The 144,179-nt window shown below is 36.1% G+C and overlaps 4 protein-coding genes across 13 annotated transcripts; 1 reads left to right on the top strand and 3 right to left on the bottom strand.

The window, feature by feature from the left end:
- Positions 1–3,771: 3,771 nt before the first annotated feature.
- Positions 3,772–5,363, bottom strand: LOC126708791 (putative UDP-rhamnose:rhamnosyltransferase 1). Its single transcript, XM_050408730.1, has one exon. It carries the CDS (start codon positions 5,298–5,300, stop codon positions 3,906–3,908), a length of 1,395 nt encoding a protein of 464 aa, XP_050264687.1. The 5' UTR covers positions 5,301–5,363; the 3' UTR covers positions 3,772–3,905.
- A 38,352-nt stretch (positions 5,364–43,715) lies between these two features.
- On the top strand, positions 43,716–62,114 carry LOC126708802 (probable inactive shikimate kinase like 2, chloroplastic). Of its 3 annotated transcripts, none has more exons than XM_050408753.1 (9): positions 43,716–44,003; positions 45,410–45,600; positions 45,689–45,883; positions 46,628–46,689; positions 47,561–47,627; positions 47,729–47,847; positions 50,634–50,810; positions 54,528–54,660; positions 59,756–62,114. In XM_050408753.1, exons 1-8 carry the CDS (start codon positions 43,794–43,796, stop codon positions 54,629–54,631), a joined length of 1,125 nt encoding a protein of 374 aa, XP_050264710.1. In that variant the 5' UTR covers positions 43,716–43,793; the 3' UTR covers positions 54,632–54,660; positions 59,756–62,114. The 3 variants fall into 3 exon arrangements, with proteins under 3 accessions (XP_050264710.1, XP_050264709.1, XP_050264708.1); XM_050408752.1 differs by lacking the exon at positions 59,756–62,114 and adding an exon at positions 58,647–58,859 and having other exon boundaries at positions 43,717–44,003; XM_050408751.1 differs by lacking the exon at positions 59,756–62,114 and having other exon boundaries at positions 43,717–44,003; positions 54,528–54,820.
- Positions 62,115–88,913: 26,799 nt separating this feature from the next.
- LOC126708801 (inactive poly [ADP-ribose] polymerase RCD1-like) lies at positions 88,914–101,240 on the bottom strand. 4 transcript variants are annotated; one of them, XM_050408750.1, is made up of 8 exons: positions 100,940–101,236; positions 98,651–98,784; positions 97,106–98,328; positions 95,441–95,682; positions 94,934–94,992; positions 93,314–93,496; positions 93,092–93,187; positions 88,914–89,352 (listed from the first exon to the last, which is right to left on the bottom strand). In XM_050408750.1, the coding sequence occupies exons 3-8, from the start codon at positions 98,200–98,202 to the stop codon at positions 89,272–89,274; spliced, it is 1,758 nt and encodes a 585-aa protein (XP_050264707.1). In that variant the 5' UTR covers positions 98,203–98,328; positions 98,651–98,784; positions 100,940–101,236; the 3' UTR covers positions 88,914–89,271. The 4 variants fall into 4 exon arrangements, 2 of the variants coding, with proteins under 2 accessions (XP_050264707.1, XP_050264706.1); XM_050408749.1 differs by having other exon boundaries at positions 94,934–95,031; positions 100,940–101,235; XR_007649269.1 differs by lacking the exons at positions 88,914–89,352; positions 93,092–93,187 and adding an exon at positions 93,988–94,181 and having other exon boundaries at positions 100,940–101,240.
- A 2,925-nt stretch (positions 101,241–104,165) lies between these two features.
- On the bottom strand, positions 104,166–132,444 carry LOC126708800 (inactive poly [ADP-ribose] polymerase RCD1-like). Of its 5 annotated transcripts, none has more exons than XR_007649266.1 (12): positions 132,203–132,444; positions 132,062–132,107; positions 131,529–131,644; positions 119,936–119,986; positions 118,726–119,858; positions 118,212–118,456; positions 117,791–117,891; positions 116,544–116,729; positions 116,345–116,440; positions 114,564–114,643; positions 108,086–108,200; positions 104,166–104,903 (listed from the first exon to the last, which is right to left on the bottom strand). XR_007649266.1 is itself a non-coding variant. In XM_050408748.1 (11 exons), the coding sequence occupies exons 3-10, from the start codon at positions 131,529–131,531 to the stop codon at positions 114,605–114,607; spliced, it is 1,854 nt and encodes a 617-aa protein (XP_050264705.1). In that variant the 5' UTR covers positions 131,532–131,644; positions 132,062–132,107; positions 132,203–132,444; the 3' UTR covers positions 104,166–104,903; positions 114,564–114,604. The 5 variants fall into 5 exon arrangements, 3 of the variants coding, with proteins under 3 accessions (XP_050264705.1, XP_050264704.1, XP_050264703.1); XR_007649267.1 differs by having other exon boundaries at positions 108,108–108,200; XM_050408748.1 differs by lacking the exon at positions 108,086–108,200.
- Positions 132,445–144,179: the final 11,735 nt, after the last annotated feature.

Raw genomic sequence — 144,179 nt, 5'->3', positions numbered from 1 at the left:
TCCTCATCTCCCTCGGCAAAACTCTCATCGCCGTCAGGAGATTGGGCTGACGACTCTCTCTCTGACGGGAGGGAGAAGTCTGACTCATTTCCAGAACCAAAGGTTTCGTCGTAGCCAGCTCCTTCGCGGACTGACGACTCGTCACAAGACGCGTCACTCGACATCTGACTACCTACAAGTGACGGGCTCAAACTAAGTACCTAGGCTGACTGCCTCACTAATAAGGCAAAAATAAAAAAGAAAAAGAAGGAAGGAGAGAGGAGATGAAAACTTACCGGTACGGAGGCCTTCTGGATGGCTCTAAAGGCAGCAACAGATAAGTCGACGGAAGTGAAGCTGACAAAAGGTAGGCGACGGACTTTCTCTCCAAGATCAGCAAGGTTGGAATAGTGAAAAATGACTGGAAAGTGCTGTTTATATATGGAAAAAACGGTGCGGAAAACGAAGCGACGTCTCGTCAGAAGCGAAGCCAATAGGAACGAGCCACCTGTCCAAGGTATTAAATGCACAGATCCACGCAAACAATATCCCTGCCTCTTTTAAAAACAAATTCCATAACCCGTCAGTACATAGTCTAACGGAGGTATGGAGTAGGGGGCAAATGGTGAGGATAAAATTAGGCAGACAAAGGCGACGGTACAGACTTGACAAAGGCGACGGTACAGAACTGACAAAGGCGACGGTACAAACTTGACAAGGGTGAGGAGATGTTTTTGCCGTCAGCATTACTTCAAGGCTGACGGGGACTTGAAGCAAGAGAATTCCACATAAAGCTAAACATCCTGAAGTTGACGGGATAAACATAGACTGACGGGATAACATAAACTAACGGCGTCAGTCTATGGAATGTTTGCTCTGCACGGTTACGTGTATAAGTATATAACTTGGTCCCCACGTTTCACGAAACCTAAGGACTCCTATATGGAAAGAATCCCGTAAAATACGCCCAAGAAGACTCCTATAAGGAAAAGACTTCTACGCCAAGGAAAAGAGGGGCAGCCCTCGCTACTATAAAAACCCAAGCACCCTCACAAACTGAGGTACGCATAATTTACCTTCTCTAGCACTCTAGAGCAGTGAGAATAATCCTAACTTGACCTTCGGAGGGTGTTTGGCCGGTACCACACCGGTACTCCCCGCTAGGTTATTCCTTTTCGTTGTGCAGGTGCCATTTGCGATCGTACGAGGAACGTGTGACTCACTGGTGGTAATATCTCCGGCATCATCACATAGCATTGGTTTCTTTATTAAAAAAAAAAAAAAAAAAATCTGCATAGGACAGTCGGACAATTAACTAGATATTGTTGTACGTAGCAAGGTAATTTTGTATTCGTCCAAATTGTTGCGTATAGCAAGACAATTGTTTTCGATAGTTAATGGGATAAGCTTTGTATAAGGGTGAGATTTCCTTTGTATTTGAGATTGAATAATAAAGGTTGAGGTTTTCCCTATAATATTGTGTGTACTGTTTGCTTGTGATTCCATTAAACTGTTCTAAGTATTTCTGCTATATACCAAACACCTCTAGAATAATGGTAGTAACATATAAAAAAACACAATTTTATAGTGGTAGAAGTATGCCCCATATGACCTACCACCAAACATCTATCAATTATAACTTGTTACATGACCAATTGTGATATAAAATTGTTCATTTTTATGTATCTACGGCACACATGTGGACCACCATCAGAGACAAAGCCAAGACTTGGAGTTGGCGGCAAAAGTATAAACAATTTTTTCTTTTTGAAACTCTAAGTAAGCATTCATTTAAAAATTTAAGTTTGTTTATTTGTTTGTTTCTTTTTTTACTTATTTTTTTTTGGGTGTCTTGCATGTTGTCAAATGTGTGTAGGTGTTCACTTAAACTAGTTAGAATTGACTTAGGTTTTTTTTTTTTTTTTTTTTTTTGTGTGTTTGTTTTGGGGGTGTTGTTTGGGCTTAAATTTGTTATTGGTAAATTTGTTGTTGAACTTGTTAAATTTATTTCAGATTTTAGATCAATAAAATATCTTATAACCTTTAAAAAGATCAATAATTTTGTAGAAGGTGCAAAGTACAAATTTATTGAAATAAATTGCTAAAACTAATACATATAATATATACTAAAAAAAATTGAAAAAATTTAGGGAGAACACTGCCCCCAAGTCCAAGCATAGGTCGGTCACTGACCACCATTGACTATTACATATGACAGTTATCAAAGGAACCCTAAGTACACGTGGTTGATTGGTTGTGGATGAAGTGATCTTTCTTAAGGGCCTCTTTCTTTTCTTTTCTTTTCTTCTTCTTCTTCTTCTTCTTTGTTTTTATTTTATTTTTATTTTTTTTAACTCTTATCTTTTTATTACCCCCCCCCCCCCAAAAAAAACAAAATACATTTCGTCTTTCCTTTTATGTTACAAAATTATTGCGAGTGTAGCTTACCAATTACTACTTTACTTAGCACTTATGTTTAATGTTCTCTTTGTCTATAGTAAATTACCTTTAAAAGCTCTATTATTCAAAATTAGGGTTATTCAACTTGAACTTGAACCGATTTAATTTAAGAAGTGTGTCAGTTGGCAACAAGTTTGTCTTCAACACCCAATATTGGCGGGTCAAGGGATGAGATTTATTATCTAACTCGAGTGGCTCATTCTCCTCATACTTCCTTTACTACGAAGTACGAACCACCTTTTTCAAGTTTTGTCGCCGTTGTTTGTAAAACAATAAGATCTCCACTAAATCTGATGGAGATCTTAACAGATTGGTCGAGATCTCCACCAAAATTGGTGAGATTTCAGTTTAGATCTCCTAATCCCACCATGTGACAACGATAACGACACATATCGTGAGAAAGAAAACTTTGATTGACCCAACTAGAGGAATTACAAGGCATGTGGCTTTTGATTTTGATTGAAACTATAGTTGTTGGTGAGTTGGAACTCTAACACTCGAAGTTGCCAAGTCAAGTAGCGAGTGCACCCCAAACCCAATCGTCATTTTCCATTTAGATCATCAAATTGTTGACATCACATCCTTTCCACTATTCTTTAAAATAATTTTTTTTAAAAAAAAAAATCTTTTTATTGTTCGCTATTAATTTAGTTTCATTTGCATAGCATTGGTTTCTTTATTAAAAAAAAATCTGCACAGGACAATTGGACAATTAACTAGATATTGTCATACGTAGCAAGGTAATTTTGTATACGTCCAAATTGTTGTGTATAGCAAGACAATCGTTTTGGATAGTTAATGGGATAAGCTTTGTAAGGGTGAGATTTCCTTTGTATTTGAGATTGAATAATAAAGGTTGAGGCTTTCCCTATAATACTGTGTGTACTGTTTACTTGTGATTCCATTAAACTGTTCTAAGTATTTCTGCTATGTGTGTGTTGTGTTGGCCAAGACTAAGTCAAGGACTTAGTGCCATCACATGCATCTCCACAGATTCCCTCATGAATTTCTTGGAGAACATAGATGGTTTTTGTTGGAGTGAGACATCGAAGGTATAGTAGAGTAAATCTTCGCTTGTATAGTACACCGTTTATTATGGCGAAGCACGCTGCCCATAATCTTATATTTCTTGGTTCTTAAGAATCACTTGGCAAATTTCCGTTTTTGAGATAACTGACAATTGGAATTGTCTAGTCATCAACGCACATTATCCATTTACCATTAGCTTTTTTAACTATCACTATATTTGCCAACTATTCTGGAAAATAAACTTTCCAAATGAAACCAACTGTTCGTAACTTATAAAATTTTTAGAAATAAATTAAATATAAGTATTTCAAATTTTCATGATTTTTATTAGATTCTTAATCAAACTAAACATAGAAATATTACATTCTCAAAAATATAGATACCCGGAGTAATATAGATTCCCCAAACCAAATTCTAACTGAAATCTAGATTCCCACTTAACCCATTTTATTTTCAAGAAACTCAACAAATTTATCAATACATCGGTTGTGGATGTCCCTATCTCCAAATATGGTGGTCATTTCCTTTGCTTTGTTCCGGTAAATCTTTCCCTTCTCATCTTGCATCACCAACTTCAATGTCTCAGTAATCGAGTCTCTAGTAAATGACCCATCTTGCTCATTCCTAGGTACCTCAATTCCAGCCTGCTTCTCTTCCAAAAATCTTGCAATTAATCCTTGGTCCCCCAAAAATGGTAACAAAATAAGTGCACGTCCAAATTGGAATGCCTCAGTGACTGAACTCCAACCACAATGAGTCAAGAAACCTCCAACAGATTCGTGACCTAATATTCTAAACTGAGGTGCCCAACCTGTCCAAACAACCCCACGATCTTTGGTTCGCTCCTCGAACCCCTCGGGTAACTGAACAGAGTCTACGCCTTTTCGCTTCCTTAGAGCCCAAAAGAAGGGCAACCCAGATTGCTCTAGCCCAAAAGCCAATTCATTGAAGTTGTTTTGACTTGGTTGAATTTCACTTCCAAGTGCTATATAAACCACTGATGCTTTCTCTTGCTTATTTAACCACTCAACAATTGTATCCCAATTGCTATCTTTGCTGCCTAAACTCTCTTGCTTAGAGGGTGGCAATAATCCCACTGGAATTACAGGTGTGTCATGAAGCTCTCCAAGGAGTTTCACCCATTCACCTTCAACTTCCACACATGTTTTAACAGCTATAGCATCAATGCCTGACGATACTTTCATGTAACGAAACCAATCTGAATTACCAGAATCATTTTCTTCAAAGAGGTCAAAGATTTGCTTTGCCTCAAAGTACCTAAACGCTACTTTGGTATGGAAGGGGACCCATTTGGGAGGAACAACGAAGTGATTAGGCTCTGAACGTGGTTCATGAGCTTCTATCACACTTGACTTTGTTGGTCCAAGGAAACATAAGGTTGATGCATTGAAAATACTAAAGAAGGCCCGGAAGATACCTAGTTTAGAAGCAATTGGTGGTAGCCAATGAGGGGCAAAGTCATGAATAATCCAATCTGGAGTTGAAGTTTCCAAAAAGTGAGATAAAGGTTGTTCAAGACCATCATGGGCTTTTTTAAGGTATGGAATTATGTGGTATGGTACATCCATGGTGGCCTCTGCGTTTTCTGGCAAGTTCTCGACATGGGGTAAGGGTAGCTTCACTAAAGTGATCAAAGGTGCTACTTGTGGTGGAATTTTTGGGAGGCGTTCAATGTTTCTAGGGGTGGAAATGAATGAAATATGATGTCCCTTTTGGGCTATGAGCTTGCTAAGCTCTAAAAATGGGATTATGTGACCAAAAGCTAGCCATGGGAACATGGCTATGTGAAGCTTTTTATTAGGCTCAGCCATGGAGTTCAGTGGTGGTGTTGGTGTATTGAGTTTTTCTTCTCTCCGGCTTATATAGGCGAAGCCCAAATTTGCCTAATAGCACAATTTTAAGATAAAGGTATTCTCACAAAATTATTTAGTAATTTAATATATTTTTAGAATTTGAGTTTCACAAGTTCGGATTCAAGTTTTAAGCACACAGTTTGAGTTAAAAGTCAAATTTGTCAAAATTGGATTCCAAGAATGTACTTTCATAACTAAATAAATTCATGCGAATGTTCAGTTTGGTGTATGCGACTTTTCCTTGTGGTCGATGTCATTTTTTATTTTATTCGGAGTCATCGCAGTCGGTAATTGTTTTTCAGTCAGTCATTGTTGGCTACGGAATAAAGAGCAACTTGTCACGAATGGCAGATGTGCATTTTTCAACACGTCACTTCTCTACCAATAAAAAAAAAAACAAGGCACGTCTCTATTTTTTTTTTTTAATATGATATCTCTATTCTTATTTCTTATTGGTAAAAGAGTAGCTTGTCACGAATGACGTATATGCATTTTTCTTTTGGTGGAAGATGATAACTTTAAAAAAAAACTAAACAATAAAGGAAGGATTAGGACATATCCTAAAGGAATACATCCCATTAAGATCTCCTTCAAATACGTCTAAAATATCTATAGGAGGACTATCATAAATAAATAAATAAATCAATAACCATTCTTAAGCTCTTCTTAGCTAAACCATCAACACAATAATTTGCTTGTCGGAAACAGTGCTCGATATGGACATGGTGGAATTTGGTTATCAAGAGTCTGCAGTCATCCAACAAAGCACATCTCTTCTTATCCAGTAAAAAAAATAAGGCACGTCACTATTTTTTTTATTTTTATTTTTTTGATGATGTCTCTAGCTATTCTTATTGGTACAATACTACAACGGTAAACTTTCAATTGACAAAAAAATCTATTTATTTCTAAATCAATAGAATTTTAACTCTATTTTTATTTTCGTTGTAAATAGAGTTAATTAAAAATATAAAATTATAAATTATAAACATATAAAAAATAAAAATAAAAATAAAAATAATTAGTCTATCAATATATAAGGGGATATATTACAAAAATATACGCATTACGAAATTATGTCACACAAGTCGACATGCACAACGTACTATTTAAAAATATATATAATGGTGCATTTATGAATATAATATAAGATAAATTATGAAGTTATTATGATTATTTTGGATCTAAAATATTAAATATAAAAAATTTTATTTATTAATAATAGATATCTATTATGATTTATGATTGTATTTTAATTTGGAACTATTAAATATATAATTCTGGTAATTATAATATGTATTTATTGTGATTGTATTTGAATACAAAACTATCTATTCTTATAATTTTTTTCTCAAAAAAATAAATTTATTCTTATCCTTTAAAGAAAATATGATGTAGCAAAATTGCTATTAAATTTATATATATATATATATATTAGCATTATGCCTGTGAGATGCACGGCTTAATCAAAATTCATATGTAAATAATTTTTTTATTAATTTACTTAAAATAAATGATAAAAATAAATGAATATTTTACTTTTAAGTTACATAATGAATGCATATTGTGTGAGAATGATTTTCAATAATACATTGAACTTTAAAGATCAATTAATCACATATCTTTAAATAGACAACCCTTGAATTTAATAGTTCAAAACTATCCAAAACAATGATTGAAATCAAGTTTAAGTAGAAAAATCTCAATTCAATAATTAAGAACAATCTAAATTACTAAACATTTAAAAATTTGAAGTAGAGAGAGACTCACATGAGTATTTAATTTTTGTCCTTGAAAGTATGGAAGAAGAAACTGAAACTTGAGTGAGTTTCACCCTACCAAGTTTAAGTTTAAACTTAAAATTTAAGTCCTGTGCGTTGCATGCTACATGTGTGTCTATGTGCATGAAAAATGATTTGAATTTAACATTGATTGCAGAGAAGAGATGGTGTAGTCTTACCCTTGTCTAGCTAATTCTTATCATAATCCCTTTGTTTTGTGGGGAGAGAGAGAAACGCTTCTTTTGAAAAAAAAAAACAAAAGTCAACGTATTATATATAATAGTTAAGATATTAATCTTTGGAAGTGGTATCTCATACAGATTAGTATTTCAATTGTGGGTTTTGGTAGTTAGAAGTTAGCACATAGTAGTTAATAATTAGAAAATTACTTTGAAATTAGTAGTCTTACCCTTGTTTTCTTTATCACTTTGAGAAATGAAAGTGTGAGTATGTAACTAAAACCTGAACTAATTACTGTAGAAAAGAATAAATGAATTGGGTTAAAACGTATGTGAGAAGTTTTTATTAATTTTTTTGAAGTTAAAGAAAAATAACATAAACAGAATAAAAAAATAATAATGAAGAAAGAATGCATACCTATTATGGGATTTAGGCATTTACATATTGGAATAAACTTCACTTCAAAAAAAAATATATATATATATATATTAATATATAGGTAGAGTTTCATTTGATATAGAATTTAAATTCTATTGGAATTAAGATTTCTAATCAATTTTTTTGTTGCTATCTCATAAATCCCATAAAAAGTGGAATAAAAAAAAAAACCTTTTTTTATTGAAAAAAGGAATTTTTTTTTTATAACCAAAAAAGAAAACAACAAGCGTTTATTATATATAGGTACTTTTTTTTTTTAGAAGAAAGAGAAGGTGTTTACTTTAAACTCAAATACTTATTATCTTATTTACAATTTTAAAAAAAAAATTGTCCAAAAACATTTTTGGTAAATCAATATGAACAAAAACTTCTATCTTTTGTTTTTCCAATAACGTTGCTATTTTTTTTTTTTTCTTATGACTGTAATATAATTTATTTAATAATAAAAAAATTAGATGAAGAATTTGGATTGTAATCAAATTGAGACTTATTAACTTAGAAATTATAGGAGAAAAAGATAAGAACAAAAAAAAATATCTATTTAAAAAAAAAAATCTAAGTCTTGTGTGTTGCACAATTTTAGGTATAAACTCATAAAAAATATAATTTTATTTTTAAAAAAATTTAATGAATTATTATTGTGGGGTCCAATAATTTATGGGTCCGGCCCACACGCTTATGGGAAGCCCACCGGTCTTAAACTGAAGGAGGCCAGGGCCCAAGCTCGAAACTAGGAAACATAAAAATAGCCCGAAGACATAGCCGAGGACGGTTTCGTCCTCGGCAGGCCCAAAACCTCAGGGATAGGAATGGAACACGAGTAAGCTAGAAAGATCAGAAAATATCCTGGGGAAGTTGTCTTTAATACCCTTCCCTGACATGACACTGCCCCTAACAGAGCCGGGATCTTAGGCTTTATGGATCATCTACAGTAATTTTGGGATTAGACTGATGGGACAGATATCTGCCCTGGAAAGATCGACCCTACACGTGGACGAAGGACAACGAACGTAGGCTAGTATAAAAGAGAATGTTATGTGACCAAAAGAGAGGGGGGGCTCTCTTCCCATCTAGCTTCTTGAGAAAGACATTGATGAAAGAAAATGCCAGGATAATGTACACCAGACACCACATAAAAACCCGCCGACGGGTAACCAGGGACAACACCACCGCTCCTTGAACATGATCCGAGGAGCCAAATCCTCCTAGATACAAGATTGAAGGGCCTGAGTATCCAGCCCAAAGCTCTTTCTCATATTGGCTCACCTACAGTCCGTCCCGAAACGTCGCCCTGTGATCCAACGCTGGCCTTTCAAGCCCACTCTCTACAAATACTATTGTGAGGGACTTTCCGCGTGCAAGCCCAACATCGTCGCTGGGCCGTTGAAGATTTTGTGTCCTTACAATTATTATATAATTGAAAGTAAAAATGATGCTACATGTGTCATGTGTGTGTATATATATGCATGAAAAAAAAATATATAAATTTAATATTTAGAAAGAATCCATAAAACGATTGAAACAAAGTTAAGCATAAACTCATAAAACGTATAATTTTATTAAAAATAATAATAGCTAAATGAATTATTATTATTATATGATTGAAAGCAAAAATCATGCTACATGTATGTATATATTATATTTTTTAGTCAAAACGCCCCAATAAGATTAAGGACATAAGTTGGTGTAACATCAACTCAATGAACTTATATTAGTCTAAAAATATAACTAATGTTGTTGAATGACTAAAGAACGATTAAATAATTATAATCTTATATAAATATAATCACTCCAAAAACATTGTTCATTAAAAGTGTTCAAATAATATTATATAAAAGCCAAAAATATATATTTATTTTATGGACTTACTTTCAAATCAGAACTATGTAGATTTGTCTTTGTAATTCTACCTACACCATTAAATTGTTTGTAACTCTAAGCAATGTCACTCCTAATAGAGAAATCATTGTTCATTCATAATCAATCTTCTTTTTAATCTGGCAAGTCTTGTTATTTTAACATTGTTCAACTATTTAACCCAAACAATATATGGCGCAAACAACTAAAGTAAATATTATTTGAAAGACGAATTAAGTGCATATAGACTGTAAAAATAAAAAAAATAAAAAAAATACTTGCTTGTAGGTCGGTGGTGGCAAAGTCACTGTACAGCAACCTATGATTTCGGAGAGACCTTGAATGAGTAGGAAAAAAAAAGTGTTTGTGTGTACTATGTATGATCTGAAACACTTAGACAGTTCTCCCAGTAGTTTTGAGGTATGATTTTTTTTTTTTTTTTTTTAGCCTCTCAAGTTTTGGTATAAGATGGATTGGATTTAGCTCTACATGTTAGCTTTTGCTTGAGCTTGACCTGTAATGCAATAACATTGCAATTACTCACATCACATGAATATCAATTATTACATGCTCTCTCTCTCTCTCTCTCTCTCTCTCTCTCTCTCTCTCTCTCTCTCTGTTTTTATTATTTTAAATAAAAAGATTAGACGAAGAATTAGGATTATAATCAAATAAAAAGTTTTATCAGTTTAGAAATTATAGGAGAAGAAGATAAGGACAAAAAAATATTTATTTTTTTACTCAATACAATATCTATCTTCTATCTCAAAAAAAGTAGTACGTATGGCAAATTGATAAGTACCCAATTTTTTTATCAACTTCTAAATTATAACAATTTGGATTACAATCAAATTAAGATTTTTATTAAATTAGAAATTATAGGAGAAGAAGATTAAAAAAAAATTATATCTATTTTTTTTTAAATCTAAAAAAATTTCTGCAATTTGGTGAAACCACTTATTGCAACCACGGCCTTTAAGCCCAACTTTTATTATATAGTATATGACATATACATATATATATATATATATATGAATTAAATTTTTTCCATAATTAAACTCTACATTAGAATCTTGGTAAATCATAATTTCTTTAAATAATATAATATATACTCATTCTATATACAAAAAAAAAATCATAATAAATGCTAATGCTATATATAATTTCATATTCTAACACAATCTCTTCTCAAAAAAAATTCTAACACATTCATAATAAATGTCTATTAATAACTATCATAATTATTAAGTTTTATATTTGGACAAAAAAAATGAGATTAGTTCTGTAAGGATGTGGTAAAACTCATGTTTTACCCCTTGTGGGGGCCGGTTAGTCACTAAAATTATTAAAGTAAAGTTAATTGGGCCTGTGGCCCATCCGAGGACGTAAAGCTGTCTGAGGAGGCCCATATCAGGTTGTAGGGGTACCAAACGAAAGGAAGAGTAGATATCACGTAAGGTGAGTTCAGTATTCATCTGAGGACAAAATCCTTCTCGGCAATATAAGTCCGAGGACGACTAGAACGCCACCTTGTTACAAACGTACTTCGGAGGTACGTCACCACTAAAAGTGGGATAAGGGACCAAGGGTAAGAAAGAAAAGGCAAACAAATATCTATAACAACAGCTGCCTCCGCATTAATTGTCTCTCAACCAACTCTCTGGCCGCATTAATGTGAAGGTGATGCCTGAACAGTGATGAAACAGTCTTACAGCTGCTAGTAGGAGGTTCTAGAAGATGTTAGATGGGACAGAAAGAGATCTCCTGAACCCAACTTACATGTGTGTGGTGAAGATGATAGGAAGAAGGCAGTATATAACATGAAAGGAAGCATTGAGAAAGGGAGATCGGAACATCAGAAAACCGAGAGTATTCGGAAGAAAGCCTTAAGAACAAAAAAGCTAAACTTGTTTCAAAAGAAGAAATTAATTTTATATTAGTGCTAATCCATCTATAAGCATGTGGTTTAATCGTTTTTCTTTTAGAGTTAACCTAGTTCTTGGACGCCCACGCTCTACAAATTTTATTGTTTGGATCTTAAACGTTCGAACTCAATAAACCAATTGGGGTCGTTACAAATTGAGTCCTTACACCCCTCTAATTTTAACATGCCACATCATCTTATCGCATGTTTAAAAATAGAGAAATGATATGTCCACAACATTTTTACAACAAATTTTAAGTAGCAAGTTGTTACTGATTGTTATTATTGGGGCAAAAAAGTAATTTTGGTGTTAGGTTCGAATTTGAACCAATAACAATTAATCATCTATGATTTGTTGTAAAAATGTTGTGGACGTAGCACCTCTCTTAAGAATAAGCACAACTACACTCAACCAATGCTAATTTTCATATTCTTCTATAAAAAAAATAAAAATAAAAATCTAATTTTCATATATAAATCCAACAAAATTGGGAATTTATTGAGATGTTATTAAGTGTAGTAAGATGTATTATTTAATAGTATTATCCTATTTCTAAAAATAAAAGTTATTAGTTTACTAATGTTCTTATTATACCCCTATTTTATTTTCAAAACTATTTGAAAAAAAAATTTAAAAATCAATATAATTTGGGCACTTTTTTAATTGTCTCATTAAGAATAACTTTTTTTTTTAAAAAAAAAACTGATAAATTTATTTAATGGTAGTTTTGTAAACTTATACATTTTTTATAAGATAAACAAGATAATAAATTATTTTCTTTTAAAAAACTGACTTTTCAAACAGGACAAACAAATTAAAACGAAGGGAGTATATTATTTAAAACTTTTTTTTGCATTACACAAGTTATAGGCTAGCTAAGCAAAAAGAGGGAAAAAGTAAAATGAAAAGAAAGAAAGATAGATAGAAAGATTTAAGATAAGGATTGATTATAAGAAAAAGTTAATTGTCATTATTAAACATTGGAAAAAGTTAATTGTCATTATTAAACATTGAGTTATGAAATGAAGACTTCTACCGGTCTATGCCCAATACATTTCTTTCATCATCTGCCTCTTAATTTCTTATTTTTATTCAAATATTTAAGTTCCAATATATATATATATATAGAGAGAGAGAGGTTCAAGTTACATCTAAACCATTAGATTTAAGTAGATCCAACGGTTAAAAAAAACTTATTAATACTAATATTCTGATTAGGATCTCATTAATTACCCTTTATTTATTGCATTCTATACCTAACTTTAAACCTAAAAAAACACAAAAAAAGTATACATCTCTCTCTAATTTTTTTTTCCACCGTTTCTCACAAAAAAAAATCCTCCACTACATGTCTCTCTATCTCTTTCTCCTCCACCGCTCTTCCACCTCCACGGCCAGGTTGCTGGCAAAAAAAAAAAAAAAAGCCACTGGTTTTACAACTAGTTAGTCTCCCACTTTTTGAAGTTGTCAAGTACAATTTCGTTACCCTTCTCCGTCACATCTCCATCACCACATTGCTTGTTTTCTTCATATGGTCCAACATTGCAGATCTTTTCAAATGGTACTTCATTTTTTCGCTAACTAGATAATGTATATGCTAACATTGCAGATCTTTACAACTACTGCATTTGTAAACGGATTTTGTATCCACATAGTAACACTAGTTCAATATCATCACCAGTACATGTGATGAATCTTGGTATGGAGAGAGAGAGATATATATATATATATATATATATTTGTATTAAAAACCTATAAAAATTTCACTAGGCATGCCACAAATGGAGTTCGAATTACGTTGATGATTAAACCAATACGCACAATTCACCCTAAAAAACAAAGATATAATTTGACATTCATAAGTATAGTTCAATATTGAGCTATGTCGTATATTTCAAAATCAAGAATTTTCCATTGTGTTTAACAAAAAAAAAAAAAAAAACTAATTACATAGGATGAACATTTTTTTTTCTTGAGAAAGTTTATTCTACGCATTTCCTTTATCTTAACTATTAAATTTTTCCTTGTTATAACCAGTTGTGCAACCAACGGCCTTTTTTTTTTTTTTTTCTTCTGCTGTTGGCAGCTTGACCGTGGAGATGGAAGAGCGGCGGAGGAGAAAGAGATAGAGAGACAGAGAGACATGCAATGGAGGAATTTGTTTTTCGATAAATGGTGGGAAAAAAAAAATAGAGAGAGATGTATACTTTTTGTGTTTTTTTAGGTTTAGAGATAGGTATGGAATGCAATAAATAAGGGATAATTAATGAGATCCTAATCTGAATATTAGCATTAATGAGTGTCTTTTTTTACCATTGGATTTACTTAAATCCAATTGTTTAAAAAATGTGTAACTCTTTACACCATGTGTAATTTGAACTCATCTCATATATATATATATATATATATATATAGATGTTCCAGTCAACTTAATTGACAAAATTTCTTGTTATCAGAGTTTGATCTCCGTCTACACTCAAAATTAATTGATGTCTTGATTCGATAATAGAAAAAGATATGGAATTCAATCAAAGTCATAAAGCAAACAAAAAGAAAAAAAAAGCTCCTAGACATATTGCTTTTTTTTTTTTTTTTTTTTTTTTTTTTGCTTTTCATCTTCTTTCTTATGTTCATATTTAAGATCCAAGACATTGTACCGGGTCATTTTGTTTCCTTCGATACATCTTTTTGTGTTTACTGGACTTTCCGCATTTCTTGACAAACTTTAGTTATTGTCATGATAACAATACAATATTGACAAAGGTGACACATTTTTCTCGCTTTTTAAGAGTTTTAAGTTATGTTATGGCTGAAATACATTATTATTTTATTAATCTTTATAGTATATAGTATATTGAGCAATTTTAGTCTTCAAGTGGACGCTACTAATTTCTAAAATTTTAAAAATGAATGCTATTAATTTTTAGTCTTCAAGTGATACATAGTTACAGTACACTTCTACTAGTAGAAGTGTATTGTAGCATGTATTAAAATAATTTGGCATATGAAATTTTTGATGGAATGCTAAAAATTTAGCATTTAGCACACCTAATTCTAGTGATTTTTAATACCATTATATTATAGATTGCCCTCGTTTAATTAATTCAATTACCGAGTTGATTAATTATCCAAATTACATGCAATATTGTGGAGGTACGAACAAATCACCAATCTAAACTAAACTATATTGGAAATTAAATTTGACACAGAGATTTGTTAATTAATGGAAAAAACCTTCATAAGGCAAAAACTCCACCGGTGAATTTAGGTCATCACTCCCAAAAATCTACTAATCAAGAACAAACAATTACAAGTATAAGGAATCTTACCACTACCTAGTCTATCCCAAAATACTAACTTATAGTTAAACTCTTACACTAATCTCTAATTAGACTTGATCTTGTAGAGACTTCTTCTCTGCACAAATCTCCAATTTGTGACAAATAGCCTAGTAACTTGATGATTATTGTTGGATGCAAAGTTCTTCAATCCACGCTTGTAGACTTGAAAGCAACTTGATTACAAAACCCTAAGACACACAAGAATATAGCAGCTTCACAAAAGGCGTGCATCTCAATAAGAGTTTCTATGTGAGTGTCTCTGTATTAGATGATGGCTATAAAATAATGCTTTTATATCCTTTGGAACCCTAGAGCATGAAACCATAGAAAAGCCTTGCCGTCATGGGCCAAAAACATATCTACATGTTCAGAATTTGTAAACCTCGATAGATCGAAGGTATTGTGATTCATCAAAGCTCGATAGATCAGAGGTGTCGAGCTAGATATCAAGACAACCTATTTTGACTTTTCTTGTACTATTTCTTGAGTAATCGTTATATCTTCAACAATACTATTTGTTATACTTTTTCAAAGTACTTTATGATGATATTGAATCCACTTAGATCTACCTAATTCCAAGTGTGTTTTTGTCATAAGATATGAAAATTACATAAAAATGTGACCCTAACAATTATGAAGTGTTTGGAATGATAACTAAATAATATCAGCCAAAGATTAAAAAAAAAAAAATTCAAACAATATTAAATGACATTTGTTCATAAGAAGCAAATTGGATATTTTTAAAAAATTTTGATAGTACCTGATATTAGCCCACTAAAGATAGAAAGAGACAAGGTAATTCAACATTGGATTATAAAAAAATGGGAGGGAGAAACCACATTAAATCAAAATATATTAAATTCACCATCAAATAATCAGGGATGAAGTTAGAACTTTGAGTTGGGGGGCAGTTTTATCTTTGAGATTTCAACATCTGATTTTGCTACTTAGATGTTGAGATTTTTTTTTTTTTTTTTGGTAGGTAAGAATAAAATTATTTTTGTGTAGATTTTTTTTTTTTTAAAGGGCAAGGTTATTTATTTTTGATAAAATTAGTTAATTGAGCTTAATTTTGTTTTTAGTTTTACTCGTAATTTTTGTTGTTGAGCTTTTTTTTGGGCTTGTATATTTTGTTCTAGATTTTAGATCTATAAATAAATTTTTTTATGGTCACTAAAATGAGGAAAATACTAGAGTTACAAGTTTTTTATAAATTATTTATGTAATAAATGGTTACTGATAAGTAAAAAAATGTTGTGAGTGGCGTGCCCATATGTGAATCAATAAGAATTTGCTATCAAAAAGATTTGTAAAAATATTATAAAAAAGTATGTGGGTATAACATTACTCTTAAAAGAATCAATGTTTATTTTGTAAGAGGAAAAGGGAGGCGGAGACCAACCTTGAGGAACCATGGGTTTGGTTGGCCTGGGATAATCATTTGCACCTTGAAACTCACGGATATAATTAGCACACCACTGCACTATAATCTCCCCAGATTTTACAGCACCCCATGCCTTTTTGCATTCCGATTAGACCTCATAGCTAGCCCAAGCAATGGTCACCACCAAAGATAACAGATCATCATCACTCTCCTTGGTAACCACCAAATACCAAAAAAGGTCCATAAACTCCAAAAAATACAACCTACTGCTATCCCCAAAAATCGAAGTGAGGCCCCAAATATTAGCAGCTAGCTTACAACTCCAGAACACGGGCCTAGTAGATTCGGCCCCACTGTTACATTCTTCACATAGATCAGAGTCCACAATCCCCTCTTCTTGAGATTAGATAGTGTTGGTAAAATATTTTTGCAGGCTCTCCATGCAAAGTTCTTCACTTTGTTAGAGCATCCACAGTAATGAAGCTAAAAATTTAGTTTTTTAACTCCACCAAAAGTTACTTTATTTATTTTACCTATACACATGCTGCAGTAGTGGATCTATTTTAACGTTCAACACAATAAAATAATATATCCTCTACAATAAAATAATATATTCCACTATCCAAAAAACATCCATAGCACCAACCACAACCACCTCTACCATCAATCACAGCCACAGCCACAACCACAACCACCACACTACTTTGGCAACCACAACACAACATAGAAAAAAAAAAAAAAACAAAACAAAAACAAAAAAACCACAACCACAATCACAACCCCATCACCACCAGACACCACAAACCACCAGCCATGACCACCACAACCACAACTCACTGCCACTGCCACAGCCATAAACCACAAAACTCATAACCAAAATCCACAAAACCCACTGCCAAAGCCAAAATCATCCACCACCACCACAACCAAAATCCACAACCCACTGTCAAAATCATCCACCACCACTACCATAGCCAAAATCAACCACCACCACCACAGCCACCAAACCCATATGAAAATACATAAAATAAAAAAATAAAATAAAAAAAAAACTCAATCACAGCAAAGAGAATAGAGAGATGGGCGGTAGAGACGGAGAAAGATTGAGAGACAGAGTAGAGGAAAAATGAGATAGCAGAGAGATAGGGGTGGAGAACAAAGAGATCAATCGGCATTGTTAGGGCTAGGCAGGGGCTTGGGTCGGCGTTGTCAGCACTGGGCAGAGGCTTGGGTCGGCGTTGGGCATGGGCTTAGGTCAGCGGCGAGTGGAGGAATTGAAGCTTGTAACGGGAAGAAATGAAGAGTGTTGAGGACCGACTGAGGGGAGAGAGGAGCAACGAGTAGAAATGGGGAAGGAGGAGAAAGAAAAAAATAAATAAAATATTCTAATCATAGTGTGAACACAAATTTTTTTTTTTTTTTTTTTTTTTTTTTTTTTTTTTACCTTTGAGCTATAGTGCACATCTATCTTTAGATGTGCACTGTAGCTGAGAAGCAAAAAATTTTGCTTATAGCTCCACTGCTGTACTCTTCTTTTGTGATCAGTAGTGCTAAAAAATAGCAATATAATTATTTAGCACCACTACTGTGAGTGCTCTTAGGAATTTGGAGGCTCCAAAGCTTCTTCCAAAATTTCTTGAGATCATCATTGTTAGAGCTACTACCAAGTACATCTCTTAAGTCCATGGCTAACTTGTGGGCACTTCTAAATGAACAAAAAAATGCCATTTGGGGTACATCTCTCAAGTCCGTGGCTAACTTGTAGGCACTTCTAAATGAAAAAATGTCATTTGCAGTGTAGTGCCATATCAAAGTATCATCAGGAAGGGAAAAACTTAAAGGTAATAACTCAAAATAGTATTGGCTTCATGGGGTAAAAAAAATTTCCGGACTAACTCAATTTTCCATGCACCCAAACTACTATCAATTAAATCACTAACCAAAGCATAATCGCCAAGAGTGTTCTGAGGCTTAATTATCTTGAAAGTAGATGGGGTTGGAAGCCACTTGTCTGCCCATATCTGAATATTTTTACCATTTCCAACTCTCCATCTCACACCATGTCTTACAATATGTTGAGCTGCCATGATACTACTCCATGTATAAGATGGCCTTTTCCCCAAAGTAGCATCCACAAAATCACAATTTGGAAAATATTTGGCTTCAAGAACATGATAGGCAAGGGAATTAGGATTAGATTGCATTTCCATCCTTGTTTTGCTAGTAAAGCCAAATTAAATTCCTTCAACATTTTAAGACCCATGCCCCCTTGAGATTTCAGAATACACAACTTTTCCCAACTAATCCAAGCTATCTTCCTCTCATCACCTCTCTGTCCCCACCAAAAGTTTCGAACCATACTCATTAACTCATCACATACAGTATGCGTTTGGGTACATATTTTTTTCTACACGTTTGCGTTTGGCATTTCCAAACGGTGGGACCCATGCTACCATAGCAACACATTTAGTGGAATGGCAACAACTTTTTCATTAACGCAGTAACTTTTTCACTGGAATGGCACTGTTTAGTGGGTCCCGTGCACTGTTCACGGGACCCACAATCTTTTTATTCAGCAACTTTTTCATTAAAAATGAGTCCCATGCCCCCTTGAGATATGTACCCATGCCCCCTTGAGATTTCAGAATACACAACTTTTCCCAACTAATCCAAGCTATCTTCCTCTCATCACCTCTCTGTCCCCACCAAAAGTTTCGAACCATACTCATTAACTCATCACATACAGTATGCGTTTGGGTACATATTTTTTTCTACACGTTTGCGTTTGGCGTTTCCAAACGGTGGGACCCATGCTACCATAGCAACACATTTAGTGGAATGGCAACAACTTTTTCATTAACGCAATAACTTTTTCACCGGAATGGCACTGTTTAGTGGGTCCCGTGCACTGTTCACGGGACCCACAATCTTTTTATTCAGCAACTTTTTCATTAAAAATGAGTCCCATGGTACTATTTACGCATTTAAAAATTATTTTGCTACAATATTTTTAGTTTTTAACAAAATAAGCGGAATCCAAACGGACCTATAAAATCTGAAATTTTGAAACAACCCATAGAATAAGTTTGGACCGCTTAAGCTACTGTCTTAATCAATATTTCCTTCCACGTTGTTGATAAGAGCTTCTCTTTTCACCCTAACAATTTATTTTCTAAGTTCACCCTTAAATCCAGAAAAGTATTATGCTTTGATAAATAGACCAACAAAAGATGAAAGACCGAGATACTTCTCATGTTACCTTATCACTTGAGCCTCAAATCGGGATTTAAATTCTACCTAGATATTAGAAGGAGTATTTTTGCTAAAGAACAAGGAAGTTTTCGCTTTATTAAGTTGTTGCCTTGATGCATTCTCATAAACTTTGAGTATTCTCTACAAAGAATCACACTCTTCCATATTTAAACTTAAATAATTAAAAATAATAATTATGTCTTATTTTCTCATAGCACTAAATCCCTAATGCCTTTATCCCTCCACTAATCATTTTTTTTTTTTCCCTTCAAATTACATGTTTCAAATTTTTTTTTTTACTTAGGTTAATCTCTTGAAATAATTGTTATTAGCTATAAATTGATTATTTGTGCTTTTTGTTATATAATTGTTTTTTTTTTATTAATGTTGACTAATTTATTTTGTATCAAATTTTCTTCTAATCTTTGAGTATTGGTGCATATTTGTTTCAGGTTGGGTTGGGCCGGAGATGGTTTATTTATTTATTTATTGTTTGTGAGAATACAAACTTTCTTGGAATAAACTACTTATTAGACAAAACTTCGCACCAAATTGATGGGCTCTGCCACTGCCTAAACTAATAGGACTTCAAAAGTACAAAATATTCAACTAAGAAAAATAAGGGAACAAGCAATATAATCACAATATATAGATATCTTAATTCAGAATTCAAGTTCATACAAATAAGAAAAATTCAAGTCACACAAACACCTAAGTTAAATTACAAAACTATACTTTGATAATTCATGTGAGGCAAGCGCACTTACAAACATGAAGTTATCCTTCCATTGACTGGGTATGTGAATCAAGTTTATCAGATTTTTTGTTGTCCTCTGTGATAATACTTTTAATCTTTATTTATAGTAGACAAAACAGTTACTGCACTTCTCCTTATTTTTTGGTAACTTCTATTGCTCTCAGACTTTGTGGATAACTGACTGATATTCTCTTGTTATAACAGGTCACGCAAGTTTTGCTTTTTGGGCCAGGCTTGCTGTTCAAAATTTGGGCCACTGACCCAGATTTGGGCCACATGAACAATATTTATTTTTTTTTATTTTTTTATTTTTTTAGCCTAACACATGCCCCCTGTGCGTGATGGGCCTAAATTTAGGCCAATTGCGCATAAGTCTTTTTTTTTTTTTTTTTTTTTTTTTTGTGGACATCAATTGCGCATAAGTTAAAATGAAAAGCTGAAAGGAAAATAAAGTGGGGGCTTTTAAGTCAAATCAGTTTGTAGATCTAGGTTATCCTTCCTAACCCCATTCATTCATCTTAGTGCGCCTCCACTCTTACACTCATCCGAACATCTCTTTTCCCTTTTTTTTTTCTTTTTTTTTTTTCTGCAAATTTCAATTTCTAGTTCTCCACTGAATCATCTTAGTGCGCCTCCAACACTTACACTCATCCGAACATCTCTTTTCCATTTTTTTTTTTTTTTTTGCAATTTTCAATTTCTAGTTCTCCACTCAATCTATTTTATCAAGATCGATTTGCAAACCCCTGATCTAAAAAGTCCTTCAAAACTTAGGTGGATGCCAGCGAAGGTTGTCCATGATTCTGGAATTATTCATCTCGATCGAAGCTTGAACAACGTCATGACTGTAATTCCGCATAATGTCAGAAGCTGGTGCGTACAAAATGAAGACATCTTCAAGTTCATCGTTGATGCTAAGAAGACCAATTGGCTGGTTGAGAAATGAAGCTAGGAAACTCCATCTTGAACAGGGAGCTTTGGGTTTCCTTCAAGTAGTTCGAGTAGCCACTGAAAAGGGTTCTTGTTCAGCTGGTAGTAACCCTTGAGAAGTAGCAGCTAAATCTTTCAAAACATGCACACCAAGATCACTGCCATGCTCCAGAGCATTTAGTTTCGGAACAACTTCGAGCCAGGTACACTTGCCCGAACACCAATGTACTAGACTAATTTCAATTCTGAAATCATATCTACACTTCCGTCACATGTAAACCTTCCTTATTTTGAATTTTCTTTTATATATATTTATTGCATTGTGATCTATTATTTTAATCACTAATGCCCACTTTAGCCATTCATTTGGCCCTTGGAAACGTGCATACATGCATATCTCAAAAAAATTTATGTGAGTAAGCCAATTCGTTCATACTTGGCTTATATAATTTTAGAAACTTGCCGTTAATGGATCTTGCATGTTCATTGCCACTAATATCCATCAACTTGTAAGCGTTTCCATCAAAGACCTCGCTGATTAAGAAAGGTCCATCCCAATTAGGAGACCATTTACCCAAATATGGATCTTTAACTCCTATAGGCAAAATAACTTTCCAAACTAAATCCCCAATGGCAAATGACTTTGCCTTAATTCTCTTGTTATATATCTCAGATATTTTTTGTTTTTGTACAACAATAGAATTTAAAGCTGCCATACAAGCCTCATCTATTTCATCAAGTTCTGCAAACATCGCATCTTGATAATCCAAATGAGTCAATTCATTTTGCCTTGTAATCCTCATTGATCTCACTGTAATCTCCATGGGTAAAACTGCATCATGGCCAAAAACTAAAGAATATGGGGTAGTATTTATGCTCATTCTTTTTGAAGTTCTATATGCCCACAATACTTCAGACAATAAATCGTCCCAACTTGTAGGATTTCTAGCCACTATTTTCCTCAAATTATTCTTGATAATCTTATTAGTGGCCTCTGCTTGACCATTTGCCTGTGCATAATATGGTGTGGAATTCAAAATTCGAATACCATATTCTTGTGTGAAGGCCTTTACCCTGGTTCCATTAAAGATGGTTCCATTGTCCACTGTTATAGATTGAGGAATTCCAAACCTGTGGACTATCATTTCTTTTATAAATTGAATAACATCAAACTCACTCACTTCCTTATAAGGTTTTGCTTCAGCCCACTTTGTAAAGTAGTCTGTTGCAACGATTATGAAGCAGTTTCTCTTTCTTGAGATTGGTCTAATTTTTCCAATTAAATCCATTGCCCATCCTCTAAAGGGCCATGGTTTTATTATCGCATGAAAATCTGAAGCAGGAATCCTAGGAATTGGACCATGTTTTTGGCATTCTACACAACCTTGTGCATATTTAATGCAATCTTTCAATACAGTTGGCCAATAGTAACCATATCTGTGTATCAACCATTTCATTTTTATGCCTGATTGGTGTGGACCACATATGCCTTCATGGACTTCTGCTAAGACTTGCTTTGATTCATCATCACTAATGCATTTCAATAGGATGCCATCAACACCTCTTTTGAATAAAATTTCATCTTGGTCTCCCATTAAAACAAATTTTCTAGCTTTAAGTTTTAAAGCATTATTTGTACAACCACTTGGGTTTTTTAAGTAATCAATGATTGGGTTTCTCCAATCATTAACTTGGGTATCAAGATGAAAAACCTGGGTCCCTAATTCCCTATCAATAACTGATGGGAGTATCCTTTTACTTAAACATGGGGGACTTTGTGCAACCTGGTTGGTCTCTTTATGTCCAGAAGCACTCTGTGCCATGCGATTGGCTTCCTCATTCTTACTTCTAGGGACATGGTTTAACTTAGCATTGCTAAACTGTTCTAGCAGCTGTCTTGCAGCCACAAAGTATGGTGCAATGGACGGGCTGCAACATTTATAATCACCAGTGAGTTGTCTAATTACTAACTGTGAATCCCCATAAACCTCTACACTTTTTATTCCCATTTCCAATAGTATCTCTAACCCAATGATCAAAGCCTCATACTCAATTTGATTGTTAGAATAATTTCCTTCTAACTTAAAGGCCATTTGGGTTTTAATCCCCATTGGAGATTCTAAAATCACACCAACACCTGCCCCATATGTGGTACGTGAACCATCAAAATTTAATTTCCAAGGGGCTAAAGCTACAAACATGGTTTCATTTATATCTGTAACTTCATCGCATGGATGATCTGCCAAAAAATCAGCTAAGGCTTGACCTTTTATTGCTTTTTGTGGTACATAAACTAAATGAAATTCCACTAAAGCTAAACTCCATTTACCCATTCTACCACGCAAAATAGGTCTAGATAGCATATATTTCACTACATCAGTTTGTGCGATAATATAAGTTACATGAGAAAGCATATAATGTCTTAGCTTAGTAGCAGTAAAATACAAAACCAAACATAGTTTTTCTATCATTGAATAATTTAATTCTGCTTTATTTAATAATCTACTTAAATAAAAAACAGCCTGTTCAAGGCCCTTATCATTGTCTTGAGCCAACAAACTTCCAATAGAATCTTGGGTTGCAGATATATATAACTTTAAAGGTTTCCCACTTCTTGGAGAAATCAACACTGGTGGTGTGGACAAATATCTCTTAATTGTATCAAAGGCCAATTGATGCTCTTCATTCCAAGTAAAATCTTCATGGTCTTTCAACCTTAATAAAGGGGAAAACACTTTGGTTTTACCTGCAACATTAGAAATAAACCTTCTTAAAAAATTAACTTGGCCCAAGAACCTTTGTAATTATTTTTTATTAGAAGGAGGTTTAGCCTGCATGATTGCCTTGGCCTTGTTTTGGTCTATCTCAATTCCTCTATTATGCACTAGAAAACCTAGAAAATTTCCTGCTTGCACCCCAAAGGCACATTTAAGAGGATTCATTTTTAATTGATGTTTCCTCATCCTCAAGAAGGCTTTCTCTAGGTTTTTTAGATGGGTATTAAAGTCTTGAGATTTAACCACCACATCATCTATATAAACTTCCATAAACTTTCCAATCATATCATGGAAAATTAAATTCATGGCTCGCTGATAAGTCGCACCAGCGTTTTTTAAGCCAAATGGCATTACTACCCATTCAAATGTTCCAATAGAACCTAGACATCTGAAGGCAGTTTTGTGGACATCCTCTTCTGCAATGAAGATTTGGTTGTAACCTGAATGCCCATCCATAAAAGACAACAGTTTGTGTCTTGCCACTCCATCTACCAATACATCTGCGATTGGCATAGGATACTCATCTTTGGGTGATGCTGTATTTAAGTTCCTAAAATCTATGCATAAACGTAATTTGCCATTTTTCTTAAGAACCGGAACTATATTTGAAAGCCATTCTACATACCTGGCTGGCCTTATGAATCCTGCTTGCAATAGTCTTTCGATTTCTTCTTTCACTTTCAAAACAACCTCATTCGCCATCCTGCAAGGTGGTTGTTGGTGTGAAATGTGCTCCTTCTTGATTGGAAGTCTATGCTCTACTAGTGTTCTGTCCAAACCTGGCAATTCAGTGTAATCCCATGCAAAACAATCCTTAAACCTCTTCAACACAGCCAGCACTTCATTGAATTGTTCCTGTGTAAGGTGACTACTAATATATGTCACTCTCCTTTCTTCTTCAGTTCCAAGATTCACTTCTATCAAAGGATCTTGAACTTCTGCTTTCAAGTCATCCATTTGGATAGGAGCTTTACTTAGAGAATTTAAACCAATTTTAACCTGGTTTCCAATGTCTCTTTTTTCTTCCAATACACGTTCTGCCAAGAACATACTTTGTTCTATTTTATTTTCAAGAATGTAACTTATTACTTTGTCTTCAGCCAGTTTAATGGCCCTTAATTTCCTTGGAGTAAGTGAACTACTCATCACTAACATGTTCCTCAATTATATTTGGCATTTGTGGCTCTATGATGTTGTCGTCAAACCATTCCTTGCCAATTTCTTGGTCAGTAACATCTTCTCCAGCAGAATATGGTTGTTCTCCAGCCATTTCTACCATTGTTGGCTTGCCATTGTAACCAAATCCTGTCAGTTTCAAAATTCCAACATTTTTGTTATATAATTGAGCATCAATTGTATTATTACATGCTTCAAATGGCCTATTATCAGCCTTCACCAATTCAACAGAATTATCATCATTCCAAAACATTAGAGATTGATGTAGGGAGGAAGGTATCACCCAATTTGAATGTATCCATTCCCTTCCTAGCAAAGCATTATAAGCTGCCTTAGTATGAACAACAAAAAAGGCAACATTTGTAATCTTATTCCCTACCTTTAATTCTACAGGTATAATACCTCTAGTTTTAGTAGATTCACCAGCAAAACCACTGACTAAAACATCTGACTGAATTAAATCTGCCTCTATTTTATTGATTTTTTTCAACATTCCCCAAGGCAAAATATTAACTGCAGCACCATTATCTACTAAAACTCTATTAATAGGTATTCCATCCATGTGAACTTTAATGAATAAAGGCTTTAAATGCTGTGACATTATTTTAGATGGTTTCTCAAAGATAATTTTACCTGGTGGAAATTCTAGCTCCGCCTCTGCTTTAGGTTCTAAATTCTCCATCTCTTCATCTGTTAAAAGGATATGACATGCCCCCTGAGCATTTGAGCCTTTAGAACTATGCTCTTCATCTTCAATAATGTTCTGATTTGCCATAAACTCTATTGGCAAAGTGATCACATTACATTCCATATTACTGGAATTTTCTTTTTTTAGTTCCATTTCGAGTTCCTCTCCAAACTCATTGAATGCTTCCAAATCATCCCAGCCTTCAATATCTTCAAGGCCTTCCATCATATCTGCATCTCCAAGTTCTTTCATAAACTCGTTTCCTTCAAACTCCTTAAATGGAATGATCGAATTGATTGTACCTTTGCTTTTTCCTTCAGTTTCTGATTCAGCCAATCTCTCCTCTTGCATCTCTTTTTCTTTCGATATTTCTTTTCCTTTTATTTCGTTTTTTGGCCTTCTTGCAATGTATACAGTGACTGTGTTATCATTCATTTGATTAGACCCCAAATCACTTGTATATCTCTCTAATTTTTTGTGATCTTGTCGCACTAGTTCTTGGTTCTCTTCTTTAGGTAAATCTTGAACCATTTCACTTTGTGCGAGTTGCTTTGATTCAAACATTCTTTGCTGCATATTATTGTCACTTTTGGCTTTTTGCATACTCGTTTCATTGCCTATCAACCGAATAGCACTTGGTGACGTCTTCACATATTTAGAAGTTAATGTGCCTCCTTTTTGCGGTATTTCAACTTCAATTGCTTTCGCCTTGTTAAGTGGTGCATCATTAGAATTTTTAGGAGTTTGTCTTGGCTCTTGAGACTTATACATTTGCTGTCTAAGCCAGCGTCTCCTTTGTGTTCTTGTCATTTGTGGGAAATATGGGTTATATCCATATTTAAAATGACGCTTTTGTGGTGGTTTAACACTGACAGATTCCATAGAGTACCATTTATTTGGCTCCCCTATTGGAGATTTGAAAGTGCGAAGTTGTTTTGGCTTTTCTACTCTTGAAAACACTGATTCAGCTTTTTTAGGTTCAACAATTGGCCCAAAACCAGTATCACTTTGAGGAGATTTTATCCCAACAGCCACTTTTCCAAAAACTCGCGCCATTATGCGACTACACCGCTCACATAAACAATCATCTTCATCAGAATCAAAAACCTGATCATCTGAAAAAGAATTATGCTTTTGTAATGCTTCTTTATAAGTTGTAGGCCTTGGTTGTTCTACCATTTTAGCCTTTCCCTTATTTGTTTGGGCATTCTTGCCCTGAAAAAAGTTTTCTTTACCATGCGAGCCATATTTATTTACTCGCATAGAAGATCCTTCATTGATTTTCAGTCTCTTCATCCCTTGGGTGAGGTGCAATGATTGTTTACCCTGCACATTAACACATTGATATACATTACATTTTGAGTTCTCATTATTTTTGAAGCTACTAATCAAAGATTCAAAATCAGCTGAAACCATATTTAAATCATGCAAAGGTGGAAAGGGATCAATATCTGTTTTCATCTGCTCTTTAGGCTTTTCAGGGAATTTTAAGATTCCTCTTTCAATTTTGTCTTGAATAACATTCCTAAAGGTTACACAATCTTTTGTTTGATGTGTAAATGCATTATGCCATTTACAATAATCCCTACCATGTGTTTCTGCCTTTGCTGGTATTTTATGTCTACCTACCAACTTTATCAACTTGGCTTCTAACAACCAATCAAAGATTTCACCAGATTTCTCTATGTCAAATGAGTAGTCTCTTATAGGTGCTGAAAGTTTATATGCTGATTTAGCTTTAATGTTTTTCTTATCTAGCACATCACATACTTGGGGATTATGACCTATAAATTCTGCAATGTCTACTTCATAGTTAGGGTCATGAAAATAAGTCCCATATGTAGAATTATTCCTGTTTCTTTCTTCTTTAATGAGACTCTCATACCTAGAAGCCCTATCAGACAATTCGTACAGATCAAAGAATGTCACCCCTTCGAATTTTTTTCTAAATTCGAAATCTAAACCATCTACAGCAAACTTGACATATTCTCTTTCTGGGAGAACAATTTGACAACGCATGCGAGCTCTTTTAAACCGCATAATGAACTGCTCTACAGTTTCATCTGGCCTTTGTCTTAGTCTTGCCAAATCAGCAATTGACACTCTCAAACATGTGCGAGAGAAATGTGTTTGGAATTTGTCCTCTAATTCAGCCCATGAATTTAGAGAATTAGGAGGTAGAGATGAATACCAAGCAAATGCTTGTCCAGTCAAAGAGCTTGGGAATAATTTCATCTTACAATTTTCATTGTTTGAGACCTCTCCACACTGTATTGTGAATCTGGACATATGTTCCAATACAGTCTTGTCATCTTCTCCAGAAAATGTAGAAAATTCTGGGATTCTAAATCATCTTGGATATGGTTCTCTATCAATCCACTCTGGATATGGCTTCCTATAAATTGGCCTATGTCTTCGAAATGTTGGACCATGTGTGTGTTCCAAGATTTCTAAGATTTGGTCCATTCTATTGTGGACTTCATCATTATGACCATTATAATTATGTGCCTCTACTTGATTTCGTTCTAAATTATTTTGTTCGATTTCAAATCGACCATTATGATGATTATTTCTTTCCAAGGCCATTCTATTGTTTTCAGCCCTCTGCCTTCGCTGTGCAAATCTAGGATTTGCTCTATTTCTATTAGCATTATCCCTTCTTGGATATTGCTGAAATTGAGCCATTTCATGCCCAAGTTCATTCTCTTGACCATTGTCAAACCCATTATCCATAAATAATTCTGGGTTTCCATCATTCCTAGGGAAATCAATGTCATCTAAAGGGATTTCTACTCCTGAGTTATTATTATTCCTTTGAGGAACTCCATTGTGATGATTGTTTCTCGTGCGATGGTTATTTCCTCGAAGAACATTTTATGTTCTTATTGGAACATTCATAGTCACATGATCATTATTCTCATTTCTGTGAGAATTTTCAATATGAGGAACATTTTCTGTTCTTGGTGGGTTAATCAAATGAAGGATGTTTTCCATTCTTGGGGAATTCTCAGTAAAAGGGACGTTTACTAATCCTAAAGGAACTTCCATATTTTGGAAATTCTCAAATAAAGGATTACTATTCACTCCTAAACCCACTCCACCAACAAAGTCATTATTTGCTCCTACGTTTGGCTGATTTAAGTGTCTATCTTTGCCATTTGCAGCAATGACTCGATGAACCAAATTTTGGTTTTCTTTAAGTTGTTTCATCTCATCACTCATGTAGTCAAAACGTGTAACTACATCATCTTTCATTTGATTAAATTGTTTCAGGATTACCTCTAAAAAATTTGGATTTAAACCTGAGTGTAATCCATTATGTCCAGATTCACCATGCTCTATAATAGGCCGTGAAACTGGATTTGGTTCTGCAGAATTAGAAGAACCAGAATTATTCTCATTGCTATTGCTATTATTCCTCATTTTTCTTGTAAGGACTGGCATGTACTCCCACTGTGGTCGCCAATTTGTTTGTGAGAATACAAACTTTCTTGGAATAAACTACTTATTAGACAAAACTTCGCACCAAATTGATGGGCTCTGCCACTGCCTAAACTAATAGGACTTCAAAAGTACAAAATATTCAACTAAGAAAAATAAGGGAACAAGCAATATAATCACAATATATAGATATCTTAATTCAGAATTCAAGTTCATATAAATAAGAAAAATTCAAGTCACACAAACACCTAAGTTAAATTACAAAACTATACTTTGATAATTCATGTGAGGCAAGCGCACTTACAAACATGAAGTTATCCTTCCATTGACTGGGTATGTGAATCAAGTTTATCAGATTTTTTGTTGTCCTCTGTGATAATACTTTTAATCTTTATTTATAGTAGATAAAACAGTTACTGCACTTCTCCTTATTTTTTGGTAACTTCTATTGCTCTCAGACTTTGTGGATAACTGACTGATATTCTCTTGTTATAACAGGTCACGCAAGTTTTGCTTTTTGGGCCAGGCTTGCTGTTCAAAATTTGGGCCACTGACCCAGATTTGGGCCACATGAACAATATTTATTTTTTTATTTTATTTTTTTATTTTTAGCCTAACATTTATTTATTTTTAAGATCCATTGATGGCCAGAATTTGTGACGGTGGCTGATTGGGGTTGATAAGTGATGATGGCTAACTTTAGGTTGTCACTTCGTGGCATTGGAGATGGGTTGGACGATGTGAGTCTCTTTGCTTGGTGGTTGCAGGTTTATGGATATAAAATTTTCTGAATTGCTACGATTTTTTGGGTTTATGGGAATAAAATTTCCTTGGTTGTCACTTTGTGGCAATGGGGATCGGTTCGACAATGATTTTGGGTAGGACCCACCGCAAGGACTAGGAAGAGCCGTACAAGTGTACAACATTGTTGAAGATGGTATATACTGTATGCTCGAATGCCTTGGCAAGCAATGCAAAGCATCCACTGCTGGGTTGATAGTTGACTATGTAGCCCATTGTTGTGGACTTTTTATTTTTTTATTTTTTTATGGGATTTGTTGTGGACTTTCTTGAGAGAGGGGTTCTAGAGATAGGAAGAGAGAGAATATAATAATTGAAATGTAGAAGAATAAATATTTTATTAAAATAAAATTTTTAAATAAATGATTTAATGTGTATATTTTTTTTTAGAAAAATATTAATAACATATTGGTTTAGAAACTATTTTAAAAATTAATTTTTCTAAAAAAATTTTATATTATATATGTGGGGCCAGAGAACTTATGACCCGGCCCACTTTCCATTAGGATCCAATGGCCCGTGCCGAGGAGAATAGTTGCCGAGGACAAGCGGTGAAAGACCAAATAGCGTAGAGATGCAACCAAGGATGACCCTGTCCTCGGCATCCCAAGACTTCAAAGGGAAGAGCGACATGTCGTCAAAGGCAACCTCCAAAGCGCCCCCAGAAGAAGAGGCAAGTAGAATGAGACTCACGTGGGGGTACGGAGTGGGGGTGGTTCAAGGTAAAGACGTCACCTCCGCATTAAATGCGCCCACAAACGTCATAGCCATATTAATGGGAAAAGACTCCTGAACAGTGTGGTTTCGGTTATTGCAACTAACAGAGAGTGGGGGGAGGCGGCTGATGGGACAGGTACTCGAGTAAGTACCTGCCTGATCAACAGATGGAAGGTCAGGATCAACCGAGAATGACTATATAATGTAAAGGCTTATGCGCCAAATAAGTAAGCCGAAAACCAGAGACCCAAAATAGGGAAAGGAAGAATATGAACATTAAGTTTTATGGGCAAGATCCACGGATAGCCTAGCTCACCTCTATGCGTCCACCATGAGTACCATGACTAACCATCGTCCGGTGACCAAGGCCTAACCTTTCAAGCCCACACTCTACAAATTATATTGTTTGGGCCCTTAACGTACGAACTCAATATCATTTTGGGGTTGTTACAAATTGAGTCCTTACAATATACTATATAATAAAAGTTGGGTTTAGAAACCGTAGTTGCACCAAGTAGCTACACCAAATTGCAGAAATTTTTTTAGATTTAAAATATATATATATATATAATTTTTTTCGTTCTTATCTTCTTCTCCTGTAATTTCTAAGTTGATAAAAATATTAATTTAATTATTATCCAAACTCTTTATTTAATCCTTTTTTTATTTAAATTATATTATCACGTTTAACAAAAAACAACATAGTACACATAAATATTTTTAAAAAAATCTGCAATAAATTTTATCTAATCCTTTATTTTTATTTGAATTATATTACTACGTAAAAAAAAAAAAAAAAAAAAAAAAAAAAAAAAAAAAAAACAAACATATTCAAACTATATGACATTTTTGCCTTTTTTTTTTAGATAATTACTTCTAATTTTTTTCATTCAATCTATATGACATTTTTTTTGTGTGGATAAACATACATCCTAAGTTAATTCTTCTTCTCCTATAATTCCTAGAATGATTAGAAATATAATTTCCTCACAATTCAAAACTCTCTCTCTCCACCAAATTGCAGAAATTTGTTAGATTTTTTAAAAAAATAGACATAATTTTTTTGTTATTATCTTCTTCTCCTATAATTTCTAAGTTGATAATTTAATTACAATCCAAATTCTTCATCTAATCATTTTCTTATTATAATTTATAAGTTGATAAATAATATCAATTTGATTACTATAGAGTCTCGATTTATGGCCCAAACCCAAAGTGTATGGAATCTCAGCCCAATGAGCCCAATACAATAAATTTGTAGAGAGTAGGTCAAAGAATTAAGCCCTAATGAGTTGAACAACGGTTAATATTGAATTAAATGACAATCAATCATGAATAAGAGGTATTGATATCAATGGACTTTCAATCCGAGGAGATCATAATTGTATATATCGATCACAGTTGGATACAGAGACAATTTAGATTGCTACAGTGTTCTCCCTTCCTTTTTTCGATCCCTTCTTTACGAAGAGTCCTTCATATTATATATCCTCCTCCGGACCATCCTCATCTTACACCTGTTGATCATCCAAGTCTTTATTTGAATACCTGTCCCATCAGACACCCTCTTTGATTATCTGTGAGTTGTGATAGCCAAAGTAGTACTGTTCAAAGGTCTTCTCCACATAAATGCGGCCAGGAAAGTAGCTGCAATACATTTAATGCAGTGGTAGCAACTCTAATTGCTGGATTATATACTTTGAACCATATTCATCAAGTCTGAGGAGGAGCCACTCCTCGAACGACCTTTCATTTGCTCCCTACTTATGGGACCTGAACTGGGAATATCTAATAATTATTTACTCCTCCTTGGACCTATCTATATCCTCAGATAGAGCCCAAGGCCCAATATACGATCTTGGGCCCTTACCCCTACAATTACAATCCAAAATCTTCAACTAATCCTTATTTTTTAAATTTAAATTATATTACTACACGTATAAAAAAATAATTAAAAAAAAGAGCTACGTTGTACACTTTAGAAAAACAGCAAGGTAGTACATTTAAAAAAAAACAACAACTACTCTTAGTATTTAAAATAAAACACTAAATTCTTTGAATTTCCTTTTGCCACTTTTTTTAAGATTTAGACTTCAGCTTTACACTTCCACCAATTAGACTAACATTAGACTTTTTGTTCATATCAACTTTTTTACTGTGGAGCGTATATATACTAAATAATTCATAATAAATATGTTCCATACGGTTCTTTTTCTTTATTCTTCTCTTCTTCTATCTACAACCTTTCAGGTATGTATTTGTTTACTCTAATTTTTTTTCATTAAATTGAATAGGTTTTGTGTATTTTTTTTTTTTTTTTTTTGTTTAACCTAATTCGCTTATGTTTTATACAATTTATATGATTATGGTTTGAGAATTAACAATTAAATATGCTTAGGCATGATTTTTTAAATTATTTTTTGTTTTATGACATGGGTTCTGATGGTGATATGTTGCTTTCATCCTCTCAATTTTGATTTAGAGAAAAATCTTTTTAGCTTACTATTAAGCATGTCTTGATATAAATTTGATTATAAATTGTTCGTAACAATTTGATTTTTTTTTTCCTGATTGAAATAGCTTTGACTAACTATTAGAGTGGCACACTTTGATCTATAAAAGAAGTCAATCTATCCATTTATTTTTTTATCAATCATTAAAAATGGTTTGACATGATTTTTTATCAATATTAAAATTTTATAATAAAGAACAAAGACAAACAAGAATAAGGATACACTAAAAATATAGTGTACAAAGAGGTATTCAACAATCTCCCAAAAATACAAAATTCCCATTAGAGCACAATTAGTAGGTTACAATATAATAATTTTTTATTAGGTGTTATCATTTTATATTTGATAATTATTATACCAAAACAATTTTTTCCTTTTGTTATTATAATAATTATTTGAGAGATTATTGTTTATCAAATAAAATTTATATTTTATAAGTTTATGATAAAACCGTGCAACGCCTTTAACTAGTTTTTTATAAAAGTGAAGTTAAAACTTTTCTAATATAGTTTATTAATGATTGTTCTAAGGATACTTGTGGGGGTAAAATCTGTCAGTCGATGTTGGGCCATAGTACATATACTAAGCCCAACCACGACAAGAAGAAAGGGCATGGCCATAGGATACCCCGGCCCAATCATGTTGGGCCGGGCCTGCTTAGGGGCGTCCAAGGAGGAGTACCTCCTCGGACTCGCCAAGTGTGTGTCCGATTCACACCCCATGCACGGCGAAAAGTCATCCAATATGAAGGAACAGTGCATGACGTTCTGGGAGGGGGGGCAACCACGATTGCCGCATTAAATGCCAAGGAGCTACTTTTCCAGCCGCATTAATGTGGAAAGGACAAGAGCACAGAATTATCTTGGCCAGTGCAACTCACAGAAATGAGGGAGGATGTCCTATGGGACAGGCACTCAAGTGGAGGCCCAGATGATTAACAAGTGTAGGGTCGTGATCTTAGGAAGGATGCTATATAAGAGAAGGAGATCCCCATGGCCAAGGGATCGCAAGCAGGAAGAAGAAAAAGAGAGAAAAAAGAGAAAGGAGTTAGTGACAAAAAGCAGAAGATACAGCCCCAGGAACTGTTATTCCAAAAGCTTGGAGGAATATCCCTACGTCCAATTGGTTGCATGGCTTGTTCATAACTACGTTTCCTCTGTCAAAGACCTAGTTCTGTAACCTACTCTCTACAAATTCATTGTTGAGGGACTTTTGGGCCAGAACCACCAGCCTGTTGGGCCTGAGCCCCAAAAACCGCCCCCTACAATTGGCGCCGTCTGTGGGGAGAACTTGTGTCTCGACAAGTGAAACAGTAAGGGATGGAAGGATCAGGTCCGCACCAAACCGGACGTGCAGAATCTCAACGACAGGACAACTTTGTAAACCTTGAACGAGCGAAGGACCAAGATAATCAACGAGAGGGCAGTGTGAACACCTCTCACACGAGTAGAAGTCACCCGAAAGGGAAAGATCAAGCGTCCCACCAGCACAACGAGCGGAAGGCTCTACAGCAAGAGATTGATGATTTGAAGAAGAAGCTGCGTCGAGCCCAGCAAAAACATCCTTCGCCCATTTCGGATACTAGCAGTGGTGAGGATGATGAATACAGACGAAGGACGAGAACCCCTCCGAGCGAGACGTTCTCCTATGAGGAAGAGCGGCCTCACAAACGCGGTCGCAAAAGCCCACCTTACCAAGGCTTGGTAAATGACGCCATGAGCAAGGCCTTGGATCGAATCTCCCAGTCGCCATTTACCCGTAGAATAGAGAGGGCGGTGCTTCCTCGGCGGTTTAATCAGCCAACGTTTACCCTATACAATGGTCGAACTGACCCAGTGGAGCACGTGAGCCAATTCAACCAAAGGATGGCCGTCCACTCCAGAGACGAGGCGTTAATGTGTAAGGTGTTTCCATCCAGCCTGGGACCCCCTGGCCATGAGATGGTTTGATGCCCTCCCACCAAATTCCATAGACTCCTTTAAACAGTTGACGCAAGCTTTCGGTTCCCGCTTCATCACCAGCACTAGAGTCCCTCGGCCCCTCGATTCCCTCTTATCCTTATCCATGCGGGAAGGAGAAACGTTGAAGGCCTACTCGGACAGGTATTGGGAGACGTACAACGAGGTAGAAGGAAACCACGATGACGTTGCCATCAGTACCTTCAAAAGGGGCCTGCCGACAGAGCATGGCTTGAGAAAGTCTCTCACTGGGAAACCAGTCACCAGCGTGCGGCAACTCATGGACATGATAGACAAGTATAAAAGGGTCGAAGAGGACCAGCAGACTGGGAAGGGAAAGGCGAAGTTTGTCCCTCAGGAGAGAAGGGACTTCAGGTCGGACCGCTTCAGTAGCAGTATTAAGCCGAGAAGAGATTATACGGAACAATCGGGATCTACAGGGGCTCAGGTAGTCCACGCTGTGTTCCGAGAGCCATTGCACGAGATCCTGGAGAAGATAAAGCACGAACCCTTTTTTCAATGGCCGAATAGGATGGCAGGCAACCCCTCAAAACGCAATCAGAATCTATATTGTGCGTATCACCAAGAGCCTGGTCACGTCACTGACGAATGTAGGAACCTGAAAAACTATTTGGATCGACTTGTCCGAGAAGGAAAGCTAAGGCATCTGTTGCACCGCCCTGAGCAGTCAAATGTCGATACCAGGCAAAGCGCCTTGAGGCCGCCCATAGGCACGATAAATGTCATTCTTGCCGCACCTGGGAGAACCGGTTCCAGCCCGTTCAGAGTAATGTCAGTGGGTAGGTTTCCGACAGAGCCAGGCGAAAGGGAATCCAAGAGAGCCAGAGGGAGGGCCGTGCCATTAATTGGGTTCACGGAGGAGGACAAGGAGGGAACTATTCAACCCCATGAGGATGCCCTAGTCATGACGCTTAGAATAGGAGGTTATGACGTGAAGAGGGTGTTAGTTGATCAGGGTAGCGCCATGGAGGTGATGTACCCAGACTTGTATAAGGGGCTGAATTTGAAGCAGGAAGACCTGTCGCCATACGATTCACCCCTGCTCAGCTTTGAGGGAAAAATCCTCATCCCGAAAGGCATGATTAGGTTGCCTGTGCAAACAGACACAGAAGTAGTGGAAGTGGACTTCATCGTGGTGGACGCATACTCACCCTACACAGCTATTGTGGCACGGCCATGGCTTCATGCACTAGGGGCTGTGTCGTCTACCCTGCACCAGAAAGTGAAATATCCGTCAGAGGGCCAAATCAAAGAGATAGTATGGGACCAAGGAATGGCCCGGCAATGCATGGTATCGGCAATTGCTCGACAATTAAGCAGCGAACCCTCCACTTCAGCCGGGAATAGCTTATAGCAATCAAGGACCCCGGTCCTAGCTACGGGTAATGAAGGACCGGCCATGGAGGTGAGCTGTGAAGAGCTGGAGAAAGTGCTCGTCGGATCAGACCCCGAGAGATTTTTCCAGATTGGCTCGGAATTACCAGCACAGGAGAAGTCGGCGCTAATTAATTTTCTACGACGAAATGAGGACGTATTCGCCTGGGATCCTTACGAAGCCCCTGGGGTTGACTCAGACCTAATACGCCATCACCTTAACGTTAATCCGGCTATTACCCCAAAGAAGCAGCCTCCCCGGCGCCCGTCAAAGGAGCATGCAGACGCTGTGAGAGAGGAAGTCGCAAAATTGAAGAGAGCTGGGGCTATCAAGGAAGTATTCTACCCCGAATGGTTGGCGAACACAGTCATGGTGAAGAAGAAGAGCGGGAAATGGCGGGTCTGCGTGGACTTCACGAACTTAAACAAGGCCTGCCCGAAGGATCCTTTCCCGATGCCGCGGATAGACCGACTGGTTGACGCAACTGTCGGGCATCCCCGAATGAGTTTTTTGGACGCTTTCCAGGGCTACCATCAGATATCCTTGGCCATCGAAGACCAGGAAAAAACTGCTTTTGTCACCCCAATTGGCAGCTATCATTACAAGGTGATGCCTTTTGGTCTGAAGAATGCCGGGTCGACCTATCAAAGGATGATGACTAGGATGTTTGAGCAACAGATGGGAAAAACTGTCGAGGTGTATATAGACGATATGGTAGTAAAGAGTAAATTGGTGACCAACCACATCAGGGACCTCGACGAAGTGTTTCAAATCCTGAGAAGGTACAAGCTGCGACTGAACGCATCCAAGTGCTCATTTGGAGTGGGATCGAGGAAATTCCTTGGCTACATGGTAACCCACCGGGGAATCGAGGTCAACCCTGACCAAATAAGGGTCATTCATAGTATGCAGCCTCCTCGGAATCCCAAAGATGTCCAAAAGCTTACCAGCATGATAGCAACTTTAAACAGAACCCAAGTCCTGCATGGCTCCTCGGACCACAGACTTGGGGGAAATTAACCACGCAACGGTTCTCAATAAGTGTTAAACAGAACCCAAGTCCTGCATGGCTCCTCGGACCACAGACTTGGGGGAAATTAATCACGCAACGAATCTCAACAAGTGTTAAACAGAACCCAAGTCCTGCATGGCTCCTCGGACCACAGACTTGGGGGAAATTAACCACGCAACGGTTCTCAATAAGTGTTAAACAGAACCCAAGTCCTGCATGGCTCCTCGGACCACAAACTTGGGGGAAATTAACCACGCAACGATTCTCAATAAGTGTTAAACAGAACCCAAGTCCTGCATGGCTCCTCGGACCACAGACTTGGGGGAAATTAACCACGCAACGATTCTCAATAAGTGTTAAACAGAACCCAAGTCCTGCATGGCTCCTCGGACCACAGACTTGGGGGAAATTAACCACACAACGAATCTCAATAAGTGTTAAACAGAACCCAAGTCCTGCATGGCTCCTCGGACCACAGACTTGGGGGAAATTAACCACGCAACGGTTCTCAATAAGTGTTAAACAGAACCCAAGTCCTGCATGGCTCCTCGGACCACAGACTTGGGGGAAATTAACCACGCAACGATTCTCAATAAGTGTTAAACAGAACCCAAGTCCTGCATGGCTCCTCGGACCACAGACTTGGGGGAAATTAACCATTGTGCGATTCTTAATAAGCGTTAAAGGGAGCCCAAGTCCTGCACGGATTCTTCGCCACGGACTTGGGAGAAGTCAGCATTGTAATCGTTTGTGCCCAATTATAAAGTATTGACCATTCTAACGTATTCATTCATTATTGCTTGACTTTCAGCAGTAAAATGGCAAAACCAATATCCATTCATGATGAAAACAAAATAGAATAAAGCAGCGATATATGAAAGGAAATAACTTTTGTCATATAATGTTCAAAGTAACTCAGTTCAGAAACATTAGCAAGGATCAAACAAAACGAGGTACAAAAAGCAAAACAGACGAATTCCTATACTACGTCCCTAAGGGCCCTGAGTCGGGGCAGGCTGATCATCCGCTGCTGGGTTCTCCGGGGCGATCTCCTGGGTCTGGGCAAGGATCTCGCTGATGCGAAGACTGTCCTCGGGTGACTGGCCCTGCGTAGCTTGCTCCATGCCCCCAGTCTCGGGAACGGAGGAATCTGCTGGAAGAGGCTCAGTGGAGGCAACCTCGCCAGGAATCTCACGTATTTCCGCAGGGAAAAAGATGTTCTCAGCTTTCCTGAGATCAGAATCTGCGGGGACGGCTGCCCGATCCATGGCCAATCCCCAGGTCGAGGTGACGTATTCCCTGCAGACGGTGGCGACTTCCTCGGCCAGTCTCTCTTCAGTATCGTGAACTCCACGTTCATACGAAGCCGCCACAGCCTTCTCGGCAACCTCCCTGGACAAGCGAGCTTCCTCCTTGGTCCTCGCAAGCTCAGCTTTAAGCTCCGAAACCGCCTGTTGCTCCGCTGCCAGTCTCTCCTCAGAGTGACGGAGCTGCTTGCGCAGCTCGTCAGCTTGCTTTTCAGTATTTTTCAGGCCAGCCTCTGCACTCGCATTGGCCTTTTTCACCTCCTTTAGCTCATTACCCTGACGATCAAAATCTCGTTTGAGATCGCCAGCGGCCCTCTCAGCTGTAGAACGGGACTGAGCCTCCTTATGCATATCCTCACGGGCCTTCTTGGCCCACTCCTCAGCAATATAAATTTGTTGAGTGACCTGCGCTCGGACGGAAATGAAGACGATATCAAAACAAGACGATAAAAGGGTACTCAGTACAAAGACAAGACAGAAGATTCCACTTACCACGGCCATATCCCTCTTCAGTGACATGAAAAGTTCTGGCTGACGAATCTTCCTGAGACCCTCCATGTCACGGGGCAGGAGAAGAGGCTGCTGCAGTGCCTCAGCCAAGAACGAAGCCTGCTCTCGTTGGGATTCCCATAGAGTCACATCCCAGAGGACTGGAGCGCCGTCTAGTTCGATCCGAGGAGACCACGTTCGTGGTACCCTCGGAATGGCCGCTTCGTCTCAGCTCTCAGTGGACCTGGTCCTTTTCTCTCGGGGCTTTTTCGTTTCCTTGCCCTTCTTTTTAGGTCCGGCCTTCTCACGGGCAACTTCTCCCTCCTCCGTCTCTTCTATTGGCCTTTTTCGCCTTAAGTTAGGCATAGGCTACAGCGCCGTATCCGATGAGGGAGGGGGAAGAGGAACAGGAGCTTTGGGGACGGTCTGTCCTTTCGAGACTTATTTGGAGGTTTGCCTCTTGGACCTGTTAGATAGAAGACCCCTAAGGCTAGTCCTCGGCTGGAGATCCATTCCTTCTTCTTCTTCTGTGTCTTCGCTGATATCAGGTTGTGCGATGACCAAACCAGTACCAGGAGCCGCTGAGGCGCGGTCTAAATCAGCGTCAGAGTCGGAGAGCTCTACTACCCTGACCGAAGCCTCCCCTTCCTCAGTAAATTGAAACTGGTCTATCTGATCCTCTAATGATGAATGTGAAGAGGCAGCCTCCTCCTCTGGGATAAATACTGGGGGAAAGGCACGTTGGGGAGGTAACTGAATAGGAGGCAAGTCTGTGGCAGCGAGAAACCCCGGTATGGAAACGTCAATGCGTGCCAACCTCGGACTGCCAGCCCTTATAGCTTGTCCGGCTTCCACCTAGGCTCGAGTGAGTGGAGTGAAGTCCAAAATCAAAGGAGCCGACCGTAGTTGTCCGTCCTCACTAACGAAGATCTTGGACCTCAGGAGGTAATTTAGGGCCGGGATATTGACCAAGCTCAGCCGAGGGGACGTTCGCTCATTGTCTGCGAAGGCCGTTAAAAGGTTTATGTTAGTCCGAGGAGACATGCAACCAAACCAACAAGTTTAAAATAAAAGAAAAAGGAGGGGGAGGAGCTTGAAACTAAAATCCTCCCCACGGAATCTAGTACTACGACACCCCACCTGGCATTCCCGCCCTAGTCGGACAGTGAGGACCGTCATACCATGGTCCGGAGACGATCAAATGATCGTCCTTCAAGCCTTTGCTGGACTTTGGAAGGCAGGATATCAACCTCACTTCATCAGTCCTGGACTTTAGATAGTACGAGTCGCCGAGCCTATGGCATTCATAAAGATGAACCACGTCATGCCATGAGAGGCCGAGGTTCATCTGATTGTTCAGGGTTTCGACACACCCCAGGATCCGGAATAGATTAGCGGTGCATTGATGGGGGGCCAATCTATGACCACGTAGGTAATCCCTAGTTATTCTCCCCATTGGAATAGTCATTGCTCCTTCCACGAAGGCTATCATTGGAATTGTGACTTCCCCTGTACTCCGCTTGAACAAAATGTCCTCCAGATGACAGTACTCTAAACCTACCTCCGGTGGGATACGATACTTCGCCCTGAAGCCCGCCATACCGGCCGGAGAATCTACCATTTTCTGAAGCCTACCCATCCCCTCTAATCCTAAAAACAACTTGAAGGTAGTATGATTAATGAAGAATAACGGAGAAAAAGCGCGCACTTACGGGTAAGAAGCTCGAAGGAGTCTTCAAGAGAATGGCAGCGGAAGTGAGAGCGGACTGAAGGCGAAAGCTCTGAGACGTTCTGAATATTGGAATGCTCGTTAAAAGTGAGGGACAACCGCCCTCAAAACCTATTATACTCGGAAGAAGTTGAACAGACGCACTTACGTCTAAGGTGAGTGAAACGCTGTCCACCGTAGATCCGGCCTTCAACCGTTGGATTGGACGAGTGTAAAACCTCGAAAGCTGCAGTTACTTTCCCCTGGGTCATTAAATGCCCTCAACATTAATGAGGCACGTGAAGGCATGCTCCCCCCCCCCCCCCTTACACGTGTGAAACAGTAATTCACCACGAACTGTCTAGTGAGTATCAAAATCCCGCATTTTCTCCTCGGACCCAGAAAAAAGACAGGAATTTTGAGGGGCTATTGTGGGGGTAAAATCCGTCAGTCGACGTTGGGCCATAGTACATATACTAAGCCCAACCACGACAAGAAGAAAGGGCATGGGCATAGGATACCCCGGCCCAATCATGTTGGGCCGGGCCTGCTTAGGGGCGTCCGAGGAGGAGTACCTCCTCGGACTCGCCAAGTGTGTGTCCGATTCACACCCCATGCACAGCGAAAAGTCATCCAATACGAAGGAATAGTGCATGACGTTCTGGGAGGGGGGCAACCACGATTGCCGCATTAAATGCCAAGGAGCTACTTTTCCAGCCGCATTAATGTGGAAAGGACAGGAGCACAGAATTATCTTGGCCAGTGCAACTCACAGAAATGAGGGAGGATGTCCTATGGGACAGGCACTCAAGTGGAGGCCCAGATGATTAACAAGTGTAAGGTCGTGATCTTAGGAAGGATGCTATATAAGAGAAGGAGATCCCCATGGCCAAGGGATCGCAAGCAGGAAGAAGAAAAAGAGAGAAAAAAGAGAAAGGAGTTAGAGACAAAAAGCAGAAGATACAGCCCCAGGGACTGTTATTCCAAAAGCTTGGAGGAATATCCCTACGTCCAATTGGTTGCATGGCTTGTTCATAACTACGTTTCCTCTGTCAATGACCTAGTTCTGTAACCTACTCTCTACAAATTCATTGTTGAGGGACTTTTGGGCCAGAACCACCCGCCTGTTGGGCCTGAGCCCCAAAAACCGCCCCCTACAATACTCATTAACATATTTTTTTTAGTGATAGTATAAAATAGAATGATAAGATTTTACGCTCTGTTTGTTTTGACGTAAAATATTTGCAGGAAAATATTTTCTCATTTTACAGTGTTTGTTTTGCAGTAAAATATTTAGTCAAAAGTAAAATATTTTCAGTCAACCAAATCAATCTAAGCAAATTTGTGTAAAATATTTTACACATAAAATATTGGTAAAATATTTTACAATTTCTCTCAACTCTCACCCGACAATTCTCAAGCTGTCTATTATTCCCTTTTTCACGTTATCTCTTTTCTCCCTCTCAACCCATACCTTCTCTCCCAAAACCTGATGGCGCCACCCACCAACCGGCACAACCCAATAACGGTGCCACCCATCGACCGGAACCACTCACTGACTGGTGCTACCCACTAACGGCGCCACCCACCTATGGCGCCACCACCGACCGACTCCACACTTCTCCCTCCTCTTGTTTCTCTCATGAAGTTCATCGAGATCTAACTGCTAAGCGGTGGCTTGGGTTTTTAATGGTTGCTCTGATCTTGCTGGTGGCTGTTCTGGTCTTGCTACCACTACATTTGCTGGGTTGTTGGATTTTTATGTTAGATTCTTTGTTCGTGGATTTTCTTTTCAAGTTTTTGATCTGGTTTTATGGGTGTTTTAGCTTTTTTGATATGGATTTTTGGGTTGTTGATGGTTGTTTTTTGGGTGGTTGGTGATGATTTGGTGGTTGGTGGTTGTTTTTTTGGTAGTTGGTGGCGGTTTTTTGAAGCTTTGGTGGTGGCTGATGATGGTTTTAATGGTTGTGTTTTGAATGGTTGGTGGTGATTTGGTGGTTGGTGGTGATTCTGATGGCTCTTAGGTGTTTGGATAGATGATGGTGGTTGTTGTTTTGGTAGTTGGTGGCAGTTTTTGAAGCTGTGGTGGTGGTTGGTGGTGGTTTTGATGGCTGTGTTTTAAATGGTTGGTGGTATATCTAATGGCTCTTAGGTGTTTGGGTAGATGATGGTGGCTGATGAAATGGGATTACAGTGGGTATATTTTTGCAATGATTGGGGGTGGTTGGTGGTGGCCGATTTATATTTGCAATATTTAGGTCAACACTTGCCAAATACCTACAAATATTTTTCAGTAAAATATTTTACAAGTAAAATATTTTACATCGAAACAAACGGAGTGTAAAATAAAAGGTCATGCTAATGAGTATACTTAAGACAATAGTTAATAATCTATTTTTAAAAAGTTTTAACACTTTTTTTTATGAGAAATGAAAAAAACACTCAAAACATTAATTTTTTTTATAAAATTTTTATTTAAATAGATGGTTAATAAATGATGCGAGTGCTATATCGTGACTGTTGTTGTGGATAAGGATTCAGGAAGTGAACCGAATCTTAAAAAATGTGTAGCATATAGCGAAGCAACTGCTCATCGAAGAAGTTTGGACAGTAGTCAGTTAAAATGTCTACCATTACTGCCTCTCTCTGTTTTCTTTCTGGAAACAAAAACCCAATCAAAACCCTAAACTTATCTCCTTCAAATTCAAAATCAAATTCAGTTCGGAGTTGGAGTAGTCCCGTCATCAAGACCTCTTACTCCAACTCCTATCGCCTCTCCTTCAACTGCAAAAGTGCCTCCACTATCCCCTTCGTCTCCTCCAAAAACTACGAGGTATCACTTTCTTTTTTAATAAAAGCTACAATTTCGATTCATTGTTAATTTTCTTTTCTTTTAGTACAAACATAAGAGGAGAGAAAATAGTCTGTATATTAACCTTGTACAGTAGAGAGCCTTATATAGGCTAAGTATGCGTGAAGTACAAGTAATATGAATACAGTGCAAGTATAGTTTACTGGGCTAAGGCCGATGGGCTAAGCTAGACTAAGCTATATACTAACAAATACAAAGATGGGTGATTATAAAACGCAAGTACTCTCAAGAAATCATAGGATAAGGGAAAGTTTGATAAGACTGTTTTAAGACAAGTTATGCATATTGAATGTCGGGTTATCAAGAAATAACATCTAGTGTAGCTAAAATGGTGAGAATATTGAGATGGATAAGTGAAGATACAATAGGATGTGAACTGAAGAAATCCTCCTCAAAATAGAGGGAAATGCTTGTGATAGTTTGGTCATTTGCAAAGAAAAATAATTAATGCATTGATGAGAAAGAGTGATTTTGTTCGAGTCAAGGACGTGTTAATTAAGGAAATTATATATTTTTTTTGATAGGTAAAGAGAAATTATATATATGTGCCCAATCCTGATTAATCTGTTGAGGTCCCCCATAGCTAAATCCCAAAGGTTTTGGACTAAGGCTTCTTTCTTTCTTCTAAAAATACTTATTTGCTTTTTGAGCATTTTCTCTTCTTCCTTGAATGAAGTCCTGCATGTTTGCTTTTGGGAATTAAATTCAAATTAGGGTTGGAAACTAGAAAGTTCTTTGTTAGGCATAAGGGATAGGTAGTATTTCAGTCTCATAGTTCATATTTTCGCCAGATGAATTTTTATTATCAAACAAACAAATGAATATTAATGTAATAACAACGAATGTTTTTCACACTGTGTAGCTACCCAATAAAGTGAAAAATCACCTAAAACTAGCAAAGTAGCAATGTCATAACAAAGAATGGAGCACACATGCAATTCTGAGGAAAATGGTATTCAATAGTGAGTTTATCATGCAGATCTGTTAGATTAACATCACTTCATTTTATTAGTACAAAAAGCTATATCAAGCTTTGGAATAATTAATCATTCAGTGCAATCCTCTGAAATGAGCATTTTTCAGTTGGGTGGTGATGTGGAACTGGTGGTCAGGACAGAAAGTTATTGGATGCGTATCCTTTGTGAAGACTTACTTTGAGTAAAGCAGGCCAATGTATTTTCTAAACCTCAAATAGGCTGATGCCCACAGAACTTCTAACATTCTAGCATGAAGCAACATATAGTCATAGATATTACCATTCATCATAGTAAAGAATTTTGAAACTTAATGAATAGTTTAACAATCTTTTGGTTCTTTTACCAGATGGGTTTGAATTCATCCAATTTAACTATGTGAAACATATGCAGTTTTCTGATGGTTCTTCTGAGGTGGAACTGAGATTACAACTCGGGGCCCAGGACATTCAAAGTTACAGAGATATATCTGTGGATGCAAATGACAACTCTTTGAAAATTGGAATACAGCGCTATGGGTCTCTCATCACACTTATAGAAACTGATCATCTATTTGAAAAAATAAAGCCCGCTGAAACAATATGGTTTGTGAGTGATTTTTTTTCTTTTTGAACTTCTAAAACCAGTATATAGGTCTTCATTGTTTAGACAGAGGCTTCATGCTTTGGACAGGTACATAGATGACGATCAACTGGTTGTGAACTTGAAGAAGCAAGATCCAGATTTGAAATGGCCTGACATTGTGGAGTCCTGGGACTCCCTGACAGTGGGATCTCTGCAACTTTTGCAAGGAACAGCAATCTTCATTGTTGGGGATTCAACTGAAATTAACGAGACAGTGGCTCGAGAAATTGCAGTTGGTATTGGGTACTGATTTTATTTTCCCTTTAGCTAACAATAATGGTCACTGGCTAGTTACAACTTTACACCGAATTTGACCAGCTGGTGTTAGTAATTATGCCAGTCTACTATCTTTTTTTTGTTTATTTTATTTTATAAATCATCTGTGTTTTTATCAACTTTTAGTTTATCACTCAGTTAATAAGTCTATTTGTTCCTATTTGTTAATGATAATCTACTAATTTCTAATGAAAAACATGTAATTATCAATTATGAGTACCTTCTATCCTGAATTGAATAAAATGGCATCACAATGTGCCTCAATAAGTCGGTTTTTATTAATTTTTGCCTATTGGACTAAATCTGGATTCAGCTTATTGTTCTTTTTTAAGCTTCCAACAGTTGTAGTGAGAAATAAGCTCTCATTGCTACTTTTAAACGGAAAGGTATCCTTTTTTCACTATTCCCATGCTGGTTTGTGTAGCCAGGAAAAGGCATACATGGCCGGCAAATATGCACTTTCCAGCCAAGGAGGAGGTTCTCTCCAACTATAGCAGACCTTCATTTCCTTCTTGTAGTTTAATATCATTACCTATCCAGGAACCCTTGACACAATTAGGATTAGTTAATAGCATAATGAAAAAATACCAGATCCATTGCTTGCTTACATCATGCAACGTTCTGCCAATATTATCCAATAAATGTATTTCTCTTTGTTTTTGAAGTATCTCTCCTCTCCTAATAGTTCCCTTGGGTTGATACGGTCTTCAGGTACACACCACTTACCACAAAAGAGTTGCTTGAAACATATGCGAAGCAAACTATTGATTCATGTAAGTGTATATTGTCAACGATGGTTATTGGTCATTAAGGTTAGATCTTTGCCTTCCCTGTCCAAGCTCATCACCCATACATTAAATATTAGGGGCTTAAATCCCCAGATGTGCGACAAAAGAATCTGTAGTATTTAGATTCATAGTTTCTTTTTGAAGGATACTGCTATATTATTTTGCATTATAAGACAGCTATTGACTGAAAATTTGATGATTTATGATGATGATGGTAGTAGTAGTGGTGGTCATGAAGCTGATGAAAGACAATGTACTTACATCCAAAGATGTGAACAAAATTATATAGCGAGTCTGAATTAGACCTGATAAAAAAAATAGATGTGGCTAATTCTTATGGTGCATACTGAACAGCTCTGTAGACATTTAATTATCTAGTATATGGTTGATTTCTTTTGTAGAGGGTTGGAACATTATTCACGCAAAACTATTAATAGTAAATGATGTTATGTTTCCTACAATTTTTATGAACTAAGCAGCAAAAAGTTCTTTTCAATTAGCCTGTTAAGAGGCATGTCTTCAATTGGATACATCAGATTTTGTATTTCTTCTTAAAGTTATCCATGCTGTCGTCAGTCTCTTTCTCTCCTTAAATGCCTTATTTTTGCATTCAAATGCAGAGTTACACCTTCAATTTGCTTGTTCTAAAATTTTTATCTTCTCCATGTTACATTCTATTTGTCTATGCTTTCATTAGCCCAATATTTTACTCCATAAAGAAAATAATCTAACTGCTATGGTTTACCTTATGCAATATGTATGATCTAATAAGTCTCAAAAAGGTGATCATAGTTATTGCTTGAAATGACTTGTATCTTCCACCTCGCAGTGCATTAACAAGTCTAATCAATTCCAGGGGTGCTTACTGAAGGCTCTGACTCTGTAGCAGAAGCAGAAGGTGCTATATTAGAAAGTTTAAGTAGGTACTGTCTATGGCTGGAATTGATCAATAGATTTTTTTTTCTTTTTCTTGTTTGGGTTAGAAACAGAGAGCATTCTTTTCTGGGCTTGGTTGGTTTTGCAGTCATGTACGGGCTGTTGTTGCAACGCTAGGAGGGCAGCAGGGAGCTGCTAGAAGGGCTGATAAATGGCAGCATCTCTACGCAGGATTTACTGTATGGCTGTCCCAAACTGAAGCTACAGGTAATTGTGTGTGATATTTTATTCTTTGCCTTTTATTGGATAAACAAGTCCAAGTAGTGTATCTTGTGAAATATACTTTCTTAGAAGCTGTATCACCATCTGTGGGACCCAAATTTACATATTACAAGTTTATGTGAGAAATTCTCCACTTTATTCAAAGTATTCCTGAACATAAGTAGATTTATTTTATCTTGAGGACATCTTCAGATGATGTACTTATCTATTTGCATCCAGACCATAGCCAATACTTGTAAATACCTGAATATATGCTTACTTAGATGTGACCCATCCAAACAGCCATCATCACTCCTGTGAACTTACTTCAAACTGGAAATCTTTGAAAAAGAGATCTCTTATTGATGTACTTATGCAAAAGAGAGAGAGAGAGAGAGAGAGAGAGAGATCATTGATCAGGTTATATGCTTTTTTTTTTTTCTTTTTGGAAAGCATTATGTCAAAATCAACTGTTTTTCCCCCTAAAGAGCAGATGTAATTTTCATGCTTATGTAACCTGCACAATTGGCTGGGGACCATGCTGCATGAAGTGGAGGTCGCTAATTCGAATCTCCCATTCCGTTCCCATTGGGATCAAAACGTTTTATAATAATAATGCTGATGCACTTGAAGTGAAGAACCTGACTCAAAACTTTAAAGTTTACCATTAAAAGCTATACATGTATGTGACAATCAAATTGGTTGTACAAATCATCAGTAAAGTAGAAGTTATAGTGGAGTGGAGAACTTCAGTTGGCTTATCTTACACGATCTCAACGGCAATTTGTATAGATTGGACCGCAAACTTTAAGGAACTATTGGCATTAGATGGACTGAGTTCTTTCAGCTTTTGAGAGAGTATATTTATGGTTGCCTAAAAATATGTAACATAAGTGTCTCACTTGGGCTTCAGATATGACTGCCTCAATAAACGATGATGATTTTTGTGTCTAAGAATATTTAGGTTATGCTAGTTGTGTCTGTTCACTTGATAATTGAAGTTGCTTATGTTAATGGTTAGGGTAGGTGTTTTACTAATGAGGAATTCAATTGACTTTCTTAGGATATTTGGGCCGTTCTCCTTGGGCTAATTTAATTACCTCCTAACTGTTTTGATTCCGCATAAACTTTTCTGATTTCTCTCTCCCGTAGCTCCTCCAACTCTTTTCTTGTTAGAATAATGGTCAAATGGTTAAACTCACCCTTTTCTAATAGCTAACAAGAATGATGGTTAAATGATTAAATTCATTATTTTCTAATAGCTTAAACTTTTGGGAAATGATGAATTTAACCATTTTGCCAAAATTCTAACATTTCTTTTATTCTTTTAATTATGACTAATGCATTTAATTCATGTTCTCATATACCATCTTGTGAACCTTAATGTCCATAAAGCTTAAAAGCATGTTTGGTACTTTAAATGAGGATCAGAGGATTATAACAAGAATGGTAATTTTTATTACTGAGAATAAAAAGTGTTGTAATAGAATAAATAAACATATTCATACGTTTGGTTGTAAGGTGTAAAATTAGAATAAAATTTAAGATTTATATTTAGGAAATATATTACTTATACAATTATATTTCCATTTTTTTATTTTAATTTAGGAGAGAGAAGTTATTGTTTATGATTTTTTATTCTTATAATTGTTATGTGCATATAAAAAGTTTGTATATTTGAAAATATATTAATTTTTTAGAAGTTATTACACCTACCAAGGAATAACTATTAGAACCATTTTAGAGAGGAATATTTATTCCTCATTTTAAAGAATAGTTATTCATAAGAAATGACTATTCCTTGTAATAAAAGCATAACCAAAGCACAGAATAGTTAAACTATACAAATAACTATTACATTACAGTGTCTATTACAGTCTACCAAACATACCCTTACATTTATTTTTTTGGCTAACAAGAGTGTCCTGAGCTCTTCAAGCACCTAACTATACGCGTGAGTGTGTATAACCACCCATTTTACACACACTAGGTAATTACAAGAAGGATTTCCTTCGAAGTGGCCCCAAAATGCTGGCTAGAGGCTTTGAACCCAGGATTTCATGGATCTCATGAAGCCTTACATAGAAACCGCTAGACCAATCCCTTGAGGTTACTTATTCATGGCATAAGTGCAATGCTGCACTAGTAATGATCTTCAAAGCTTGATTTCAATTTATTTCAGTTCAGTAAGATGGGTATATAAGTGTATTGCCAACTTCAATCACCAAAGATACTTAGTAAGTAATAAAAAGATTTAAGCACGCCTGGAATTACGTAGTTTTTAAAGAAACTTCCTATGCTTATTTTAGGATTTCCCTTTAATAGCACTCCTGTCCTGGGAAGTATGTTGATTGAAGTTTGCCTCGCAGTCCTCTTCCCTATGCATGTACCTCAAATCATGTGATGAATTGGTTGGTGATCATGGTAGTTACATACTAAATCCAACAATGAAAGGGCTCATTTAAGAGATCTTTAGGGTCAAAGGGCCTTATTGGATATATAAATATATCATCCTTGCAGTAAGGTCAGTTCAACAGTAGATGCAGTCTTTTAAAATATATTTATTTATCCAATTCTGCAGATTTTGCCTTTGAATCAATTGTAATTGGGCCATTTATTTTGATGGATTGTGGCCCACTGTGAATCTGCCTCCCGTCCAGCTGTAATTCTCAACCCAAATTTTACATTTGAATCCCAATTAATAATCCTCTGCCTTGTTAGTTTAGGTTTTCTTACATAATAATTTTCACCTAAATTTCAGTTAGGATGGTTGTTAATAGTATTCAATGCAGATGAAGATTCAGCAAAGGAGGAGGCAAGGAGGCATATTCAAGATGCTAGATTAGCTTACTCAAAAGCGGATGTGGTTGTCAAGCTTCAGGGTTGGGACTCTGATCAGACCAAAAGTGTGGCTCAGGCATCTTTGAGGGCCATTAAACAGTTAGTTCTGTCAGACAAAAACCTTCCAGGTACTCAATTATCATATTAGCATTCCATCTTTACTCCCTAGTTGATAGTTACTACAACAAAGACGGCCCCACTTTCATATAATCTGCATATTTTATATATATGGTAAGTAAAACCTGTGGAATGTAGTGATAGTTTTTGAACTGGAAGCAAAGCAATTGTGGCATGCATTCTAAACTTTTTTCTTTCCATTATGATAGAACAAAATACCATCAATTGTTGCAGTTGTCAGTTGATGGTATCTTGCTTCGGTGCTCGAGCGAGATACAGTACGATGTTTCTTGGCACTCAAGATATGGGGATTATGACCAAGACAAATACAATAGCCTCTGATAGAGTGATGATCATTGGGGCTCCCAACATAATCAACATCTGAATATGCTTCTAAATGCGTAGAACCAGTTTGGTAAAAATGACTATGATTAGGAGTTCTCTTCAAATAACGTAAGATTCATTTAACATCAATCCATGAGTCATAGGTTTGTGCTTGAACTAACACACTTGGTTTACCACAAAAGAGATATCTAGGTGTATCAAATAATGTAGCACCCCAACAACACTTAGATATTTAGTATGATCAAGAAGAGGATCACCATCATAAAGACTCAATTTCTATCTAGTGTGAGCAGGAGAAGAAATGGGCTTGACATCCTAAAATTTGGTGTGATATAACGAGTCCATTGTATATTTGGTTTGAATTAAGAACAAACCGTTAGAACCGTATACTACTCAAGACCAAGAAAAAAAATGCAGAGGTCCTAAATCTTTTGAAGAAAAACAATTTCCCCAGGTATAAGCTCAAAAATATGAGATGAATTATTTCCAATGATTAAAATATCATTAACATAAATAAGCAGAATAATCATCAAATCACCCTCTCCTTTTTTGTTGAGTAAATCATTTCATAACTGTAGAATACAATTTTTGGATTGAGATGCATACCTCTTCTCTAGTGAGGTCCATGTTGCATAAGGCAATGAAAAACGAGCCACTGTGGATAGCATTGGTGGAGAAAGAGAATGATTTACCATCTTTGTCACGCTTGAATTCTGAAGGACATTGATCTGTACCATCTAAAAATACCATGAAATTCTTGTTCTTCAAAATTGGAACAATTTGAGCAAGCCAAAGAGGATAATTGGTTATATCAAGTTTAATTGACATGAACCCTGAAAGGCTGGGTACCATGACACCAGTTGAAGAGTTGTTGGCTTCCATTGAAACCAGCTAAGCTGAAGAAAAGAAAAAAAAATGATTATACGGTCATTAGATGAATGCTCTGGTACCATAAAGGAATACAAAATAGGAAAATTATTTGTATTGTATGAGTAGTCTTTTCTCTGTTGAAGGTGTATCTTTCCCCATAGTCAAAGTGTTATTTGTCAATCTCTGTTTTCATTAGTGAAACTGGCAAAAGGGAGGAAGTCAAGGCTGAAACGTGACTTGATCAGTAAAAATAGAACAAGCGTATGGACAGGTCTTTGAGAGCATAGGCAAGAGCAAGCATATAGGCTTTGAACCAATAATAAAGGAGATCTGGTTGGGGGAGGGATAAGTGAGGAGACCTATGCTTATTGGAGACTAGAACTACTATGCGATACTAAGGTCAAGTGGCTTGCCAACAAGAAGTAGAACCACACAATCGTGAGGTGTGTTCTGTCTTGTATATATAGAAAAGATTACAAACACAATTCCCTAAACTGTAAGGATTTACAATTACAACCAATCAGTTGCAAAACTTTAGGGATTTACAATCATAGCAAATCAACTAAACTCAAGTAATATACAACTGTTACAAATTAAATCATTGATTTGTAACGGATGGTTGGGAAAGAATTAAGCGAGTGATATCTGGTGCCCTATCTTCAGCAGACTTTGAATTTGAATTGTACTCATTAGTCAGCTGATTATCAATTCAAGTATTGTTATTTTAGGATTTAGCCTACTATAAATATCCATCAATGAGTTCACTGTAATTTGTAATATAAAGCTTAATAATAGATATATAGCCATCAAGAGTTTTTTTGTTGTGGTTGTTAGCCTAAGGTTTTAAATTCCTGTGTTCTCTCTCTTTCTATTTCTTTCTCTGTTTCTCCTCTTTGTTTTCTTCTTCATATTTTCTCATGTACTCTATAATGTTTTCAAATCTATGTTAAGCTTTTTTTAACGTGGTATTGGAGTTTTTTTTTTTCCTAATAGAGGCTATTGCAAAAACAAGTTAAGTGGTTAAAATCATGCTTTCAAGTTCATGTCAATTTGTTAGTTATGTCTTTCTTTTCGATTGTCTTTGGAACCTTTAGATTGGACGTAATTAGTTCCCAAAAATGACTTGAATTTATACTTATGGTTATACTTTTGTTTGTAGTGTCTCCTGGTTAAATCTCACTTCTTTTTGTCAAAATTAATATTGGGCCGACTTATTGGCACTCCAAGTGCTACTTAAAAATGAGGGGTTACGAGTCATTATTGGGGATTGTGATAGTCTAGCATTACTTTTATATTAGTTGAGTTTCTACTTAACAAGCTGCAACCTACTATACTCTTTGGTTTGGAATTTTTTTTTTCATTTAACATTAAATTGCTAAAAATTTCGTTAGTTGTCCAGTTTCAAAACAAAGTGGAAAAGTAACATCTCGAGTTTTTAAAACTCAAGTTCCGGGTAGAAATCGAGTTTATAATACTCGAGATCCTAAGCTTCAAGCATCTGATATGGACTTTTTTCCACGTGGAGCCATGTTGAAATCGAGTTTCTAATACTCGATTTGTGATCATATTCACACTCAAGCGTCCAGACTCCAGAACACAAGAACTCTCCTTCACACCCAAACATACAAACTCCAAACCTAACAAGCGCATCTCATCGGCGGCAGAAAACCCATCGGCAAACCCTCACTCTACCGAAGACAAGTGCATCTCATCGGCGGACACTGAAGTGTTTTGGAATATGATCACCTCACTGAGCTCTCTCACTGCAGATCGGCCCACCCAAATCGTACCTCTTCAGATCGTGCCTCTTCAGATCTGTTCTTCCTCTATTCTGACCCAAATTGTGCCTCTTCAGATTGTGCATCTTTGAGCTCCAGATTGTGGTTTGGTGTTCTTCAAAATCGAGTCTTAGAGGCTCGGTTTTGCTTTTTAGAAATCGAGTCTATAAGACTCGAGATCTATGTGGCATCATACTGCCAACTCACCAAGTGGAAATCAAGTCTTCAACTCTCGAGTTTTAAATTGAAATCGAGTCTTTAATACTCCAGATGCTAGTTTACAAAAAAATTTCAAACATTTGTTAACTTATGATATTGTTTCCCTCACTATGCTAGGCTGCAAATATCCCCCTTTGGTTTGGGTCGGTATAATAGAATTCGAAAGATGGCAATGTTGACAGCAACTGATGCAGCACCCTTTTCTTGCTGCTACTCAAATTGATTGCGCCATAGATACCTTGTAATATATTTGACCTACAATTTGCTTACATAGAAAATAATACCCAAAAAAAATAAAAATTTATATTGCTTATAGAAGAACAAATAGACAAGTGAAACACTCAAGTTGAAATTTACTAATAATCAATGGTGAAATTTTGCAATTCTAGAAGGTGGACTGGTACAAGTCTAGTCAGTCCTCTCCTCAATTGACCGGTCTCTTTCTCATTTAGTTTTTTTTTTTTTTAATAATTTTTTGGGCAGTCTGACCAGTCTGTTTTGTGTTTTGAATTGAAGGTAAGAAAAGGCTTTATGTAAGGCTGGGATGTCGGGGTGATTGGCCAAACATCAAGCCTCCTGGTTGGGCCCCATCAGCTGGTGATGATGCAACGTTGACCTAGTGCAGTATGAGTTTAAAAACTCTGTGCAAGTATGTTCTCCAAAATTTTTTTTTTTTTTTTAAACGAAAAAGATAGAAATTCTTATGTTATTATGCCCTGATGTAGCTGTTAGAGCAGTAACAGGAATATTCTTTATAATATTCTCTCTTTTTTAATACATGATAATAAAGAAACATCCTTGAGCGGTAACTACAAGAGGGATTATAAGAATAAGGTTGCAATGTGTCATATTTGTACCTTTCTTTTGGTTGCAATGCTTGTGCTTTTAGCGTAGAAAAGACATAAAAGACATACTGGAAAGAATAAAGTTTTGCTACAAACTTTGTTATAGTCAATAGTTTTAATTCCAACTAAAACAAAATTAACATGACTACATATTTTGAAAATTTAACAATTTTTTATTTTCTTTTTATACATATCAAATTTGTGTTAATCGGAAATTGTTTAATATTCAATCCGTAAACTTATTTTTATACATAACTTTAAACTACAAAAATTTGAAATTTAAATATTTGATTGATGACATAGTTATGATCTTTGAATCTTTTAAAAATTTTGCAATCATGGAAGATATAAGAAGAAAATATAATTCAATAGTGGATTTATCAAAATTTACGTCTAATAAAAAGATATTAAACGAAATTGTAGTTATTGGCTATAAACTAGATTGTAACCAAACCTTAACTTCAAATAGTAGGGATTCTAATGGTTCAAAAATATATTTCTAATCAAGTTACGTTGTTCAATGTCTTCTGGTCTCTCTCGGGAATTTACACGTTTTAATAATAAGTGCAATGATTAAGCCAAAAAAGTAACAAATTAAAAAAATTAGAAAACAAAAAGAAAGAAAGAGAGCTATCACATTTGGTCCTACCTATATTTTAATAGTCAAATTTCTGTTTTTTTTTTTTTTTTTTTTTTTTTTTTTTTTTTTTTTTTTTTTTTTTTTCATTTGAGAGAATTTCAACTAATGATGTCAGCTCTTGATAGTAACTCTTTATTAATGGACTAAGACATCAATTAATTTTTGGTCTAGGCAGGGATTAAGTTCCAGATCTCTTATTCAACCATAAAAAATTTTACCAGTTGAGCTAACTGAAACCCATCAAATTTTTGTTATTAAAACACAAAAAATCATCTACTCTCATTAGCTACATATCTTTCTTTCTTCTTCTTTTTTAACTAAATTACACTTTTTGCATTTAGAGTTTTAGTTATTTTCATTTCGGTCTCTTAAGTTTATTATTTTTCATTTTATTCATTTGATTCTAGTTTCAAAATGGCTCAGCTGTCCATTTTCGTAATTGACTTGGCCATTAAATTCCAATAAAACTACATTTCTCTATCTATAAAGAGTGATTATCATGAAGACGAATTGAATAATCATTTTTAAAACAGATTTAAACTTGTTGAACCAAAATGAAAAATCTCATATTGGAAGGAAAAAAAAAAAAACTTTTAAGTGTTAAACATATAATTCAATGTTTTTTTGTTATAAAAAAAATGCTATAATGATTGTTTAATTTAGACAAGTCATTGTAAATTTTTTGTTCTCTTTTTTAAATATTTTGTATTCTTGTTGTAAACATTGAATTGAATGGAAGCAAAGTGAGAACAATATGATGAGAAGCAAAGGAGATCCAAGGTTGGGTGATTTAGGTAGTGGGCTGGTCGATCTATCATACTGTTTTGCACCTCATTATCGATGTCCAAGCATGGGTGGTTGATCTGGCCCTCATTAGTGGCTGATTTGCTCATCATTGATGGTTGTCCTGTCCTAGGTGTGAGTTGGTTGATCTAGCCATTATGTGATTAGAGCATTCACATATGAGGATGTAAAATAATACACATTTTACATCCTCAAACATTACTTTATCTATTTTACCAACTCATTTTACAATACACCCAACATTTCAATTCTTATTTTTATATACAACCTAATAAAATAATATAAACACTAATTTATCTCTACTCTTTCACCTCTCCTCTCTCTTCCTCTTTGTCTCTCCCTTTCTCATCCACTCTCATCACCTAAACCCAAACTCAGCTCCTCCACTGCCCACCAACCAAACCCAAATCAATCTAACCATTGAAACTACCAACAACCACCACACCACCATCGCGCCACAATTAACAAACAAAACCAAAACCACAAACCCAAAACAAAAAACCCATCCACCACCCACCACCCAATCGAAACAACTACATACCCATATCCAAATTGGAACGAATCAAAACAATCACTGAATCACATACCCATATACTCAAATTGGAAGAGCTACACCCATACGCAAAAATAAAAATAAAAATAAAAACAAATAAATAAATAAATTTGCCACCACCAACCATTGAACCAACCAACCAACCACCACCACTGAAAATTTGAACCACCGTCACCACCAAAACACCCATTGACCCAAACTTTTACCCAAACGCCGACCCAAATCCACCAGAAGCCAACCTAATTGCCATCTAAATGCTGGCCCAAACTCCGACCCAAACGACCAATCCAAACACCACCCAAACTCTCGACCCAAACGACAACCACAGCCACAAAGTGTAGAGAGAAGAGAGATTCAGAGAGTGAGAGGCACTAAAGGAGAAGAGAGAAGGGAGACGTGCAAAGAGAGAGAGAGAGAGAGAGAGAACAAAATATAGTATTTGAGTTTACAAATTCATGAACAATAAGTTGTAAATATAAGGGCTTACTGTTCATAGATACTAAAAAATTTTAGGTATACATACTTGATTAAAGCTCTTTTTTAGATGGTCAGTTGCTAAAATAGGAACTGGGGGGTTCTACACCCCCAATGCTAATACTCTTAGATGTGGGGGTGGGTGAGTTGGCGGCATCTAATGGTCAATTTGTCAATGGGGTGAGTTGGTGTTTTGACCTTTGAGTGGAGGAATTTTTTTTTTTTTTTTTTTTTTTTTTTAAATTTTTATAACGAATATTTTACTGGAATGGGTAAAAAAATGAACAGTGTGAAGTAAGGTATTTGAAAAGTTGGTTTTTCATAAATTAATAAGTGGATTTTTACTTCAAACTTTGACAAATTTTTTAAAGAGAATCCAAATGCTTCAACATTATACATAAAAAATAAAAAAATAAATGCATTTTATAGTTTTTGAATTATGAAAATACATTTTGAATATTTCTTTGACTAATTTATAACTCCGCTTTAGTAAATTATGAGAATACGTTCTTTGTATCCTCTAAAAATAATTTGCAACCCATTTGGTATGTTGAAATTGAAAGGATTTTTTAAGAATATTCGTTTCATTCTATCATTTGGAAGTATGAAGAAATGTAGAATAATCCATTTTTTGGAAGTTTAAGTTGCAGGAAACATTCATTCCTCTAATTGAAATTATATAAAATTTTGATCGAAATCTACATAATGCCCCTATATATTTTACAAATTTTCTACAATACCCATCGTCTTATTATTTGTCTCATTTTACTCATTTGACAGCTACTCTCTCTCATGTAGTATCTCTATTTCTGCTTGCAACTCTTTCATCTCTACAAAAAAATTTCAAACAATTCACATTTTCATTTTCCATTATCATTCTCATATTTCTTCTCCAATAAAGCTACGGATACAATATTTTCACAACAAAGTTTAGGTAGCAAGTTGTTAATAGTAGATAAAAATAAATTTAAAAAAAGAAAAAAAGAAAAAAAAAGTGATGTTAGTTGTGATCCCAAATAAGAACTTGTAAAAACTTGCTAATTAGGCTTTATTGTGAAATTTTTGTAAAAATACTAAGCCAATAGGACCATTCTTTTTCTCTCTTCTCATCTTTATTTTTTCAGTATATCCTCACTTCAAATCTCTCTAGCGTGGTATTTAGAGAATGGTATCCTTACTTACGTTGAATAACGATAAAATAAAAAGATGGGATTAGTTTGAGGTAACACTAGACCTCCAAGAGTTTAAGTGGTTAAGTGTTTTCTGAATGCTTTATTTAAATGCACCACTTGTCAATTTTTCTTTTTCTTTTTTGATAGGTACCACTCAATTTATATAGGAAATAACCAAAATACTAGGATGCACCTAGTGCCAGACAAGGAATGCTAAAAGCTTTGAGGGTTGCGAACGCTCTTTGCTGGAGATTAAATCCTTTTTCTTTCACACATTCTTTGAATGGAGTGTGGTTTTTTCTCATTTTTCTTGTTCTTCCTTTTCTATTTTTCTTGACCGTTGTTCTTTTGTTTCTTGATTTGTGCCCCCATAGTACATTCCCAATATACTCGGTTTCGGTTTGGCAATTTTTATTATTAATAATATTCTTACGTTATTTATCAACAAAAAAAAAAAGAAAAAAAAAAAAAAGAAATTGGCGCTGCATGTCCCGCAAATATTCCTAAGTCGATTCTAACGACGACAAACCTTGCAAATGAATATATACCTTTTTCCTTTTCCTTCATTTCCTCTGGTCGAGGACAGCCTCAAGGGCAGACTGTTATTCCATCTTCACAGGTCAGGATGACTGGTAAACAGAGGTTATACAGAAACCTTATCGCCGAGTTTCTTCTTTAGCAAGGAAACATGAAAACAAGGTGGATATGTGACTGACTCCGATGGCAATTCCAAATTAACCATACCAATGCGTTGCAAGATCTGAAACTGACCGTAGTACCATGGAACCAACTTACAATCTTTGATGCAATGAATCTAAGGCCAGTCGGTATAGGTGTAGCCACACAAACACCCAATAATTTACCTATCCCGATTATGCAAATAATAGCCTTCTCCATTCGTGCTTGTGCTTCTTTTATATGTCATTTTAGCTGATCTAGCATTTGGTCCCTCCAATTAGCTCTTCTTCCACAACTTACCTTGGTTGTGCCCTTGACATAAGACAACAAAGCAGGACGCCCTCAGCCATATACAACTTCAAACATAGTGTGCTTGATAGCTGAACGTCAGCTTGTCTAATGTTGATGGTGCGTTAGCTCAGATAAGAAGGCAAGGTTAGCAAAGGCAGCCGTTGTAGCAAGACTCAGCCCATGATAGCCATTTCATCTACTGTTTAGGCATCGCAATAAAAAAAAAATACATAAAAAATACATCTCCAAAGTTTTGTTAACCCCTTACTTTTCCCATTTGTTTGTAGGTGATAAGAAGAAATGAAGTTGAAACTTGTTCCATTAAGGTGGAATAATTCTTTCCAAAGGAACTTGTGAGTGTGAAAATGAGTGAAGCTTTTCTCTCCGTACTACTATGGTACCCTCTCCACTTTTCCCTCTAACCTGAGCTAGTCTCTCCTTTTCCCCTACCCTGTCCTCTACCCCTCCTTCTCCTACCACATTTCACTACTTATTTCCCTCAGTCTTTTCTATTACCCTCTCACCAACCAAGGAAAATATACAAACAAATCTTTGCAAGCCTACCCAAACATCTCTACCTTCAATGGAGGTGTCCGAACTCATTACTCGTATGGAAAAGTGTTCATGCCAACCTCATTCTAGTAGCAAAACTCATCACAAATAAACCCATCAGTTTGAACTTCGTCAAAGATGTTACCAACAAAGCATCGAAGCCAATCTTCCCAATGGAGGTCAAAAGACTGAGCAAAAATGTGTTCATGTTCATGTTCCAGCACGAAGTTGATCTTCGTAAGGTCTTTGTCAAGAGGCCATGGTCCATCAAAGGTGGACACCTAGTACTAAAGAAATGGAGCCTAGATCTAACATGGCAAGAGGTGGACTTCACGACAACATCAATTTGGATACAAATCCATGGGCTACCACCTCTCTAGAAAACGGAAGAGAATCTAAGGAAAATAGGCTCTAAAATTGGTGTAGTCACTGAAGTGGATCTTATTGGTGACAAGGGCGGTGCATGGAGAAGATTCATTAGAGTTAGAGTTGAGGTGGACATTGAGTCCCCATTGATACCAAGTGTATTCCTCCCCAGACCAAATAAAATGGACTTGTGGATTGGAGTAAAGTAAAGTATGAAAAAGTGGCAGACATTTGCTATCAATGTGGTATAATCGGGCATGAGCAAAAAAAACTGCAAATCAGAGCTCTATCAGCTCAGTAATCCAACTGGTAAACGTTTCAAGGCGGCGAGACCGTGGTTAAGGGCTAATAATGATGTTCAGCCAGAGGGAATATTCGAGGTTGCGAACGAAAGTACCGCTGCTTCCAGTGGCAACAGCAAGCCACGGCAAGAACCTCTGATGGAGCAATACCGTGGTCCCCATGTAACGGACAACACGTGTCCAACCAACAAAAATCCGGTAACCGTAGGATGCCACGACACTCCTAAATTTGTGGGAAAGGACGAGACAAGGAATGTCATCAATACGGATGAGTGGAAAGGCATGCAGGTGGTACCAAATAAATGCTAGTTGTCCTCTTCAAAGCCAGACCACAATGCTAGCACATCCCTTCGTGAACTTATCCTATTAACACCGGTTAAGATTGGATTGGACCCAAGCCATCGTAATGCTGAGATATGTGCAGGTCAGTCAAGTCATCACACAAGCACGTTAGTATCGAGCCCACCAAAGTGTTGCACGAGCCGAAAGCAAATAATTCAAAAGCCCACATTTCATTGTTACAAAATAAGCCCAAACTCGCAAAGTTACACTAAAAACCCAACCTTCCCCATTCCTAACGACCTAGATTCACAATCCACCATAATCCCAGCTACCATCTCGGCGACTCATACCCAACCCCCTCAATCTCAAATTTCCTCTATAGCACAAATCAACACTCTGAAAAGGAAGATTAACTGGCTAGATCTTGAACACTTCTCTAAGAAACTAAGGAATGTAGCCCTTGGTCTAGAACCAGTGTATATTGATCCAGCCTCGGTCACTCTCATCCGATGGTCAAGGCTGGAAAATTTCATCTTTGAAGAAAGTAAGAAAGCTTCAAACCATGGTAAGCCCATCTCTACTCATGTCCAAATAGGAGATGCGCCTTCATTTTCCCCAAACCAGTACCTCACTCAGCCCCGGTGTATCATCCTCAAACTTGATCTAAACTTCCATTGGGCACAATCAAGATCAACTTTGATGCGGCTATCTCCAATTCAAAAGTTGCCTTAGCTATCATGGCTAGAGATTATCGAGGTGCTGTTATTAAGGTCTGGGCTAAAGTTATATCAAAATGGTCTTCTCTCCAAGCCGAAGCTGAAGCATTACTTTGGGCAGTTTAGCTAGCTAGCCGAGAAAGATGGTATTCTGTCACTTTTGAAGGCAACTATAAGGTATGCTTAGACGAGGTCCTAAAACGTAAAGGCAGTCCAGATTGGGTTATTGAGAGTTTCATTTCTGATATTCTTTTCGTTGCTAAGTCCTTTCCTGCATTTTTTTTTTGCTTGGGTCAATAGGTCTTGCAACAATGCTGCCCATGTAACTGCAAAGTTTGCACTTGAGTCTAATATTTCTTGTTTTTTCTTTTCGGACAATCTTCCTCCTAGTATACTAATCGCTTGTAAGGAAGATACCCTTCTTTGTTTCTCAGTTTCTTAGTTAACACATGTTGAAGTTTATATATATATAATTAAAAAAAAAAAAAAAACTTGTGAGTTGTGAACACTACATAACGATCACACACTATAGAGCTAGGTAATCAATGAAGTTTATAAAAAAAAGTTTGGGTAAATTTCACAAATCATAATACCAACTAATTCCAAAACATTTTAAAACCCACCAATTTAGTCCTCAAAAGACAACTTTGTCCCTAACCTTTTTTTTTTTTTTTTTCTTCTCTCTCTTTCTCTCTCTTCTGTCTCTGTTCCTTTCCCCTCTCTTAAACTCTCTTTTCTGAGTTCTCTCTCAGATCTCTATAATAAGAGCAAGAGGTAAAGTAGTAGAACAAATGATAGCATAGTATTTACATTGAAACACTCTTTAATCCACAGCATTAGGCCCAAAGCATCTCCTTTGCAAAGGGTTCCATACCCATTGCACAAAAAACCTTCTTCCTTTCACCCAATTCACATTACACCCATTTCCCCATGAGTCTGTAAACACTTTCCCCACATATTCACCACCCCCACCACTCCCATAAACACCAACGCACAGAACTGCTATCTTAGTTGGTGCTGTTGGATCATCACCAGCATACCATGCATTCAGAAGTGGGCTACTTAACACTTCAGCTAGCTCATGAGTAATCACACTGATTACTCCATTAGCACCCACTTCCCCATTAGGTGTATGCATTATATCGTTGCCTCAATTTGTGCTTGGTGGTGGCTTACCTAAATTCTTAGGCCATGCAAATGGATAGGCACAAATGCTTGGACACTGAGTTCCACTATTACCAACCCAAGCATAAGGTACAGTGACACCAACAATGTTTGGGAAAGTGAAGTAGTGAAAGCCACAAATTGCTCCACAGAAGTCTTGGACTTGAACATCTGACGAAATCAGCACTAATTAGAGGCCACTGTGAAGATTGAGAGGTAGAGGTTTTGGATATGAAGTGACAGCAGTTTTGATGACAGATTGGATTGCTAAACGACTGAGATAGCCACCATGGGAGTATTTAGTGTCATAGAACTCACCTAAGAGGGTGATATTCCCTGTGATATTTGATTCTGTTTCGTAAGTGTAGAGTCTGACAGTCCTCCACCAATCAGAGACAAAAGAGTAAGAAGAAGATGAAGAAAGGGAATAAAGGAAATCTCTTCTTCTTTTTTTGGGTTTATAGAGATATCTTAGACAGAACTCAAACAAAAGAGTTTAAGAGAAGGGAAGAGGAACGGAGAGAATAGAGAGAGAGAAAAATTTAATAAAAGGGGCAAAGTTGTCTTTGAGGACTAAATTGGTAAGTTTTAAAATGTTTTGGACTTAGTTGGTATTATCACAAACCTGAGGGTAGGTTTGTGAAATTTACCCAAAAAGTTTCAAAAAATACATGGGCCACACTCATAAATATGCAATTAGAATAAAATGAAAATACTTACACAAACAATCTTGTTCAACCAAAATTGTTGATTTCTCTTAAGAGCTAGTTTGGATTAAGGGAGAGTAGAGTAGAATTGGCCCAAAATTGCAGCAATTTCCACCCCAACCCTAGTGGTAGATAACCCACCTTTGCTAACAAATGCTCGAACCAAGATTGGTAATTAACCCATTCCATAGCTTAGTAAACTCACTAAAGTAATTATAGAATTAAATAGGCCCATATCAACCCGACCTTAAAAACTTCCAATGTCATGATGTTAGTCTCTTTGCTTGTGAGGCTAATACCAAATCTAAGTGTCTTCCAAATGGAATGAAGCCACCACTATTTAGTCTGCCACTAGTGTGTCATGGAATAGAAAGAATTGCTTTACTCTACAAAATCAACTCATCAAATCTTCCCCTTCATTGAACTATACAGTCCAACCTAGTTAACCGTGAACCTCTCATTATTACAGTTCTTTTAACCCTAGGAACCTCTATGCAAACTAAAAAAAAAAGCATGGAACCACTTGAATCACAATCGGACCGTACGATTCTAAGAACTGTGGTCAGTTTTAATATTTGCATGGTCCTTTTTTGTTTAGACCGTTCCAGTGAATTTTAGCTAATAAAATTAAAAATTCAGTCGAAATGCACTTTGGGTTTTTTTTTTTTTTTTTTTTTTTTTTTTAAGATCTGGAACCAAATGATTTATACCAAAAAAAAAAAATAGAGAAGAACAAGAACAAGAAAGCACAAATTCAAGTCTTGGTGGACGAAGATAAAGTTTGGTTGTTTCAGTGAATTTCAGTCAGTATTAACATAAACATAATATTTTCCTTTCCAAGTTGAACAACGAAGAACTCACCCCTCACAGTAGGAAGCTTTCATGCCATGGGTCACCAAAACGAACCATGTGCATTCATGCCCCTTCTTCTTCTTCTTCTTCTTCTTCTTCTTCTTCAATTCATTTTTCTATTCTTCTCTAATTGTTTAACATTTAGGATCTATTTGGTTGGAGGGGTGGAAAAGTAGAAAATGGCAAGGTTTCTCTTGACTAGGCATGGTAGAGATTTAGTCACTTGCCCTTGATAAAAGTTTGTTGGAAAAGACTCACACACATTGCTAAGTTGGTAATATCCACTATTGTAAGCTTCTTTGATGATATATGACCATCAAAGCTTGACCTTGCAGTACTCAGTCACTCCTTGGACATCTTTGTTAATGCATGGAGCAACGTTGTCGCTTATAATCTTTTGTAAGATGCCAAAGCAACAAATGATATTCTTCTTGATGAATTTGGCTATAGCCATTCCCACTGCTTTCTTGAGTGATGTTGCTTCCACTTACTTAATGAAGTATTTGGTGGCAAGGATTCAAATGTACCCACAAGGGAAAATGGATGGGTTCAATGAAACCAAGCCCCCACGGGGAAGACACATCGAATCTCATTACCTAAATCAAGCAATTCACCTCTTCACATGCTACCTTCGCAGCTTCTCCAAGGACTTCATCCATGATATGTGGCATATCATCCCTTGGAAATTGGGCTAAAAGGCTATGAAGCACGGGTGCGTTTCGGGACTCGGGTGCGGGTGCGGATGCGGGTGCGGGTGCGGGACTCGGCAATTTTTGAAAAAGGTGGGTGCGGGTGCGGCAGGACTCGGCGATTAAAAAATTATTAAAAATATTTTTATAATATATGTTTAATATATTGCTAAGCATACTTTTACTTTTTCACATTATATAAACAAATACCAAATTTAAGAGCAATAGTAGATAACAACTAAAACATGATGTTCATAAATTAAATATAATCCACAAAATTGAAACTAAAACATTCCATGATGTTTGGAAATTAGAATACAACTCATAAGTTTGAAACTAAAACAAAATAAAAGATAATCAACAAAACAATCAAACACAAATATCATCATCCTCAAGATCAATAGCTTCACTTCGAACTTCACTTTCACTAGTAGTAGCACTAGTGTTAACATTCCCAATAACTATAGCCTCCAACTCTGGCTCATCAAGTGTAAGAGCTGCATTCTCAAGAATTTCAGCTCCTCCATGCATGTCGCTCTCATTCCAAGAGTCTCCTGCAATATCCCACATCTTTGTTGCGGTATGTATGTACTCTTCATTGCGCCTTGACAAGAGTCGAAGATTAGAATGCACATATACCAAATCCTCAGCGCGTGCAGGAGCCATTTTGTTTCTTTTTAAGGAATGAATGAATTTGTACGTGCTCCAATTTCTCTCAGCACATGAGGATGAGCAAGGTTGTCCAAGAAGTTTAAGGGCAAGGGTTTGAAGAGTTGGAAATGCGGAGCCATGGTATTGCCACCAAACCAAAGGTAGTAAGGTCCACCTATCCGTCAAGGCACTTGGTGAAGGAAACTTCCCTCCTGAAAATTTAGCAAACTCATACTTCACCACCGTTAAGTCATTCTCATCTTCAAAGTATCGCTCCAAACACTTGCTTCTTTCCATAGAAATTTCATGATCCCGATGTGGAGGGATGCGTTTTGAATTCTCCGAAATCCATTCAATGGAATAATACCTAGTTAAAGATTAAAAAACAAATATAGATCAAATGTGTGTTTTACTAAAGGGTGAACTAAGGAAAATAGATAATAAATGTACTTACTTAGGATTTAAGGAATGAGCCAAGCAATGTAGTGGTGTAGAATTTTTAGTCCACCGATCAATGAGTATATCATACACCACAACCCAAAATGAGCTATATTGATCATCTTCCAAGCCTTCATGCCGATATATCACTGCTTTCACCTTCTCTATCATGGAATCCCACATCTCATACACAAGATGAAGACAAGGCTTATCTGTGTCGGCTATTCGTAGCATATCATAAATGGGTGCCGTGAATTCAAGGATATAATCAATATTATCCCACCAAAGATCACTTAGAATCATATCTTTCACCTTTTGAGCTTTTCCAACGTCATCCTCCCTATAAGAAGCCCATTGGTCACTAATAGCCATGGCTTGAAGGCATCTTTTTATCAACTTCAACCTTTTCAATGTTACAACCACCGAAGCAAACCTAGTATCAGCAACTTGGAGCAATTTTAATGGACAAAATTCATTAAACATTGCCAACCTCATAGAATGGTTCATGATAAAAACACGTATGAAGGATGCATCATCAGCAACACGTGTAATCCAACTACATTCCTCATATGTAACTTCATTCTTTTCAGTGTTTTTTGCTGCACAAATATTCTTCAAAGTTAGATTGAGAGTGTGGACAACACAAGGTGTCCAAAATATTTTAGGATACTCACCCTCAATAAGAGCTCCAGCAGCCTTCATCACATTTGCATTATCAGTGATGACTTGGACAACTTTTTCATGTCCAATCTCTTTTATAGCATCCTTCAACACCCCAGCAATGTAATGCTTATCTTTGAACTCACCTGACCCATCAATTGCCTTTATAAATACTGGACCCCTATCTGATACAGCCATAACATTAATAAGAGGCCTCCTTTGTGGATCTGACCATTCATCAGAAACTATACTTACACCATTTTCAAGCCAAGAGTCCTTAATTGGTTTCAAGAGTCTTTCAACATGAGCTCTTTCCTTTTGCAAAAGTGTTGTTCTCAAAGTATTGTATCCAGGAGGAAGATAACCCGGAATGCTATGAGTAGCAGCAAATGCATAGGAACTACGATAATGTGGGTTCCTTGCAAAGTTAAACGGAAGCCCACCGGTGTAAAACATCCTAGCAATTCTACTATCTAAATCATGTCTAGCATTATTCTGAAATGCTTTCTCCAAAGTAGTATTCATAGTCACCTTCCTCCTCTTAGCATCAACCGGATTTGTACTATGACTACTATCACTCCCTTCTTGTCTCCGAAATGGGGAAATAGGTATCCCACGGCCTGGGGGAGGTGGAGGTGGGGGTAAGGGAATTTGACTTCTCTGTTCTTGCTCTAACTTATTAGCCTCAACTTGATCATGCATTCGCTGCATTTCCAACCTATGGCTCTTTGACACATTACGGCATGCTCTAATACCTTTGCCGGAAATTTGTAATAAATGAGCCTTAACCCTAGAATAGGATCCCATAAAAACTATATCACAATAGTTGCACTTAAAATATGTGTTTCCACCAGATTTAACAGATGCACCAGCCGGTTTTTCTACTTTAGTCACATACTACCAAAGAGGAGATTCAGCATTTGACACTTCTTGTGAACTTTCTGTGCTATTAACTTCGTCCATTGTAAATTCAATAGATTCAATTTAACCTACAAATAATAACTATTAACTAAATAAATTAATGATAATTCACAGCAACAAAACACAGCAGCCAGGTTCACAGCAAAAAAATGCAAAACCACAGAACCAAAAAAACCATTTAACTCTCACAAATAACCTACAAATAATAACTATTAACACAATAAATTAATGATAAATTAAACCAAGTTCACAGTAAAAAAAACACAGCAACCAAAACACAGCAACCACGTTCACAGCAAACAAACACAAAACCCTTTAACTCCCACAAACCACAAATCACATGTTAACAAAACCCTTTAACTCCCACAAGAAATAATTGAAAAAACAAGTAAAAAAACACAGCAAGCAATCAAGGATATAAATTTTCAGATTCAGAGAGAAATTGTAAAGAACAAAGAATAAAAATTCAAGAAAAGAGTAGAGAGAGAGCACACCTGAAGGCTGAAGCTGAGGACTGTGCACACAGCACTCACAGAAAGCTCAAACGCAGAGAATAGAGGTGAGGGGCGGAGTGAGAGAGGGACTTTGAGAGTTTTGGACGAAATGTGAGGGTTTGAGGGGGTCTGGGTACTTAGGTTTAGTCATACGGTGCGTTTTGCACCTTTTTTTTTTTTTCTTTTTAATTTTGGCCTGACTCGGCCGTTTCGGCCGATACAGGCCGAGTCGGCCCGATTTCGGCTGCGTCGGCGCCGATTTCGGCCGTATCGGCGCCGATCTGAGCCGCGTCGGCCCGATTCAGGCACTGCCACGTGGCGGGACGCGGCACGACGCGGGACGGACGCGCGGTCTGCGGCGTCCCTCCCGCGTCGCCGAGTCCCGCCGCGTCGGACGCGTGTGCGCGACCCTGGGAGCCGCGTCCGTGCATCCCAGCTAAAAGGTAACATCCAAAGAGTTTCTTAAGGCAATAAACTTCTTTTCTATCGATTGGTAAAATCCCTACCAAAATGAACTCCCAAAATGGGGTCCTCTTTGTCGAAAACATGCTAGTATTGCATACAACATTTTCGTACTTTTCTTGCTTGGCTTCTAATTTCGGAACAATAAGGGGGTGTTTGGATTTTGTGTTTTCCATCACTCATCACTCGTCACTCAAAATTGTTGGGTCCCACACATGCTACACTTGTTTGGATGAGTTTTCATTTTCTGTTTTCATAACCCAAAACTCACTAAATTGAGCTATGAGTTAGTGAAAATGAAAACAAAAAAAATAGTGTTTTTGAGTATGAAAACAAAGTTATGGTGGCACTTTTGTAATTTCACTAAACTAATGTGCCCCACATTTTGTGTGTTGTCAAATCCATGCCTACTTAACTTCCCAACTCTCTCCTCTCTCATCATACCAGACTTCTTCTTTTTTCTTTGTTCTTTGATTTTTTGTGCTCTTCATCATCACCTCGTCGTCTTCTTCTTCTTCTTCTTCTTCTTCTTTCTTCTTCTTTTTTTTTTTTTTTTTGGTTTCTTTCATGCTAGGTCTAGGCTTGGTTTCTCTATTCTCTTCTACTTCTTTTCTTTCCTTTTCACATTGGGTTTTTGAGTTTGATTTCTTTTTTTTCTTTTTCTTTTTCTTTTTCTTTTTTCCATTCCTTTTCACTGGGTTTCTAGGCTTGGGTTCTCTTCTTTTTTTCTTTTTCTTTTTTCCATTCCTTTTCACTGGGTTTCTAGGCTTGGGTTCTCTTCTTTTTTTCTTTTTCTTTTTTCTTTCTTTCTTTCTTCACTTTTCACGATCTTTTCTCTTCTCTTTTTTCCCTCTTTTAGTTCTTTATAAGCTTTATAGTGTAATTTGTTGTGGTGTTGAAGGTGTTGGTGGTGTGAATGGCTAGATCTGCTATGGTGGATTGGTTTGATGTTTTGTGATTTGCACGATGATGGGTTTTTCAGTTGGGTGCTGGGTTTAATATTTTTTTTCCACTACACCAAGTTAGTCCGTGGGTCCCACAAAAAGTTGAGATTTTTGAGTTTTTAAAATGAAAACTCAACTGAGTTTAAGGGCCAAACAGAGCTGGGTATAAGTTGGGGGTTTTCAAGTGATAAAAAATGAGTTATAAAGTAATGAGTTTTGAGTAATGAGATATCAATCACTCACCATCCAAACAAGGCCTAATAACCTAAATACTAGAGGGGTTAATGTAAGGTTCCCGACACAGCATGTTCTCTTGTGCCTTTCGATTAACCTCTAGACTACTTCTTCCAAACTTACATATTGTGCCAAGATTCTGCTCTGAAGTCTTTGGTATAGCTTTTTAGCAACCAACGTGTAATATCTGAGTTGTTCAATATTAATATTTAGCTAGAGGTCTAGCAAACCATTCTTCAAATATGCATGCCAACTCTTCTTACTAATGGGCTTTTATGCAAACTCCCCTCACAAGATTTGAGTGATAGGAACACTATTCTTGAGAATGGTGACATGGGCACCTTCCCCTTCAAGCATAATATTGGATCCAAAGAGTGGCTAAGGCATCAACATCAGCATGGCTTGGAATGCATGTGCTTCTCACAACTTTAAGTGGATGAGCTCATCATGGCTTGATGTGTGCGAGCACAACACAACTATGGATGTGTGAGCTTGTCATGGCTTGATGTGTGTGGGTACACTATAGCTTTGGATGCGTGAGCTTGTCATGGCTTGGAATGTATGAGCATGCCACGTTTGATGTGTGACTTTAGATGTGTGAACTTGTCATGGCTTGGAGAGCATGCAATGGCAACTCTAATAATATTTTCTAAGGTGTTCACTAAGAAACTTAAATAATACAAAATCTAATAAAGATAAAATTGAATATATAGATGTCACACAAAAAAAAAAAAAACACGCAAATACATGAATTATTACAATGTCATTCCGCTAACAAAAAGAAAAAGAAAAAAAATGTTTCACAAGAGATAAAGTGGTAACTGAGAATGTTGAGATGAGAGTATAAAATGAAAGAGAGTTTGAAATGATGATAAGGAAAGTAAAACATGGGGGGAGAGAAGGGAAGAGAGCAACAGACGATACTTGCTACAACTACAGGTCAAGTTGCTGAGAACAAAGTTGATGTGACTATAGAGTCAAAAAAAGTAGAGTTGTCGACACCGCCAAGGAGAACTCACAACAGCAGTATTTTCTTGGTACTTTTTTTAGGGAAAAAAATGTAATTAGAGATTAGTTTTATGTAATGAGTTGATCGAATTATAGATTTGAATGATTAGGAATTTTAATTTTTTTTGTTTTTGAATAGGTTTTTTGTTAAATAATTTGTTCACTTGTTGTTGTTTGGCCTAGTCTTTTTTTTTTCTGGTCATTTTTGCTATGTTATTTAATTTTTATTGTTGATATTTGTGCTTATTTTTTTGTTTGAGGGGTTAAAGATTATGTTTTGCAAGACAAAATTACTTTTGAAGTAATGCTACATTTACAATATTTTCACAATAAACCTTATGTGACAAGTTGTAATTGGTGGTTAAAAAGATGAAGTTACTATTAGGGGCAAGCTAAAATCAATAACAACATACTACATATACATAACACCACTTATGCATTCTGGCATGAGAGAATGCATAAGTGGTCGAATCTGGACTCTACGCGTGGAGCAGCTATGAGGAAAGGAAGAGAAGGTGTTGGCTAAGAGATTTTGTCTTGGTCTGTGCTAAAGGCGTGATTGCCTTGGGAAGGAAGTGAGATTTACACCTGACACGGTACTCAAGCACTTACCAAAAAAAGATATAATGACTTTTCAATGTCAAAGACTATGAGGACACCCCTTATTGGTTAAATGCACAATGAGTCACCTTAAAAACACGTGTACCAATCACAGTACTCCTGATATCCCTCTTAATGACCAAGACTTGTCTCCCAAGCAGTGGCAAATCTACCTACCTATGGATCCCAGTGCCACGTTGGTGCAATTCTCATCCCTTAGTCAGCAGATAATATCACAGCTGTGAAAAGATCCAAATGAGAAAATGATGACTTAACACCTGTTCTTTGTACTCAACCATATTCCTCAGAGTATAAAAGGAACATGTAGCTGTGCTATTAGGGTAAGAACCCAAGTAGATATTTTGAGATGAAAATGGAGAGTTGGTAGGAAAGAAAGACAACCTCATTGTAAACTGATCTCTTCTTCACACATAATACAAGCTGAGCCGAGCAAAAATGTTACATTCTTGCTTAAATCGTGATTTTTTATCCCTTCTCTAAGGTTTTCCACGTACATCCTGTGTTGTTTTAGTAACCAGTTTCTTCTTCTTATTTAAATGTACGTCTTTTTCATGTCCTATCGTCACTTTCTTTATTTCTTGTTTAGTGTCATGTCAAAGCTTGCATCTTTTCGAACTTTCTCATGTAAATGTCCTGTTAGATAACTTATTTCACTTCCATATATAAGCTCAAATCTAACTTGCACGTATGCTACCTAAAATTTGTTATGAAAATGTTGTAGACTTAACATTACCCTTATATCTGTTAAACCCAAATTCTTGTGATTTTCATGTCAAGGTGCTCAATACCTTTTTTAGAGTGGTCAAAACAAGTTAGTTTTGTGTGTGTGTGTGTGTATTTTCAAGTATTTATACCTTTTTTTGCAAGTCAAGGTGTTAACACCTTGACTTAAATGTGGAGCCGCCACTGAGTGCATAAGCGTGTCATGGCTTGGTGTGCACAAATAAACTATGACTTTGGATGCGTATGCTTGTCATAGCTTGAAGTGCATGAGCATGTCACAACTTGGTGTGCGTGAGTAAACTATTGCTTTGTTGAGAGGGGATTGAGTTCGGATCTCCATCATTGTCGGGTGCTCTCAGAAAGCTACCATTTTGTTCCCCTGTTGAAAATATGATTCATATAAACAATAGTCATGGCTATGCAAAGTAGCACAAAGATTTATAGTGAAACATTAGTAATAAATTTTGAAGGTTGAAGTGTTTCAAATTATACAAGAAAATAAATTTGCAAGGAGGATGTTTGAGACTCTTAGCTTAAGCGTGCTTTTTGCGCTAGTGTAATACTAGCATAACTTCAAGACTTGCATATGAAATCAAGGGACTCGTGGTAGACCATTTTGCTATGGCCTTTAGATGGCTGGCAAAAGCTTTATTTATCAATGAAGCAAATTATTCAAATGCAAGTGAGTGCATACTACGGCACTCATACTTGCTCCATAATGACTCGATCACCCATAGCAACCTCGATATGCTCAGTGATAACCCAGCACTAGCACAAGCTCTACAACAAAGGAGGAATAGGTCAAGGAGATCTTGAGTATGAGCTATGTAGCTACTTTCGCATGGAGTTCCTAGGTTGAAATAAGCATTTGGAGCTTCACTTTGCCATATGTTGGTAGTATCTAGCCTTCTAGTGGACGTGAGGCTCACCATAGTTGAACCTTCAAGCTACAACCAACCATGTTTACGAACATAATGTAAAAGCATGAGATATAGGATAATTCATATAGAAGCATAACATGAAAGAAAAATATGAATGAATGTTAGGGAGGCCTTCCCTTGAATAAGAACTTAGGTTTTTCCTCCATCCTTGAAGTCCTTTATTTTTTGGATCACTTCACAATATTGGAGTGATTATGCTGCGCATGTTAGAACATCTATAGTAGCTCAATAAGCTAAGGATTGACCATTTCTTGCTCCGTTTAATGATGCTCTTCTTGTTGAGACAAGGCATCACAAGACCCATAATGGAACAAGAAGTTAGTATTGGTAACACCACCCTTGTTTTGATTTCGCACCTTTGGAGGCATGATATCTCTTGTTTAAGCTACATGACTCCCTAGTGGAGTCACCAAAATGTTGCTGATGATTTTTTGAAGGGCTGAAATAAATAAAAATAGTCTATAGTGCAAAACAATAAAAGGCTGGAGATATAGCATAATACATTAAATCTTGAAGTTTTCCTCATGTAGAGCATGAATGGAAATTTAAGAGAGGTAGTGGAGAGAGGAAAAACTCATTTGTGCCTTAAACTTCATCCTAGGACCTTAAAATGTGGCTCCCATACTGCTATTGTATGGACTTTTACTCTATAGTTGGAGTTTTTGTGGGTAAAACATGATTAGCTTGTTTAAATTTGAAGAAAGTTTTATTCTAGTCTTGGGTGTCCTTAATGACTGGTTTTTGGCTAATAGATGAGGCAATGGACCCCGAAGGTGTTAAACTGATGTTTTGGTTCAATTTGCTTCTGTTTGAATAAAAGATTGGCCTGCTTTTAGCATCATTAAAAGAAAGCTTTGACTAAGGGTGATTGGTTGCTCTTCCCTCGTCAATTTTAACCTCTTGAGAAGCTACTCTTGCTAGAACAAGCAGCTGAAGTCAGCCAAGAAGTAAGCATGTTTTGAGGACCTAAAAGAGAGATACTACGTCTACAACATTTTCACAACAAATCACATGTGGTTAGTTGTTATTGGTTCAAATTAGAACCTGACACTAAGATTACTTTTTTACTCCAACAATAACAACCATTAACAACCTTCCACTTAGGATTTGTTGTAAAAATGTTATGGACATATCATTTCTCGACCTAAAATGGCAACATATCTTCAGTCACATACAACAAGAGCTACAGGTCTTTATTTGGGTGAAAATTTTAAACACGCTTCCTTCTTCATAAGCACTAGATTGTGCAAGAACCTCGTTCTTGCATGGCACGACATATGTTGTCAACTAATGCAAAAAGTACAAAGTCTACTCCCACTGGTACAAAGTGGGAGGAAAAAAAATTTTCCACCGGTCAAAAAAATTAAAAAATTCTCTCTGTACTCCCACTAGTACCCTATCTCCCTCTCCTTTCCCCTGACCTGAAATTCCCCACAGTCCTGACCCTAACCTCACCTTTCCCATCTCTGCTCACCAAAACACCATCCACCCTCTCCATTATCCATACGGCTACCTTATCGCATCACTCAACCCAAACATGGAGGTCTCTGTCCTAGTAACTAGAACTGAGAAGATATCTTGTCAAGAGCATAGACTAGAGCTCCCTCCAAACCAAGATCCCAAAATACACCCTAAGCTCATCATTCTCGCAAAGTTCATTACATCCAAACAGATAGGGCTCACGTACATTAAAGAGATCGCTCTCAAAGCTTGGAAACTAGTATACCCATTGGAGGTTAAGAGATTGGACAAAAACATTTACTTGTTCTCATTCCAACATGAAGTCAACGCGCACACAGTTTACAGCAGAAGGCCGTGGTCATGAAAAGGAGGACACTTCATTTTAAAAAGGTGGAGTCCAGACATCACTTGGCAGGAGGTTGATTTCACCACATCCACTTTCTGGGTCCAAATCCATGGAATACCAGCTCTTTGGATTACGGAGAGTAATATAAGGAAAATAGGGGCACACATTGGTCATGTTCTCGAAGTTGATCTAGTTGGAGAACCTGGGGGCAGTTGGAGAAAATTCATTCGAATCCGTGTGGATGTTCCAATAGAGAAGCCCCTCAGCCCGGGTTTCTTCCTCCCTCGACCAAACAAAAGCAATTGCTGGATTGGGTTTAAATACGAGAAGCTTGCAGATTATTGTTACAAATGTGGAATCATAGGACATAAGGAAAAGTCCTACAAGCGAGACTTGTTCCAGCTATGCAATCCAAGAGGAATCCGGTTTAAGGCTACCAGACCTTGGCTCAAGCCTGTAAATGAAGACTATCTGCCGGACGTGTACATGAGCAATGGAGATCCAACCAACACCTCAGGCAACGTCAGTCCTTTGCCAACTCAGAATCCAGTGATAGCAAACAATTTAGTACTAGCAACCACGCCTGAAGCACACACCATATTGTATTGTACCATGCTAAAGTACAATACCACGCAACGGCCCCGTCAAGAAACGTGGCAACCTAGTGACAACCCCACTACATCTGAGCCACCTGTCAAAGGTACTACAATGAACGTGCCTATCCAGAATGACCTGGAAAGTTATCTGGAGTCCCCAGGCCCTCCTCAAGTTAAGCCCACTGAGACAGACATACACCAAGACTCCTCAGTAAGCTCACAAATCACGGGCCTTCGAAATCTCATTCGCTTAACTTCGGTGCAAGTGGGCCTAAAGCCCAAACTCAATGCAAAAATCAGGAGACCAACCTAAGTCATGCCAAGCCCAGACAACACCACTAAAGCACCCAAAGCCTATATCCCAAAACACCTTAAACAGAACCTAAGCTCTCTATCACCCTTAAACTCTTCATCTCAAAATGCCGCATCCCATCTAACACCAAACAGTTGCTTAGACAAACCAGAGCTCCAAGAAGAACAACCCACTCAATCAACTACATGACACCCCCTCATCCAGCTCCCTTAAGAGGAAAATCACGGAAAAGGAACTTAAAGCATTCTCTAAAAGACTCAGAAAAGCTGTAAGCAACCCAAAACCAGTCTTCTTTGATCCTGGTATAGCCACGTTCATTCCACAGTCTAGGCTGGAATCCTTCATACTGAACGAAAAACAACTAGCCGAAGATGAGGAACACACCCGTAAGTTTGTCTCTCAGATTTACTTTTCCCATTGCAATTCCAATTCGAACAACCCAGTTACAATTTCTTCTACAGTCGAGGAGGCGGGTCTTATCATACCCCCACCATCCCCATGAAAATCCTCGATTGGAACTGTCGAGGCATTTATAACGCCTCAACAGTTCGAGCCTTAAAGGCTCAAATGAAAAAGGCAAGGCCTGATTTAATTTTTTTTTTTTTTTGTCTGAAACCAAAGCTCTTGTTAGTAGGATTGAGTTTTTCAAAAGTTCTATTAATTATGATAATTTGTTAGTTGTTGAAGCGAATGGAAAAGTAGGTGGTCTTTGTATGTTGTGGAAGAATGGTCTTTCAGTCAGAGAAGTGGAATTCAACAAAAATCTCATCGCAGTCATGGTGTCTGATTCTGTATGTGAATGGCTCATGGTTGGGTTCTATGGCCCTCCCTATTTCTCAAAGAAGAAAGGCTTGGGAAAATCTCATGGCTCTTCTTGAGTCCCATCATGGCCCGTGGGTGTGTATAGGTGACTTCAACTTTGTTCTCAACGAAGAGGAAATAGCAGGGGGAAAGAAAGGCTATTCATCAACCAACAATTACCTATCTGAGCTGATGTTTGAGTTTGGCGCTATCGATCTAGGGTACACGGGAAGAAGATATACCTGGGCCAAAGGGAAGATGGGGAAAAGCCTCAATCAAAAGACGGCTGGACAAAGGCATTGCAAATATATCATGGAGGCTGGCTTACCCAAAGGCTTCTATCTCCCATTTAGGTGCTATCAGTTTAGATCACGCACCAATACTCCTTGATACCAACCCACAAACCAGTTTTGCCCATCCAATGGCTTATTGTTGAAGTATATTCAACCATCATCAGATGATATTGAGTTTAAGATAAGTTGGGCAGAAAAAAAAAGGTAAGTAAAAAATATACGTAAGATCATGGGGGGATTTCGCAGCTTTTTCATTGAATCCAAGCTTTTTCAATTAGTTGTAGAGGAAGGGGGACGTTTTTTCTTGCTACAGACCTTTGAGAGGAGCAAATACTTTATGAGATTAGTCTTTATGGGTAAGATTGCAGCACATTGGCTGATGAAGAATATCGAACACACTGTTGTTGTGGTAGGTTCCAAACAGTTTTTTACATTCAGGGATGGTGACATTGCTTATACCCTCCAATGGAGCACCAATTCCTTTGGTCAGTTTTTACCATTGACTGAACTCAAAGCTGGTGGGTCTAGGAGGTCGATCATTATCCCTGAAGGCAAAGAGAAAAATGGTTGGAGGGCTTTTGGCCTTGAACTTAGAAAGTTGTTGTTTCCAGCCCAATATGTGGTGGGTGGAACTGGTCCTCCAAAATTTTTTCCTCAAGTGCATAGGCATTATTTGGAGGCTCATAACTCCAAAACTTTTGCTGAAGCTGTGCAAGGCTTTCATGGAAAAGTTGAGGATAGAAAGCAGCTAAAGCAGTTTGATACCACTGTCAAGGGGAAGATGATACAGTTAGGAGAGGAGAAGTTGGTGGTGAATCTGAGACTTACAGGTGCCAAGGTGGGGGATTTTCCGGTGGGAAAACCTGATAAAATGGTGGTGGGAGGAGTAGATAGGAGGGAGCAGTGTATTGATGAGGAGACAAAGGTAGGTGAGCAAAATTAGGCAGAAAGTAGGCTACGTTTCCCAAGTCTTAGTTTGAATTCAAAAGCCTATGAAAATAGGAAAAAGAGTGTTGTAGGTCGACCACACTGGACAGGGAGTGGTCTTATCGTGGAGGTTGATGTGATTGGGAGGAGGCAGGTTTCCTAGGAGAGAAAGAGAGGAAGAGTTCAAAAGTGCAGATGGGTACCACGGGTTGATCCTAATAAGGATTTGTGTTTGAGAAAGCTGGGTTTGGGCCCTAATAAGCTGGCTGCCTAAACTCCAGTTAATTTGTCTTGTTTAGGCCCAAATGTCATAAGCCCAATATCTATTAAGTCTGGGGAAGGTTTAGTTAGTTTTCTTAAGCCTTTTTTTTCAACCGATATTCACGAGGAGGCTGGGGAGAGTCCAAGGGCGAGTCCGATGGGCTTTGAGATATCGACGTAGGTGGTCGAAGGTCTTGGGTGGTCATCGGAGGTACGGGTTCAAGCCGCGCATGGTGGATCGTGCTTATCGATGTCTCTGGTGCCTCCGATGAGCCCTGCTTTGCCGATACAGGTGGTGCGTCGCACCGGGGGGCAGGTGGTTTCGCCTCATCTAGGTGGCGCGTCGCCGGTAGGAGTGTTGGGGTGGATCGAGTCTCCTCCGGTGATGGTTTTCAGGCTTAGTTTTGATCGGAATAGCATTTTGGGATTCAACTCGTTGTTGGGTGGGTTGGTTTCTGAAGGTAAGAGGATGATGACACTCGATTTTGTCCCAAGATTGGTTGGACTTTCGTTTCCCGTTCTCTCTCTGGAGTTGGTGCAACCTGGAACACTGGGTCTTGGGGTTTTGGGTCAGGAGATTAATTCTTCCTATAGTGATCTCTTGCGCCTTCCTAAGGAGGTCAGGCTCGCGGAGGAAGCATCTAATTTTTCTATGGGTGAAACAGATTTCTCAGTTGGCCTTCCTTTGCAGATCATTGCTCCGAGTGCGTCGACAAATTTGGCAGAGTTAGAGGTCAATGAGGTATTGAGTATAGAGACTAAGTTAGACATTTCTGGGTGGGTGAGACACAGAATTCCTGGTTTCAGTAAGTTGGTTGGGTTGTCTTTGTCTCGACATGAGGAGTTGTGCATTGCTCTCTTACAGAGGCTAGAATCAATGATGGAGGCAGCCAATGTGTTACACAGGAAAGCATCGGGTAGCAAGAAAGGGGCTGAGTCAAAAAACAAGGGACGTAGAGAGCTGTAAAACTTGATCTCTTCGGTGAATTATGACAGGAGATAAGAGTGTGGTCTTGTGTTGGTGTCGTTTGTTGGTGATTCTTTTGTGTTTATGAAGATAAAGATGATTTCGTGGAATGTTAGAGGATTAAATGATTCTCGGAAACATCTTGTGGTGAAGAATTTGTTGTGGGAGTGGAAGTGTGATGTTGTTTGTTTACAAGAGACGAAGATTGCTAGTATGAATAGACAGCTAGTTTGTAGTTTGTGGAGTTGTCCTTATGTGGATTGGGCTGTTTTGGAGGCTGATCGGACAATTGGTGGTATTTTGCTCATGTGGGATAAAAGGGTGTTGAATAAGATGGAGGTTATGGTTGGTACTTTCTCAGTGTCGGTAAAGTGGCAAGGGGTGGGGGACGGGTTTATATGGGCTTGTTCAGGCATTTATGGCCCCAATGAGAATGATGAGAAGGGTCACATGTGGGATGAGTTGATGGGTATTCATCAGTATTAGAGAATACCGTGGTGTTGCTTTGGGGACTTTAATATTGTTCGCTATCCTAGCGAGCATAGGGGCGAGTCCCGCTTGACCCTGGCTATGGAAAAATTCTCTGAATTTGTTGAGGTTCTTAACTTGGTTGATTTGCCTTTGAAAGGAGGTAGCTTTACATGATCAAGTGGTTCTGATCAACCAGCGATGTCTAGAATTGACAGAGCTTTGGTCACTCCAAATTGGAAGGACCATTTCCCAGATGTTTTTCAAAGGATGTTACCCCGTCCTATCTCAGATCACAGCCCAATTCTCTTAGAGGCTGGGGGAATGGCAAGGGGGAAAAGTCCGTTCAGATTTGAAAATATGTGGTTGAGGTTAGAGGGATTTGTGGATAGAGTTCATACCTGGTGGAATCGGCATTCCTTTGTAGATACGCCTAGTTTCGTGCTTGCAAAAAAGCTTAAGGCTTTGAAAGAGGACATTGTGCAATGGAATCGCCAAGAGTTTGGCAATGTAAGGCGTCAAAAGAAGCAATTACCGAAGGAGTTGAAAACATTAGATGCTAAGGAAGGGGATCTTGGTCTCTCTGATGGGGAGAAATGTCATAAGGCAGCTTTGAGGTCCCAGGTGGAGCATCTTCTTGCCTTGGAAGAAATTTCCTGGAGACAAAAATCTAGGATATTATGTATCAAGGAAGGGGATAACAACACCAAGTTTTTCCACAAAATGGCTAACTCCCATAGAAGGTCTAATCATCTGAGGACCTTGGAGGTGGATGAGGTGGTTTTTAAGGAGGATTCCGAGGTTTCTAATCAAGTAGTACAATTTTATAAAAATTTGTACAAGGAGATTAAGGGGTGGAGGCCTTTAGTGGAGGGATTGGAATTTGATCGTATTGGGAATTTGGAGAGGGTTTGGCTTGAAAGGAAGTTTGAGAGAGAGGAAATTCTTCAAGTTGTAAGTGACTTGGATGGGGACAAAGCCCCAGGTCCGGATGGGTTTACGATGGCGTTTTATCATCATTGTTGGAGGGTAGTGGAGAAAGACGTCTTAGAAGTCTTTGAAGAGTTTTTCCATCATTGCAAGTTCGAGAAATCCCTTAATGCTACCTTCATCGCATTAATTCCTAAAAAGAACGATGCCTTTAATATTAGTGATTTTCGTCCTATTAGCTTGGTGGGGAGTGTGTATAAGATCTTGGCTAAAGTCTTGGTAAACCGTTTGAGAGTGGTTCTAGATCAGTTGATCTTCGAGAATCAGAATAGCTTTGTGGGTGGGAGACAAATCCTCGACTCGGTTCTTATTGTGAATGAGTGTGTGGATAGCCAAAGGAAGAGCAAGGTTCCTGGTGTCATTTGCAAGCTTGATATGGAGAAAGCCTACGATCATGTGAACTGGGAGGCTTTGCTGTTTTTGTTGAATAGGATGGGTTTCGGAGTGAAGTGGTGCAAGTGGATCCATTCTTGCATATCCACGATTCAGTTCTTTGTTTTGATTAATGGGTCTCCAGCTGATTTCTTTGGTAGTTCAAGGGGTTTAAGACAAGGAGATCCGCTATCTCCCTTACTGTTTTTTATCATAATAGAGGTGTTTAGTAGGATGTTGAGAAGAGTGGAGGGAGTTGGTTTGATCCATGGTTTTAATCTTGACGGTAGGAGGGAGGGTGGGGAACGTGTTTCTCATCTATTGTTTGCAGACGATACTATCCTATTTTGTGATGCAATTGTGGAGCAAATCCTTCATATTCGGTTGTTGTTACTTAGTTTTCAGGCGGTAACAGGTTTGAAGGTCAATTTGCATAAGAGTGAAATGGTTCCAATAGGAGAGGTTGCTAATGTGCATGCCCTGGCTGAAATCTTGGGCTGCAGAGTTGGAACGTTGCCTATGTCGTATCTTGGCATGCCATTGGGAGCTTCTCATAACTCCCCTTCAATTTGGAATCCAATTTTGGAAAAGATTGAGCGAAAATTAGCCGAGTGGAAGAAGCTGTATTTGTCTAAGGGGGTCGTTTGATGTTACTCAAGAGTACGCTATCTAGCCTTCCGACTTACTTTCTGTCGCTATTCACAATTCCTACTCATGTGGCTAATAAAATTGAAAAGATGCAAAGGGATTTTCTATGGAGTGATAGCAAGCTTCACTTGGTAGGTTGGGATAAAGTTTGTGCTCCTATAGCCAATGGTGGTTTGGGGATAAGGAAACTTACTACCTTCAATAAGGCCTTATCAGGGAAATGGTTGTGGCGGTTTGGAAAGGAAGAGGATCGGTTGTGGAGAAGGGTGGTAGCTTCAAAATATGGGGAAGAATGGGGGGGATGGACCTCTAAGTTGGGTAAGGGAGTTTATGGGTGTAGTTTGTGGAGAGGTATTCGCATGGGTTGAGAGGATTTCAGCAAAAATTGTCAGTTTGTTGTTGGGTTGGGGAATAGAGTGAGGTTTTGGCAAAATGGGTGGTATGGGGATCATCCTTTTCAATTGGCCTTTCCAACGTTGTATGGTATCGCCTTTGATAAGGAGGTTTCTGTTGAAACCTCTTTGTTAAGGCAGGGGGTGGAGGAGAGGAGAAGTTGGAATGTTCGTTTTATTAGAGATTTTAATGATTGGGAGATGGATGAAGGGCTGCTTTTTCTTCGTATTTTGGGAGCCAATACTCCTCCATGGAGGTTGGAGACCAGATGAGATGGAAATTGAAGCCTAATGGGGTTTTTGACATCCGATCGTATTATAACAAATTAAGGGGTTCTCCCTCAACTGTCTTTCCTTGGAAAGCTATTTGGAAAGTCAAGGCCCCTAGGCGAGTTTCTTTTTTTGTTTGGTGTGTAGCTTGGAATAAGATACTTACGGGAGATAACTTGAGATTGAGATTGAGGAGATTGGAGTTTGTGGATTGGTGCATTATGTGCCGTCATTGTGGAGAGACGGTAGATCACTTACTTCTTCATTGCGAGATGGCAAATCGATTATGGAGCTTTGTGTTTATAACTTTTGGCTTGTCTTGGGTTATATCTAGATCGATTCCAGACTTGCTTTTTGGTAGGTGGAATTGGCTGGGGAAGCATTTGTCTCAAATTTGGAACTTAGTCCCGTTGTGCATCCTTTGGTGTATTTGGAAGCAACGGAATCATAGGATTTTTGAGGATTTGGATAGTTCCAGCGATCAGATGCTTACTTCTTTTAGTGGAACTCTTTTTTATTGGTCTCGGGCTTGGGGACTCACGTCTAGTGATTCCCTTCCTTCTTTTCTTTGCTCCCTTTCTCTGTTGTAATTTTTGTGTTGTTCGGTTCTCTATTGTGTTTGTTCTCTGTCCTCTTTTTCTTGTACTTTCTAGGCTTGCTCTATATTCTTCATGCATAGAGCAGGCTTTCGTATATATATATATATCATTCTTACTTATCAAAAAAAAAAATTAAGATTTGAAGCAGCATGGCTCAGGGATGATCGATGTTTCACAGTCATTGAAACCGTGTGGAATGAGCATGTGGGAGGATTAGAGTTCATAAAATTATGCAAGAAGCAAGCCTCAACAAGGGATGCTCTCCAGAAGTGGAACAAAGATGTTTTCGACAATTGTCAAAATAAGATAAACTCTCTACTCCAATCTATTAAAGCAGTCCAACAAAAGCCCCCATCGAATAATACTGGAGCAATTGAGGCAGCTCTTCAAATTGAACTCTCGGAATGGCTTTTAAGGAGCAAAACATTATTTTGCGCCTAAAATCCAAAGAGCTCTGGCTCAAGCTTAGAGATAAAAACACCAGGTTCTTCCATTTATCCACGATAATTAGGCGCAAAAGAAACAATATCGACGCAATCCATGACGATAATGGAGCCTGGATCATGGAAGCAAACTCCATCAGAAAATTATTCCTAGATAGTTACAAGGAACTATTCAAGCGAGAGGAAATTAGTTTCCCTCCCCACCTCGAGCATCTTGTGCTACCGTGCATCACTGAAGATGAAAACTCTGAGCTGTGCAGATCCCCACTCCAAATGAAATTAAAACTACCCTTTTCAACATGTCTGATCTTAAAGCTCCTAGACCCGATGGCTACCCTGTTCTCTTTTACAAGCAATTATGGCCCACCATAGGAGAGGATGTCATCAAGGCAGTCACTTCTTTTTTCACCATTGGGTTTATGCCCAGGGAGGTAAATTGCTCTCTCATTATGCTCATTCCTAAAATCACCAATCCATCTTCTACTCATCATTTCAAGCCCATAAGCCTTTGCAACGTAGTGTACAAAATCATCTCTAAGCTCCTTGTTGCAAAGCTCAAACCACATCTTGATAAAATCATCTCCCCTGCACAATCAGCTTTCATTCCCAACAGGTGGATTGTAGAAAATCAAGTCATGGTCCAGGAGATTCTTCACAGTTTCAAGAGCAGCAAAACCAAACCAGGATTAATGGCAATCAAGCTTGATCTCCAAAAAGCTTATGACAGAGTCAGTTGGGAGTTTATACATGCGGTTCTCCTCCACTTGGGGTTCAATAAGGTCTTCTCTAACTGGATCCTCTACTGCATCTCCTCGGTCAATTTTGAAATCCTGGTAAATGGTGGCAAATCCGAGAGTTTTAAGCCAAGTAGGGGTCTTAGACAGGGAGACCCGCTATCCCCCTATCTCTTCATTCTGGGACAAGAAGTTCTCTCAAGACTCCTAGACCAGGAACTGAGGCAAAAGAGTATTAATGGCATCAAGACAAGTAGAAGCGGACCAACAGTCACTCATGTGATGTATGCCGATAACATCATCCTTTTCTTGAAAGCCACCAAAAAAGATGCAAGAAATATTTCCCTGATCCTTGAGAAATACACTCTGGTCTGGTTTGGTCAGCTCATCAATAAAAACAAGTCCAGAATTATGTTCTCCAAACATACACAGAGAGCCAATCAAAGGTCCATAAAAAACATCCTCCATATCAAGTCGCTCAAGAATGACGCTAAATACTTAGAAGCGCCTCTCCTTTTGTCTAGAGCTCCATCTAAGGACTTTGCCTACCTCCAAACAAGGTTGGAAGCCAAACTTTCAGGCTGGAGAAGCAAGTGTTTGTCATGGGCTGGCAAAAAAAAAACTTATAAACTCGATGGCTCAAACCTTACCAGACTACACCATGACCACATTCAGCATTCCCAACAAAGTTTGCAACAACCTTGACTCCCTTACCAGAAGATTCTGGTGGAAACCTAAAAAATCAGGATGGAAAGTTTCTTGCATGGAGATCATGGGACAAGCTTTGTTTCTCGAGAAAACAAGGAGGTCCTGTCTTCAAAAAAGCTAAAGATATCAACAATGCTTTGTTGGCCAAACTAGCCTGGATGATTGCAGCTAAAAGGGATAGCCTCTGCATGAGTATTTTAAGAGCTAAATATAAAATCAACAGCAATTGGCTCTACTCAAACCCCCCCGCCCCCCCCCTCCTCCTCCCCCAAGCGTGCTTCACCTATATGGAGAGCTATAGAGCAAGCAAAAAAGGTCATAGTAAAAGGAGCATACTATTCCATTGGGGATAGGTCGTCTATAAACATCTGGAAAGACCCTTGGGTCCCTTGGATACAAGGCTTCATCCCTACACCTAGGAATAGGAATGAAGATGCTGCACAAGTCCCCATTCTAGTAAGTCATCTTATTGACTCTAAACACCACAGTTGGAAATCATGGTTTGCCAGGGAGCTATTCAACAACCAATCAGCACAAGCCATCCTCTCTTTGCCTCCCCCTTCAAGGCCTAAACCTGATGAACTCATTTGGATCCCCGATTCCAAAGGCCGTTTTTCTGTAAAATGGGCATACTTAGCTACTAATGAATCCAGCTCAGCTCCCCCCACCAATGACATTAACTGGATAAAATTGTGGAAGTTGAATGCATCAGAAAGGATCAAAATGCTCCTTTGGAGAATCGGAGTTAATGCCCTGCCCACTAGAGAAAATCTCATGACCAGACTGCATATCATGGACCCAAATTGTGTTTTCTGCAAACAAGAGATCGAAAATCTGTGTCATATATTTTTCAGATGCCCCGCAGCCAAAGCTATCTGGTTTTCAGCTTGTTGGGGACTCAGAACTGAGCAGCTGGTGTTATCTCACCCCGAAGACATTGTTAAACTTGTGTTGGATCCTCCTAGGGGTTTTGAAGATGCTCAACAACAATGGCAGACCTCTCTAATTATGGCCTTAACAATTGAAGAAATCTGGAAATCAAGGATCAATGCTCTCCATCACAATGCAGCATGGGACGTGACCACTTCCATTCAACACATACACCACAGGTTCTTTGATTTCTCCCATGTCTCTCCTCACACCAACTCTCTCTACCTATGCCAATTCCGCAGCATTGGCGCCCCCCCCCCCCCCCCCCCCCCCTTCTCCCTATGAACTGGATTAAGCTCAATATAAATGCCGCCTTATCAGAACATCATTCAGCCATAGCAGTGATCGCTAGGGACTATTTTGGGGTGCCACTCAAAATGTGGGCTAAAGTCATCAGAAAAACCTCACCGCTTCAAGCTGAAACTGAAGCTCTACTCTAGGCTTTTCAATTGGCCAAAGCTGAAAATTGGTGCAACGTGATCTTCGAGGGAGATGCCAAAATTTGTTTTGATGTCATCAACAATCCTGACCTCCCATGCCCCTGGATTCTACTCACACCCCGTTGTAACATTCTCGCTCTGGTGGAATGTTTCTCTTCTTGTTCTTTTGTTTGGGTTAAGAGGTCTTGCAATAGTGTTGCTCACCTAGCAGCTAGATCTGCTGTTAGTGCTTGTTTATCTTTTTTCTTCCATAAAGATAATCTGCCACTTGTTTTGTTGGATTGTTGTAAGGCAGATTATCCTAGTTGTACTTCGTTTTTCCAGTAATGAGATTGCAGATTATCAAAAAAAAAAAAAAAAAGTACAAGTCTACTCGTATCAACCAATGCACACTCCCTCAAATCTCCCTTAGGAGCATAGGCTTGGGCCATCAAAAGAGATTAAAATGAGATTAAATACATGAATTGGGCCTAAGAATGAGTCGGGCTTGGCTTGCATTGGGCTTGTATGATTTTCAAAAAAATGGGTATCAATACTTTTTGTTTGTTTATGTTGTTATTGAATGAAACTTTGGGGTTTCCTCTTTCTTTCTTTTCTTTTCTTTTCTTTTCTTTCTTTGTTAGGGGAAAAAAATCAACAATACTTGAAAAAAGAAGATGGATGAAATCTTCCTATCCAAATCTCAAATATCAAAATTAATCATAACAAGAAATTAAATAAACCTTAATAAGCAATAAAAGAAATCAAAGAGAGAGACACATCACCTTTGCGACAATACCAATCCATGGCCACATATTCAAGACTACAGCCAAGGAAAGACGCTAAATTACACAAAAGGGAAAAACATATATTTACAATTAGAGAAAAACTAAATGATCCAATACAATACTTTGGGAAGTTAAATATGAACAGAAGGGAAAACGCTAAATCGAAAATTACACCTATAAAGTTTGGTAATGTTTGAATTTTACGCCTTGAAATTTCATAATTTAAATTCTTTAAATTCTATTTTGTTTGCTTCAACAGCCCCTATCCATATTTTCCGTTAAGAGCCATATAAACTTGCAATGCGTGTTTAGTTTGTCAAATAAAATGATATCACATCATTTTTGTAGCCTAAAAAAAGTTAAATAATTAAAAATGATGTGATATCATTTTATTTGATGAACTAAACACGCGTAATAATCTTATGTAACATTTAAAAAATATAAATGAAGTAGCTGTTGATGCAAGTAAAATAGAACTTCAAGAGTAAAACATAAATTCTAAAACTTTAAAATGTAAAATTTAAATACCCATAAATTTTAAGAGTGTAGTTTGCGGTTAAAAAAATTAAAAGAGTTATTAAGAGAGTTATAGGTTGCTAAAGGGAGCTCAACAAGAACATTAAAAAAAAAAAAATTAATGTCATTATTAAATGATAATGATGTTAAGAAATATATTTTAATATTTATAAATAGATTAGGACATTGCCCATTAGTCATCTGCATTTTAAATTCTCTCAAAGGAGCCGCCAGTCCACGAAGTCAAGATTTGCGGCTTGGGTTTCCATGGGACGCGTTCAAATTAAACCTACACAAATCTTGACTTCGTGGCTTGACTGGCTGCTTCTTTTAAGAGAAGTTAAAATGCAGATGACTAATGGGCCGTGACCGAACCATATATATACACACCAATTATTAAAAATTTGATAATTATACTTGCCTTATAATATTTGCTTTTGATGATACCCAAATATTTGTAAAATTAAAAAGATCTGAACATATTTTTAATTACAAAAAGTCTAATGCTGCAACAAATGCGGCACAACTTTTACCATAATTTACCAAAGTAACAATTACCACAATTTGCCGAGTTGGAAGTAGTAAAGAAAAATAGTCACTCCTGCAACTTGTTACCTAAACAAATTATAACAAAAGTTAGTGGCGGACGGTGAACTTTTTGTTTTAATTATAAAAGATTACACGAGTATGTAATAAGTAACTTACTCGTGTTGTCCCATTAACTGTAATGACTAATGAGGCACCGTGTTTTCATAAGTTCACCCACCCCAACACGCTCTCTCTCTCCTACCCCACACACTAATGATAATGTAGAATTGTAAATAGCTCCCTTACAATATGCGGTCCCATCATCAACCAAACAAATAAATATATAGGCATTAAATTATAAATATAATTATGTGGCCCCATTAAAGTGAAATGGAATATTCGAGATCCTTTATTGGAATAAAATAAGGCGGGCGGTGCCTTATCATACACGCTGTTATCACAATCTAGTCATCCCTCATAATCAAAATATATCATATCGTAATCGACAGAAGATAAGGCTTGCTTTTTCTTCACGTCAAAAGAAGTGAAACAATGCCGCCTTCTTCACGGCTCACACTTGATTCTTATCCATCATGCTGCTAGGCCTTTTTTTTAATTTATAAATAAATAATTATATTATATTGTATTATATTAAAAAAAACGGAGTGACGTATATAATTCCACAAATGTGCAATCTAACAAACTGCAGAACAAAAAAATAAATGTTACCGTTGCGGGTCCATAAAACTCTCCTGTTGATTAGCTCAACTCCATTTTTTACTTAGTCCATTATGAGTGAAGTATCGGTGCCCACAACCAGTCAGCAGTCCAAGCAAATCACAAAGAGAGATCAATTTAAAATAAACTCAAAAAAAAAAAAAAAAAAAAAAAAACACACACACACACACACATTTATAATCCAACAAAGGAAAGGTTCTAACTCCAGAATGCTTAGAAGTAAATATTTATAATCCATGATCCAAAAAATATATAAATCCTCCTTCAGCTTTAGTGTCACACACTAGAATAACACAAAAGCCAAACTTATTGCCACTCTAAAAAGTAAGAGATAAACATTAAACAGTTCACATAAAAAAATTTAAAAAAAAAAAACATTAAACAGCATAAAAGGAAAGGTTTTACTTTACTCCAGAGGAGTGGGTCCTCCAAAACACACCCAAATATCATGATATTCACAACATTTATGTCGACACATTTCCTAGCACGCAACTTGCAAGATCCCAAAAGTCCATGGTCATCACACAGGCAGAGCACCACATTCAAAGACTGTAATAATGTGCTACAATCAATTGAAGGCGTGCTGAGCCTTTTCTTTTTCTAGGTTAGGCTGTAGAACTTCTGGTTCACACTTATTTCTCAGTGGTAACTGCAATCAGCCAACAAGATATGTATTATTAATATATTAAACTGGAAGGCTCCTGAAGCAGGATATGAATTTATAGTAAGTGGAATCAAAAGGCTGCATTTGACACTTGGAAGAAAGTGCCAAAATGAACACTAATCTAAATATCAACATTTTTATGTTGTATGTGATTTGTCAACTCAGATTTCTGTGTCCTGTGACTACAACAGTCCTGTGTTACTCCTAACTAAAAATAAAAATAAAAATAAAATAAAATAACCCTTTCAATGACTGATCTCGATTACACCCAATAGAACTATCTAGGAATACGTTAAATATAGATGATCTAAGAAAAAATTAAAAGAGTCACTGGCCAAAAATTTTATGTATGGTTCTTGGTTTTTGGTTTGTGTATGGCCCCCAAACTCGTAATCCATCTATCTAAAACCCAACTTGAATGAATCCATTACAAGACAAATCAGTCTAAGCCCAGCAATCGACCCAGCTCACATAAACCCTAGTCTCCAAATCAACAACCAAACCCAATACTAATTATCAAACACAGATACAACTATCATTATTTACATAGAATCATCCCTCATTTCCTTATAAGCAAAGGTGAAGGAGCATCAACGATGATGCAGTGACAATGAAGGAGCAACCACTACAATGCCATGAAGCTAGGCATCCAAAGATCCTCTTCTAAGAGTCCAAGTTTGTTGACCTTGAAGAAGCACACAGTGAAGGTGCATCAATGATGACTTAGCAACAGCGAAGATGGAAGACCCACCACAACAGCAAGAGTGATGATTTCAAAGATGATAGAGAGGGATTGAAACCGGTGAGTCAAAATTGCTGTATGTGTCGAGGGGAGAGAGAATAGAACATGAATAAATGTGGGGTCTTTTTTTCTTTTTTGCCAAGGGGTCTAATAGAGAAATAAGTGAAAAAGGAAATCCCTAAACCCAATGATAGACAAATTGGTGGAAAGAGGGATAGAAAAAGAAAGCATATAATATCAATTGGGTCAGGTTTAAAGGTGAGATTTTCTAGCCAGAAACCTGCCTAACAACTCAAATTTTTTAACCCGATTCCAACCAACCTAATAATGAAACCACCCATTTGCCCTACTGCCAAGCCGGATCGGGCTGGTTGGACTGCTTCGAGCAAACCTACCCCCTTGTAAAAGCAAAGCAGATGCTAAAGTCATGTACTCCAGAATCACCAATGTGTGTAATTATCAATCAAAAGAAAATATTAATGTATTACCAGCATGCCAATCTTACCTGTGCCATCTTTACTGGGTGTAATCTTAACAACTCTCAAATTTTATACTAGATCAATATTTTGTCAAGGTTACTATTAGATCCCGCCTCCAACATGCTTATCATGCATAACAATGTTCACATCAATTGGATGTCTTGTTATTGATTGCCATCTTTACTAAGTGTAGTCTTACACACTAGGTGTAACTCTGTGTAGTATAACACACTCAATAATGTTTACTATATCAATATTTCACCAAGTCAACTACTAGCTCATGTCTCCAACATGCTTATGCATGCCAATGTACACATCAATTGGATATTTAGCAAATATGATAGACATATAGCCATCATGTAATCCAACAGTAGATTAAGCGAGACATTGATAAGTTACAAACACACCCAATGGGTACTAAACCCACCGACTTGACGCTGCACCCATACTCTTTGCATTTAAATGTACGCTAGAATACAATTCCATTTACTATCAAATCAAAAATTCTTATATTTTTAGTATTTATAAAATATAAATATATTTTTTTATTTAGGGTGTGTTTGTTTTGGGTGAAATTCATTTCCGGAAATGCTTTTCCGGAAATGCGGGTGTTTGGTTGGTCCGGAAAATAGAATTTTCCGGAAATCAATTTCAGTTGACTGAAAATAATAGGCTTTGACCACGGAAATGAATTTCCGTTCGTATTTTCACTACAAATGAATTCCAAACCGAGAGAGAGAGAGAGCGAGAGGAAGAAGAGGCCCCCGAGCTCCAGTTCAGTCCGACGATCGCAGACGAACCCCGAGCTCCAGTCCGCACCGATCGCACGCACCAATAGATCTCGCACCGCGCCGCGCCGCTCGATCGCACGCACCAGACGATCGCACCGCGCGCCGATCGCGATCTCGCCTTCACGCCGATCGCGATCGACGCTTCACGATCTCGCGAACAGTCGCGCCGCTCGATCGCACGCACCAGACGATCGCACCGCACGCCAATCGCGATCTCGCCTTCGCACTGATCGCGATCGACGCTTCGCGAGATCAGCGTTGATCGCGATCTCGCGAAGCACCGCGCCGTCGAACCCAGTCGATCGCGAGATCAGCGTTGATCGCGATCTCGCGAAGCACCGCGCCGTCAAACCCAGTCGATCGCGATCTCGCCCCTCGTCGAACTAGCCAGTCGATCGTTGATGATTTTTTTTTCTGGGTTTTGTCCGTGTTTTTCTGAGTTTGTCTCTTCTTTTCTTCTTTTCCAAACACCAAAAAATATTTTTCGGAAAATTTTTTGAAATGCAACCAAACACATGAAAACATTTTCCTTTCCGAAAATTGGAATATTTTCTGGAAATGCTTTTACATGAACCAAACACAGCCTTAGTGTCACACAAGCATGAGCCTTGTGCACAGTATACTACCTATTTTTTTCTTTTCCAATGAAAATCAGCACCAGATTTCAACCTGAAATCATTCCTAATGACCATGCAAGCCAACCTCATAGGAATCCCTTACTTCTACAATAAGTCCACTATCCCAAACCTTCTTCGTATGTCAACCACACAAGACAGCAAGAAAGTTGATTCCTCTCCAAAGTAAACCACCATAGCCATTCATGAGCAAGGCCTGACTAGAACTACGAGGCTTTTAAGCCACAAACTCCTGACAACTGTGCACGATCATTAGCGCACCCCAAAATAAATTTTAATTCTAGCACAACCATTCTCAAAACCAAAATAAACAAAGCCTTTCAACAAATAACACCAGTGCCATCCCTATTATTTGGGTGGAAAAATTAGTTGGAGCACTCAGCAGTTTGGAATTTAGTGCCATCTTCTTTGATGCAGTTAATGTGGAGAGAATGCAACTCTTACACATGTTTCAGAATATTGCAAGTTCCCTTAATCAATTAAAATCGTTATTGCTTCACAACTTGTTTGAGTGATTTCAGGTTCAGGGTTTTACTCATAGTTACTCTACTTTATCACCAGTTTGGATGGAGGGGGTGAGAGGGGGGAACTAGAAGGGAGTAGAATAGAGTTGCCTGAAATTAGGCTAATTTCCAGCCACTCTACTCCCCTCTGCTCCCCCTCCATCCAAACCGGCCATTAGAGTTTCACAACTCTCCTGGCTTTGCTTTGTGATTTTTTGGACTCAGGAACATGAAGTGTTTTTATTTTTACTAAAGCCATTCTACTCATCAAAAAACAAAAAATAAAAACACCAAAAAGAAATTCTGGCAGTAGACCTAGTTTGACCATAACTATCTAACAAATAACTCTCTCTCAACAGGTTACTAAAACTTTTCCACTGTTCAGAAGAGCGAGATTTGCTCAAAAGTCAAAACACTACAAATCCTTTTATGTTCTCTTGAAGTAACATTTCCACTCCCCAGTCCATGCTAGCCCACTTTTGATCCACATAACGAAATTACTGCTTGCAATAAGTAATCAGTGCACAGCCCAGGAGCACACAAAGTAGTTTTCAAGATCAAGTATGAATTGTACCTGGCATTGCAGATTTGTTATTGTAGACCTCAATAAAGCATCCCCAACTATCAGTCTCAACTTTTTAATGAACTCATCGCGACCTATCTTCTTTGTCTGATCAATATCCAAAAAAATACCTTAGGAGCAGTTAAGATGATTCAATCAAAACAGAAATTTTCTTTTTATTGGAAGGAAGCTGGGGTGGAGCAAAAGAGCTAACACCAAAGTTACTAAACATACCCTAAACAACTCATAATGTTCATTAATCTTGTCCATGACCTCAGAAGAAACTTTCTTTGAAATGGCAGCAAACAACATGGGAAAAGGCATCCAAGGAGATTTAGGAGCTCTTGTATTGCTTGAACCCAGACTGGCAGCTTTCCCCTCAGATCTCCCAGAATCTGAAACTGGTTGACTTATGCTCTGCTAAGAGAAATCACGTTTAAATGTTAAAAGCAGTTAATAATTGCAAATTTGCATAACAATAACATCAAATGCTGCAAACTCTTCAAAAACCAACACACGCACACAGATCAGTATATATTTATATATAAACAAGAGTGACTAAACTCTCTTATTTTGGTTCAAAAATCAAAAGACATGCATTTTCCAATTTACTTTAATAAGTACAAGCTTCAAATATCAGGGGAAAAAATGCATGGTAGCAATCATAAAGGGCTAAAATTTGCAGTGTGTAAAACAAAGCACAAAGATGAAAAGCCCAACCAAAACAGGATAAACAAATTGACTATGATTTTTTTACTAATAGCAAGTAATAAAAACAAAGCATCACCAAAATATAGAAAGATTAATCTTTTTGAAAAGTAATAACTTTAGGATTAAAATAATTAAACAATAGAAAAACTTTGCAGCAATAGATATGCATAATAAAGATTAAAAACCTCCACCCCCACCAGTGTAGTCAAAGGCGAGCTGACTGCTCGTCTATGCACTAAGACGAGGTGAGGCACCCTAGAGCTTTAAGGTAAAGTGCCTTTGGTGAGGCACTCGCCTTTAGAGCCTAGGTGAGCACCCAAGCGCTTCGAAACAACTGTAAGGCATGTGAGAGGCTCAATGAAACTTGGTTCCAAAAAAAATGAGGGCAGTTCTGTAATTAGGCAAAAAAGGGTAGTTCAGTACTTTAATTCAAGTTTGTTGCCATCACATAATCTTGTAATAAAGCCTCCCACCAGTTTGAAAAATTCAAACTGTGTCTAATAAACATGAGATACATACAATTTGAGTTCACTACATGTATAAGAACTAAATTTAGAATTTCACACCTCACGCCTCAGGCAATACAAGTACTTGAGGCCTTAAGGTTGCCTTTCGCCTTTGACTAGATGCCACATACACAAATGTCTAAGTTAACATAATGAATATAAGCGTATGATTCTTTTCCTTTCTTCTTTTTCTCCTTTATAAAATAGACATTTGCTTCTTCAATAAACTATTACTCTTCATACTGCATTCACAAACCCGCAGAAGCAGGAGAATTGTGCACTGAGTACAACCTCTATACTATCTTCAAAAATATTATAAGTCACTTCAAATTTTCTACTCCTCTTTAGCAATACACATTCTGAATTTTTAACACATCCAAGTATTTCTCATTCTTGAAAGTATTAAAATTTAGATGATTTAATTATTAAACTACAAAAACTATAATTTTATATTTTATTTGGCAAATGCCATGTCTAACATAATCATTTTTTATGCCTATGTAAAGACTTGAGTGTATCCAAATCCCGGTACTTGGGCAAAGGCCATCAGCACCATATCTAATTAAATTATTAAAATAAAAACATGAAACAAATAACACAAGAAACCAAACACCATGTAATAAAGCAAGAAACTTACCAAATCAACTGCAGAAGACTCTAATTGTTGGTGCTTACGCACCTGACAAGATGTAACCCCTGAAATATCAAGCTTAGTCTCACTTCCATTCAAATGCCCTGTAGGAACAACATGAAGTACTAGGTGCTCAAGTACTAAAAAAGCTTAAAGAAAAAAAATCCATGGTAATCATACAGCATCCGCAGAAGACATGGCTGGCTATCTCAATGAATCAGCAGTTGCAGTGATGAATCATCTCTTCATTGTAACAAAGTCCAACCAAGAGGAGATATCTACAATCCATGGATGAAGCCCTGTTTCCTAAAACTAACAACTTCTAAACCTTTTACATCCAAGTTTGAAACAGAAATTGTGCAAGAACAAGAACAACTAGTTCATTTCTGATCAATTGCATAAGTAGCATGCATATCATGTAATAAAATGCAAGAACACAAGTTCTTGCACACAATCAGGGAAATTTGAAATAACAACGAAACAAAAAAGAAATCTAAAAGAAGTCATATTCACCTTCAGTTTTGGAAGAGATCTTGAAACTAACAACAAATTCTGGATAGATGTGAGTGTTCATATTCATAGTCCAGACTATATAAATCCTGGGATTTTGAAGATCATCCACTCCACTATCATAGTCCTCGCAACTGGGAAGGTTTTGTCTAGAGCCAGAACAAACAACTTCCATCTTTCCCATTATCACTCGGCACAACACCACGTGTTGTACCTCATTTTCGTCAACATCACAAAAATTTGCACTGTAATCAAGTCAAAATTTTAATCCTTCAAGGCATTAACAGAATAACTAAAATGTAAATAGTAACATGATATGGACAATGACAAAAGATCATACAAAGAAAGATTTTTTTTTTTAAGCAATAATAATAATGCATCCCATGTAAACCTTAACGAAAGCAGTATAAAAAAAAAATAGTGACAATATGATAAAAAGATGAATAACAATGACATTCATAAGATGAATAACAATGACATTCATAGGCCTTAAAGGGATTGACATCTTTGATGGAATGTTGTAAATATAAGTTATATTTTTAGAGTTGCGTACGATGCAGACAGTAATCTAGATTTATAGTGGTCAGATCAAGGCTGAAGAGAGCATTATCAAAGCCAGAAAATGGCAGATCAAATCTTGAGTGGAAGCCAAAGGCAACTTCGTTAATTCAGTTTGGAATAGAGATTTAAGCTGTAGATGTGGAAGTCCTCTTTCTTTGCTTAATAAAAATCCTTGAAAATGTAATTAGGCATGAGTTGTTATATAGCTAGAGTTCAGCTTCTGTTGTGTTGTTCTGCTCATCACTTTGTTGTTCTTGTGAGTTCGCAGCTTACTAGCTGCATCTGCATATTTGTACTTGTTTCTTTATTTAAGCAGAAAAGATACATAAGTGTGAAGAGTTACGTTTCCATTTTAAAGATGAAAAGGGAATTTCTTAACACCTCTCCTCCCCTTGTCCCGCCACATATTCATCTCTTAAATGTTTGAATCAATAACTCATTTGTCTTCTTATCAACCAAAATTATCTTCTATTATCAATGAACTTTTAGATTTAGTAAAACTCCTCTCATTAGATCAGAAGATTGTTGTGTTACATTTCGTCTCATTACAAGTGACAATATTCATATATACTAGTTTTAGTCATCGCATTGCCTAATCTCACTCTGCTTGGGCAGTCTATATTGCCATTCTGCACCAATGTAAGACTTCCAAAGCATAACAAGCTTAACATATGATTGTTTAACCTGAGCAAGTTGAGCGCTAAACATCAACCCACATCAGAAGATGCAAATGTAAAATTCAAATTGAACATGTGTAGACTATCAACTACTTATTTGGTTAAACTTGAACTTTTTTTGTTTTTTTTTTTGTTTTGAGAATGGTTAAATTTGAACTTGAAAGGCCCTATTTCACTTTCATTTGTCATTATCGTTAAAATTTATGAAACAATTCACTGTTTGAAATCCAATAAATGATTCTATTTGTGTATCACAGTGAGAAATTAAATCAGTTTCTTTCCAAATAATCAATTTGTTAGTAGATTCTATATAAACAATTGATGAAACAGTGAAATTGCAGTAGGACCATCAAATATGCTCTATTCATACAAAATGCTAATGCTAGACCATGTTTTATAACAAAATTTTATCTTGTAAGAAAACTCCAACCTGGTGTAAGAGCAGTTAGCAGCTGCAAGATGAACACCAATACCATACATGGACTTAATTGTGGAAGTTCCATAATGACCAAGCCCATATGTCAATATTGTAGGCAGTTCCCCTTTAGAACAAGCAAGCCAAGCATATTGAACATTTGCATCCCCACGACATTTTTGGGTTAGTTCTGCCTGCTTCTGAAAAAGCTCAAATCGAGCTTGCATTGAAGCGCTTACGCAACGGTTTGTATCAAGAATGACGGTACTACCAGAAGCACCCATACCCAAAAGAAACATCTTCTGCACAGAATCACAATTAAATTCTTCATTTTCAGATACAGGCGCTGTGACTAAATTTGCAGGTATCTGTTTATTTTCCTGAAAATTCTCATCCATTTTTGCATCAGACTCACTACTAAAACTATTCTCAACATCTATAGCATAGCGGTTGCTAGCAGGTTTACTATTGACTTGTATCTGCTTATCTAGATCATTTGACTCCCCACTACATTCATTCAGCTTGGATTGATCGACACCATTGATTTCAATTTCCAAACACAGCTTGATCTCTTGAGGCCCATAAGGCTCCTCCAACACTGGGTCTTGATATTCCCCAATTTCAGGTTGATGGCAGTCAAAAGTTTCAGGAAAGAAGCAACTACCTGCTTCATCAATCCAAGCAATGGGTTCCTGTAAGGTTGTTTTCAAGTTCACTCGAGACATATGCAGAAAATCAAGCATAAAGCAATGGCCATTGAATTCAACCTCTACAGCAGATTTCTTAACCTGAAAATCTTCCCTAACCACATCAACCACACTCTGGGGGAAATCAATCCATTCGCCATTCTGATAAAACATTAAACGCTTTGGTGTCCCAGTTTTCACATAATTTGAATAACATTTGAGCAAAGATCTCCCATTAGACCCATAGCTCATGACCTTACTTTGGCACCCATTCAATTTCCTACGTTTGCCAAGCTTATTTTGCAACGAATCCCAAGTGGGCCTAACTTCATTTAAATATGTAGCAAGCCGGGTTGCCCGCTTTCTTTTTAAGTCCAGCACAACTCTCCTACTTCTATCCGATGCCTTTGCGATATTTGCTTCCATTTTTATCTACTTGATCAATATCTATCCGCAAGTCTAAATCTAAAAGCTCAACCACACAAGAAAAATTCAACTCTAGCTCCCAACCAGTTTCAAAGAAATAGTACCATTTTAGATAATTGGAAAACCCTGAAAAGTTAAAAAAAAATATATAAATATATATAAAGATCTACAAGCAATGCAGGCATCTAGTGCAAGTTCCAAGCAAGTCCAATAAGCATCAAGACTTGTGAACCCATTTTAAATTTAAATATTTAAACAATTACAAATCCTCAATCCTGATAATTTTGCTTTGCGAGGTTGTAATTTGAGAAAACCAAAACAAGACAATATCATGCCAAGGACAACCATACTGAAGTAAAGAGCCAGTCACAAGGGGAAAAAGAATTATATGGGGTAAGATAAATGCAAGCACAACTATATACATATTAACTGCAGGAATAAAACATACCTCGCGCCGCAATTAGTGTAGGCGCTGCAGTTAGTGTTCATAATGTACATCTTCCCCTTCTCAATTACCACACTAAAACTCAAAGAAGAAAAGCCACTTCCTTATTTACTGTACAGCAAGAAACAGCTCCACTCCTAATAATAGCATCCAATAATAGGACTCAAAAGCTTAAATTTCTATTCCATGAATATTTTCACAGACTTAAAAGTAATAACATAGAGTAAATTTTATATTCTAGATATTAAACACAGATTTTAAACTAATAATGTTACAAAAAAAAAAAAAAACACACAAATATTGCAATTATTAACCCAATAAAGAAAACAAGAATATTTCAAATATATATTAGTTTATTTTAATTGCCTTATTTTCTTAAATTTTTTAATAAATATATTTCAGATTATTTGCTGCAAAAATAAGGATTAGTTTAATTTAATTGACTTATTTTCTTTCTTTCTTTTTTAATAAATATATTTCAGTTTACTTGCTGCAATAACATGGATTAGTTTCCCAAAACAAACAAGCCCTCAACTTTAGTCTCTCTTTTTTTTCATCCAAAAAAAAAAAAAAAAAAAAAAAAAAATAGTCTTTTTCCAAATATTTTCTCTTCATAAGTTTATCTAATTTTACTAACTAAAAGTACTGAAAATTTAAATCACTTTCATTTCTTCAAGTTTCTCACCAACCAAACAATAATTAATTACCTAATAAAAAATTAAAATTTTTATTCTACTTTTTTTTTAAAATTCTTTTAAAAAAAATTTAGTCTTTTTCCAAATATTTTCTCCTCATAAGTTTATCTAATTTTACGAACTAAAAGTTCTGAAAATTTAAATCAATTTCATTTCTTCAAGTTTCTCACCAACCAAACAATAATTAATTACCTAATAAAAAATTAAAATTTTTATTCTACTTTTAAAAAAAATTTAGTCTTTTTCCAAATATTTTCTCTTCATAAGTTTATCTAATTTTACGAACTAAAACTTCTGAAAATTTAAATCACTTTCATTTCTTCAAGTTTCTCACCAACCAAACAATAATTAATTACCTAATAAAAAATTAAAATTTTTATTCTACTTTTTAAAAAAAAATTTAGTCTTTTTCCAAATATTTTCTCCTCTTAAGTTTATCTAATTTTACGAACTAAAAGTTCTGAAAATTTAAATCAATTTCATTTCTTCAAGTTTCTCACCAACCAAACAATAATTAATTACCTAATAAAAAATTAAAATTTTTATTCTACTTTTAAAAAAAATTTAGTCTTTTTCCAAATATTTTCTCCTCATAAGTTTATCTAATTTTACGAACTAAAAGTTCTGAAAATTTAAATCAATTTCATTTCTTCAAGTTTCTCACCAACCAAACAATAATTAATTACCTAATAAAAAATTAAAATTTTTATTCTACTTTTAAAAAAAATTTAGTCTTTTTCCAAATATTTTCTCTTCATAAGTTTATCTAATTTTACGAACTAAAACTTCTGAAAATTTAAATCACTTTCATTTCTTCAAGTTTCTCACCAACCAAACAATAATTAATTACCTAATAAAAAATTAAAATTTTTATTCTACTTTTAAAAAAAAAAAATTTAGTCTTTTTCCAATATTTTCTCCTCATAAGTTTATCTAATTTTACGAACTAAAAGTTCTGAAAATTTAAATCACCTTCATTTCTTCAAGTTTCTTACCAACCAAACAATAATTAATTACCTAATAAAAATTAAAACTTTTATTCTACTTTAAAAAAAAAAAAATTTAGTCTTTTTCCAAATATTTTCTCCTCATAAGTTTATCTAATTTTACGAACTAAAACTTCTGAAAATTTAAATCACTTTCATTTCTTCAAGTTTCTCACCAACCAAACAATAATTAAATTACCTAACAAAAAATTAAAATTTTTATTCAACTTAATTAGAGAATCTAATTTCCATTTGCACAACAACAAGAATTCCTTTATCAAAAAATTTCATTTTTAAAAAGAAAAAAAATTCCAAAAATTATGTACTATTTTTGCACTAATCTACAAGCCACAAATCTGCTGAATCTAAAACACACAAATTTCTGTGCCAAAAAACAGAGACACACAAGAAAATATATCAAATTCACCGAATCAGCTCATAAAAATCAACAAAAAAACGATCCACAAACTCGTATAAACCGGAATCGACTCCGATCCGTGCGATTCGAGGCTCAAAATCCGACTTTTTGAAGAAAAAACAAAAAAAAAACCAAAAACAAAAACAAAACAAAACAGATCTCGAAATTAACGAATAAATTGAAAAGAATATACCTGTGAAGCGATAAAAGAGAAAAGTCAAATTCGAAGGATATGGGTTTGGATATAGAGGAGGGGTTTTGTTTTTAAGCCAGGAGGACTGAAACTGAAAATTTTTTTTAAAAATTAAAAACAAAATACAAACCCCAACCAGAGGAGGATATGAACGGAAGGATACGACGCCGTAATGACTCGGCGTGAGTCGTGAAATTTTTTTTTTTTTTTTTATTTAAGTCGGCGGTCGTTGCCAGAGGGAGAGAGGCTTGATATGGCTTTCTTCCTATTTTCTCCTAAAGCCTTCATCGCTCACTTATTCTTTTGTGTTTTGTTGCTTTGCTTGCGCGTAAAGCAAACGAAGGTGGGACCACTATTCAATTTTTTGGGCAATGATATTATCACATGCCGTGCTTTCTGATGCTCTTTCCGTGTCTGTATTTTATTGGATGGAAAATGGTGGTGTTCGGTGTACTTTTGACATTATTAGGTGAGTTGGCCTTTTCTTACTTCAAATATCTCATATAACAATTATTTTCTGCGTGGGTCATAGTCGTACACGTTATAATCTTAAATATTACCGTATATACCTTTTTTTTTTCTTAGAAAGAAATATTACCGTATATACCTATCACATGTATATACATATACACATATATTACCGCATATTTTAAATCTGATTTTTTTTTTTTTTTTTTTGGGAATAGCATACTTTTTTTTAAAGGAAAGAAAAGCATACTAGTCATGACTTTTTTTTTTTTTTTTTTTTTGGAAAAGATACTAGACATGACTTTTGCCCACACACTTAAAAAGCACTCTATTTTGTACCACAACTTTATCATAATTTTGATGTTACAAGTTTTAAGCAGTGGAGAAAAATTGGGTAATATATGTGAAAATGAAAAATAGCTCGAGCCAGTTACATAAAATAATTGTAGAAAATAACATGGAAAAAATTGTGATCTTAAAATTATTATTTTAGTTTTTTCACACTATTTATGTGTATTTTTGTTGTGATGGAGCATTATCTCAAAAATGTTAAATAAGTGTTTGGTCAAAAAAAAATTTTCTTAGGTTTCTTTAAATATATATATATAACTCTTTTTTAAATTAATAAATAAATCAGCTTTTAGTTTTTTGTCACACTTTTAACATTAAGATAATCTCAAAATTTATATCTTTTAAGAAACATTATGCAAATAACTTATGAGAAACTACAAAGTTCCCAAACATACACTAAATAAGATATTAAAAAAAAAAGTCAATTTTTTAATGTCTTTAACTTTTTTAGCAATAAAATAGTTTCAAATTAAATCTTATCATTTTGAATAATATCTACAATTTTAAGAATGATATAATTTTATTTTTAAATAAATTATTATAAATTAAATTGTATAGTTTTACTACCTAAAAAAATGATAATTTTACTAGTTTTAAATAAACCCTAAATTTTTTATTTAAAAAAAAAACGTTAATTTTTATATTTAATTTGGAGGTTTGGCTTTTGGATTTTATTGAAGGTTAAAATTGATATAATTTTAAATTTTAAGAATTCTGTTTAAAAGTAACAAAACCATATAATTTATTTTAGTTTGAGCATTCCTAACTGATTTGAAACTTTTAAATTAGTAAATTTATTTTTCTATATAGGGATTAAAATATGGATCCGATTAACAGGTGCCTTAAGAACATTTGTTAATAGACCATTTTATAGAAGTTTTGATATCATTACCAGGGGAAATATAAAAAACTGTCCCAAAAAATCAATTACTTTTTTGGGTAAACTATGTATTTGGTATCTATCTTTTACACCATATTTTAATTTGGTCTCTAACCTTTCAGTTGGATCAATTGGGTCCCTAACCTTTTAGTGTTGTATTGTGTCAATTTAGTCATTGTCGTTATATTTTTTATAGAAATTGCTAACGTAACTAATGGCCAAAATAAAAAATTAGTTTATTACCACATCAACGAAAACTAATTTTTCATTGTGGTTGTTAGCCACGCTAGCAATTTTCAAACTAAAAGATAATAACAAAAACTAAATTGACACGACACTGAAAGGTTAGGAACCAAATATGTAGTTTACCCTACTTTTTTATTTTCCCATAAAAAAATTTTATAAATACTTCCTAAATTAATGCTCTAAGAGCATTAGCATCAGTCTCACCAAACTACTTTTTCAACTAAAATATAGCTAAAGCCCCTCAAAACTCTTGTTTATCAACCTAAATATATTGTCCCACGAAGTTTCAAATGTACAATGACCTCACTACTAGTATCGAGACACTGTCACTCACCAACCCAATTTCCACTAATTTTATATTTATATCTCTCCATCTCTGCCATCGTCTTTGTTTCCAACCATCATACCAAATAATCTTCTCTCTCTTTCTATCTTCCTTCTAATCAAGCCTCCATGGCTAGATTTGAAACATGATACTCTTGCTCCCCTCTAGACAGTTGTGGACGAGCTTTTTCCTCTACCAATAGCTCATCATAATGATTCCAACAATTTTGATCTGATTTATGGGTCACAGTCTGGTCGGTGGGCTACGACGGGTGTGTGGGTTTGGTTGGTGGCCAACAACGAAGATGGATGTGATTTGGGTTTTTGGCTAGGTGCTAGGTTTGTGAGGCGAGTTGAGTTTTTGGTTGTGTTGTTATGTGATGATGGTAGATGGGTTTTTGTCAAGTTGATAATAGCAATAGCAAATCTTTGAGATTGCAAACTAGGTTGGGTTTGTATTTGTTCTAGGTTGCATTTGACTAGGTTTACATCCGGTGTTTGCTTATGGGTATTTTCAATGATTTGGGTTTGTGTTTGATTTGCTCATGTGAATTTTCATTAATTTGGGTTTGTGTTTAGAACTTTGCATCGGGGTTTTGTTTGATCAGGAGGTCTAAAATTGGGGAAACTAGAATTAGGGTGTGAATAAATAATAAAAAGGAAAAAAAAAAAAGGGAAATAATATTCAATTGGAATAGTGATATAGTATTGAAGCTGATGTATTTGTTGAAAATTGAAAGCTCAAATAGTGTAAAACACTATAGCTTGTTTAGACCCTCAATTTTAAAACTTACGTCTAAATTGCTTTTACCCTACTTAACTAAGTGCGAAATAAGGGTAAATGAAATGCAATAAACTTGAACTACTTTTTAGTGCATAAACATAATCAATAAGCAATGAATGTAAAGCATAAAGAGTAAGGGAAGAGAGATGCAAACACAAGATAATTCCAAGACCTGTTATCAAAGAGGAAAACCGAAAAACTTGACGTAAAAACCTCTCCTTGACCCTCCAAGCCAAAATGATCTACTAATGAATAAGTTGGAGTACAATGATACCAAAAAGACCCTCCAAGCCTAATCTACCCAAAGTACTTAAACCCTCCAAGTTTCAGCTATCAATAGACTTCTCGAAGTCTTATCTTCACTAACTTCCCAAATCCCGCAATACCGCCCAATTGTATCTGCCAAGCCTCACCGTCTTATTTTGGCAAATACCCAATGCTTCCCAAATTCCAAAACACTTTCTACACTCTAAATAGGTGTGAGTTCTGTTTGGGTACAAATATCCTCTCAAGGTCTAATAATTGGAGAGGGGAGGAGAAGAGAGTATAAGAATTTATCTCTTGAGGATGTGTAGCTCTCTCTAACAAGGTAGGAGTTGTAGAAACCTTTTTAGGGTTTTCTTATGAATAGCCTTCTTTCACTTTTGCGGGTAGTGAGGGTATATATAATATGGAAGAAGAGTATAAAAGTCACATTTAAAATCGTCCAAGTAGTGAGTTTCACGGGTTACTCGCGACTAGGTCAAATCGCAAAATGACTCGCAAAATACAGTTTGGCAAAAGATTGTTTAGCTTCCAGCATGCGCTTCTAATGTGACCTTTCGCAGGTTATCCACTCGCAAGCAAATCGCAAGATCAATTGTCTTGAGCAATTTTCACCAACTTAATACTAAACCCATTATAAATAAATCCTGCAAAATACAAGGAATTAAATTAATATAATTACAATACTTTTTATTATGGAATAAAGCCAACATAGATATTACGTGGAAAACTATAACTTAACAGAAATAAATAAGATGGCTAAACTAGAAAATATAGAACTTTTCAAGTTAATCTGGCTAAAAAAGTGAAAAGGATAATATGAATGTTGTAAGGTTATTTTTGTTAACTTTCACCTTAAAATATAATAATTACTTTTTTTTTAAAGACAAAAGATTTATATTAATTTAGAGTACTATTACAAGTATTGGACAACCACAAAGAGTGTCTAGTCGCAAAATATGGACATTCATTAATTTACTTTGGAAACAAAAACAAAAGATGGGCCCAGTGCTTTTGTCTTTTTCGTCTTTTGATTGCAAAAGATGGGCCCGTGTTATTTGTTGTCAAAAAGGTGGAAAATGAGTTAGAAGAAGAAAGTAAGGTGAGTCATGAGTGGACCCCTGGAGGAAGATGTTTTTTACTTCCTTGTTTCTCACAAGTATCGATAAATATTAATCAATTACCAATGAAAGACGACAAAAATGGGAAAAAAACACACAAAACAATGGTTTTTCCACGAAGCTGTAGCAGAAAAGTAGACGTAGTCTTGCACGGTTATAACCGAATTGGGTCGGGTCAAAAAAATTTATGGATCATTAATTAAAAAAGACTATGCTTTCTTGTTTTTTTCCAATGTCAATACAAATAAGAGGAAAAAAAGATTTGATTAGCCAAAAAAAAAAAAGAGGGCAAAAATATCAAATATTAGAATTGGAAACATATTATAATATATATACTATAACATACTCTCTTAATATCTTTCGATACCAAAAAAAAAAAAAACTAATAAAAGATTAGAGTTTGAAACTACATATATCTTAAAGTTTAGCAGTTTATAATTAAGTTAGCTTATTTGTCCAATATTTCAACACAAACTAAAAATAATAAAAATAAGACAAAAGAAAGCGCATATATGCTATACTCTAAAAATTTTAGGAATAAATTTACGAAATCGGTTTAGAGGAAAATTTCTCAAACCCATTACATGACAATTGATAAAATTATTCATATGTACTTTTAATTATATGATCTATTAAATGAGTTATGTGACTTGTTTAAAAAAAAAAAATGTTTTATGGTTTTATAAGTCGCCATGTAATAGGTTAGAGGAGATTAAAGGAAAACTTTGTCCAAAACTTGATAAACCCATAGTCCAATAATAAACCTTAAAAGAACTTATCATATGTAAGATATAAATAAAGAGAAAATCAAGGAACACAACAAAATCTCACAATAGGGCTAATTGCAACTTACCTACCTATGGTTTTGCTGAAATTTAAGTTGCCTTTGAAATTTGGCGCTTTAACCATATTAAGTTAGCTTAGTTAAGGTTCTATAACCCACCTTTGTTAAAAATTAGACTAAGTATGTAATTTTACTCTATTTTTATGTGTCTCTCCTCCCAAAACATAAAAAATAGGAAAAAAAAAAGAAAAAAAAAAGAGAAAGCTAGATCAAAAAGTCAAGGTTTTGAAAAAAAATTAAGAACAAACATTACCACCATCATAGAAGCTTCTCTCTCTATATAGAAGCTTTTGTGAAGAATCATCAGATCTAGCAAAAGCAAATTCCTTCATCCATTTCTAGCAACCAATGAAGCCATAGCATCTAAAGCTTAAATCAAACCCAAAAAATACCCATAAAAAAATGCATACTTGGGTGTTGGTGGTGGTTGTGCACGTTAGCATATTGGAGGAGAGAGGGGTGGCTCATGGAGGTGCTTGGATTGGGTTTTGGGTTTGATTTCTTGGATTGGGCTTTTGGTTTGGCTTAACAAAAGCAATCTTCGTTTAAGCCACCCTTCTCCCTTTCATCGAACTCCTTTGCTAAAAGTGAAACCTTGTGATTCTTTGCTACTACTTTCAATAGGAAAATGAGGTTAGAATTTGTTTTAGGATTGGTTTTTGGGGTTTGTTAATGGTGGGTTTGGGTGAGTATTCTAGAGGGTTTGTTTGTGTTTGTTGTGCATCTGAGAAAGGGTTGGATTGAAATGTTTAGATATAAAAAGCTTGTGGGGGGGAGAAAATGGAAATGAGATATAGCTAATGTTTGTTCTTAATTTTTACAAAACCCTCACTTTTTTATCTTGTTTTCTTTTGTTTTTTTTCTATTTTGGGAGGAGAGAGACATAAAAGGAAGAAAAATTACATATTTAGCCATATTTTTAACAGAGGTGGATTACGGAATCCTAACTGAGCTAACTTGTTCTCAAGTGGGTAAAGTGCTAAATTTCAAACTATAGGTAAACAACTTAAATTTCTACCAAATTACAGGTGAGTAACTTATGGTTAACCCCTAAAAATATTTTCATAGCACTCTTAGTTTGATTGTGTTGAGTCCTAGTATAATTTTATTTCATTTTATTTTGACTTATAGTAAATTGACATCTCAACTTGTTATGAAAATATAGTGAGATTTTATTATGCCAATAAAATAACTCGAACTAAAGTTAAATCACCTAGAAAAATAAAATAGGGGAATGAGATTTGATCCTAAACATTTCCCTATGAAACACTAGAAAATATTAATTAATTTTTTAAATTAGCCTAACCTTGCATGACAAGGAAGTAGGCATCACATAAATTATAAAATTCATATGAGTGGAATGTTGAGTCTTTGTTATCCATGCTTACTCATTGATATATATGTTTTTTTTTTTTTTTTTTTTTCCATATAACAAAACAAAAATAATTCATATTTATGTCCCTATTTATGAATAAAAGTTTCAATCAACAAACTAGAGAGCAAAGACTCTTTGTTTGTTTTGTTGGGTTAAAAGAAGTGGAAATGCTGCTGCTCATGAGGCAGCTCAGTACGCTTTGAGAATTTTGTGCCCTTTTTGTTTATCCCCGGACACTCTTCCAGTAGGTGTTGATCTTGCTTGTAAGGAAGATGTTCGGCTTTGTTAGTTTCCTGTTTCTGTTTGAATATTATTGCAGATTATCAAAAAAAAAAAAAAAAAATAGAGAGCAAAGACTACACCAATAGCTACACTATAAACAAAGATTTATGATTTTATGTTGCTAAGACCAATACATTGTTCCCCGTATATGCTTTATTCAATCAACATGCTCATCAATAAAGAAAGGATTAGTTTCATTTAAAAAACCTTAAATCAGGGCTGTTCAGACCTGGCCTAAAACCACCAAATCCACGAAACCGACAACAATTGACCCATTATCCGCCCAATTCGAAGCTCCCATTGGTTGGCAACGGGTCTCCTCCTGCCCAATTATAAAATTATCCACAAAAAGAAAACAAAGTAAAAATTATTGTGTTTCTAACGTCACTTCACAAATTATATTTTAACTTCCTCCATTTAGGCCAGATTTATGAATTAGAAGTTTCAATTTTGTTTTCAATTATCTCAATGGTTATATATCTTAATCAAATTTTGGAAATGTTTTATATAAATACTTATAAATTTAATACAAAACTATTTTTTTTTTTGGGATGAATTAATAAAAAATTCTTCCTCTTCCTTTTTTTATTTTAATAATTAATGGACACTTATATTCATACACAAACACAATAGTCTTACAAACCGACATGCAATAGATGAAAAATAGAACATAAGCCATATGCTAAGTTATTGGCAGTATGTTGTGTATATATAAGCGCTGATCTCAGTTTTGTTGCAAAATGTGTCCAAGCATATAGGTCCATTAATAAGAAATATCAAGATTTATGAAATGAATAAAAAATCATAGACCAACTTATAATACATGGTAGTTAACAGAGAGCATCTTCACGACAACATCCTAAAATACATGTAAGTGGTATATAGCCTCCTCTCCTTTATTAATGAATCCCTCTCTTTCCAATTGATCACTTGTTTCTCCAATGCCCTTGGGCTGTACCTAGACCTGGCTTTTGGCTCCATGGCCATTAAACTTATCCAAGGTCTCCGACTTGGGGCATAGCTGGGGCCTGGGTGGGTCAAGAGCATCATGGACCTGAGGCCAATATTGGGACTTAAAAGAGAGAGGTGCATGATTTCCAATTGTTTGCCTCTTATCATCTGTGACCATGTTTGGATGCTCAGAGACAAGGCCAGACTTGGGGAAGATCCGGGCACAGTTCCTGAATTGGTTCTAAAGATCCAGACACCATTTAATGAAACACAAAATGCATGGCTTGACATGGGTGGAGTCAAGCAAAATGTGAAAGATCTTGGGTGGTCTCCTCCCCATCTCTTGTCGCCCTACTCTAGTTTCTCAAGCCTTGGAAAGAGTTGAGCCCTGGCCTTGACATGGGTGTGGAGTAAAGCAAAATGTGAAAGATCTTAGGTGGTCTCCTCCCTCATCTCCTGTCCCCGACTCTAGTTTCTCAAGCCTTGGAAAGATATGGACAAGGGCTCAGTTTTGATGATCTTTTGTATTTAGCTTGGCGCCCTTTTTGTGCAATAAAAGATGTTTAATCAACCCAAAGAAAATGGTTTATTCCTAAACTATACCAAAAATTTGTTCTTCATCCTTAAACTTTGAAAATATCTTTTTTTCACCCTTAAATTTTGTAAAGAGTTTTTTTTTTTTTAACAACCAATCTGTAGTTGATAGTCAAGGTCGTGTAATTAATACCTGGACTGTTTTTTATTTTATTTTATACAAAATATAAATTCTACTTTAGTCTAATCTAAGTATATATGTGTGTGAAACTCACTCCTAGAGACTTGAATCCCAACTCTTGCCCCCCATACCCCACAAGTACTTGTACTTGTAGAGTGACCATCACACAAAGGATATGTGGTGGTTGGACTGGCATTATTAATCGTGCTAACCTTGGTATGGAAGTTATGCATGAACATAATGCTCATAATTTCTCTCTAGATTTAGCTTATGTCGAAGCTCCATCTACAAGACTTTTTTATTTGTTTATAGGAACAAATGGATAAAACTTAGGTCTTAGTATATATGAGTTATTGAAAATAAATAAGAAATGAGCAATGTCAACCCTCGTGATAAAACAAGAAGTTGATTATTGCTTTTTTTTTTTCAATAGTTTAGAAACAAAAATATGGATGAAAAATGAACCTTTTTTATATTAGTTTGTAAGGTGATTATTTTGTGCACATATCCCTCATTTATTAGATTTCGATACGATTGACGTGATATTACTTTATACAAAATACTTTCTCCTATTAAAAACCAAGACTCCAAGATTTAGTTTTAAAGGCATAAATAAGAAAATCCCTTTTGGTAGAAAAACTCATTACAATCCACAAACAAATATTTCCATTATCTTCTTTTTGGAGAAGCATTACCATTAAAAACTAAACCATTCTTATAACATCACATTATTGTATTGCATTTTTAAAAATTACAACATCACACTTCCATTCTCTCCTTTCATGCAAACAAATGTTATTGTATTACACTTTTAAAAACTCCAATTTGTTTGGAGAGAACCCTTCCATCCCTTTCACTTTTGTCCCCTCATCCACAACTATCAAAAGGAATTTAGTGTCTTAGGTTGTGTTTGGCAACATGTAAAATATTTTCAGGTGAAAATATTTTTGGGAAGGTTGCATTCTGAAAATTGTTTTGGAAAATATTTTTAGGTGTTTAGTTGCATTCTAAAATACTATTTTTCTACTAGTTTCTCACATTTTCTTAACCATTTTCTTAACTTCCAAACAAATTTTATAATAGAAAATTTCAATATATATATACTTAAAGAAACAAAAATCAAATCAAAACCATTCATTAAACTAAAAACTTTAGTCAAACTGAGAGAGAGAGTGATCAAAAACTAAGGGAGAGAGAGAGGTAGATCGAGAAAGAGAGAAATCGGTCATGGGTGGGAGATCGAGACGACGAGATCAGTCATGGGCGATGAGATCAAGACGATGAGATTAGTCAAATAGTGGTAGGCTTTAGGTGACGACAAGATCGAGATGATGAGAGTTCAATCTAGAGGGCGATAGCAACAAGCTTCAGGCGGTGGTAGGCTTCAGGCAGCGGCAAGCTTCAATCGGTGGCAGGGTTTAGGTCTCAGGTTCAAGCTCTCTCTCTCTCTCTGAGGTAGGCTAAAAATGAGTGTAATTAGTTTGAAGGTAAAATAGAAGTGTAAATTATTTTACACTTCAAGGGTTGATATTTTACAGTCAACGAAAATCATTTTCCGTTTGACTGAATTTTCCGACCAACCCAAACACGCCCTATGATGTAAAATATTTTTTGTATTCCTTTCACAGCCGAAACAAACACAACCTTAGACTCCCTTAATTGTAAAAAGATAACTATAAACAAAATATATTTTATTCTCTTTTGATAATTCTTCTATGTTTGTCATGCGGAACAAGATCCTTTAAGGTCCGTTTGGATGGGAGATGAAAAAGTGGGAGAATATAAAATATTTTAGTTTCACTCATTTATGTTTGGTTGGAGGGATGAACAAATGAAGAGATAGAAAACATTTTTATTGGGTTGAGAAGAGAAATAAGATGATAGAAAATTGAGTTTGTATGAATTTACGCTCATATCCCTATTACATTTTTTTTTTTAGATAACATTGATTTCTATAATGTATATAAAATAAATACACAATTTAGTATGAAATTTCATAATAAACACAAAAAAAAATAAAAATACAATGTCAATAAAATAAAATAATAAATAAAAAAAACAACAACAATGAAGAAGAATAAAAAGATAAGTATGACTATCAAATATCAACTAACCACGACCATATCCCAAAAATCTGAAACATAACCTTCAATTTCCAAAAATAAAGAAAGATAGAAGTGAAAAAAAGCAGCAGGAGCAAAGGGAAAGATAAAAAGAAGATAGAAGTTAAGAAGCAAGAGCTAAGTGAAAATATAAAAAAAAAGAATGATTCGAAAGTGTAGACAGGAAGCCGGAGCGAAGAAGACGAAAAAGGGGAAAAATAAAAATAAAAATAGAGGAAGAACAAACAAAGAATTAAGAAGCATAGGCCAAGGACCAAATAGTCTTTCCACAATATACACAAGTTCACCCTCCATTTTGGAGAGATTGTAATTTGGTGCGCCTGAAGAGAAAACAGCTAAGCCCCACCAGTTTTCTACCCCCCTTCCCTCCCAACTAAATACATCTCCCAACCATTTTCTCTCCTATTTTCATCTCTCATTTTTCCATCCTCCTTAAAATCATCCCAACCAAACATACCATTATTTTAGAGTGATAATAATGACTTCTTCTATTGTTTGGCTCCCTTATTTTTAGGTTTTTAGGTTTATGGTTACTGGATTAATAATATCGCATAATCTTGACCCTTTATTATAAAAGAAACGTGAGGATTAAAAGAACTCAACATGAAAGATTACCATAAAATCTAGAGAGGATTCTAATCATTGTCATGCAAAGGTTATATATCTTGGAATATGGCACTAGCATTTGGCATTATAATCTTCTATAAGAGCATTGGCATTAGTAGTTCTATCTCAAATGTCATTTTAACACACCAAAGCCTACTTTATCTATTTTAACACACCACTTTATAATACACCATGCACACATCTTCAAGTTTAACCTTCAACACAATTCAGCCAATTAAAAAATTCATTTTAATCCACAACCATAAACCCAATAAAAAATTATTTCACAACCCAAATCCACCCATAACCACCGGCCACCGTGACCACAACCCAAATCTAACCAAATTTGCAACAAAAAATATCTCAAAAACCAACCAAAATCACACAAATAAAAAAAAAATAAATAAAAAAACCCACCACCACCTAAAACTCACCACAACCGGAGGATAACAAAAATAGTTGACCCACAACCTACAACCAGTAGCCGAAAGGGAGAGAGTGAAAGAGTCTAAAAGGGCTAAGAGTGAGGAGGAAGATGATGACTGCCAGAGAGAGAAAGAGAGAGAGATCTGAACAGTAGCAGCAATATCGACGAGATCAATGATGTGTGAGGTCAGCAGTGAGGTGAGAGAGGACGAGGGTTACCGAAAGTGAAGCAAACGAGAGAGAGAGAGAGAGGGGAAAGTAGAATTTTTTTTTTTTTTTAGCAGCATTTCTTCCGTAAACAGTTCTGTTCATCCTTGCCAAATTTTTTAACATTTGAAACATGTGATGTAATTGTTTTTGTAGCATTTGGTGTGCTAAAAGCTAAAATTTTATCATTTAGCACCTCTGATGCTTAGAGCACACCTAATGTTAGTGCACCAAGCCACTATGCTATGATCAAGAACCCTTGAATACTAGTACGACGTGGCCCTGTTCTCTAAAGATGATTCACCTCGGAAAACAAGTAATTATGATTGTTTAAATATTGACCCCTTTTTTATTGATTGAATACATTTTCAATTGATGTGAGGCAGGAATATGAATAAGCATAGATAATTCATGAGATTATTATCTTGAAATTTGATTATTTGTTTGATAAAATTCTTAAAAATTATAATTCTCAATCACGTTTCGAATCCCATTCCCATGATATGCAAAAATTCTAACTCCCACTCACCTATTTAGGTAGTGTGTGTCAATTCTCACATATCTTATATATAGAATTACTATGTAATATTTAATTCAAATTTTCATTTTTATTTTTTATTTTTTAGAAGTAATTATATATTAGTTAACCTAGAACAATATTATAACTAACAGTCAAGGATATTTTTTTACGTTTTCAAAAATAATCCATTATGGTCAACTTTTTACTTCTTTAGTTACTAAAAGAACATATATAAAATGATTTTAAACAATTAAGTATCATATTTTTAATAATGGCATTCTCTATGATATAATTTCAATTCTAAGTATATCCAAAAGACATAAAATATATCACCTCTCTAAGCAGTTGATGACTAACAAGCAACATAATTTTCTTTTGTATGGAATGAAAATCCTCCATCTGGATTGTCATATATCTTGAAATTTTCTTGTCAGGCAATTGGCTTTAATAAAACTCCTCATTGCCAGCCAGAAAGAAAGCTAAAAAACTTTTTTTTTTTTTTGAGAATCTCAAAAGAACATCTAAACAAGTTACTAAGCAGCTGAGAGAGAGAGAGAGAGCAAGTTAACTTTATCATTTGTAGCAAGATCATGCACATGCAAAAAATTGAAAAAGGTTGTACACTACACAAAACTTCCCACTTTTGCAGGATCTATGAGAGATGATTAGCAAACAACTTTACCCCCAAATTTTTTTGGAGGGTCTGATTCTCAGACTCGAATACGCGACCAATTAGTTTTGGTGGAAGACGCTTGCATCGCACCAAGGTGCAATCTCCAAGCAATAACAAGAGTTTATTTTACAAAAATCACAGAGCAGCATGCTCTTTACCAGTCAACTCAATTTCCAAACCGTCTTAATAAAATTTCAATGGCAAATGATGCAGACCCTAGATTTGGTAATCCAGCCAAAAACTTAATCATTTATTATGAAATTGAGGCCAAATGTTCACAATTTAATTCAGGAACCCTTGAAACTACAATACCAATTCACAGGTCGCCTAAACCTAAAACAGCTTAAAGGAAGATATATAAATAAAAACAAAGCACTTATGGCAATTCTTTTAAACCTTATATCAAATAGTTCACAACATTATGTCGACAAATTCCAGGGCAAAAGCAGAAAATAAGTGATTACCAGGCATACAGCAAACCCCAGTAACAGTCAGAAGTGAGCCATTATTCTGGCTCCAGCTTTGGCGTTTTCATAACTGGCGGCTGCAAACATAACCAGGGACAAAATGTGACTTTAAATTTTATGATCAGTCACAAATGCTAAATGAAACTTTGGGATTCATAAATAAGCAAGAAGAGTCTTTACACAACATTGACACGGCTACAGAAATAAATAAAAAAATGGCAAGAAACAAACCATCATTAACAAATAAGTGACAACTACCCAGGAAGCCAAAAAGAAAAAAGAAAACCCCCTGCCCGCCAACAGTCTTAATATTTTTTTTTAATAAATAAGTTACACATGCATGGGTCTTGAACACTTGCAAAGGGAGGAAGTGCCAGTTGAGCTATTCTAAACCTTTTTTTTTCCAGCTAAACCCAAATATTGAGCAAACTGACAACATCCCCTTCCCAAATCATTTTTTTAAATTTATATTTAACTCCAAACTAATTATGAGAGAGAATGTTTTACAGACCCATCACTATACAATCATATCCATCGACTCCATGCAGACAATGCACTCTAAATGGTGGCTAGTACCTCAAGCATTCAGTGGTTGATCTAAATGCTTTAGCCAAATACAGTGTCGCTAACGTGGCTAACACCTGTCTACCTTTTCTTTTCTTTTTTTTGTTCAGGCCACCGCCGGGGTGGGGGGAAGGAGTAGGGGTGTCCAAACAAAACCGGGACCCGACCCACCCGTCCAATCCAGCCCGAGAACCGGCCAACCTGATGCTGTAGACGGTCGGCGGCAGGTCTTTACCCCCTGAACCCGAAAACGGTGGGTCAATTGGTGGGTCTGAGGCTAAGAAATCGATTTTCAACCGACCGGACCGTCTACAGACCGGAAAGTTGCCATTCACCATCGATAATAGTGGTTCGTCGATGTTTTCTGTCCAATCTGTCGAGATCCGACCTGAACTCGAAGAGATCAGGCAAGATCTCTTCGAAATATGCCGAGATATCATCGAGATCCAGCCAGATCTCGCCGAGATTCGGCCTGATCTCTTCAAGATCCGCCAAGATCTCATCAAGATCCAGCCAGGTCTCGCCAGATCCGACAGCTTTTGGCAAAATCCGGCAAAATTTCTCACAACCTGAAACCGACCGAGGACCGATCGGTACCCAATGAAAATCCGACCACCTGAACCGACTCCTTTCACTGGTCGGCAGCAGGTCTAGGCATGGGAAACTCGAAGTGGTTGGGTCGGTTCCGGGTTGGGTACAAACCCGACCCGGACCAACCCGTTGACAACCCTAGGAAGGAGAGTATCAATAACATGAGAATATATATATATATATAACCTAGCCAAAAAATAAATTATATAAACCAATATGATGACTCAAGAACAAAAATGTGACGTAGGACTATTATAACCCTAGGAAGGAGAGTATCAATAACATGAGAATATATATATATATATAACCTAGCCAAAAAATAAATTATATAAACCAATATGATGACTCAAGAACAAAAATGTGACGTAGGACTATTATTTAAAAAACCCGCCAGCCAAACTGACATGTTTCATTTTTACTTTCTTTTTTTTCTTTTTTAAATCGGTTCTGGTTCAATGTTAGATATAGCAGGATGCGTCGGTGCATGCAAATAAATGTTTGTGACTGTCTGGGTATTCTATTTTGCAGAGTCTATGGTAACTAGATCCCAAAGTTACAGCTATGGAGCTCAAATCAGGCAAAAGTGGCTAGTGCTTAATAATATACAAAAATATGAACCATACCTCGCACTGAAGACCCATTAGGGTGGACCTCAACAACGTATCCCCAACAATCCATCTCAACTTTTTAACAAAATCTTCCCTACTAATCTTATTGCTCTGATGAAATAACAAAGAAAGAAAATAATCAATTATAATTTTTTTTTAAAGAAAGAACTATAATCAATGATGTATAATACATCCTTTAAAAATAATTACTAACCTTGAATTGTTGATAATGAATGTTCACCAACTCCATATCTTTAGGAGATGTTTCTTTTGAGATAACTTCAAACAACTTGCCAAAAGGCATCCATGGTGATTTGGGAGTCTTCGAAGAATTTGAACCAAGGGTCACAATCTTTTCTTGGCATTTCTTCCCAAGCTCTGGAAATGGTTGACAATTCTCCTGCAGGATAGAGAATTAAAAATTCAACCCCAAATAGTGAACACATCATATTTCACAATTCTCAAGCTATAGGGCAATGTGGAAGTGATAAACAATCTCCCCAATCCCCTTACACATACAACACCAATCCACCACAAGCACTCGCCACCTCCACAAATTATCAACAATCAAAAATTTTCCCAACGCCGCAATCCAAAGGAAGAAACTAACCTTTGTAGGTTTTCAATTTCCACAATGGCTTCCATGGAAAAGATTGTGGATTAGTGGGTTGTAATGCCCTCTAATAAGATTGAACTTCAAAAACTCCACCGATTGAAATGTTACACTCAAAACCTCAAGGAAGATCCATGCTTTTAGGGGATACCACAATGGGGTATTATACATTTTTCCCTGGTATTTATTTTTGGTAAGTTCAGTAATAGTGTTACACTCCTACAGAGGGGGTTTGTGTTACACTCAAAAACCCCAAGGTTGAAGTGTTACACTCAAAACCTCAAGGAGGTTCCACCCTTTTAGGGGAAACCACAATGGGATTTTGTATATTTTTCCTGGGTTTTTATCTGTTGTTGCATTATTACTTTAAGATTGACTTTAGTTGATTTGTATTAACATTTTAAAGTGTCAAATTAAAGTTGTTATTTAATATCCATACCAAAAAAAAAAAAAATAGGAACATTAGTGTTTTTTATTTTTTTTAAATCCAAACACCAAAAAATGTTTCCCTTGGCATTTTCAGGAACACCACCACACATTGGAAAACAATCAATTTTTCTTGAAACTGTTTGCAGCTAAAAACATTTTATGCTGAAATAATTGGACTGAAAATTTGGATAAGATTAAAGAGTTGTTGAATTGACATTTATAATAGATGCTTGGCTAGCATCTAACTCTTTTCATCTTCTTTTTTCGCACCAATCACACTAAAGTGTCATTTTACCAGTTGAATGGTACACATGAAAAAGAAAACCCAGGTGTATGTGCTCCCTATCAAGGATCGCTGCCAACAAAACAAAATGGCCAACAAAGAATAAAATACATAAAGAGCATGCAAAAAAGCTTACTGATACAACTGGAGAGCGATACAACTGCACCTGGCTTTGAGGCCACTCACAAGTAGTAATTCCCGAGACATCAATTCTATTTTCTTTAGCAACAAGACATCCTGCCATAAAATCACAAAGTTCTCATGGTGCAATACTCGAAGGAAGTTCAAAATATTAGAACTTACTAAAAGCAGCTAAGAAAAATTAAGGTCTCCATATATCCTGCACAAAGACATGGCTCAGACTCATAATAGACAGTACAATGTACATAAACTGCCTAGCCGTTTTTGGCCGGGTTGACTGTGTGTCCCATTTCAAACAGATTCAAAAATCAAGATGAACTGCTACACGTGTATATAAGGTATACAAGATCATTTCCAAAGTTCTCCAAAGAGATAATACATTAAACACAAGAAAAAGGAAATAAAGAAAAACATACCACCATCAGCACTGGAAGACATCGTGAAACTGACAACAAACTCTGGAAAAATATGGGTATTCATATTCATATTCCAAACTATATAATGATGTGGGCTTTGAAGGCTATCAACTCCACTATCGAAGTTTTCAGTGCTGGGACGACATTGTACAGATCCAGGACTGACAACCTCCACATTTCCCAATATCACACAACAGAACACTACGTATCTTATCCCATTTTCGTCATCATCACAATAACTTGCACTGTAAAGAAAACAAGAGTTGAGTCCTCCCAAAAGAAAAAAATAAGCACAACTCAAAGAAATATGATTATCCATCTGGTAGAGTTAAGACCAAGGGCTTCCCAAAATATAAATAGAGAGGAAAGGGGGTGGCAAAACCTGTATTAGAAAAATAATTTCCCATGTGCTCAAACCTTGTACAACAGTCATAATCTTCATTGTAATTCAAATGTAGATCATATTTCCCAGGGAGTTTCATGTGTGTGTGTGTGTGTGTGTGTGAATACTGACCTTATATGCGAATAGTTTAATGGTGCAAGGTGAACTCCAATGCCATATGAGGACATCATTTTGTGTCCACCGTGCCCAAGCCCATATGTCATGATGCTAGATAAAGCATCTTTACTAGCAGCTAGCCAGCCATATTGGACATTTGGATTGCCACGATTCTTCTTGGTTATTTCAACCTGCTTTTGAAATAGCTCTAGCCGAGTTTGCAACAAATCACTAGAGCAGCGCTTGACCTCTAGTATATTTGCACTTACAGATGAACCCATGCCCGTAACAAACTTGTCCTTCACGGTATCAAAGTCCAGCATTTCGTGCATAACTACATACTTAGTTGTTCTATTTTCAGCAATTTGTTGATTTTCCCCCCTAGACTTGTGTGAACTGAAATCTGAAGTTCGATTATCATTGTCACTGACTTCCAGATCCTCACAGTTACTAACAGATTTTGTTTCAACCTTATTCCGCTTAGCACGAACATTTGACTCTTCAACACATTCCTCTGAATTAGAACTATTCACTTCAGTTAATCCAATCTCAAGCTGCAACTTGATGTCAGGCATCTCATTTGGCTCTGATAATGAAACAGTTGCATCATCCTCTAACTTAGATTGGCAGAACTCACATGTTTCACTAACACAAGAGGGGAATTCTGGAAAGAAGCAACATCCCGCTTCATCAATCCAAGCAATGTACTTCTGTAAACCCGTTTTCAACTCCAATTCAATCATATACAAAATATCAAGCAATAAATGGCAGCCATTGAATTCCACATTCACTGCCGCATTTTTCAAGTGAAAATGCCTCCTGACCAACTCCACAATGTCTTGAGGATAATCAGTCCACTCACCATTTTGATGATACAAAAATCGTTGAGGAAGCCCACTTTTAGTGAAATTCATATAGTTTTTAAGTAAAGATCTCTTCGAGCATGATCCACACTGACTTTTGCATGAATCTGATCTCTTACGCTTACCGACCTTGCCAAAAGATAAGTTCAAGCCAGACCGTTGTGACAACACTTGTTGGCGAACGCTAACTATTTTTTTTGTGCATCGAGCTGCCCTTTTCCTGTCCAAACAGACAACATTTCTTGCCCCATCATCCAGTACTTGGGCCCACTTTGCTTCCATTATCTACAAGAACTATCACTATCACTATTCACAAAGTAGATCCTAAACACTAACTATAAAAGTAATGTACAAGTCTTCACTTGAATATCTGGGATGGAGGACCCAATCAACAGAAAAGGATTTCGCAAAACCTGAAAAAAAAAAAAAAAATCACTTCTCATTTCTCACATGAACATATCTCAGTCATAATTTTCTTGCAAAAAAGAAGATATTCTGTTATGAGGGTTTTCTTTTATTTTTTTCTTCTTCTTTTTTTTGTGCAGAGAGTAGTAGGTTAGAGCCTTATCTTATAATAACCGTGTGATAAAATATAATTTCAACTCAAATGAAAATGAAACATCAAAAATTGAATTCCAAATATCTCAGGAATAGATACTAATACTATGAGATAAACAAAAAATAAAAAAGAAGAGCGTATAAAAAAAAAGAATAATAAACAATCTGCAAAAAATGCACCAAATACAAAACCAAGGAGCTTAGTTCAAATGATACCTTGTTTCCCCATAAGAACGTAGTGGGAGTGTGGTTTCATGTGTTCAAAACCCAATGGGTGTGAGCGTAACTTCCAATTCAATATCAACATGAATTTCACATAGAAAATTGAGCAATAAAAAAATTTAATGTTACATTGGTGAATGCACCCCTCCCCTTGCAATTCATTTCTACAACCATTCTTTGCCTCTTTCACTCTCCGTTTCTTCCTTCCTACTCGACCATTTTTCTTTGATTGTTTGTTTCTAAATTTAGATGAAAATTTGTTAATAATTTTTCATTTAATTTTAATTGAATATGAACTGAGAAACTTTTTTATAAAAAAATATATTATCAAATAGGCTTTGTATAGAATCTAATTGTTTATATTTGTTACTATTTTTTTTTTTTTTTTGATAAGTTATATTTGTAACTATTTATGTATATATAAAATATGAAAGCATGTTAACCAGATCAATTTTTGGGTAATGTATTCTGTCAAACAATATAACTCATTTATTAACATGGTGAAATAGGTTGAGTACCTCAAACAAACGACAATTCTACTCCTTCCAAACAAGTTCATCAAACCATGCTACGAATATCGGAGCAATGCTTTCCGAACCAATTCCTCCAACAAAACAACAAACTCACAACAAAACCTAGCATGACCCAATGAATCCCAAATATCTAAAACGCACCCCCCACAAAGCATGGGCAACCTCACAATGAAATAAGAGTGATCCACTGAGTCCCCATTACTTTGACACATACAACACCAATTTACTAATGGCAATCCTCTCTTCATAAGATTATCCATCATGAGGATCCAACCTAGAGCGGCTGTCCACATAAAGAACACAACCCTTTTAGGAACCTTAATGGACCAAATACCCTACCATGGAAATGGGGAATTAGTAGTACCCTGAATTTCTTGACAAAAATACCTGGTATCGAACTGACCACTTCCTTTGAGACACCAATGCAACTTGTCACTCCCCTCACCCCTTGGAACTCGAGAATAAATATAATCAAGAAAAGAGAATACTAGTAATTCCCAATCATGAAAATTTCTGTGAAGTCTCAAATTCCAACTCCAATAATCCCCATCCAACTAGCGGCTCAAAATATATAAAAGCTTAAAATATCAGGGTAAAGAAGCTTAAGAGGCCCACCGATCATGCCAAAAAAGAATATGACTACCCTCTCCAACTTCAAAAACCAAATGCTGAGAAAATCCATCCCATCATGCTCTAATACCACCCCACCTTGTCCTCCTTATATTTGGTGGCAATAACCCTTTGCCATAAATAAGAATTTAAAATGCCCAAACCTCCATAACCATTTCCCTAGCAATGCTTGAAATACACAATCCTCCTGAACCCCAAAACACTCGCATCAACGGGTGAACAAACCTTGTCCCATGCCACCAAGGAGTATTTTAAGCCCTCCTTTGATGCCCCCCATAAAATATATATATATATATATATCATTGAATTCTTTCCAATCTATTAGCCACAGATTTAGGGATGGTAAACAAAAATAAAAAGAATGTTACTGTTCAACAAAGTGAGTCTACCTCCCTTTGATAAGTAGAGCTGCTTCCAACCCAAAAATTTCCTTTCCATCTTCTCCAAAAATGCAATTCCAAATAAAGGTTGCCTTAAACGGAGCACCCAAAGGCATTTCCAAATATTTCATTGGCAAGACTATCCACCCTACAACAAAGAAAACTTGCTAATTATCCAAGTTACTCATCTCTCCAATAGGAACAATTTCACTTTTCCCCACATAACCATCAATCCAGTAACAACTGCAAAACATATCAGAGCCATTTTGATGGAAAACAAATGTTCCCTAGAAGCATCACAAAACATTATGGTGTCATAAGGAAAAAGGATAAGTGAAACACTAACTCCAATTGAACTATTAAGCCCTACATGAAAGCCACATATTAAGCCCCTCTCCTCAATTTTATTCAATACCCTGCTCAAAACCTCCATGATTCGAAGAAACAAAAGAGATGAAAAAGGGGTCACCTTGTCCCAAACCAGCAAAGGATACATTAACCAAAACTAAGAAGCGAACAGTGGTGACACACGTCTCTCAATCCATCCTCCACCATCTCTCCCCAAAAGATAAAATAGAGATCCCAATTCACTTGACCATAGGCTTTTTCTAATTTGCAAATCACACCCGGACCGCAGCTCTTCAATCTGCTATCCAGTCACTCATTAGCAATGTGTACTGAATCTAAAACCTGCCTACCTCCAACAAAATAATTTTGAGCCTTTGAAATGAGTTTCTCTAATACCACCCTCGGCCTAGTAGCCAACACCTTAGACAGTAACTTATACACACTACCCACTAAATTAATAGGCCAGAAATCTTTGATATTCAATGCATTATGCTTCTTGGGAATTAAGGCTAGGAAGGAGGCATTTAGAGACCTCTCAAAAACACAAAGCATGTGGAAATGCTCAAAGAAAGCCACAACATCCCCTTCCACCACCCTCCAACATTTTTCAAAGAAAGCTATGGTAAACCCATCTAGGCCAGGGGCTTTATCACCTAAGTTGCACGGACACGGGTACGGATACAACACGGGTACGGATACAGGGATACAACACTTTTTGAAAAATAAGGATACGACACGGCGTGGACACAGCAATTAAATAATTAACTAAATTTTATATTTAGGCATATTTTTTAATATTTTTATACATAAAATAAGTTTTATATATTTATATATATATAAATAAATATATAACTATTTATTTACTTATTTATAAGTTCATTAGTCAAAATCCATATAATTTATTAAAATTATTTATAATTATAAGTCTATATCTTAATCAATATGCTAAACTTTAGTTAAAAAATTAAAATGTTAGCTCATTTTAATAATTATAGATAGTTTATCTATTTAATAAGTACTCAATAGATAGTTTTTTATAGTTGATTTATTTAATAAATAATAATATGATAATAATAATAATAGCAGTTGTAGTGCACAACACGTTATCAATTTGACCATGGTAAAAAATTTCAAAAGAGTTGAATAGACACTCCATTAAACTTCAGTACTTCACACGAGTGTAGTGGTATTGTCACTTGTCAAGGGCACACTTAACCAAATGCTATTACTAGTTCATTGCTCAAGATATAGATCTGAGGAGTTGGGCAGTTGAGTGGCGAAAATGAAAAGATAAAGAACAGAGGCATTAGGAAGAAGAAAAAGAAGATGGGTGGGGGAGAGACCGTGAAATACAGTTTAATACCTGAAAATTTTGCGGCGATGCCGGTAATGTCCACTAAACGTTTATTTTTTCCTTTCTATTTATTTTTTGCTGATTTTTTCGGTACCGGCAGGTTTTTATTTTTCGGCCGGAATCCGGTAAATAACCTGATAAAGCCGAAACGAACCCGATACATCTGGTATTTGAACTTGTACAATATAGCAGCATTTCTGTACTGGTTTAGGCACCGGTATGAAATATATCGACGGTACCAGCCGGTACGGTACGGAATCAACTCCCTTGGTTTTAGGGTATATCACAAAATCAACAATAATGATTTGTCCATTTGTCAAAATCTGTGATTTTTTTTTTTTTTTTTCACTGCTGGCGTGTCCACCGTGTCGGAGTTGTGTCGGCGCCGTGTCGGAGAAGCAAAAAAAAAAGGACACCGCTCAGACACCAGAGTCCGGCGAGTCGTACCGATATCCATGTCCGACACATGTCGGACACCGGTACGTCGCAAAAAATGGCGTGTCGGTGCAACCTAATTTATCACCCTCCATCTCTTGCAACACTTGATGGACTTAATCTCTAGTGAACTCTCTCTCAAGCATATGTCTCACATCCACCTCAATACACGCAAATCTAACTCATCCACAATAGGGCACCAACTATCCATCTCCTGGTACAATTTTTATAAAATTGTTCTACTCCAGTACACATTATATCCTCATCCTCATAAATCACACCATCAACCTCAATGCCCATAGCATAATTAGCCCTTCTATATGAGTTAGCCAATCTATGAAAGAAATGGGTATTGTTATACCCCTTTTTCAACCATAGTGCACGAGACTTTTTTCTCCGAAAAATCTCCTCCAAAGATGCCAATTACTTAATTTCACCTTTAAGCTGAGTTCTACAAATTTTTTCCTCATGCAAAAGACCCTATGACTCTTCTCTAGCATCCAAACCCATTAACTCGGTCGATAAACTCTTATTCCTAAAGGCCAAATCCCCAAATTCTTTATTCCACTTCTTCAAATCTTCCTTAAGTGCCTTCAATTTTTTAGTAGCAATGAAACTTGCAGAGACTATGAAGTGATACCCATTCCACCACTGCTGAATTTTCTCAACAAAGCCCTTTACTTTCAGCCACATTTTCAAATTTGAAAGCACAACACCCCTTACTAACACCACCAACCTCCACCATAAGAGGACAATGATCTGAAACAACATGGGGAAGAACTCTCTAAGTCACATCCACAAAATGATCTTCCCAATCCACTGATATCAGAGTCCTGTAATTTTGGACATAGATGGTGGATCGGAATTCCTAAACCAGGTAAATCAACAAGTTACTATTTTCAATAAAAAATGAGAATGCAAACATGGCTGAACTAAAAGAATCACAGCCAAGCCTCTCAATCGGATGATTACATTTAAGTCTCATTGTTGCCTCCCAGACAAAGAAGGACCACTCTCGTGCAAGCCCATTCAAAACCATCCACTACACCCTTCAAAAATACAATAACTGAAAACTGACCCACAACTGCATTAATCTTCACAAAAGCCCTTCAATCCCAAATCACCAACATGCCACAGATGTGTGATCAACATTTAAAGCAACCCAATCAATTGAATAGTCCAATTTAGTCTCCCAGATGCAGACAATATCAAAATTCCATTCCTTGAGTAAATTCTTCACAATATCCCTCTTATGGGAATTATTTAACCCCCTAACATTCCATGATCAAATTTGCAAATTCATGGGTAACCACTAACTGATCCTACCCCATTCATAGGAACCTTTGCCCCTACTACCTTAAGTAGAATGCCCATCATAATTAACTGTAGAAATCAACCCTTTTAGCTCCCTAATCCCCTTTTAACCTACATTAATAGGTCCTCAAAATGAGGAGAAAACAAGTTAGGACTCCTCAAAATTTTGAAAATTACATATCAGCCCACCCATCGACCACCATGACCAATAGCAAAGCAGTAAAGAGATCAAATGCTGCCGCAACAGTCGTGACCTCTAGGTTATCAACTCATTGAGTTTTGCCCGACCACCACCACCATGCCTTCAAAAGAGCCAAAACCCAACACCCCCTCCCCCTAACAATTAGAACCCTCTCCTGTTTCTCGAGAGCTCCAATCTACCCCTATGCCAAAACCCACCTCCCAGATTAAACCCTTAGCCTCACGATACTTCTGGTTACGCAAACTATCAAGCGAGGCTGCAGTTATGGGAGTTCTGCCTTTGGGTCAATATATATTGAAGAGTGGGCCTCTATATTACTACCACAAACATCAAGCCCAATTTATTTTAAGAGTCTCGGGCCTAGTTTTACTCTTAACAACCCATTAAGTGGCATTAGTGCCAGCCCAAAACACCACAGGTTTTCCATCCTTAAGCTTAGTAGTTTTCAAAGCCAAGTGTGCTACTTAAAATGAAATATGGGTCTTCCATTTTTTTAAGAGACTCGGTGTCTAAAACCTTCACCATATCCCCCATAAATCCTTTTCATTACCAACGAGTTTCCAGAATTTTGAAAATTCCTTAACTTTCGCAAATTATCATTATTGTTGGGATTTTTCCAATTCCGACCCACCACCCATAGCACTGTCAAGGTTCACCACCACTGCCTGAGTTGGATTTTCACCCAAAGAGAAGCAGCGCACCTCTCTCAAAGGCAAACCAACCAGACCGATTGGAACCTTTGAGAATCATGATACATCCTCTCTAGACTCCACTGTGATACTCTGCTATTTCCACACAAAAACCTAGCCTTATTCAACCTGCAGCAAAATTGCAACTTCTTAAGGTTGTCCCAGTCTCGTCTTCCCTACCCAAATGGAACTTTTAATAAGACTTTTAACACTACGTTTACTCTTATGAATGGCGTAAGGGTATGGTCGCCCATCATCAAAATATAAAGAAAAATGTTTTGCATCAATACGAAAATTCCCTTTGCTACCTCCTGATTCATTTCCTTTAGGAATAGGAATAGGATTTTTCATAATGTTTTTCAAGTGTTAATGCTGGGGTGAGTTTATTTGTGCAAGCGGTTGAGGTGGTTGGGGTGGGTTTACTTGTGAAGGTGGTTGAAATGGTTGCAGGTTGAGCGATTGCAACGGTGGAGGTCACTATGTAATAGTTGGGGAATGTTAGTCTGGCCAAGTGACAAAATGTGTAGGGGGCATGAAAACAATGGAGGGCATGGGTAGAAGCCAAAAGGTGGTGGAAATAAGAAAGGGAATTGGGGTGGTGGTCCAGTGGAGGGAAAAGCAGTGGTAAGTGGGAAGGAGGTTGAAGGAAGTATGAAATTGCTATTGAGGAGGTGAAGAGAGAGGGAGGAGGAGGTAGCGAGGTCATGGGGAAAAAAAAAGAAGCCGCAACACATAGGGAGTATACTATGGAATGTTCCCAAAAAAATAAAATAAAGACATGCTGTCTACAAAATCATAAAGAGTTCAAAACGGTGAGCTTCCTAAAGAATTAAGAATGAACATCCATATGATCCAAAAATTCAACTATAGAGAAACAAGAAGAAACTCCCCCAATCATAGTACAATATTCATAGAGAGTTCTTAGAAAAATGTTCTCAATATCTTGTGTCGATTGCTCCACCTTCAAAAGTCCTACAATATATCTCTCTCCAAATGGTCCACATGATACAATGAGTAGCCTAAAAAACTACCGATTATAAAGACACCCAAACACTCCCCTCCAAGAAAAACATCAAATCCATCACCAGCCTTGGCATCACCACCCCACCACAAAAGCAATAAGTGCAAAGGACCACAACTCTTGGGCTATAGGGCCATGAAGAAGCAAGTTCTCTCTACTTATTTGAGGGAAAAAAAAAAAAATCATCCAAGTCCACAGGTTGTATGTTGGATGCAAATATAACTATGATTTAAAAGAACAATATTCAATAAACTCCATCAAATTTGAGAAAAAAAAATTCCCAAAAGCCGATAACCACTTGAACAAAGTCCTCATACGCATCATCTAATCAAAAGTCAACCTCTCACACCCAACAAAATTTCTTACATTTCTCTCCATCCAAACTCACCCATCAAACAATGAGGAAGGGGCTTCCAAGTCTCCCTATTGCAATGCCTACTGCCCAAAACGGCCTTGCCAACTTGCTAGTAAATCAGCAACCCTCTTTGGCATCACCCACTAAACCCCAAAAGAGCAAAGACCACATCCCATAACTCTTTGGCAATAGGGCAGTGTAATAACAAATAATCCACCGTCTCTCCATCACTTTACACATACAACACCAACTAATGAGAATAATATTATGCTGTCACAAGTTTTATGCTGTTAGAAATTTTCCCCAAGGAAGCTGCCTAGAGAAAGAATGCTACTTTTATTGGTGCTATAGGCTTCCAGATGTTTTTCCAAGGAAACAACTCATGAGCTAAAGCTCTATAATAAGTTCAAACCCCTTCTAAATAGTCGGCTAATAGCTGGCCTCCAACATAGCCTATCATCTACACAACCTAGCACTTCTATAGAATAAAGTAAGTCCAAAAACGATGAGAACAACTCCAATTCCAATCCTGAACTGCCTGAGTAAAATTTAACTCCCAATGAATTGAACAATTATGCAATCTCATGTGATCCACCACTAATGCTTCCTTATCTCGAGCAAGTCAATACTGCTCAGGGAAAGATTCCTTAAAGTGTTTCATTACCACACCAAGCATCAAGCCACATTTTTGACCTAGTATCGTCCCCTACGGCCCTACCTCAAACTTAACAAAGCAAGAGAAATTTTTCCACCCCCTTTGGATATACTTCCAGAAGCTAACCACATGTCTCTGAAACAACTCTGGCTCCAACCCCCTGCCGCCAACCTCAAGGAATACAGGTCATCAACCCATTGTAGTCAAAGGTGAGCCGGGTGCTCGTCTAGGCACTTAGGCGAGGCAAGGTGCTTGCCTTTAGATCCTAGAAGAGCATAGCTACCACCTTAAGCCATGAAAAAGCGCTAAGGGAAGAGACTCAAGTGTTTTTTTTTTTAGTAAATTTTAATTTTTTTATAGAAGGTGGTTGTTAAACCTATTATTATTATTAGATTATTAATTTAAAAAAGCATGTTATAGAACCTATTGTTAGTTAAATTTATTTACAAAAGTTTGTTGTAAAACTTGTTGGATTAATTAATTTATATAGAAGCTTGTTGTAAAACCTGTTCTTTGAATAACTAATAGAGCCTAAACCATGTTAATCCTATTTTGAAATAATTTGTTAGACCTAACTTCTTTGTGCAACACACTGAAAAACACTTTATTATAATATTTCAATCCACTAGGTACATATGATTTAAGTTTTACATGTATAATAAATATATTAAGAATTTAACGTCTTACTTTACTCAGGCTAGAGCATTTTGGTCGCCTCATGCCTCAGACAATATAAGGCCTTAGCACCTTAAGGTCATCTTTCGCCTTTAACTACCTTGCATCAACCGCCAAGGACTAAATTGTTTGACAGCTGGATAAATCAAGAGCACCTAAAGCTTGAGGCGTTAACGCGTGTGGCAACTTCAAAATCAGATGAAGACTCACTGGATTTGACCATTATCCCCTTATTTGATCGTAATCTCCTTAGATTTGGTGGAGATCTCGCTAGATTTGGTGGAGATCTCACCAGATTTGGTGGGATCTTGACATATTAGTGAAAAACGACAACATTGAAGGAGGATTACAGCCGTTGATCTCACCAAATTGTGAGAACGGCAACATTGACGAAGGAAATGACAAATTTGAAGAGGAGAATAGTGGCTTGAAGGCGATTTTGGTTGGATCAAGTTGTAGTAAACTAGAACCGCCACCCGATCTAATGTAATCATATTTTAGAGTATGAGACCCGATGTCGACCAATTAACTATTCGGATCAATCAATTGCAAGTTTAGTTCACCACAAGTCAAACAGTTTAGTCAAGTCTTGGTCTTGGATCGCCAGCCCTACTTCCATCCTACTACCCGCCTCCACAAAGCCTCCCTCTCTACACCATATCTCCACAACCATTTCCCTAGTAGGGCTTAATTAATCTGACAAATATTCCCAACATTCAACACCCCATTCGGATATGGGGGTACAAATTTTGTCCCAACTCACCAAATGGAATTTGGATGGTGAATCACATCATGTGCAAGTATAGCGCATTGTACATGATACATCTATTGAAACCACTAACTTCCTCTTCATTAGGTTATTAAAGGTCAATATAAAATTCAAAGATTCTCCCTAAACAACAACAAAAAATTATAAATTTATAAATAAATAAAAAAAACAAAAAAAAAAAACATACCTCATGTGGTACTTTGCTACCCCAAACACTTTCCCAATGGGACAAAGATGTTGGCACATGTTCATAAAAATATAAATTAAAAGAAGATGTTGGCACATGTACACTAAACTGCCTTTGCAACTAAGGCTGTGTACAACTCAATGTAAAATGTTTTCAGAGTATAAAATATTGGCGCATGTACACTAAACTGCCTTTGCAACTAAGGCTGTGTACAACTCAATGTAAAATGTTTTCAGAGTATAAAATATTTTCAGGTGTTTCGTTGCATCCCAAAAAATGCTTTGGAAAATATTTTAAGGGGCTTGGTTGTGTTCTAGAAAATCCTCTAGAAAACACATTCTCTCACATTTGCTCAGTTTCCAAACAAATATTATAATAGAAAATCCCATATATAAACCAAATCAACAAAAAACAAAACATAACAAAAAATTCAATCTTTCTCAAAACTAAGCCCCGATCGTGAGAGAGGGGGAGAGAAATAGATTGAGAGAAAGAGAGAGGTAAAGGCAGTCAGATCGTTGGGTGGATCTGAAGGAGGTGACAGCAACGAGATCGGCGGATGGGTCTAAAGAAGGCAACAGTGACAAGATCAGCAAGTGGATTTGAAAGAGGCAACAGTTACGAGATCGGTTTGTAGATCAGAGACATGCAAGAACTTTTCGACCTTGACCGGCGGTGTAGATGTGTAGCGACAATGACTCCAAGCCGGTGAGTGGAGGCACAAACTTGGGCTAGAGCCACAGGTAAGCTCTCTCTCTCCTTCGGCTAGCAGAGGTGTGACCGTGTGAGTGAGAGTGTAAAATGATTTAAAGGTAAATTGGAAGTGAAAAACTAATTACACTCCACGTCACCTTCTTTTACGGTCAACTGAATTTATTTTCAGTTTGACAGTATTTTCATGTTTACCCAAACACCGTCAAGGGTGTAAAATGTTTTCCCAAATTTCTTTACAGCCGAAACAAACACAGCCTAATCTATCTATATCTTTGAAAAAGCGGGAATTCCTTTCTCTCCAAAGGGTCCACATCAAGAAAGATGGAATCATACTCCTAATCACCAGCCTAACCTTAACATGACCGCATACCCCATCCTAAAACAAGCTTGATTTTAATTTCTATATTGATTAAATACAAATATTTCACCCTTGAGTACCTAATGCCACCTAATACCATTTCTAATTAGATGATTTATTTTATTAGCCCCTCATCTCAAGTGCATGCAAGATGCAAGTTTGCAATTAATTATGGCAGGAAGCCCCAAAAATAGAGGATTTCAAAGTAACATTTAACCATCAAGGGAAATGATGCACAATTAGGCTTAATCATAGCAGCAAATGTGTAATTTTCCCAAAAATTAACACATGCAGGAGCTGTGCACACCACCACATCAATGTATATACAAAATTACATATGCTGATAGGTAAAAGCACACTACCTGCGTGAGGCCAGTACGCCTCTTTAAAGATAGAATTTAATCAACTTCAAGTAAATAGCACCTTATTGGGTGTGTTGGGGAGGAGGGTAGAGAGAGAAAAAGGCATAATAACTTGACCAATCATTACATGAAAAAATCATCAAATAGCTATATAGACTAATTCTAGAACATAATATAGAAGTATACAAGCATACCATATTTTGTGGTCAACAGCCATTTTGCGCAAGTCCTTTTTCTCCCCAACATCTCTGCAAGTCACTAATTACAGAACTACTTTTTTCCCTCTTCAAGCTCTCAATCCGCTAGCATACTAATGCAAATCAATCACAAGACAAACAAAAATCAACATACATCCTTATAAACTCAGTCAGTTAAATATAAAAAGACCTCCACAATCCTGCAACATCCACGGTCTCAAATTTAACAAATCAGGAAAAACCTCAGTTGAGTCAATTCAGTCAAATAAAGATTGACTAAACTCTTATTTCTTCATGCAGCCAAAATGTAGGAAATCAAAAATAGGCATACCGGCTCTGGATCTAAAAATAAAATATCCAATTATTATAGTTTATGAACAAACCCTAACTACGACTCTGTGACTTCAATAATATATACTCCTGGGGAAACTCTTTAATTTCACCAATAGAAAATTAAAAAGTGAAATTGAAATCCTCTTCCATCGAAATGAAGCAATAACAACAACAACAACAAAAATTACAGTTCTTACAGTATATTTTTTAGGTTTGTCTTCGTGAACCACATATTCCCAAACACTGTCACCGAAGTTAGAGAAAGGAAGGAAATCGATGAGAAATTAGAAGAATCAAAAGAATTGAAACGGCTATCATAGTGAGATTAAGAAAATTACCTTTGGTTTGGAATCGACGATGAGAAATAGAAAGATGCAAAAAGAGATGAACGGCTAAGAAGGTAAAGAGACTCTCTCTGGCTCAAACAACAACGCTGATTGAAGTTTGTTGTACCTGTTTGTATTTATCTGCTTCTCATTTCTGGAGACTCAAAAGTTTGATTGACACGTTACAAATATCTGCGGATTCCTTTCCCTTCTCCACTCTTCCAGATTTGGTCCCATTTCTTTTCTTTTTCTTTTTCTTTTTTAAATTTATATTTGGAATATTAATCGCAAGCTACTAGGTCAACGGTGTCGTCTAAAAAGTAAAAAGCCATTCAGATGGACTTCTACAGCTTCTTCCATTTCTTTTTTCTTTTTCTTTTTTTAAGGAAAATGATACGCTGCCGTTTTGTAGGCTTTTTATTTTTAATTTTTTATTCATATAGATATATATATATTTTACAAGATATAAATTCTATTGTAACCTAATTTAAGTGTATATGTGTGTAAAACTTCCTTCTATAGACTTGAACCCCGATCTTTATCCTCCACACCCTACAAATACTTATACTTATGGAGTGACCACCGCACTAAAAATGCAGGGTGATAAATAAAAAATAGAGTCGTGGGGTGTAGAACCTACGACCTCATGTCTTATTTTCATTCATATACTTATCAAGAGTTAGATCATGTTATCTCTCAAGGCCCCCAACCTTTCGATAAAGATCAATGGACTCTCCTTTATAATGATAAATTATTGAGGGTCTTTGGCAAAGTGTAATCTATCTCTCACCTTTCCCTTTCATTCTTAGGGTAGAAGTTTAAACTTCTTGTCTAATTACAAATATAGCCACAACACAACCACTCATTATTCTTCTATAACCTTCCTAAGCAACCTAAAAAAGGTTTTCGAGAAAATTAACTCCATCTTTAAAGATTTATGGTGGGCTACAAAGGAAGAAAATAGACCAAATATACCTAAAAGATTTAGGATGATATGTGCAAACCAAAAGTGTTAGTTCCAAGTTACATAATAGAAGGATGCAACATATGAAAAATGCACTCAAAGCAACATTGGGGTGGAATATCTTGTTTACAATTAGGCCTCGTTTGGGAGGATATAATGGAATTGAATGAAATGGAATGAAAATAATCATTTTAGAATATTCTTCCATTCCCTTGTTTGAGAGTTTTAATGGAGGAAATGGAAAATTCATTCTCTCGTTTGGGAGTTTAAGTGAGAGAGAATGGAATGAGTAGGAGGGAACACCCATTCCTCTATATTCCCTTAAAACCTCAAATTTTCATTCCCTCCGAAATTGGGAGGAATTTGAGGGAATGAAATTAGATTTAATGATTTTTTTTACTAAAACTCCCAAAATACCCCTATATATTCAACTCTTTATTTTAAAATAAGGGTATAATAGTAATATTATCTTAAAATAATTCAATTACATTCCCTCCATGTTGCTCCCAAACAAGATTACTTACATTCCATTTATTTTCATTCTTTTCCATTTCTTTATTTTAAAACATCCAATCAAGGTTACTTAATTCCATTACATTCCATTATTTTCCATTCCTTTCTCTTACTTAAATACATTTCATTCCCTTATGATCATTCCATTCCATTTTCTTATGAACTCCCAAACAGAACCTTAAACTTTCAATCTTCAATCTGGATACATGATGGTCAAGCTAACACTAGTGTCATTTTGAAACCATAACAGTGTCATTTTTTATGACAATATAATAGACAGTTACTAGTACAATATCACAAAAAAGTTATTTCTCTTATGATTTCTCCTAACATTAGGTAATAAGGTTATGTGTAATGTTTAAAGGTTACACGAAATCAAGTTGTTTCCCACGTGGAAGGATGTGGAAATTTTATTAACAAAAAGGTTTATTAATTGAGAAAGTTTTTCTATTGAATATTTTACCAAATTGGATAAAGTCCTTAAAATCAAGATTTGAAACAAATTTTAACTATATTATGGGTCCGTTTGGATATAACTTATTTTGCTGAAACTGAAAATTGAAAACACTGTAGCAAAATAATTTTTAAATGTGTGAATAGTACCGTGAGACCCATTTTTAATGAAAAAATTGCTGAAAATTGATGTTTGTGGGACCCGTGAATAGTGCAGGAATGCACTGTTCACTGCTAATTTGGTCAACAACTGCGGCTGAAACAAAAAAAAAAAGAAATAAAAAGGGAGAAAACGCAGACTTAAAACGCAAACGCCATTTCAGTCCTATCCAAACTGCACCTATAAACTTGAGAGAAGGAATAAAGAAAATGGATGATAAATTACAAGCAAGTTCATTGTAACAAATTGTTTAAGAGAGTGTGTTGTGTGTAGTATAACTTGTCTCACTCTTCCTTAAAAGTTATCATTACTTTTAAGTGGGGGTGTGGTGTGCCTTTGTATTAGAATCTCTTTCTCTTTCCCTTATGTGTGTGTTTGTCTCTCAAAAAAAAATAAATAAATAAACATTGTAACAATAAAGTACACGGATGGACACTTTTTTTTTTTTTTTACCTACATGAAAATCTAAAATTTATGCTCCTAAATTGCAAGCTGTAATAACTAGGACCATTATCTTTTGTTTTGGCTCCTCTATTCATTAACACACTTGTGCATTTTTTTTCCCTAGAAAATTCAAATTAAGCAACAAAAAAAGAAGTAAAAAAGCTCATTTTATTATCTATGTAAATAATAGTAGATATACTACTTTACACATCTTGATTTGATTTCTACACATGGTAATTTGGCTTAAATGCAATATCAAGTCACTACCAATACCAATTACACCACTCATAACTCATAAGAGCTATCAACACAATTACCAAGTTCCAATTGCACAAGAATACTAAAACATCTATATCGCCTCATTGACCTAAATCAAAACTCATAAGAATTCTTAACATCAATTATCAATTGTAAATCAAGCACACCACTCAAAAAATAAAATTTAAACTAAAAATCCTCAAATCAACTATACAATAATTAACATTATCAACAATTTAACAATTATAAAAGGTCGAGGAGTGGTACCTACTAGTACAAGTCGCAAAGTAGGGTTGCAAATTCCTTGGTTTGGAGGCGAAGATTTTGAAGGTGGGGTTTGGGTCACCATCCAACCAGAGTATGTAGTAAGTCAACAGTGCAACAATGGCATAAATCATTGTTGAGAAACTATAGTGGGTAAAGTTGTGGAAGAGAGCGAAGAGAGCGTGAAATCGCTGAGGGGGAGGGACGAGAGAGAGAGAGAGCAAGAGAGGTTAAATTTGGTAACGTGGGGGAGCTAGGAAGAGGGATAAACTCTAAGCATGACATGTGGAAATTAAAAAAGGTAACACAGCAAAGCCAACTAAGCACCACGCAATATAAACCATGTCTTGAATACACAATTTCAAGTGTCAAAATCATGTTTTAAAGAGCACTTAGATTCCCAATGATTTGAAAAGTTTGCAATTTTGGCAAATGATTATTAAACAATTATTATTTTACAAAATTTCATGTTAAAAAAGTTCATTTTAGATTGATACTTTTGATAAACAAGTTTAAGTTCATAAAGAATAGTACATTCACAACTTTTTTTTTAGGTGAATACATTCACAAACTAGTTTGTAAATTTAGAGTTTTAACTTATTTATATAATACAGAATGTGTGTTGTTGTTCTTTAGTATCTTATTAAATAATTAATTAAAATTAAACTCACTTGCATCGCATGTATCAAATTGCTAATATAATTAAAAATTCTTATAACCAAACATAGGCATTTATTCTAAACTTGAAGGCTTGAGTTGGCTGAAAAATTATAGATGTGGGGTCTTTTTTTTTAGGGGAATGTGGGATCTATTAGGTTAGCAATAACATGATCATATACATAAACACACCTAACTATATATAATATTGTATAAAGTCCTAAATGATTTAATTTGGTATTATTATTTCTTGTTAAAATAAGGTTAGATTCAAACTCATGGAGTATCTACTAACCCACGTGAATGCTCCATGGTCATGGGTTGGATAAAACCCAACCAAACTCCTAACATTTCCCACTTATCCACACTAGATGTTAAATCCAAAATTGTCTTGTATAAAAAAAAAAAAAAAAAAAAATCCAAAATTGTCTCCTATTGATCTATTGCCCAATCCTTAACTCATACCAAAAATTGAGTGTGTGACCTAATGATAAGGTGTAAGATAGAAGTATGGTTTAAACAACTGGACCGGTGAAAGAACCGAAAAATGAAGTGGTTCTTGGTTTTATGGTCGGACCGATGATGTCATGAATCATTTAATTAATAATTTAAAAATTATAAAAATAAAAAATAACTTATCATATTATTTACCAGCAATTTTAAATGGGGTTTCATACTTTAAATTAACTATAAATGGGAGGGGAAAAAAAGTACAAACAATTAAATTAACATTACAAAAATAATGACAATAATATAATTTTTTTACAACATAATTAAGAATACATAATTTAATTGAAATTCCCTTAACTTAGGATCTATATATGAGAGTAAATTCAATAAGGACGTGGTATAAAAGCCTATATTTACGCCATCCAAAAATATTGTGTCACATCATATTTTTTAAATAATTTCACATAAAATATTAAACAGTAATATACATAATTACTATCTATTTTAGTAGATTAAAATCCTAAACTAAACTTCCTTTAGTACCATGGGAAGCTGCTAAGAACCAGTCATTCTCAACCAAGAAATCGTCGAGCAAATGATTCACATGGGTGTGTGTTCGTAGTTTTAAAAAATCCTCAAAGGTTCAATTGAAGTGCAGATTGTGGTGGCTTGGGCAAATGAGCATTTGTTAAACTTGATGCGTTTGAAGTCCTGTTTCAATAGAGATAATTGATGCACCTTTAAGCGAAAATCGTGATTGCTTTGCCACTTGTCCTAATGGAATCACTTGATCAAGATTGGCTTGCATGAGGACCTTGAAGCTTGGTTGAGAATGATTGGTTCCCAACAGCTTCCCTAGGTGTATTGGTTCTAGTGGAAGTTTAGTTTAGGGTTTTAATCTACTGAAATAGATAGTAATTGTGTGTATTATGGTTTAATATTTTATGTGCAATTATTTTAAAATTTAAGACGTGGTAGAATATTATTGGGAGTAATGCTATAGATACAAACTATTTTATAACATTTTTACAAACTGCTGATGCGGCGAATTTTTACTAGTTCTAATATGGGTCTATTACTAATATCACATTTTTACTTAAAATAACTATTTGGAAAATGCTAAAGCCATATCAGTAATTCGTAAAAATGTTGTAAAATAGTTTGTGTCTGTAGCATTACTCATATTATTGGATGACGTAAACATATGCTTTTACACCACGTCTTTATTGAATTTAATTTCTTTATATATTTTCCTTGAAGAGATCTAATCTAAAATAAAAGAGTGTTAAATTAGATGTTAATGACTTAAAATACAAACTATTATTTAATATTTAATAAATAAGTTATATATCATTACCAATCAATATTAACACACACACACACACACACACACAAAACCATACAAGGACACATGGCTGCCATGCGTTTAGGTGCATCACCCAAAGTTCTCAATTGCTATGTAACTACAACTAGTATTATTTTACTTGTTTTTATTTTTAGTTTTGTTGCCTTTAAAACGTAAGACACATCGTAGTATTTTTGTTTTTTTTTTTTAAACGCACCCATTGTTAATGTTTTGTCTTTTGTGTCATTAATTTTGCCTTTATCCCATTCCTACCTACCCACCCGCTTTCCCTCACTCATTAGATTAAGGGTATATTTGGTAGACTTTAATAGGCATTGTAATGTAATAGTTATTTCAATGGTTTAGTTATTCAGTAGTTTGGTTATGTTTTTATTAAAAGGAATAAAAAAATCCTCAATGGTTCAATTGAAGTGCAGATTGTGGTGGCTTGGGTAAATGAGCAAATGAGCATTTGTTAAACTTGATGTGTTTGAAGTCTTGTTTCAATATAGACAACTGATGCACCTTTGGGTGAAAATCATTATTGCTTTGCCACTTGCGCGAATGGAATCACTTGATCAAGATTGGCTTGCACGAGGACCATGAAGCTTGGTTGAGAATGATTGGTTGCCGACAGCTCCCTAGGTGTATTGGTTCTAGAGAAAGTTTAGTTTAGGGTTTTAATCTACTGAAATAGATAGTAATTGTGTGTATTACGGTTTAATATTTTATGTGCAATTATTTTAAAATTTCTGACGTGGTAGAATATTATTGGATGGCGTAAACATAGGCTTTTACACCGCGTCCTTATTGAATTTAATTTCTTTATATATTTTCCATGAAGAGATCTATTCTAAAATAAAAGAGTGTTAAATTAGATGTTAAAGACTTAAAATACAAACTATTCTCAAATATATAATAAATAAGTTATATATTATTACCAATCAATATTAACACAAAAAAAAAATTATAAAAGGACACATGGCTGCCATGCGTTTAGGTGCATTACCAAAAGTTCCCCATTCCCATGTAACTACAACTACTATTATTTTATTTGGTTTTTATTTTTACTTTTTTTGGCTTTAAAACGTAAGCCACATCGTAGTATTTTTTTTCCTTATACCCACCAATTGTTAATGTTTTTTCTTTTGTGTCATTAATTTTGCCTTTATCTCATTCTTACCTACCGACCCACTTGCTTTCCCTCACCCATTAGATTAAGGGTACGTTTGGTAGATTGTAATATACACTGTAATGTAATAGTTATTTTTATGGTTTAGCTATTTAGTAGTTTGGTTATCTTTTTATTAAAGAGAATAAAAAATCCTCAATGGTTCAATTGAAGTGTAGATTGTGGTGGCTTGGGCAAATGAGCAAATGAGCATTTGTTAGACATGATGTGTTTGAAGTCCTATTTCAATAGAGACAATTGATGCACCTTTGAGCGAAAATCATGATTGCTTTGCCACTAGTGCTAATGGAATCACTTGATCAAGATTGGCTTGCACGAGGACCTTGAACCTTGGTTAAGAATGATTGGTTCCCGATAGCTTCCCTAGGTGTATGGGTTCTAGAGGAAGTTTAGTTTAGGGTTTTATTCTACAGAAATAGATAGTAATTGTGTGTATTACGATTTAATATTTTATGTGCAATTATTTTAAAATTTAAGACGTGGTAGAATATTATTGGATGGCGTAAACATAGGATTTTACATCGCGTCCTTATTGAATTTAATTTCTTTATATATTTTCCTTGAAGAGATCTATTCTAAAACAAAAGAGTGTTAAATTAGAAGTGAATGACTTAAAATACAAACTATTCTTTAATATTTAATAAATAAGTTATATATCATTACCAATCTATATTAACACCAAAAAAATAAAAACAAAAAACATACAAGGACACATGGCTACCATGCGTTTAGGTGCATCACCCAAAGTTCCCAATTCCCATGTAACTGCAATTAGAATTATTTTATTTGTTTTCTATTTTTACTTTTGTTGGATTTAAAACGTAAGCCACATTGTAGTATTTTTGTATTTTTTTTTCTTAAACCCACCCATTGTTAATGTTTTGTCTTTTGTGTCATTAATTTTGTTTTTATCCCATTCCTACCTACCAACCCACCCGCTTTCCCTAACCCATTAGATTAAGGGTACATTTGGTAAATTGTAATAAGCACTGTAATGTAATAGTTATTCCTATATTTTCGCTATAAAGTAGTTTGATTATCTTTTTATTAAAGGGAATAAAAAATCCTCAATGGTTCAATTGAAGTGCAAATTGTGGTGGCTTGGGCAAATGAGCAAATGAGTATTTGTAAAACTTCATGTGTTTAAAGTCATGTTTCAATAGAGACAATGGATGCACCTTTGAGCAAAAATCATGATTGCTTTGCCACTTGCGCTAATGGAATCACTTGATCAAGATTGGCTTGCACAAGGACCTTAAAGCTTGGTTGAGAATGATTGGTTCCTGGCAGCTTCCCTAAGTGTATTAGTTCTAGAGAAAGTTTAGTTTATAATTTAATCTACTAAAATAGATAGTAATTGTGTGTATTACGGCTTAATATTTTATGTTCAATTATTTTAAAATTTATGACGTGGCAGAATATTATTTGATGGTGCAAACAAAAGCTTTTACACCACGTCCTTATTGAATTTAATTTCTTTTTATATTTTCCTTGAAGATATCTATTCTAAAATAAAAGAGTGCTAAATTAGAAGTATATGACTTAAAATACAAACTATTCTTTAATATTTAATAAATAAGTTAGATATCATTACTAATCAATATTAACACAAAAAAAAAAAAAAACATACAAGGACACATGGCTGCCATGCGTTTAGGTGCATCACCCAAAGTTCTCAATTCCCATATAACTGCAATTAGTGTTATTTTATTTGTTTTCTATTATTACTTTTGTTGGCTTTAAAACGTAAGCCACAATGTAGTATTTTTTTATATTTTTTTTCCTTAACCCACCCATTGTTAATGTTTTGTCTTTTGTGTCATTAATTTTGTTTTTATCCCATTCCTACCTACCCAGCCAACCACTTTCCCTCACCCATTAGATTAAGGATACATTTGGTAGATTGTAATAGGCACTCTAATGAAATAGTTATTCCTACAGTTTAGTTATTCAATAGTTTGGTTATATTTTTATTAAAATGAATAAAAAATCCTCAATGGTTCAATTAAAGTGCAGATTGTGGTGGCTTGGGCAAATAAGCAAATAAGCATTTGTTAAACTTGATGTGTTTGAAGTCCTGTTTCAATAGAGACAACTGATGCACCTTTGAGCAAAAATCATGATTGCTTTGCCACTTATGCTAATGGAATCACTTGATCAAGATTGGCTTGCACAAGGACCTTGAAGCTTGGCTGAGAATGACTGGTTTCCGACAACTTCCCTAGGTGTATTGGTTCTAGAGGAAGTTTAGTTTAGAGTTTTAATTTATTGAAATAAATAGTAATTGTGTGTATTACAGTTTAATATTTTAAAATTTATAACATGGTAGAATATTATAAGATGGCGTAAACAGAGGCTTTTACATTGCGTCTTTATTGAATTTAATTTCTTTATATATTTTCCTTGAAGAGATCTAATCTAAAATAAAAGAGTGTTAAATTAGATGTTAAAGACTTAAAATACAAACTATTCTTTAATATTTAATAAATAAGTTATATGTCAATTCACTAAAAAAGAAAAGAAAAAAAGAAGTAGTTATATGTCATTACCAATCAATATTAACAGACAAAAAAAAAAAAAAAAAACATACAAGGACATATGGCTGTCATGCGTTTAGGTGCATCACCCAAAGTTGTCAATTCCCATGTAACTGCAATTAGTATTATTTTATTTGTTTTTTATTTTTACTTTTGTTGGCTTTAAAACGTAAGCCACATCGTAGTATTTTTGTATTTTTTTTTTCTTTTTTTTGATACAACATAGAATTTATACTCTAGCGTAATTTAAGTATATATGTATGTGAAGCTCCCTCCTGGAAACTTGAACCCCGGCCTTTGCCCCCAACACCCTACAGACATTTATACTTGTGAAGTGACCACCGCACCAAGAGTGCACGGTGGTGTATTTTTTTCTTAAACCCACCCATTGTTAATGTTTTGTCTTTTGTGTCATTAATTTTGCTTTTATTTCATTTCTACCTACCCACCCACCCGCTTTCCCTCACCCATTAGATTGAGGGTACGTTCGGTAGACTGTAATAAGCATTGTATTATAATAGTTATTTCTATGGTTTAGTTATTCAGTAGTTTAGTTATCTTTTTATTAAAGTGAATAAAAAATCCTCATTGGTTCAATTGAACTACAAATTGTGGTGGCTTGGGCAAATGAGCAAATGAGCATTTGTTAAACTTGATGTGTTTGAAGTCATGTTTCAATAGAGACAATGGATGCACCTTTGAGCAAAAATCATGATTGCTTTGCCACTTGCACTAATGGAATTACTTGATCAAGATTGGCTTGCACGAGGACCTTGAAGCTTGGTTGAGAATGATTGGTTCCTTGCAGCTTCCCTAAGTGTATTAGTTCTAAAGGAAGTGTAGTTTAGGTTTTAATCTACTGAGATAGATAGTAATTGTGTATATTACAGTTTAATATTTTATGTTCAATTATTTTAAAATTTATGACGTGGCAGAATATTATTTGATGGTGCAAACATAAGCTTTTACACCACGTCCTTATTGAATTTAATTTCTTTTTATATTTTCCTTGAAGAGATCTATTCTAAAATAAAAGAGTGTTAAATTAGAAGTTACTGACTTAAAATACAAACTATTCTTTAATATTTAATAAATAAGTTATATGTCAGTTTGTCCAAAAAAAAAAAGTTATATGTCATTACCAATTAATATTAACACCAAAAAAAAAAAAAAAAAAAAACACATATAAGGACACATGGTTGCCATGCGTTTAGGTGCATCACCCAAAGTTCCCAATTCTTATGTAACTGCAATTAGTATTATTTTAGTTGTTTTTTATTTTTACTTTTGTAGGCTTCAAAATGAAAGCAACATCGTTGTATTTTTGTATTTTTTTTTTCTTCTTAAACCCACCCATTGTTAATGTTTTGTCTTTTGTGTCATTAATTTTGCTTTAATCCCAATCCTACCTACCCACCCACTTACTTTCCCTCACCCATTAGATTGAGGGTACATTTGGTAGACAGTAATAAACACTGTATTGTAATAGTTATTTTTATGGTTTAATTATTCAGTAGTTTGGTTATATTTTTATTAAAGTGAATAAAAAATCTTCAATGGTTCAATTGAACTATAGATTGTGGTGGCTTGGGCAAATGAGCAAATGAGCATTTGTTAAACTTGATGTGTTTGAAGTCATGTTTCAATAGTGACAATGGATGCACCTTTGAGCAAAAATCATGATTGCTTTGCCACTTGCGCTAATGGAATCACTTGATCAAGATTGGCTTGCACAAGGACCTTGAACCTTGGTTGAGAATGATTGGTTCCTTGCAGCTTCCCTAAGTGTGTTAGTTCTAGAGGAAGTTTAGTTTAGGTTTTAATCTATTGAGAGATAGTAATTGTGTGTATTATGGTTTAATATTTTATTTTCATTTATTTTAAAATTTATGATGTGGCAGAATATTATTTGATGGTGCAAACATAAGCTTTTACACCACATCCTTATTGAATTTAATTTCTTTTTTTTATTTTCCTTGAAGAGATCTATTCTAAAATAAAAGAGTGTTAAATTAGGAGTTAATGACTTAAAATACAAACTATTCTTTAATATGTAATAAATAAGTTATATGTCAGTTCGTCCAAAAAAAAAAGCTATATGTCATTACCAATCAATATTAACACACAAAAAAAAAAAAACATACAAGGACACATGGCTGCCATGCGTTTAGGTGCATCACCCAAAGTTCTAAATTCTTATGTAATGCAATTAGTATTATTTTATTTGTTTTTTATTTTTACTTTTGTAGGCTTTAAAACTTAAGCAACATCGTTGTATTTTTGTATTTTTTTTTTCTTCTTAAACCCACCCATTGTTAATGTTTTGTCTTTTGTGTCATTAATTTTGCTTTAATCCCAATACTACCTACCCACCCACCTGCTTTCCCTCACCCATTAGATTAAGGATACATTTGGTAGACTGTAATAGACACTGTATTGTAATAGTTATTCCTATGGTTTAGTTATTTAGTAGTTTGGTTATCTTTTTATTAAAGTGAATAAAAAATCCTCAATGGTTCAATTGAACTATAGATTGTGGTGGCTTGGGCAAATGAGCAAATGAGCATTTGTTAAACTTGATGTGTTTGAAGTCATGTTTCAATAGTGACAATGGATGCACCTTTGATCAAAAATCATGATTGCTTTGCCACTTGCGCTAATGGAATCACTTGATCAAGATTGGCTTGCACAAGGACCTTGAACCTTGGTTAAGAATGATTGGTTCCTTGCAACTTCCCTAAGTGTGTTAGTT

This window comes from Quercus robur, chromosome 12 (genome assembly GCF_932294415.1).
Source record: "Quercus robur chromosome 12, dhQueRobu3.1, whole genome shotgun sequence".
Classification (NCBI taxonomy): Eukaryota; Viridiplantae; Streptophyta; class Magnoliopsida; order Fagales; family Fagaceae; genus Quercus; species Quercus robur.
Note: the sequence above shows the minus strand (reverse complement) of the source record. Positions and strands in the feature narration are given on the sequence as shown.

Bases quoted from the DNA above. Each gene is read 5' to 3' on its own strand.
- LOC126708800 (XM_050408748.1), bottom strand. The intron at 119,859-119,935 runs GTGAAGACTTGT...TAGTTCTTGTAG, and splicing joins CCTCCATCCCAGATATTCAA to ATAATGGAAGCAAAGTGGGC. The intron at 114,644-116,344 runs GTATGGTTCATA...TTATGTTTGCAG, and splicing joins TAATGGGTCTTCAGTGCGAG to CCGCCAGTTATGAAAACGCC.
- LOC126708801 (XM_050408749.1), bottom strand. From the start codon at position 98,202: ATGGAAGCAAATATCGCAAAGGCATCGGATAGAAGTAGGAGAGTTGTG. The intron at 95,683-97,105 runs GTTGGAGTTTTC...ACTTGATTACAG, and splicing joins GCTAACTGCTCTTACACCAG to TGCAAATTTTTGTGATGTTG. The intron at 93,188-93,313 runs GTATGTTTAGTA...GATATTGATCAG, and splicing joins AACATTATGAGTTGTTTAGG to ACAAAGAAGATAGGTCGCGA.
- LOC126708791 (XM_050408730.1), bottom strand. From the start codon at position 5,300: ATGGCTGAGCCTAATAAAAAGCTTCACATAGCCATGTTCCCATGGCTA.
- LOC126708802 (XM_050408753.1), top strand. From the start codon at position 43,794: ATGTCTACCATTACTGCCTCTCTCTGTTTTCTTTCTGGAAACAAAAAC. The intron at 44,004-45,409 runs GTATCACTTTCT...AAACATATGCAG, and splicing joins TCTCCTCCAAAAACTACGAG to TTTTCTGATGGTTCTTCTGA. The intron at 50,811-54,527 runs GTACTCAATTAT...TTTGAATTGAAG, and splicing joins GTCAGACAAAAACCTTCCAG to GTAAGAAAAGGCTTTATGTA.